At 43.0% G+C, this 144,179-nt stretch overlaps 2 protein-coding genes and 1 pseudogene across 11 annotated transcripts; 1 reads left to right on the plus strand and 2 right to left on the minus strand.

Annotated features, from left to right (window-relative positions):
• Nucleotides 1-5,405: 5,405 nt before the first annotated feature.
• Nucleotides 5,406-11,791, minus strand: eral1 (Era-like 12S mitochondrial rRNA chaperone 1). Its single transcript, XM_029627657.2, has 11 exons — nucleotides 11,522-11,791; nucleotides 10,963-11,127; nucleotides 10,624-10,751; nucleotides 10,423-10,500; nucleotides 10,208-10,254; nucleotides 10,059-10,120; nucleotides 9,683-9,795; nucleotides 9,173-9,496; nucleotides 8,835-8,984; nucleotides 8,460-8,540; nucleotides 5,406-7,474 (listed from the first exon to the last, which is right to left on the minus strand). The coding sequence occupies exons 1-11, from the start codon at nucleotides 11,625-11,627 to the stop codon at nucleotides 7,352-7,354; spliced, it is 1,377 nt and encodes a 458-aa protein (XP_029483517.1). The 5' UTR covers nucleotides 11,628-11,791; the 3' UTR covers nucleotides 5,406-7,351.
• fam222ba (family with sequence similarity 222 member Ba) lies at nucleotides 11,096-89,717 on the plus strand. 10 transcript variants are annotated; one of them, XM_065007323.1, is made up of 6 exons: nucleotides 18,902-19,009; nucleotides 29,852-29,970; nucleotides 52,477-52,543; nucleotides 75,820-75,876; nucleotides 77,873-78,000; nucleotides 85,736-89,717. In XM_065007323.1, the coding sequence occupies exons 5-6, from the start codon at nucleotides 77,919-77,921 to the stop codon at nucleotides 87,532-87,534; spliced, it is 1,881 nt and encodes a 626-aa protein (XP_064863395.1). In that variant the 5' UTR covers nucleotides 18,902-19,009; nucleotides 29,852-29,970; nucleotides 52,477-52,543; nucleotides 75,820-75,876; nucleotides 77,873-77,918; the 3' UTR covers nucleotides 87,535-89,717. The 10 variants fall into 10 exon arrangements, with proteins under 10 accessions (XP_064863394.1, XP_029483508.1, XP_064863396.1 ...); XM_065007322.1 differs by lacking the exons at nucleotides 18,902-19,009; nucleotides 29,852-29,970 and adding an exon at nucleotides 11,096-11,184; XM_029627649.2 differs by lacking the exon at nucleotides 75,820-75,876.
• A 13,251-nt stretch (nucleotides 89,718-102,968) lies between these two features.
• LOC115104774 (transient receptor potential cation channel subfamily V member 1-like) lies at nucleotides 102,969-142,420 on the minus strand (annotated as a pseudogene).
• Between the last annotated feature and the right edge of the window lie 1,759 nt (nucleotides 142,421-144,179).

Below are 144,179 nucleotides of genomic sequence, written 5' to 3' on the forward strand. Positions count from 1 at the left end.
TGATTGCATTTCCATGGCATGAACTATAAAGTCTGTGTGGTAGGGAAAATCTGTATGGATGTGCTGTTGCAACACATTTTTGAAAGTTTCAAGAGCAATCATCTCAGTTGTCTGTTTCTTAGGTGGTTCTCTTCAAGTCATAATGTTAAATTATTCAGTTACTTCAATAACCAGTTAAGTTCACGTCATGTTTGAACAATGTTTGCTTGGGTGCGTCTGAATATTGACAAAAAATAATTAGACAAGATGTAAAACAAAACACCTCTTAAAATGCGATGGTGGAAAGATACACTACATGACCAAAAGTATGTGGACACCTGTTCGTCAAACATCTCATTCCAAAATCATGGCCATTAATATGGAGTTGGTCACTCCCCCTTTGCTGCTATAACAGTCTCCACTCTTCTGGGAAGGCTTTCCACTAGATGTTGGAACATTGCTGCGGATACTTGCTTCCATTCAGACACAAGCTTTAGTGAGGTCGGGCACTGATGTTGGGCGATTAGGCCAGGCTCGCAGTTGGCATTCCGATTCATCCGAAAGGTTTTTGATGGGGTTGAGGTCAGGGCTCTGTGCAGGCCAGTCAAGGCCACACCGATCTCGACAAACCATTTCTTTATGGACCTCGCTTTGTGCAAGGGGGCATTGTCATGCTGAAACAGGAAAGGGCCTTCCCCAAACTGTTGCCACAAAGTTTGAAACCACAGAATCGTCTAGAATGTCATTGTATGCTGTAGCGTTAATATTTCCCTTCGCTGGAACTAAGGGACCTAGCCCGAACCATGAAAAGCAGCTCCAGACCATTATTCCCCCTCCACCAAACTTTACAGTTGTTGCTATTTTGTTGCCTTACAACCTGGAATTAAAATATATTTGGGTGGGGGGATTGTATCATTTGATTTACCCAACATGCCTACCACTTTGAAGACGCAAAATATTTTGGGGGTGAAACAAACAAGAAATAAGACAAAAGAATGGAAAACTTGAGCTTGCATAACTATTCACCCCCCAAAGTCAATACTTTGTAGAGCCACCTTTTGCAGCAATTTCAGCTGCAAGTCTCTTGGGGTATGTCTCTATAAGCTTGGCACATCTAGCCACTAGGATGTTTGCCCATTCTTCAAGGCAAAACTGCTCCAGCTCCTTCAAGTTGGATGGGTTCTGCTGGAGTACAGCAATCTTTAAGTCATACCACAGATTCTCAATTGGATTGAGGTCTGGGCTTTGACTTGGCCATTCCAAGACATTTAAATGTTTTTCCTTAAACCACTCGAGTGTTGCTTTAGCAGTATGCTTAGGGTCATTGTTCTGTTGGAAGGTGAACATCCATCCCAGTCTCAAATCTCTGGAAGACTGAAACAGGTTTCCCTTCAAGAATTTCCCTGTATTTAGCACCATCTACCATTCCTTAAATTCTGACCAGTTTCCCAGTCCCTGCTGATGAAAAACATCATTGTGTTGGTGTTCTCAGGATGATGAGAGGTGTCGGGTTTGCGTCAGAAATAGCGTTTTCGTTTATGGCCAAAAAGCTACATTTTAGTCTCATCTGACCAGAGTACCTTCTTTCATATGTTTGGGGAGTCTCCCACCTGCCTTTTGGTGAACACCAAACGTGTTTGCTTATTTTATTTTTCAAAGAGGTGAAGCAATGTCTTTTTTCTGGACACTCTTCCGTAAAGCCCAGCTCTGTGGAGTGTACGGCTTAAAGTGGTCCTATGGGCAGATACTCCAATCTTCGCTACGGAGCATTGCAGCTCCTTCAGGGTTATCTTTGGTCTCTTTGTTGCCTCTCTGAATAATACCCTCCTTGCCTGGTCTGTGAGTTTTGGTGGGCAGCCATCTCTTGGCAGTTTTTTGAGGTGCCATATTCTTTACATTGTTTAATAATGGATTTAATGGTTCTCCGTGGGATGTTCAAAGTTTCTGATCTTTTTAAAAGGAAAATATTTTGGGATTTTTTTTAAACAAGATATTTTTTCTATTTCCTATTTATACTATTTTGTGTATGTCCATTATATTAAATCAAATTAAAAATCATCCATTTAAATTACAAGTTGTAACGCAACAAAATAGGGAAAAACGGCAAGGGGGATTAATCATTTTGCAAGGCACTGTAGTGTTCTCCTGGCATCCGCCAAAGCCAGATTTGTAAGTCAGACTTCCAGATGGTGAAGCGTGATTCATCCCTCCAGAGAACGCGTTTACACTGCTCCAGAGTCCAATGGCAGCGAACTTTACACCACTCCAGCCAACGCTTGGCATTGTGCATGCTGATCTTAGGCTAGTGTGCAGCTCTCGGCCATGGAAACCCATTTCATGAAGCTCCCAACCAAAAGCTTCTTGTGCTGATGTTGCTTCCAGAGGCAGTTTGGAACTCGCTAGTGAGTTTTGCAACCTGGGACAGACGATTTTTGCGCACTTCAGCACTCAGCAGTCCAGTTCTGTGAGCTTGTGTGGCCTACCACTTTGCGGGTGAGCCGTTGTTACTCCTAGATTTTTCCACTTCACAATAACAGCACTTACAGTTGACGAAGAGAGAAATTTGACGAACTGACTTGTTAGAAAGGTGGCATCCTATCACCGTGACACGTTGAAAGTCACTGAGCTCTTCAGCAAGGCCATTCTACAGCCAATGTTTGTCTATGGAGACTGCATGGCTGTGTGCTCTATTTTATACACGTCAGCAACAAGTGTGGCTGGAATAGCCAAATTCACAATTTTGAAGGGTGTCCACATACTTGTGTGTGTATACTGTGCATTTGGAAAGTATTCAGACCCCTTCTCTTTTACCACATTTTGTTACGTTACAGCCTTAACCTAAAATGGATTAATGTTTCCCTCAATCTACACACAAAAAAACATAATGACAAAGCGAAAACAGGATGATACATTTTCGCTAATTTATAAAAAAACAAAAAACAGATACCTTATTTACATAAGTATTCAAACCCAAAATTGAGCTCAGGTGCATCCTGTTTCCATTGATCATCCTTGAAATGTTTCTACAACTTGAAGTCCACCTGTGGTAAATTCAATTGATTGCACATTATTTGGAAAGGTACACACCTGTCTATATCCACAGTTGACAGTGCATGTCAGAGCAAAAACCAAGCCTCGAGGTCGAAGGAATTGTCCGTAGAGCTCCGAGACAGGATTGTGTCGAGGCACAGATCTGGGGAAGGTTACCAAAACATTTCTGCAGCATTGAAGGTCCCCAAGAACAGTGGCCTCCATCATTCTTAAATGGAAGAAGTTTGGAACCACCAAGACTTGCCAGAGCTGGTTTCCCGGCCAAACTGAGCAATAGGGGGAGAAAGGCCTTTCTCAGGGAGGTGACCAAGAATCTGATGGTCACTGACAGAGCTCCAGAGTTCCTCTGTGGAGATGGGAGCACCTTCCAGAAGGATAACCATCTCTGCAACACTCCACCAATCAGTCACCTTGAGTCATACCCAAGAAGACTCAAGGCTGTAATCGCTGCCAAAGGTGCTTCAACAAAGTACTGAGTAAAGGGTCTGAATATTTATGTAAATGTGATATTTCCGGGATGGGGGTTTTACACACATTTCTAAAAACCTGTTTCTGCGTTGTCATAATGGGGTATTGTGTGTAGATTGATGAGGGGGAATTTAAAAAAAAAAACAATTTTAGAATAAGGCTGTAACGTAACAAAATGTGTAAAAAGTCATGGGTCTGAATACTTTCCCGAATGTACTGTATATGGTGTAGGTCAAATAAACATGCCAAAATAAGGCCCTAGTATCTCTTTCCAAAAAACGTACTTTGTATGGGGGCATGGAAGGGCGTCGAGGCGAGATGTCAAACACCTGTTATTGCAAAACTGTTTGGGGTCTGATTAGAAGGGGTGGGGGCATGTCATTGGTCAGAGACAAACTGGACCAGACCCAGAACATGATAGATAAGGGGACCAGAGCTGTGATGTCATCACCATATGTAAATGAGCTGGTGGCCTTAAAGGAGACCATTCCAAGCTGTCAGGGGTCTGTGAACAACCTGGTGCTGTTGGAGATGTGCTGGTGGTTGTAAACCAGAGCAGCGTGTTAAGAGCACCATCAACACCCTTAAATAACACTTTGTTCTTCAAGTGGAGACTGAGGACAACGCAGACAGAACAGATGTGGAGGTGAGCACTTAAAGGCCAATTCTGTGATATTTACAGACATTTTTGATCACCTAACCAAGTCACGAAACATCTACCGCTGTCGGTTGTGCTTCATTTGAAGGTGGATCATTTCTATTATGAGGATCTGCGAGTGGTGTTTTTTAGTTAACCACAAGCAAAAGGAACGCATGTACACGCTATCGATATAATGCAATGTGGGACCTGCACTTGGTTAGTTTTGTAATAGGACTCCTCAAAAAGATTTGGACACCTGACATTTCTGTGGATCACGCATGCATTTTATGTCTGGGAAAATATAATATCATTCTAGAATATAGCATGCATATTGTATTCATACCCAGGGTGGTTGACTTCTCAATGTTAATACATTAACAACATATTGACTCAAACCGGTTTCTCTGTATTGGTTTGTGTGTGTTTAATATGTAATATCCATTCTCTTTTTTTCCAACAGGTTTATTCATTTAGGTGAAGTCATCATGGGACATCGTATGTTGGTCTTGTACCCTGGACAGGATATCATCATATACTGTAAGTTCGTTATGGTGACACTACAGTATAGATGATGTACTATCCAGGGTCTCATTCCCCCTTCTAGCCACTATCAGCACCCACACACACTGTTGATGGTTGGAAGCTAGAGGGTGGCGATCAAACCGTTACCATTACTGAGTTTTAGCAATGGTAAGGGTTCTATTGACGCCTCTCAATGTCATAGCTACATTTGTACACACACGAACGGATGGACAGACGCTGCTCGCGGTTGGAAGCTAGAGGGTGGCGATCAAACCGTTACCATTACTGAGTTTTAGCAATGGTAAGGGTTCTATTGACACCTCTCAATGTAAAAGCTACAGTAGTACACACACAAACGGATGGACAGACGCTGCTCGCGGTTGGAAGCTAGAGGGTGGCGATCAAACCGTTACCATTACTGAGTTTTAGCAATGGTAAGGGTTCTATTGCTGCTTCTCAATGTCATCTGGAGTTGCGACAAAGGAAACTAAAAACGGGTGGACTGGACTTTTCTTCCTTGCAACAAGGAGCATTTGTTTACAACAGATTAGTAATACCAAGAACCAGAATTGTGTATAAGAACCGATTTAGATATTTTAATTGTAAGGTGTTTGTTGACTTGTGAAATAAATGTTTTAATTCAAAACCAAATTACTATCAATGTCTGGGTGTACATCTTACTCTAAAGGTGGAATACTGTTACCAAGGTTACCACCTTAATGCATTTGCAGGTTACACATACAAATTGTATGAATGTTTAGTTTATTTATTCAATTTCATATCCACAGTGTACAGCTTTAAAAAGCAGTTGGTTAGTCTAATCTGAGATCAAGTCTAGCATTCTACACAAGTTAGCAGTGTAAATGTCAGTAATCAATAGAGAGCAGCTGTTTCTGTACACAGTAAACAAGACATCACAGCCCTCTCTGTCTCTTCATTGAGACACTCCAGCCTTTCCTCTCTTTTTCGCTCTTTTCCCTTCCTTTAAGCCACAGAGGGCACACACTTGTTATTCATCAAGGTAGCCTGGATAGAGAAAGAAGCTCAGAGCAAACTCACAGGGGGGGGGGAGAAATGAACCTAATCACTATTATCTGACCCATTTTACAAGCAGGTTAGCGCTCCATTTTGCCTTCCATTAAAGAGTTGAGAATTCAGTTCTCGGGCTGAGTTTTACTATGAGAGACAAAAGAAAGAGTGATAGAAATGGAGGCTTGAGGGGACTGCAATGGGCAGCTGAGCAAGAGAGTGCGAGACGGAGATAGGCAGGGGCTGGATAGAACAACAGGGACATTCGACAGACAGAACATGACTGTGCTACTCCCAGTTCAATTATCAGCAGGCCAGGCTAGCAGAGGTCTACTGCCAAGGGGAAGCTTCTGGAAGCCCAAGATAAACCAGAAACCTTTTCACAGCTCGGCCCAACCCCCACCACACACACACACATCAAAATAGAGCTGTTTAATTAAGAGGTCAAAATTGAAATTCTTGCAGAAGCTCTGAAAGGAAAAACAAATATCTGCAAGTCATCTTTTACGTAAGAAGAATGCTTATGCAAGAACACAGTATTCTGACCCTTGAGAGAAGTGACTGTAGATGAGGCTGGGACCAAGTTCCAGGGGAGAGAGTGCTGTCTCTCTGTTTCTGATAGCTATCTCACTAGCTGACTCATGATGAGCCTTTACAAGCTCTCAGCAGCACATTTTAGCTACAGGTCTGTCCAAAGCCTATTCCCCCTCAGGAAACTAAAAAGATTTGGCATGGGTCCTGAGAACCTCAAAATGTTCTACAGCTGCAACATCGAGAGCATGAGAGTGGTTGCATCACTGCCTGGTACGGCAATTGCTCGGTCTCTGACCGCAAGGCACTACAGAGGGTTGTGCGTACGGCCCAGTACATCACTGGGGCTAAGTAGCCTGCCATCCAGGACCTCTACACCAGGCGGTGTCAGAGGAAGGCCCTAAAAATTGTCAAAGACCCCAGCCACCCCAATCATAGACTGTTCTCTCTACCACCGCATGGCAAGCGGTACCGGAGTGCCAAGTCTAGGACAAAAAGGCTTCTCAACAGTTTTTACCCCCAAGCCATAAGACTCCTGAACAGGTAATCAAATGGCTACCCAGACTATTTGCATTGTGTGCCTCCCCCCTGCTACTCTGTTTATCATATATGCAGTCACTTTAACTATACATTCATGTACATACTACCTCAATTGGCCCAACCAACCAGTGCTCCCGCACATTGGCTAACCGGGCTATCAGCATTGTGTCCCACTACCCACCACCCCCTCTTTTACGCTACTGCTACTCTCTGTTCATCATATATGCATAGTCACTTGAACCATATCTACATGTATATACTACCTCAATCAGCCTGACTAACCGGTGTCTGTATATAGCCTCGCTACTGTTATTTTTCACTGTTGTTTTATTTCTTTACTTACCTATTGTTCCCCTAATAACTTTTTTGCACTATTGGTTAGAGCCTGTAAGTAAACATTTCACTGTAAGGTCTACACCGGTTGTACTCGGTGCATGTGACAAATAAACTTTGATTTGATAGTCAAGAAGTAGAAACCAGTCAGATCTTTCCTTGAAAATAGTGAGTCCAACAGTGTTCATTTCCTATTCACAAGGCCACCATAAAACTGTCCCCCAGATGATCATAACACTCAGTTCATCATAATCCTCGTCAGTTCTTCACCTTCACAGAGAGCCTCAGCTTGACCTCCCTGAGGAACACTGTGCTCAGGTCGTCTCCAGCCTCTCTGGCTATCCTGGCAACCATCTGACCAGCCTGGCCAATCACCATTTTCTGTCATCAGGAGAAATGAAGGACAGAGGAAATACAGTATAATAATAGGAGCATGCATTTCAATATGTCAATGTTTTAAGTCCACAAGAGGGCCACAGTTACCACAGCAGATATGAAGAATGTATACTGTAATAATCACTAGGTCCGAACAACTAAATATACAGTAAATCAATGATTTTCAACTTTGTCACCATTCCCTTAGCTGAATAAAAACCTAGAGAGCAGTCTGGTGCAGGGGTCAGGTTTGAATCACTTTGAGCACTGCTGCACCAACACAGATGTAGGCTCACATCCATCCTGTCTGTCTGCCATTAAAAATGTATGGTTTAAAAAGGAGTGCTCAGATATTTACAAGGTATTACAGGCTAAAGAAGACTCCGGGCATCGTGACTTGAAACTCATGAGTCTGAGGACACAGTTTATCTACACATGTAACTATCAGTATGAGAACAGATGGTAGAGCAGCTTCATATCTCCAACATTAGGTGGAGATGGGTGTGACGGGACACAGATCAGTTGGCCTGAACTCCATTTCAACTCAGAAAGTAAACTGAAATTCCAATTTTCCTCATTGCTCAGAATTGAAATTTGCAATTTCAATTTACTTCCGGAATTTACTAAATTGAAGTGGAATTGACCCCAACCCTGATAGAGATATCACATAGAATCAAGCTGTAGACTCACAATGGGGATGTGATTTTAAGGGAGGAGGAAAATAAGTCAAAGAGACGGTTCAGATGAACCATCTATCGACACATTGACAGGTCTATGTGAAGGGCCAAACCATAGAGCGCGGAGCCTTGCTCCGTCTACAAGAAAGTTCCAGCAGCTCTTCTCCTCGTCTTTATCTCCTTCCACTGATGGCTTCTCACGTGTTCATTAGTAATGTAGTTAGGTTGGTAGTGGTGCTCCTTGACATGTTTCACAACAGGGGACATATCGAAATCTACATTGAAAATAGTACTGAGAAATGCAGCACACTTACCATGTGACTTTCTTTCTTCACATACAGTTTTACTGCTATATCCAGCTCTCCATTCTCCCTGTCGTGCCACAAGTCAATGGCCTGCAATTGCGAGAAATAAAAAGTTAATATAATTTCAAAAGTAGTACTACCATGAGTATTTCTCTATATGTGCTACATCTATATCTGGCATACAGATAGATATTAGGGACTAAAGAGTCAAAAATAATTGTGATTGGACACTGGCCCTACAATACATCTCAAGCTGGGATGGGAGATAGTGCTTGACAGTTAAAATGGTTGACACATGCACACGCACTATATCGGCATATGGCTATATGAGTGCAGTGCATTGTCTGGCTCTGCAGTCTGTGTGTGTCTGTAATGACGAGTCACCTGCGTCATTGTGTAAGGGACTTCTTTGGGCAGATATTCCAGAAGCTTCTCTCTGACAGTGTTGGTGCAGATCTCCTCAGGAGTCTGATCTGTCAGGACATCACTGTGGTATTGCCAAGACCCAGGCTTTGCCCCCACTACTAGGTATCTCTGTAGAGCAGACAGACAGATGTCAACAGCAATTGTTAATTGTTAGTTAAGTGTTATACATCAACATAGCTACAATTGATGTCCATGGCTTTCAAATAACTCAAATAATTCTACATTGAATGTACTTGTCAACTTAGTATTAGATACATTGCTTCATAAGTCCCTATATCACCATATGCTAACATTACCTTCAGTGTCTCCACATCCTCTCCATCCACAGCAGAGAGCATGAAGACGTCCTTGAAGTGAGCCCAGCCCTGTTGGGTCTTCAGAGCCCTAAGCTGCTCCTTACTCAGCCCTGACTGGGCCTCACTGCCCTCACCATGAGCCACATCACCACCCGGCTTGTCCTCATCTCCAGACCCTGATGTCCTAGCCTCGCTGTCTGTCCTCCTCTCAGCCCAGGGTGGCTTGATCACCCTGCGGACCTGCAGCTTCCGGCCGTTCACCACTCCACATGTCAGATCTGCTGTGATCTCCAACAACCTGCTCTTGCTCTTCAGCATGTCAACCTGTGCCATACACATTACACAGTTCATGTGCCAATTCATGTAGTAGACAGTTCCGAATTTATTACATCATAATAATGCATAATATCATATGACAACCATGATCTCACCTCAGCACATATGATCAGTTATTATTGACAAGGCCATGGAGAGGATGAGGTTTGCATGCATGTGATAAATAAGTTGTACCTTATTGAGAACTAGGACTGCTGGGACATCTGGGTATTGGGCCAGGCATTTCAGGACCTCAAAGTCTAGCTTGTTGCAGGCCCACTTGTCTGACACATCTACCATTACCACCACTGAAGCAATAACAACAAGAAGAGGACATTAACATGATGGCATAGGCCAGTGACACTCACACATAATCCTATATACATGAAAAATCAATGCAGTGCATCGACATTTGCCCACAAAATGATTTATTTCAAATGAATTGTGAAAATGTATGGGACAACATACTGTTTAAAAAGCATAGACTAGACTGGCTTTAAAGCAATGGGCGAGTTATGGCCAATCATCTGAGTCCCCGAAAAGTTGCAAAAAGTGAAGAGTCACACAGTACCAAGACTAGCTTCCTTGACTGTATTCCAAGGATCCTCGAGGAGAGACTTCTCCAGCTGGTGCCTGTGGAGAAGATAAATAGCACCGTTGGAAATTCACCTATTTCATTTTATCGCTATAATACAACATGAAACATGTGTAACAAATCACCTCTTGACTTTTGTAGGTGTAGTGAGTCCAGGAGTGTCCAGTAAAATCTAGAGAGACAATGTATAAGTAAGCATGTACAAGTTTGGTTATCTAATACATCTAAAGTTTGTATATTGGGCAGATACTGTACATAATGTAAGACTGCCCTGAAAAACAAACAAACACTTGTCAAATTGCTGCTATTCTAAATGCAAGGTCTGTGAGCTGATTCTCACAATTTGTGTGTCGTCTTCTGTGAGAACGCCAAGGGCACGGGACCGTGTGGTATGCACTTTCTTGGAAACGGCAAACACCTATGATCATGTTCAGAGAAACTGGTGTTCATGGAAATACACTCCTGACTGACTTAAGAGTGACTCATGCGTATGTGTACAACTTAAAGTGAAGAAACTGGCCATTACAATAAAGTAAAGTACCTTTCTGCCAAGCAGTTGGTTGGACAGTGTGGACTTCCCAGCATTTGGGGCACCAATGATGGCCACTCTTAAAACCTTTGAGTTCTCTGGTTGATCTGGATCCTTCACCAGCAATGATAATTGTTCAGCTGAAACAAGAGTTTAGGGGTTGACTTATCAGATGTATGAGTAAAATATGAAATACATAATACAGATCTACAGAATACAAGGGAATATATATATAATATTCTTAGACATTCATTCAGTGCGCAGCATTTCGATAAGGCGAAACTGTATTGCGATGCCCTAAACCCGGAGGTAACCAACTCTTTAATGTTCAGAGGCAGCAGTTGTGATTACCGCTGTCGGGCAGAACTGAGGTTGGATAGTGATAAAGAGTGTCATCTGTCTCCGCCGCTTTGCCTTTCTCCAGTCTGCTCAAAAACGCATCCGATGTAATAAAACAGGCAGGAGTGAAGCGAAAACCGTGTCCATTATTGGTCCCTGGACGACGGGCAGCCCATCCTAAACCAAAGCAACAGAGACATCGAGATTATCACCATCACTGCGTAGACTTGCCAGGTAATTTATGCAACTGTTATGCCTAATGTTAGTTTACAATGACGCACGAATCTGACTTTTTTTCTCCAAATTAATTATAGCTAAATTACATGTATGTAACCTGACATCAATAGATCACTTTCTTCAAAATGAAATAACTAACGTTGGCTGACTATATCTGATTAGCTAGTCAGCCAACTATAAGGTATGGCTGTCATGCCTGACAAGAAAATATAAGACATTTGTTTCGGACAAAATTAAGTATATTTCTGGATAGGGGAAAGGCTATTACATTTGCATCATCGCTTATTATTTTGAGATATTAAATCTAGTTTAGCAGATAAGGTAGATGACTGACCCGTTCTGAGAAACGGTGACGCATTTTCCAGTGGCGCAGACACGTTAGCAACTCTCGGAACACGTAAAGATTTCCCGAAAATCGAGATGCTCACACGGAAAGCCATTTATGATATAAACTTATCTGGCCGAGCTATCGCTGAAATTCCAACATACTTCGGTGACTCTATACGTAGCGCAAGGTTACTTCATGGCAGCATGATCGCTTACTTTCACATTGAACTAGGGGCGCAGCCATGATGGACAAACCAAAGAGTGGTTTTGTCTTGGAAGAGTGTCTGCTTGGTGATTGTGGCGAGCATTGGCTTTACTGCCCCCTAGCGAACAAGAGGAAGAAACGCCAGTGATCTTTCTTGCTTGGCTTCTGAGGGCATCTATCAAATGCTCTCAACCCCAATCGAAAATGGTTAAAGCAATTTTGGAACACTATATAGAAAACCACATAACATAGAGAAGGACCACATTACATCCATGATAAATAATGTATCTACTGAGCCATTGCAATTGGCCACAATAGCAATCTCTCTGCTAATTAACTCTGGTAAAACAATACTCAACTGAAAGTAAATTAACTTAAACTTTTAATGATAATATAGGCCTATGGATCATCAAACTGATAAAAATGGCTTGATAATATACATGAAAAAATAGCAACAGACAAGTCTGCCATTACAGATTGTCAGTCCAAGTGGGCTATGTATGTACACCTTCCAGCTGACTTGTTTACCCCTGGGGGTGCCCACATGCACCACAGTTTGGAAAAACACTGTAGTCGAAACACCCTGGGCTTTAGGACTTAAAGCAATGCGTTATCCTGGGGAATATGCAGCAAAGCTGCCAAAATGGCCTTGCTTACTAATTTCAAGTTTTTAATGTCACATGCATTAGTACAGTGAAATTCCTTTCTTGCAAACTCAATTTACCACAATAAATTGACAAAAAGGGGATTTGATCATCCAAAAATCTGCACTGAGGATAGGGGAGTGTATTTGTAGTTGATAGATTGATTTGTTCTATTTTATTATGTTGTTTTCATTCTCATCGCAAGTAAAGCAAGAGAGAGCAGATGTTTCTCCATAGTCCTTTAAACATGCCGGCTGCTTGTTAGTCCTCCAGGACCCACTCAGGGCGGAACAAACGCCTCCACTGGGAAGAATGATGAAGGATATCAGGTAGCTCACAATCTGTCATCATTTAACTGAAAGCTCTGCCGAAAAAGAGGGAGCAGCAAAAATAGAGCCTTCAGCAGACACTCACTGTAGAATATACTTTTAATGGAACTAGAAACTAAAGGATATTTGAGGATCAGTATGTTTGAACTGAGCTCTCTCTCTCTCTCTCTCTCTCTCTCTCTCTCTCTCTCTCTCTCTCTCTCTCTCTCTCTCTCTCTCTCACATGCACGTACAGCCACACATTCATTCAAGGCCATTGCTCCCTCAGGGCTTTCCTCACATGGCCATCAGAGTTCTTTCTATGACTGCATTAACTTTGGCCTTCAAAAAGGGAAAGGGCTCTCTCCAAAAATAACAAAATTAATGTGCCTGCAAAACATTTACACAAAGGGAAAGGGCTCCCTCCAAAAATAACAAAATGACTATGCCTGCAAACAATTCAATTATCAATTGTAGAGCCCATGTTGCCATTTAAAGTGCACTTGGAATAATGTCATAGAAGATCAAATCAAATCAAATGTTATTTGTCACATACACGTGTTTAGCAGATGTTATTGCATGTGTAGCAAAAATGCTTGTGTTTCTAGCTCTAACGGTGCAGTAATATCTAACAGTAATATCTAACAATTTCACAACAATACACACAAATGTAAAGTAAAGGAATGGAATTAAGAATATATAAATATTGAGCGAGCAATGTCAAAGTGGCATAGACTAAGATACAGTAGAATAGGGATAGAATACAGTATATACATATGAGATGAGTAATGCAAAATATGTAAACATTATTAAAGTGACTAGTGTTCCATTAGAGGCATTAACCTCTAATGTGCTAGTGGTGGCTATTTAACATAATTTAACAGTCTTATGGCCTTGAGATAGAAGCTGTTTTTCAGTCTCTCAGTCCCAGCTTTGATGCACCTGTACTCACCTTGCCTTCTGGATGATAACGGGCTGAACAAGCAGTGGCTTGGGTGGTTATTGTCCTTGATGATCTATTTTCTGTTCTGGTTCATTTTCCAATTCATTCAAATTCTCTATCTTGCATCTGTAATGTTTGATAGCAGTAATGTTTCTTAATTGTCATTGACAATGGAGCCTGGAACCTTCCCCAAAACATACAGGGAATTCCATTCCTCCTATGTTGACTCCAGGCGGAAAGTAAATTATGTCACATCAAATTTACCCAGAATCTCCTATAGCAGTCAGACTAGCATTAGATGTGAAGTAACAGGCAGGTGCTAGAGTGATGCTGTCAACCTTGCTGCTGGTGAGGAATAACAAAGTTGATGATAAAATAAGCTTGCGACATGAGCATGTCAAGAGGGAGCTGTAGGAGAAGGCAGGTAGGGAGCTGCCAATGCAACTGCGCATTCACCAATCCATTACAGATGATTGCAGTCAGTAACACAACACAGCAGCTGCAACTGCCACATCCTCTATAAAGGCCTTCATCAAAATACTTTTTAAGTAATGATTTAGCCACTGAAAAAAACACCCACCAGGTCACATACTGTAGATGCTCTGATTTTTAAAAAGTTTTTATTTAACCTTTATTTAACTAGTCAAGTCAGTTAAGATCAAATTCTTATTTACAATGACGGCCTAAAGAAAAAAGTAATAGTCAATCTAGACTTGCAATCAATAGGACTTGTCTGTGAGGTGGATCGATAATGCCCCCCTTTCAAAAATCATCAATCATGTCGGCTGTGAATTTAAAAAGCGTAATTAGGTACAGCGTTCTTAAACATCCTGTATTGACATTCTTCTGGGGCAGGAGAAAAGATATCATTCTGCATCATTAACTTTACTATGGCCTGATGGTGCCCACTGCTGTGCTGCTACTTCTCCATCCCCAGCTGACGCCACTATGATTGGGCTTTCAGACAGAGCTCTCCCCCCTGGGCCCTCCTCACTTGATGGAGGTGGTGTGTGGATGTAGTAAGGCTTGCAGGCTAGGCAGGATTTGGCTTGGGGCATTGTAATAGTCTGGTCTGGATGATAACCAAGGTATTTCCATGTCTCATAGAATCTATATGGATCCTAAATAGACACATACAATCAATTATATCATATACTTGCTAATTATTATCATTTATGGTAAAGAAGTATTGCTGATTCAAATCACCATTCAATATTTTAAAAATGTTGCCTATGTAACTTGTTTTGTTGTTGTCTTTCCCCCCACGGAAAGATAATAATTCCTATATCACAAATGTATCATTACCTGCCTCTCAACAGGCATGATGGCAGGCATGATGGTATATACTATACAATGGAATGATACATTCTCTCAATGTATGCCATTTTCTCCAAGCTTCAAAATGGTGTCAATAATGGGGGAGCAGCAGGCAGGTGGGTGGATGTAAGGGGTCATTTATTTGTTTCAGATATACAGTACCAGTCAAAAGTTTGGACACACCTACTCATTCAAGGGTTTTTCTTTATTTTTACTATTTTCTACATTGTAGAATAATAGTGAAGACATCAAAACTATGAAATAACACATATGGAATCATGTAGTAACAAAAAAAGTGTGAAACAAATCAAAATATATTTTAGATTCTTCAAAGTAGCCACCCTTTGCCTTGATGACTTCATTGCACACTCTTGGCATTCACTCAACCAGCTTCATGAGGAATGATTTCCAACAGTCTTGAATGAGTTCCCACATATGCTGAGCACTTGTTGGCTGCTTTTCCTTCACTCTGCCCAAACCTCATCCCAAACCATCTCAATTTGGTTGAGGTCAGGGGATTGTGGAGGCCAGGTCATCTGATGCAGCACCATCACTCTCCTTCTTGATCAAATAGCCCTTACATAGCCTGGAGGTGTGTTGGGACATTGTCCTGTTGAAAAACAAATGATAATCCCACTAAAGCGCAAACCAGATGGGATGGCGTATCGCTGCAGAATGCTGTGGTAGCCATGCTGGTTAAGTGTGCCTTGAATTCTAAATAAGTCACAGACAGTTTCACCAGCAAAGCACCCCCACACCATCACACCTCCTTCATGCTTCACAGGGGGAACCACACATGCTGAGATCATCCATTCACCTACTCTGCGTCTCACAAAGACATAACAGTTGGAATCAAAAAATTCTAATTTTGACTCATCAGACCATAGGACAGGTTTCCACCGGTCTAATGTCCATTGCTCAAGTTTCTTGGCCCATGCAAGTCTCTTCTTATTATTGGTGTCCTTTAGTAGTGGTTTCTTTGCAGCAATTCGGACATGGAGGCCTGATTCACGCAGTCTCCTGTGAACACTTGATGTTGAGCTGTGTCTGTTACTTGAACTCCGTGAATAATTTATTTGGGCTGCAATCTGAGGTGCAGTTAAATATAATGAACTTATCCACTGCAGCAGAGGTAACTCTGGGTCTTCCTTTCCTGTGGCAGACCTCATGAGAGCCAGTTTCATCATAGCTCTTGATGTTTTTTTGCGACTGCACTTGAAGAAATGTTCAAAGATCTTGAGATGTTCCATATTGACTGACCTTCATGTCTTAAAGTAATGATGGACTGTCGTTTCTCTTTGTTTATTTGAGCTGTTCCTGCCATAATTTGGACTTGGTCTTTTACCAAATAGGGATTTCTTCTGTGTACCACCACTACCGTGTCACAACACAACTGATTGGCTCAAATGCATTAAGAAGGAAAGAAATTGGACAAATTGACTTTTAACAAGGCACACCTGTTAATTGAAATGCGTTCCAGGTGACTACCTCATGAAGCTGGTTGAGAGAATGCCAAGTATGCAAAGCTGTCATCAAGGCAAAGGGTGTTTACTTGGGCCTCCCGGGTGGCGCAGTGGTCTAAGGCACTGCATCGCAGTGCTAGCTGGGTTCAAGTCCAGGCTCTGTCGCAGCCGGCCGCGACCGGGAGACCCATGGGGCAGCGCACAATTGGCCCAGCGTCGTCCGGGTTAGGGAGGGTTTGGCCGGCAGGGATATCCTTGTCTCATCGCGCACTAGCGACTTCTGTGGCAGGCCGGGCGCAGTGCACACTGACCAGGTCGCCAGGTGTCCGGTGTTTCCTCCGACACATTGGTGCGGCTGGCTTCCGGGTTGGATGGGCATTGTGTCAAGAAGCAGTGCGGCTTGGTTTGGTTGTGTTTCGGAGGACGCATGGCTCTCGACATTTGCCTCTTCCGAGTCCATACGGGAGTTGCAGCGATGAGACAAGACTGTAACTACTACCAATTGGATACCACAAAATTTGGGAGAAAAAAGGGGGTAAAAAAATATATTAAAAAATAAAAAGGGTGAGTAGTTTGAAGAATCTCAAATATAAAATATGTTTAACAGTTTTTTGGTTACCACATGATTCCATATGTGTTATTTCATAGTTTTGATGTCTTCACTATTACTCTACAATGTAGAAAATAGTAAAAATAAAGAAAAATCTTGATTGAGTAGGTGTCCAAACTTTTGATTAGAGAATTCAGACTGCACAATTGAATTCTTCATCAAATCACAAACCATATGACTCTATTGACTAAGGTGGGTGAAAGACTTGAACACTGGATTCTGTGTACATACAAATTATTTGGATTACTGTAATAAGCAATGAATTGTAATCTAGTCTTGCAAATGTAGACATATAAAATTATTTGGATTATTAAACTTTTGCTCAGTCATATATTATGTAGGCCTATTTACCAAGATGTTATGCATTGGATATTGCCATCAATATGATCATGTTCCACATCGTTAATTGTTGGCACAATAATGAATGATATCAATAGTTGACCTAATAAAATTTTCTTGAAATGTTAAGTAGAGCATTACATTTCATAACACAAGCATACGTTTATTAAATAGATTATGACATTTCTCCTATTCTTTTCTTGGGACTTGTTTCAGGTAGAAGATGTCCCTAATCACAGTTCTAGAACCAACTAAGCCTAACCCTATCAAAACCTTAATCCATTATTTGGAATATAAACCTAACTGATCTTAGATCAGTGCCTGGGAAAAACTTCCAGCTAGAAGACTGACTTGGCTGAGAAGGGTGTAATTGCAGATCGCAATTAGGGGTGTTTTCTGATATAGGCGTTTCTTGATATTAAGTTACACCCATTGATGCTCGCCATTAGTCAGTGGCCATTTTTTTCGCGGTGACAACAGACAACCGAGGTATTGTAGCTAATGATGTGTACTATTGGTACATCTTGGTACTATTGGAAGCTATAGAAATGCATTTATTAATATCTACATTCTGTTTTTTGACATGTATATTCTAATACAGACACCTTAATGCATACTTTGAAATTATATTATGTGAGCTTATATAATTATATGCACATTGTATGCACGTTAGTATGCTCACATTTTTTTTTCTCATAGTATTTTTTTTAGAGTACAAATGTTGCTGTCCCCACTACAAAAAAACAACTTAAATTACATGTAATGTTTTCCTTTAAACATTTAATTGAAATACTGTAGAATTACATTCATTCCTATGGAGGACTGCTCCTACTAAGGAGTTCCAATATGGCCGACCGGGGCTTAAAAGTTCTCAATGGCCAATACAGCCTCAGCAAGCCAGTGTTTTATATATGTCATCGATTGTAGCTTAGTCTAACCGAAGAGGAACAGGAAAAGAAAGGCCCAACTCGGCGGGACCGCTTTGGGGACAAAGACTCCCATTGTTAGGGCGGAAAGACATGTATCTTGTCAGTATATCCATAATATTTGGCCTAACCCTGACCCTTTTTCTAAACTTAACCTCAGTCTCCTAATCTGCCATGGCTAATTCACCTAACCTCTTACGTTAATTATCCTAACCTGGCACGTTAATTATCCTAACCTGACACCTTAGTTATCCTAATCTGCTAGCTATGTAAACAAAATTCACCTAACCTGTTATACGTTAATTATCCTAACCTGGCACCTTTTTTATTTATTTTTTATCTTTATTTAACTAGGCAAGTCAGTTAAGAACAAATTCTTATTTTCAATGACGGCCTAGGAACAGTGGGTTAACTGCCTGTTCAGGGGCAGAACGACAGATGTGTACCTTGTCAACTCAGGGGTTTGAACTTGCAACCTTCCGGTTACTCATAACACCGGAACTGACCAATGGCAGGTATCAATGGGCGTTTCCTGATATCAGGGAACACTCGTATCAAGAAACGCCCACAATTGTGGTCTGCAATTACACCATATTGACTTGGCTGGGTGCTGAGAAAGTTGCGCATGCGCCGGAAGTTGCTGCCGCAGACAGCAGCAGTCCAACAGCAAAAAATCTGTTTTTGAATTTGTAAACCATGATGATTTTTTAAGCAATGCCTTTCGAGGAGGTACATGGAGAGTAAGTATTTCTATCTAATATGAGATTTCATTCATCATTGGAAGGTAATTACTTGTCATAAATGTGTGCAAAGCCGAGACGGCAACAAAGGAGTCATTCTAACATTAGCTATCAATCCGCTAGCTCTGTGTTTCATTAGTTAACGTTAGCTAGCTGCGAGTTATCAATAGCCAGCAGTTAGCATGCTATTGTAATAGCAATACATTTGATTAAAAGCCTCTCCTTTGTTCAAATAACTCTGAATTTAAGGTTTTGGCATAACGAAAGACTTCAGTCGTCACTATTGAATGTGTCAACTAGCCCGCATTATGTCAGTTAACTAATGTTGATGATATGTCAATCATAATTGAATGGACTGTAAGATGGCTAAACTGTTACCTTTTACATTATATTCTAACTAAATGAATTATGCATTCTTACGTTACCTAACAATTTTGTGTTACATGTGCCATCTAACTATCCAGCGTAATCAATTGGTTAACTAGAATATCAGGAATGTCTTTACTTTGCCTTTCTTTATTGTGCCACTAGCTAATTGCTTTCAATTAGACGCAGGTTGATTTTCATTTCGCTGATTAACGAGTCAACTATGTAGTTTACAAGCCTGCCACCTCCTTCAAATATTCTCATCTCGGCGAGGGGTGAATAGCGGTTGTGTTGTTCTATTGTGGGGGGTGGATATTGAATTGATTGCCAGCTTTCTACATTTGGACAACCTGCCGCTGGTGGGTGGTCCAGATCCAATTTGTTGTGCGTATAGTAGGCAGTGTGGTGCCCCATTGCTGTGCTCCTTTGATCAGACTCCGAATCATCCAGTAGCCATCCAAGAGAGAAATTAGTAAACCTTTTATGTGTGGTCTGTGGGGTGGAGGCTGAGCGAGAGACTGGAGAAGCACCTGACTTAGCTAATAACAGTGGCCTTTGAAACAAGACAGGGGGCGGGTATGCGTCAATGCCACCATATCGCGATTGATCTGACAATCAACAAGCGGTTTGGACATGTCAGCAAGTGTTATCATTTTGTATGGCTTTTTTCCCTATGTTTTATAATGGCTACTATGCCTCTTTTTCATAGACAGACTCTCAGTATTGTTGCTTTCTTGCTGTTCAGCCTGACTAAAATCTACCTCGACAACGCAGCTTTTTAGTTGTATCTCTTTACACATCAGCATATTATTAGTTTGTGCAGGATGAGTCCAAGGTAAACACTGGTGGAGTTCGTTTTGCAAGGCATGGTGCCCTGGGTGGGCAGAGTTTGTACATTTTAGACAGTTCCATTGGTCGTTAAGTGAAATCTCCACCTCATCTTGCACAAACCAGTGAGAGGTTTGGTAAGGTAACAAAAGGTTTACATCATGCTCATCTGGTAGCCACACGACCTTGCGCACGGAATCCCTACTCTTCTTACATTGGAGAAAGCTATTTGATTGGTAAACATGCTGGCAGTCTTACTGATTCGACGAGATCCAATCGGGATAAACCAAATTGTGACTTCCGGGTTGATGAGGGAAAAATGGTACATATATATGGGCAGAGTTGAGGGAGAGAATGTTTCAGCCTGTGTGCCTCGACAGATCTGGTTTAGGTGGCTCCTCCTTACAAAGTGTGGATTTTATTTTGCTGCAATTCTGAAAATCTATTACGATGCATTTTTAGCATATGGGATCTTTGCTGTATTTGTGCGGATTCATCAAATACCACCCATGATCAATTGGAGCCTGGAGTAACGTTACGTTTTTGTCAAATGGTCAGTTTTATTCTGTTACTGCTCAGCTACTTGTGCTGTCAAAATAACATCTCAGTTTTGCACTGTCTTGTGTAATGGGATGTAGGCCAATTGCTGTTGCTTCATTATTCTGATTAAGGGTTGTCTTTTATGCATTGTTGCAGAAGCACTGCAGTTTATAATAGTGTAATACATCTGTGATTTAATGTCAGTGGTGATGACATGGGGTGTGATTTGTCACTAATGTACAGTTGCTGATCACAAATTAAAATGTCAGTGTCCTCCAAGAGGTTGTATAATGTGGCAGTGTTATGTCCTGTCCTTACTCGTGGAGTCTGCCACTTCTTTAAAGTTCATTTCCTTTGCCGACTGCCAGAGTGGTTATTTAATTTACGACAGAGTAGATCTAATTATTCTGCTCTCTGATATCTTCTGCTTACTCTGTCAAAAATGAGAGCTTGACATTAGTTCGCCCGAGAGTGCTGTTTTACATCATTGCGCAGTTGCCCTACATTTTCCAAAGGGTGAATAATTACATTTCAGACCCTTGTTTCCTGAGAAACGCAGGCTCCTTGACTCGGTGCAATTATCGAGTATTGTAAGGGATAATTTTGTTGTCTGGGTGCTATGTTTCCATCACAATGAAGAGCCATTAAAGTGATTTAACGTTCTTCAATGAATCCCAGACAGTTTTGTCTTGATGCTCAAGAGTCAAGACTATTACATTCGTGATGCTGTACTACTCCATTTGTTCTCATTTCAAGTTTAGAATGATGACGGCTCAATGGTTGGACAAGGACACGGATAGAATAGAAATGTGGTCTAAATTTGCTTTAATGTATTAAAACATCTTGATGAGAAAATGAAAATATTTTCCCCACTCATATACATTATCATATTATTGAGCATATCATTCATCATATTATTTTCTTTACAGGCTCTGCTCTTTCAAATAGCATGGCTTTGTAACAATGCATTCATTAAGAAGAGAGAGTGGCTAGATAAATGGTCTCTCATTTCGAAAAGGCATTGTTCTCAAGTGCAAAGCACCACAATGCATGGGGACCTATGCATGTACTAATTAGCCAATGCAAGAAGACACCATACTGGCTTTATAAGTGTTATCTAAAGTTAATGTTTAATTGACCTGCAAGTGCAACATGACTTTAGCTGAGAGCAAATAAAGAGGAAAGCATGTTTGTCAATGTTTTTTTTTTCTTCATTAATCCACTTCAGCCTGGCGGAGCAATATAGTGGATATTAATCAAAGTGTGTTAGAGTGGTTTAAATAAGAGGGCAGAAATGGTTGGCTATAATCTCAAACCATGTAGCCTAATCTTTTGTTAATGAATTTGACTGACATATTCCCATATAAAGTCTACATGGTTTTAGTGTCAAATAAGTTTTAAGGAAACTTGAAAGCAATTGGTGAGATATTTGACAATGAGGCTAATTTTGAAAATGAGAAACTTCAAGCATTCAATGGGATTCATTTGCCATGATACTTAGCTCTAGATCAGGGATGGGCACATTTGGTTGGCGCCACAAAAAAATCTGAACTCATCATGAGAGGCTGCAGTTACTCACGGTTCTGCTTGCTTGCTTACCCCCCCCCCCCCCCCCCCCCCCAAACACTTATTTAGTGGCCCCCCTCTTGACAGAGGAGAGAATAAATAATAAAAATAAAAGTTTGTTCATTTCATGCAATTCTACACTTTGCCGTGGGGGTGTAGAGAAAATGTTGCAGTTTTAAAGCAGTTTGCTTCAATTCTTCACATTTTGCCATGGTGAAGAGAAGATTTACCAATTTCGTAACTAATTTCATGCAATCATACTCATTTTGCCATGGGGCGGAGAGGAAAATGTGCTGTTTTACAGCACATTTCCTGCAATTCTATACATTTTGCCATAGGGTGGAGAGAAATATTTGCTGTTTTTAATATGATCGCTGATTGAGACTGACAAAAAAAATCTTTGGGGGGGCCCCCCCGGCTGGTAATTCGACCACGATAACAATTTTAGATAGTCAATTAGCCCATATACAGATTTTATTTTCAGATTTCTATCAGTGAATGACATAACAAGAGAGACTGCGATGTACAATCAAATTTCAAAATTGCTCCTCGTGAATGTATTCTTTCATGTCATACTCTTTCAACAGTAAGTTGAGACCCGGGGGGGGGTTAATCCGAGGACCTTCAAAAGGGGGTCATGCGGGCCGCCAGTTGCCCATCCCTGCTCTAGATCTGACCTAATATTCAGCTGTTGCTAATGTATTTAATAATAGGTCATTGTAAGTGAAGATGATTGTTGCCTTCACAGAGTGTGAATCAGGTACACTACATCTGTGAACATTTTATGCTTCAAAAGATTCTGTACTGAGGTCAAAATGTAGGCAAGAATCTTCATACATACTCATTTTAAGCAGTGGCAATGGAACACCGGATTACATCAAAGCCATGCTTCATTTTTCTGAGACCTCCGAGTTCTAGGCTATGAATAACAGATCACAGACAACTTGAGTCACTTTTCTGATGTTTCAGCTGATTAAGATGCATTGATTAGTGGCAATTAGCATTCAGCACCCGCCAGTTTACTGTGAAATACAGTAGCAAAAAAAAACAGATTTTTATGTTGCAAGAATTTTCTGTGTGGAATGAGCCACTTGGCTGCTTATCATTTTGTTTTATTTTAAACCAGTCATTTGATGTTGCGTTTTAGAGGCAAATGAACATTTTCTCCGAAACAATGTACGCTACCAACACAATCACATTTTATCATCCTTTCAAAATTCTAGGAGAGGTTTTGAATGTTAAATCACTTACAGGTGTCTGTTTTGGTTTTGTGCTCATAAGATATTTTCTGTTTGCATAGCAGATGGCCTCAGGTGACTTGTCTTGTCTTACATGACTAACATTTTTGGAATTATCATCCATTTGCACAGTGAGGCTACAGGCCACCCTCTTTTCCTGTACAGAAAGGTATTACGAATCTGATCTCTGAGGTGGCTACTAGCTAGTGTCATTATTAACCCACCTCTGTTGAGCTCAGATCTCCAGCACAGCTGTCAAACCACTGTACCCCACATTCACCACACTTGAGTCCCTGCGCTTTTGGAGAGAGACTAGCTGTCAAGCCACACTGTGTTTTCTCATCTGTACCTGGGACCCAAATGAGAAATTCTGTGTTTTCCTGGGACCCAAGCACGTGAAAACATGCTCCTTTTTGGGGGTCAACCTCACAGGCAAAGCATTTTAGTGGCCCACCCTCTTGACGGAGGAAAGAGAAATTAAAGTTAAAGGCCTACTTAGGGAAATTGTGCAAGGAGGACGTTTATCTACTTCCGCAGAGTCCTATGATCTCGTGGATACCATTTGTGTCTTTGTGTCCAGTATGAAGGAAGTTTGAGTTATACAGTGCATTCGGAAAGTATTAAGGCCACTTGTCTTTTTCCAATTATTTTTTACTATACAGGCTTATTCTAAAATAATCTCAGCTCAGTGGTCACCATAGCGGCACCCACCCGTAGCATGAGCTCCAGCAGGTACATCTCACTGGTCACCCCCAAAGCCAATTCTTCCTTTGGCTGCCTTTCCTTTTTATTTTTTATTTCAGCTTTATTTAACCAGGTAGGCTAGTTGAGAACAAGTTCTCATTTACAACTGCGATCTGGCCAAGATAAGAAGCAAAGCAGTGCGACACAGTCAACAACACAGAGTTGCACATGGAATAAACAAGCCTATAACACAATAAACATGTCAATGACACAGTAGGGAAAAAAGAAAATCTATATATAGTGTGTGCAAAAGGCATGAGGAGGTAGGCGATAAATAGGCCATAGGAGCGAATAATTACAATTTAGCAGATTAACACTGGAGTGATAAATTAGCAGATAATGATGTGCAAGTAGAGATACTGGTGTGCAAAAGAGCAGAAAAGTAAATAAAAACAGTATGGGAATGAGGTAGGTAGATTGGGTGGGCTATTTACAGATGGACTATGTACAGCTGCTGTGATCGGTTAGCTGCTCAGATAGCTGATGTTTAAAGTTGGTGAGGGAAATAAAAGTCTCCAACTTTTTTTTGTGCAATTCGTTCCAGTCACTGGCAGCACGGAACTGGAAGGAAAGGCGCCCAAATGAGGTGTTGGCTTTAGGGATGATCAGTGAGATATACTTGCTGGAACGTGTGCTACGGGTGGGTGTTGTTATCGTGACCAGTGAACTGAGATAAGGCAGAGCTTTACCTAGCATAGGCTTATAGATGACCTGGAGCCAGTGGGTCTGGCGACGAATATGTAGCGAGGGCCAGCCGACTAGAGCATACTGGTCGCAGTGGTGGATGGTATAAGGTGATTTGGTGACAAAACGGATGGCACTGTGATAGACTGCATCCAATTGCTGAGTAGAGTGTTGGTGTCTATTTTGTAAATGACATCGCCAAAGTCGAGGATCGGTAGGATAGTCAGTTTTACTAGGGTAAGTTTGGCGGCGTGAGTGAAGGAGGCTTTGTTGCGAAATAGAAAGCCGATTCTAGATTTGATTTTGGATTGGAGATGTTTAATATGAGTCTGGAAGGAGAGTTTACAGTCTAGCCAGACACCTAGGTATTTATAGTTGTCCACATATTCTAGGTCAGAACCTTCTATGGTGGTGATGCTAGTCGGGTGAGCGAGTGCGGGCAGCAAACGGTTGAAAAGCATGCATTTGATTTTACTAGCGTTTATGAGCAGTTGGAGGCCACGGAAGGAGTGTTGTATGGCATTGAAGCTCGTTTGGAGGTTTGTTAGCACAGTGTCCCAAGAAGGGCCAGAAGTATACAGAATGGTGTCGTCTGCGTAGAGGTGGATCAGGGAATCGCCCGCAGCAAGAGCGACATCATTGATATATACAGAGAAAAGAGTTGGCCCGAGAATTGAACCCTGTGGCACCCCCATAGAGACTGCCAGAAGTCCGGACAACATGCCCTCCGATTTGACACACTGAACTCTGTCAGCAAAGTAGTTGGTGAACCAGGCGAGGTAGTCATTAGAGAAACCAAGGCTATTGAGTCTGCCGATAAGAATACGGTGATTGACAGAGTCGAAAGCCTTGGACAGGTCGATGAAGACGGCCGTTGTCCGGGGTTGTAGTAGCCAGGAGGAAGGCAATTTTCGATTATCATGGATTTATCATGGTGACCTTGTTACCTAGCCTCAGTGCAGTGGGCAGCTGCTCTTGTTCTCCATGGACTTTAGTGTCCCAAAACGTTTTTTGGAGTTGGAGCTACAGGAAGCAGATTTCTGCTTGAAAAAGCTAGCCTTTGCTTTCCTGACTGACTGCGTGTATTGGTTCCTGACTTCCCTGAACAGTTGCATATCGCAGGGACTATTCGATGCTATTGCAGTCCGCCACAGGATGTTTTTGTGCAATTGCAGTCAGGTCTGGAGTGAATCAAGGGCTATATCTGTTCTTAGTTCTGCATTTTTTTTAACCGGGCGTGCTTATTTAAGATGGTGAGGAAATTACTTTTAAAGAACAACCAGGCATCCTCGACTGACGGGATGAGGTCAATATCCTTCCAGGATACCCGGGCCAGGTCGATTAGAAAGGCCTGCTTGCAGAAGTGTTTTAGGGAGCGTTTGACTGTGATGAGGTGGTCGTTTGACTGCGGATACAGGCAATGAGGCAGTGATTGCTGAGATCCTGATTGAAAACAGCAGAGGTGTATTTGGAGGGCAAGTTGGTCAGGATAATGTCTGAGGGTGCCCATGTTTATGGATTTAGGGTTGTACCTGGTGGGTTCCTTGATGATTTGTGTGAGATTGAGGGCATCTAGCTTAGATTGTAGTACTGCCGGGGTATTAAGCATATCCCAGTTTCGTTCACCTAAGAGAACAAACTCTGAAGCTAGATGGGGGGGCGATGAATTCACATATGGTGTCCAGGGCACAGAAGTAAGCGGAGGGGGGTCGATAGCAGCTGTACATAGCCCATCTGTAAATAGCCCATCCAACTACCTCATCCCCATACTTTATTTATTTATCTTGCTCCTTTGCACCCCAGTATCTCTACTTGCGCATTTATATATATATCGATATCTATCTGTCTATATATATATATATTTCTGCACATCTACCATTCCAGTGTTTAATTGCTATATTGTAATTACTTCGCCTCCTTGGCCTATTTATTGCCTTACCTCCCTTATCCTACCTCATTTGCACATACTGTATATAGACTTTTTCTACTGTATTATTGACTGTATGTTTGTTTATTCCATGTGTAACTCTGTTGCTGTATGTGTCGAAATGCTTTGCTTTATCTTGGCCAGGTCGCAGTTACAAATGAGAACTTGTTCTCAACTAGCCTACCTGGTTAAAAAAAGGTGAAATAAAAAATTGTCCTGTTGTAAGGTGAACCTTCGCCCCAGTTTGAGGTCCTGAGAGCTCTGGAGTAGGTTATCGAGGATCTCTCTGTACTTGGCTCCGTTCATCTTTCCCTCAATCCTGACTAGTCTCCCAGTCCCTGCTGCTGAAAAACATCCCCACATTATGATGCTGCCACCATGCTTCACCATAGGGATGGTGCCAGGTTTCCTCCAGGCGTGATGCTTGGCATTCAGGCCAAATAGTTCAATCTTAGTTTCGTCAAACCAGAGAATCTTGTTTCTCATGGTCTGAGAAATGTCAATATGCCTTGTATACTGTTGTTTAGCTTAGTTATCATTGTTTTAGTTTATGTGCCTTTTGGCAAACTCCAAGCGGGCTGTCATGTGGCTTTTACTGAGGAGTGGCTTGCCTGGCCACTCTACAATCAAGGCCTGATTGGTGGAGTGTTGCAGAGATGGTTGTTCTTCTGGAAGGTTCACCCCTCTCAACAGAGGAAATCTGGAGCTCTGTCAGAGTGACCATCGTGTTCTTGGTCACTTCCCTGACCAAGGCCCTTCTCCCTCGATTGCTCAGTTTGGCCGGGCGGCCAGCTCTAGGAAGAGTCTTGATGGTTCCAAACTTCTTCCATTTAAGAATGATGGAGGCCACTGTGCTCTTCGGGACCTTCAATGCTGCAGAAATGTTTTGGTACCCTTCCCAAGATCTGTGCCTTGATACAATCCTCTCTCGGAGCTCTACGGACAATTCGCTCAACCTCATGGCTTGGTTTTTAGACAGGTGCGTGTCTTTCCAAATCATGTCCAATCAATTGAATTTACTACAGGTGGACTCTAAGTTGTAGAAACAACTTGAGGATGATCAATGGAAACAGGATGCACCTGAGCTCAGTTTTGAGTATCTTAGCAAAGGGTCTGAATACTTATGTAAACAAGGTATTTCTGTTTTTTTTATATATACATTTGCAAAAATATCTAAACCTGTTTTCGCTTTGTCATTATTGGGTATATATTGTGTGTAGATTGATATACATTTAATCAGTTTTAGAGTAAGGTTGGAACGTAACAATGTGGACTAAGTCAAGGGGTCTGAATACTTTCCGAATGCACTGTAGTTCCAGGAGCCAATGCTAACTAGCGTTAGCATAACTACCTCTAACTTCCCTCATTGCCAAAATCATGAAGTATCCTTTTTAATTTCCTGTAATTCTACACATTTTGCCATGGTATATAGAGAAAATAATGCTCTTAAAGCAAGTTTCTACACATTTTGCCATGGTATATAGAGAAAATAATGCTCTTAAAGCAAGTTTCTACACATTTTGCGACAGGGCAGAGACAAAATGATGCAATTTTATAAAATAAATTATGCAATTCTACCTATTTTGCCATGGGGGCATAGAGGAAAACATTTTCAGCTTTACAGATAATTGCCTGCAATTCTACACATTTAGCCATGACTTATGCCATATTAATGATATTTGTGTGATGAGTGACTAACAAAATCAATGGTGGCCCCCTGGAAGTTTGTGGCCCCCTCGAAGTCAGTGCCCCTGGGCTCGTGCCCTGCATGCCCGTTCGGTATTCGCCATGATTACTTCAAGTTTAGATAGCTGGCTAGACTAATTTACCAATCAGTTTTTTTTTTTTTTAGCTGACATGGCTAATTCTTGTATGACTGCAGTTTCTCTTATGTCAGTCACTGACCGAGGCACAACCACATGTCGAAATTGCTAATTGTATTTGAATATTCGTGTCCCACCATTAACATGTCCCGTCGCGACCCATACTTTAAGAAAGGTTGGGGTAGGTGTTTTGTCTCTTACTGGGCAGTGAGTCACATGGAGGGGCTTAGGAACAAGAACAACGGTCCGGTAGGGGGTAAAGGAAGAATGTAGTTTTATGAAACATCCCAATTAACAGGAGTGGTCCGGTTGGGGGTAAAGAAAGAATATGGTTGGGTTTTATAAGTGGGATGTTTCATTCAGCTCCTTTAAATTCCAGTCAGAGGGTTGGTGCCTGTAGTGTCATGACATGGTTTTCAGAGCAGAGGTTGTGCGTCTGCTGTTACATGGTGTTTTGTTTGGTAACTCACATGGACGGTGTCATGTTGATGTTGTCCCAATAGGACAGCAGAGGGAATAAGCCCGATTACAACTCTCTTCCAGGTTCAGTATCTTAGTTAGCCTGGTCCCAGATCTGGCCATAGGAGTTGGCAAGACAGCACAACCAGATCTGGGACCAGGCTATATCTTCGTAGTGTGTTCTGTTTTTCATGGGGATTTGTATGTTAGCCAGCAGGTGAAATTAAGTCAAAAAGTCCTTGTCTAGCTGGTAAAGCCTGCATAATCATCCCCACTCCACCCCACACCAGGCCCAATGGCCTCCAGTTGCCTAACTTTGTACTATGAAGTTGTTTTGTCTTCGGCTTCAGGGCAATCACAGAAATCTAGACCCACACAGCCACACTACACTTCATTGCCTCCTACCTATTTGTTCAACAGCAATGCAGTAGCAGGAGTGACAGTTCTTACTAAACTAGCACAGGGCAGGGCGACATGATCAGAGTGGCTGATCTGGCCTGGGTAGGTTTCCCAGTAGAGGCACTGGGGACATGAGGGTTGTTTGTGCCCCTTCCTCTATCTGACAGGAACAGTTAGAGGATGAGGCCAGTCTGATACGGCTATCTGTTTATGGCATGAGATAAGGCTGCCCGAATCGGAACACTGACCCACCTCTCACCCACAACAGGCCCTCCTCCTCCTATCAAGAGGCTGCCAGGCGAGTCACATATCATTCTGAGTAATCCTAAAAGATACCATTAGCAGGTCTGTACTTCTGCAACACGGGTTTCCCAGCAACTGTACAAAGTAAGAACAAATCTGGAAATTTATTGCAACGCAGAAATGTTTTTTAGTGTGATCTGGTTCGTATAATTAATTTTAATGTATGTTTTAGAACGATATTCCAAATGCCTGTATCGCTCAAATCAAGTTTTTATTTGTATTTGTCCACTTGTTCTCATGTTGTTTTTTGGTCTTGTCTCCTTCTCTCCTTCCGCTGTGACTTTGCACGTTTCTATTTACACACACCAAGCTCCTCCCAGTCCCTGCCACTCAGAACAACAAAGATGAAAGATTACTTCTTCGGTTTCAATTCGCTATATGTATTTCAGGTTTTGTCCAACAGAATCGCTCATATGGACACATATGGCCGATACCAATATCCGTTATTTTCCCTGCAAAAAAAAACGATACCAATATTAAAATGTTTAGCTGCGTTTTAAGCATTCTAGTACAGTTAACACACACACATGGATGCAGCAGTCTAAGGCACTGCATCTCAGTGCAAGAGGCGTCACTACAGTCCCTGGTTCTAATCCAGGCTGTATCACATCCGGCTGTGATTGGGAGTCCCATAGGGTGGCGCACAATTGGCCCAGTGTCGTCCGGGTTTGGCTGGGGTAGGCTGTCATTGTAAATAAGAATTTGTTCTTAACCGACTTGCCTAGTTAAATAAAGGTTACACAAACCTCACACTGACCAAAAAGTTATTTTGTTGGCATTTAAGCATGTCCCCATTACCAGTAAAACATAATCAAAACCTATTTATTTCACTTACTTGCTGTGCTGTTTCGTTGTTCATTTGTTCAGTCGTTTCATTCTCAACCAGGATTTCTATGGAACGCCTTTTGGGTCTTTGCATGTCAAACAAAATAACACTTTGATGTGTCAAATAAACTTGTTAACCAACCGGGACCTGACTATGACTGCACGTCACATAATTTAAAGCATTCATATAGTTATTACACATTGATTACAATATTACTCGTATTTCATATGTCAGAACGATCCATTCATATGTATGCTATGATGCTGGTAAAGTTATCTAGCATCTACAGTGCTGGTCATAAAAAAAGCTAGCTAGCTCATGGATGCAAACAATGTTCTTCCCCCAAAACAGCAAAACGACAATCTAGGTTTCATCATCTAAAATAACCCTAATTTATAAGACAGTTCGTATTTGATTAATGGTGGTCGGACCCATCTATGTGAAGCTAGCCACAATAAGGATTAGGCACAATAGTGGACTTTGTGGTTAGCCTTCAAAATAAAGGTATGGCAAAATTATATTTGTATTAATTTGCATCACTGTCGATGTCATACTTTTATTTTGAAGGCAACCCGCAAAGTCCACTATTGTGCCTAATCCTTATTGTGGCTAGCTTCACAACATATAACAAGGTCCAGTCGAGCCTCACTAGCCAGATGAAGCTAGCTGGCTGCTTATAACGTAAGCTTTGGGCAACAGGGTTAAGTAGCTGGCTAGCTATTTATTTGATTGAACTGAAGATAGGCGAACAACAATGTAAATGGCTGCAGTTTCTACTGGTCATTGTTTTCAGGCTGGTTGTATTGGTGCTAGCTAGCTACCCCAGAAGTTGCAGTCGAACAAATTATTTTTTATTACCAACGCGGTATTGTAAACACATCGTTTGTGGCTGGTGTTTGCTTCTTTGCAGACTTCTTTGTACAGCTTTGACAGTGCTACTGTATGTTTTTTGAATGACTGCTCGACTTGTTGACTGCTCGATCCACACACAATTTTACGTGGCGTCATGACGTCATGTACCTACATTTTATATAGGTATGCACGGTGGCTTTGACATCGGTTTTTAGCCACCGATAGGGTACAGGTCGCAGTGGTGGGTAGTATATGGGGCTTTGGTGACAAAACTGATGGCACTGTGATAGACTGCATCCAATTTATTGAGTAGGGTATTGGAGGCTATTTTGTAAATGACATCGCCGAAGTCGAGGATCGGTGGGATGGTCAGTTTTACGAGGGTATGTTTGGCAGCATGAGTGAAGGATGCTTTGTTGCGAAATATGAAGCCGATTCTAGATTTAATTTTGGATTGGAGATGCTTAATGTGAGTCTGGAAGGAGAGTTGACAGTCTAACCAGACACCTAGGTATTTATAGTTGTCCACATATTCAGAACCGTCCACATAGTCAGAACCGTCCAGAGTAGTGATGCGGGCGGGTGCGGGCAGTAATCGGTTGAAGAGCATGCATTTAGTTTTACTTGCATTTAAGAGCAGTTGGAGGCCATGGAAGGAGAGTTGTATGGCATTGAAGCTCGTCTGGAGGTTAGTTAACACAGTGTCCAAAGAAGGGCCAGAGGTATACAGAATGGTGTCGTCTGCGTAGAGGTGGATCAGAGGATCACCAGCAGAAAGAGCGACATCATCGATGTATACAGAGAAGAGAGTCGGCCTGGGAATTGAACCCTGTGGCACCCCCATAGGCTCTGTGGCTTGACCCTGCAGAAAAAAATGACCTGATCTATTAAACTAACTAACTAATGATTTATTTTCATATTTCATAGAACTATAATTGTGGGCTATAACATTGAATAAAAGCTATTATTATTCCAAATAAAAAATTAAAAAATGGTTGATTCTAATAGCAATAGCATCAACTAAGATTAGACTACAGTATATTTATTAATTCACTCATTTTTTATATATTTTTTTAAATATTTCTTTTTACCTCTTTAGTGGCAACGATCTCAGTGGTGAGATCACTATGTCCTCCAGTGTAGGGTAGGGTCTAGGTGACACAGGGACTTGAACCTTGGATCCAGTGCAGTAGATCTATGAAGGTAGTCATGTACATTAGGGGGGTATCTGGGGTTCAGGTCCTGTCTAATGGCAGCCTTGACATCTCTAGTGATGGTACTGTCTTCCTCACTTGGGGCCATGGATTGTAGAATTCTTGTTTTCAGAGGTAGGATCATGGACACAGATGGTGCAGTTTCAGTGCTCAATAGGGTTGTAACCGTTTTGAGGGGTTTGAGCACCTGGAGGACCTCCTCTGCTACTTTCACATCATCATCAGACAAGGTGAGGATGTCTTTTATTTTAAAAAATCAGGGTATTGTCTGTCAGTGCAGAGTATACAGTTGCCTGCTGCTCAAGATGGCGCTTCAACTTGTCTTAATTAGAGTTCCTTCTTGTTGTGACATGGTGTATGAGCTTGTGGGTCGGTAGCTATAGCATTTCTTGCTAGGTGTTAAGTACATGAGTGTTTGTTGTGCTTTTGTGGAAAAAGGAAACCACCTTCCTGATCTTCCCAAGGTGGCGGTCCATCTAGTTCACTGTGATTCCCCTTTGGGATGCTAAATTGATCACATGTGCAAAGCAAGCTATCTGTGGCCCCAGTCCAGCTTCTATCACTGCATTTACTTGGTTCTTGGCATTATCTATGGTGTTTGGGATATTGCTATTGAGCCTCTCTAGCTCCCACTCTGCTACTGCTCCTAGCAGTACCTGCCCCGGATTTGTGCCTGTGTGACTCTCATAGAAGGGGCGTGTCTGTAGCACCGGACTTCATCTCCCACTCCTCCATCTCCCACTCCTGGTGTAGTGAGCAGTCACAGTCACGTAGCTTCCCGTTGCCCTGGAGGTCCACCCGTCGGGTGGTGAGGGCAACAGAGGATGCCTTGGACAATTTGTCGACAATTTTGATATTTTCCTGTTCATAAAGATCTGGCATGATCTTCATACTGAGGTGGGTGCGCGAGGGGATTTTGTAGCATGGCTCAAGCACTTTCACCATATTTTTAAAACCTTTGTTTTCAACAACAGAATATGGCCTCATGTCTGCAGCTATAAATGTCCCAATAGATTTGGTGATGGCTTTAGTCCGCGGTCTGATTCTGCAGCAAAGGGCTGCTTAAATGCTGCGGTGAGAAGTTTGTCTCTTGACTGAGTTGGCTCCCATCACTGACACACCAGGGTGATGACGCTTTAAATGTGTGGCCATGCTCAATGTATTTCCATGATCATACAGCTTTCTTGTGACACATGCCTACACACCGCAATGGTGTTGTCCACCACCCTTCTTCCATCATCATATCTGACAGGGAAGCCAAAATACTCCCATACATGAGACTTAAATAAAGCAGGAGGCTTTTCCAGTTCTTCAGCTCCTCCGCTAGCTCCATGGCTGTCACTGCTCTTTTTTTATTCTTTGCTTTTTGCAACGCGAGCATTCAGGATTGATTCATTGGGATTCAACATGCCCCGTTCACATGAACAGTACACACAATTGCTTAAAAAAAAAAAATCAAATCAACCTTCAGGCTTCAAAGTATAACACAGCACACATCTGTCTTGTCTTTCTTTTCACTGCAACTCTCAAACGCATTAAGAAGGAAAGAAATTCCACAAATTAACCTGTAACAAGGCACACCTGTTAATATAAATGCATTCCATGTGACTACCTCATCAAGTTGGTTGAGAGAATGCCAAGAGTGTGCAAAGCTGTCATCAAGTCAAAGGGTGGCTGCGTTGAAGAATCTCAAATACAAAATATATTTTGATTTGTTGAGCACTTTTCTTTTTTTTGGTTACTACATGATTCCATATGTGTTATTTCTCAGTTTTGATGTCTTCAATATTATTCTACAATGTAGAAAATAGTAAAAAGAAAAGAAAAACCCTGGAATGAGTAGGTGTCCAAACTTTTGAATGGTACTGTATATACCGTGAATCGCCAATAAATTGGAACAAAATCTAGATTATTTTTAGGCCACATCCCCCAGCCCTAGGTTAGACAGGATCATACCAGCTATTACAGTAAAGGTGGAGATCAAGTGATGACGGATAAATAAGGGAATTGAGCTGGAAGAAAGTGTGATACTTGACATTAAGTTTTTTTACTTTACCTTTATTTAACTAGGCAAGTCAGTTAATTAAGAACAAATTCTTATTTTCAATGACGGCCTAGGAAAGGTGGGTTAACTGCCTTGTTTAGGGGCAGAACGACAGATTTTTACCTTGTCAGCTCGGGGATTCGCTCTTGCAATCTTTTGGTTACTAGTCCAACGCTCTAACCACTAGGCTACCTGCCGCACCATGAACATCAAGCTGGCGGGGTTGAGACACAAGATGGATATATTACATTATAGATTTTTCATTTTAATTAATCACAAGACTGAGTTGGCCTGGCTGGCTGTGATCCTGGTCGTGAGTTCAATGTCTGAGAGTTTGTTTTCTGACAACTGTGAAAGTCTGAGAAAACAGCAGGTGATTTGTTGTAGGCCCTGCTTAGTTACTGAAATGTGACATTTGCTTAGATGTGGTTGGGTCAAAGGGTGTCTTTAGTTGAATTTCACCGGCCTTTTTGCTTTCCTGGTCTCAAATCCGTATCCTGGACATTGAGGGATGCTAATTTTGGTGTGCCATATATCAAATACCACATGTCCATTGGTCATCACTCCCGGGGTGAGAGACGGAGGTACTGTTCCACTATTGAGCTAAATCCTATCCACTATCATTTCATAACAAGAACATAAACTGAGCGTGACCAAAACAACATTCTTCTGGTTTTTCGAGGTCAATGTTTTTGTTTACTCTTGTTTGAAGATAAGGCGCTGGCTGTGGAAAGTTTTGCATGAGAAGAATATTATTTATTTTTGCCCTTTGTAATCTTATCCCTGGATGTAATGAGAAGTATGAAAGAGCTTAGTGTGTCATGGCTGTCGTGTTCTCAAGTGATAAAGCTGTTGGTTATCTGAGCCGACAGGGAGCTAGTGTTTCTGTGGGCCTGATTGAGCAGTCAGTGGCTCAGCCTGAGCCTCAGATCAGAGCAGTGCTGACCCAGCACTGACTGCAGGGCTGGGTGAGGGTGCAGCAGAGGCAAACTGGGCAGAGAGGGAGAGCGAGCTAGTCTAGTGAGGTGAGTGGTGGTCGGTGCTATTGCACTTTGCCGTAACCTGCTTAGTTTATCATCGGCAGCACCTCTCAATGGCATGTGTGGGTCCCATGTGGCTCGGTTGGTAGAGCATGGCGCATGCAACGCCAGGATTGTTGGTTCGATTCCCACAGGGGACCAGTACGAAAAAGTAAGAGCATCTATGCATCTCTGGATAAGAGTTAAATGACAAAAAATGTGTCTTCTTGTGTTCGAGAGAGCCAATCAGAATATAGGCCTTTATACAGCCTAACCCTCTGGTCCTGTTAGAGATTATTGTTGCTGATAGTGAATGGTACCACCATGCCTTGAGATTTGGAAATGGCCAGATGACGTTTTGTCGTAAAAAGGGCTTGGGGTTTTGTTGTGAAAAGGGTACCTGAAGACTAGGATAAATTGTGACCTTCACAGGGTAATCTCTTGCATGTCAGTCAATGGCTGTTTGTTTCCAAGTCAGAAAAAGTGGCAGATCCTTTCTCTATTTTTGCTGATCGCGACAGTCAGAGAGGCTTGAGGACAGCAGCCATAGGAGCCAGGCTGGAGGAAATACAGCAATATAACATTTGCAGTATTAGCAATGGTTGTCACTCAGTCAGAGCAGTAAAATCCAACTGTCACTTCTTGTTCGACCTCCACTTTAAACAAGTCCCTCCGCAGATGCACTGAGCTGAATTGCTATTCCAGACAGGCGTTGTGTTCTGTCTGACACCTGCATTGTCCAAACGCCAGTAACCAGTAACTGAGCCCTCTGTACACAGACTGGTGGATTTAGCAGCCAGCGCCTGTCTGCTCTGCACTGCATGCTGAATTGGGCTACTGCCTGAAATATGTTGTTTATGTCTCCTCTAGTCCCCTGTTTTTGTCCTCCTCAGCTGGCTGCATTTCCTGGAGTGTGTGTGTGTGTGTGTGTGTGTGTGTACAGTGCAGGGCTGATGATGTTTCTGCAGGAGGGAGTTTGGCTGGCTGTAATCACAGTTCATAGGTGGTCAGTGTTGATTTAGTCCACTAGGTTAGGCAGTATGACATGAATACCAGAGAATCCAGCCAGGGAAATCACCCAGGGAACTACGGCAGTCAATATTCAATTTATTCTGAATCAAGTCACGGCAAGCAATCGGATGTGTTCAAGTATTGTCATTTCCATATTAGAAAGTGTTTTAGGTCATACGCTTTCTCTTCCCAGGAGTTGAGCATAATGCATTTTTATGTGATGTGCAGTCTCAATCTGCCATGCTATTTTAGTCTTTTACTGGAGTTGTTTTGCTAATGAAAGGTTAGGCTAGGCTGCATGTTCCTCACTAACCACCTATGAGCTTTTTTTTATCATGAATTAACTTTACAGATAGGACTATAAAGAGCACTGTTTTAACTAGAGGTCAACCGATTATGATTTTTCAACACCGATACTGATTATTGGAGGACCAAAAAAGCCCATGCCGATTAATCGGGCGATTTTTAACATTTTTTAAAATTTGTAATAATGACAATTACAACAATACTGGATGAACACTTACTTTAACTTAATATAATACATCAATAAAATACATTTAGTCTCAAATAAATAATGAAACATGTTCAATTTGGTTTAAATAATGCAAAAACAAAGTGTTGGAGAAGAAAGTAAAAGTGCAATATGTGCCATGTAAAAAAGCTAACGTTTGAGTTCCTTGCTCAGAACATGAGAACATATGAAAGTTGGTGGTTCCTTTTAACATGAGACTTCAATATTCCAAGGTAAGAGGTTTTAGGTTGTAGTTAATAAAGTATTTATAGGACTATTTCTCTCTCTACCATTTGTATTTCATATACCTTTGACTATTGGATGTTCTTATAGGCACTATAGTATTGCCAGTGTAACAGTATACATTTACATGACATTTAAGTCATTTAGCAGACGCGTCCGTCCCTCTCCTCGCTCGAACTAGGAACACACCGACAACAGCCACACTCGAAGCAGCGTTAATCATCACACAAAAGCCGCGGCCCTTGCAGAGCAAGGGGAATAACTACTCCAAATCACAGAGTGCGTGACGTTTGAAACGCTATTAGCGCACACCCATCTAATTAGCTAGCCATTTAACATCGGTTACACCAGCCATAGGCTTGAAGTCATAAACAGCGCTGTGCTTGCGAAGAGCTGCTGGCGAAAGTGCTGTTTGAAAGAATGCTTACGAGCCTGCTGCTGTTTACCATCGCTCAGTCAGACTGCTCTATCAAATCAGACTTAATTATAACATAACACACAGAAATACGAGCCTTTGGTCATTAATATGGTCGAATCCGCAAACTATCATTTCGAAAACAAAACGTTTATTTCAGTGAAATACGAAACCGTTCTGTATTTTATCTAACGGGTGGCATCCCTAAGTCTAAATATTCTTGTTACATTGCACAACCTTCAATGTTATGTCATAATTACGTAAAATTCTGGCAAATTAGTTCACAATGAGGCAGGCTGCCCAAACTGTTGCATTCGCGTAACAGGCAGGCTCCTCGTGGAGTGCAATGTAATCAGGTGGTTACGAGCATTGGACTAGTTAACTGTAAGGTTGCAAGATTGGATAACCCGAGCTGACAAGGTGAAAATCTGTCATTCTGCCCCTGAACAAGACAGTTAATCCACCTTTCCTAGGCTGTCATTGAAGATAAGAATGTGTTCTTAACTGACTTGCCTAGTTAAATAAAGGTATAAAATGTATTTATAAAAAAATAAATCAGCAAAATACCGATTTCCGATTGTTATGAAAACTTGAAATCGTCCCTAATAGTTTTAACCTCCTAGCTTGGTCCTACATCCTTTGAAAAGGGCGTTTGCTTCCTGTTTTAGCAGCACAATGCCACCTGTATAGGGTTAAAATGGGGTCAGTGCTCTTGTAGGAGAGTCTCTTGTCAGTGACCTCCTTTATTGTGAGGATTTGGTTGCAATGGAGCTGCTGAGTGACACAGAACATGCCACAGGGAAGAAAAGCAGCATCCTCGTTTTGTTTGGACTCCCTTTGTCTGAAATCTTTCAGTGATCAATGATTGGCGGATCTCTTGCCATTTCCCTCCTTTGTCTGCGGTTGTCGAGCTCTGGAGTGAATTATGAAATTGTCCATTACGTCCGGCTAGTGTGTGTGTGTGTGTGTGTATATAGCCTCCATGTATTCCTATTAAAGGGGTGGGGGGGATTTTACAAAGGATACATTGAATTGAAGCAAGAATGTTAACTTTTATCATGTAGTTGTGTAGCGGCTGCTGCACATCCTCTTTGTATTACTCACATTGTGAAAAATGGCCCCAGAACAGAAGTACTTTCACTTCATTCAGCTGCAGATTGCCGTGGATTGAGATGGAGGCTTGCTGGAATTTGAAAGGCTGGAGCCACATTTTAAAGTGCTTGTGCAAGCCTGACTGAGTGTATAATGTGCTCAGTTTGTGTGTGTGTGTTCAGTCAAAGGGAATCACCCATCTTCCTGTATTTGACAATCCAGGGTTTCATTGCATGGGTTGGCCAGGCCATCGTGTCAGCTTTCTGTAATGAATCGTAAATTACCCCCCTGCTCTCACCCCATCAGGAACCAGGGCCTGGCCCTCATTTATCAAGGTGCGTGCGCACAAAAAATACTCTAAACATTGTGTTCTCCAGTTTTCCCACAAAGGTTGGATAAATAATATTTTGAACTTTACTAGAAAGTGTGTATCCTCATCAAATCTCAAACTGTGCCTGCACAAAACTTCTAGTAGGTTGATCAACTGTATTGCAACCAAATAGGCTTATTCTTACTTTGAGGGAAATGGCAGGTGTTTGATGCACAGGAATTATAACAATGGTAAGCTAATAAAATCATCAAAACGTAGGCCTAATGATAAAAATGATGCATTTGCCATTGGTAAGGGAATCGCACAGCAGCAGGTCATTTAATGTATATTTAACTTGTATAATAAAGGCTTAAATCATAATCATATTGAAGGAAATGTCATTTTCTGACATAACTGCTTTTAAATGATTACCGCTACACAACAAATAGTACCATTTTTATCAGTTTTTATCAATAGACCGGTAGGTAGCCTTGACAGTATGGATAAGCTACAGTAGCCTATTGCTGTGTGTATTAGGAGCATGACATAGCCTATTTAATTTCAGAGCCTATTTGAAGGCAAGAGATGGATGCACAACCATGTATTGATAAACAAAATATTGGACAATTAGTCTTTTGCATTGACGTGTGGGCTGTAGCATTTACTTTTCAATTGTTTGAAAGGACAACCAATCTTGCAGAATACGCGGCCAACGTTTGCGGGATTGTAGCGCTCGTTCACGACCACACAAATATAATAAGGCTCTGATTTATCAGTGTGTGCAACAGTTTGATACATCCAAATAATTTTATCTCCACATCCTAGAATCTCCACATACGCCAGAATTTAGTAAGACATTTACGCACGGTTGATAAATGAGGCCCCAGGTGCTGCTAGGGTCTAGCAACATCAACACCACCAGCTGAACAGGAATAGAGGAGAGTGGATACCGGAAAACATTCAAAATGTTAATTGCTGTCACCCATCTCCGTTACTGTGTAGGATGGATAAATATATATAGACTAGTTGAGTATCTAAAGCTTCAGCATTTGTTAGTTCAATTACAGGCTCAAAATGGCCAGAAACAAAGACCTTCCTTCTGGAACTCATCAGTCTATTCTTGTTCTGAGAAATGAAGGCTATTCCATGAGAGAAATTGCCAAGAAACTGAAGGTCTCGTACAACGCTCTGTACTAGTCCCTTCACAGAACAGCGCAAACTGGCTCTAAGCAGAATAGAAGAGGAGTGGGAGGCCCCGGTGCACAACTGTGCAAGAGGCCAAGTACATTAGTGTGTCTGGTTTGAGAAACAGACGCCTCAACTGGCAGCTTCATTAAATAGTACCCGCAAAACACCAGCCTACATGTTAACAGTGAAGAGGCGACTTCAGGCTGGCCTTCTAGGCAGAGTTGCAAAGATAAAGCCATATCTTAGACTGACATATAAAAAGTGAAGATTAAGATGGGCAAAAGAACACAGACACTGGACAGAGAAAAACAAGTGTTAAGGACAGACAAATCTAAGTTTGAGGTGTTCGGATCACAAAGAAGAACATTGGTGAGACGCAGAAAAAATGAAGAGGCCAGAGGAGTGCTTGACGCCAAGCATGGTGGAGGCAATGTGATGGTCTGGGGGTGCTTTGGTGGTGGTAAAGTGGGAGATTTGTACAGGGTAAAAGTGATTTTGAAGAAGGAAGGCGATCACTCCATTTTGCAACGCCATGCCATACCCTGTGGACGGTGCTTAATTGGAGCCAATTTCCTCCTACAACAGGACAATGATCCAAAGCACAGCTCCAAACTATGCACAAACTATTTAGGGAAGCAGTCAGCTGGTATTCTGTCTATAATGGAGTGGCCAGCACAGTCACCGGATCTCATCCCTATTAAGCTGTTGTGGGAGCAGCTTGACTGTATGGTACATAAGTGCCCATCAAGCCAATCCAACTTGTGGGAGGTGCTTCAGGAAGCATGGGGTAAAATCTCTTCAGATTACCTAAACAAATTGACATCGAAAATGCGAAAGGTCTGCAAGGCTGTAATTGCTGTAAATGGAGGATTCTTTGAGAAAAGTTTGATGGACTCCATTATTTATAACATTGTCAACACTATTGCCTATTCATTTTGCAACTCATTTCATGTATTTCTATGTGACCCCAAACTTTTGATTGGTTGTGTGTATAAAAAATGGCCTCTCACTGTCAACTGCATTTATTTTCAGCAAACTTAACATGTAAATATTTGTATGAACATTAAGATTCAACAACTGAGACATAAACTAAACAAGTTCTACAGACATGTGACTAACGGAAATGGAATAATGTGTCCCTGAAAAAAGGGGGGGGGTCAAAATCAAAAGTAACAGTCAGTATCTGGTATGGCCACCAGCTGCATTAAGTACTGCAGTGCATCGCCCCTCATGGACTGCACCAGATTTGCCAGTTCTTGCTGTGAGATGTTACCCCACTCTTCCACCACCTGCAAGTTCCCGGACATTTCTGGGGGGAATGGTCCTAGCCCTCACCCTCCGATCCAACAGGTCCCAGATGTGCTCAATGAGTTTGAGATCTGGGCTCTTCGCTGGCCATGGCAGAACACTGACATTCCTGTCTTGCAGCAAATCACGCACAGAAGGAGCAGTATGGCTGGTGGCATTGTCATGCTGGAGTTGTCAGGTCAGGATGAGCCTGCAGGAAGGGTACCACATGAGGAAGGAGGATGTCTTCCCTGTAACGCACAGCGTTGAGATTGCCTGCAATGACAACAAGCTCAGTCCGATGATGCTGTCACACACCCACCCCAGACCATGACGGACCCTCCACCTCCAAATCAATCCCGCTCCAGAGTACAGGCCTCGGTGTAACGCTCATTCCTTCAGACGATAAACGCAAATCTGACCACCTTGACTCGTCAGTGAAGAGCACTTTTTGCCAGTCCTCTCTGGTCCAGTGATGGTGGGTTTGTGCCCATAGGCAATGTTGTTGCCGGTGATGTCTGGTGAGGACCTGACTTACAACAGGCCTACATGCCCTCAGTCTAGCCTCTCTCAGCCTATTGCGGACAGTCTGAGCACTGAAGTAGGGATTGTGCGTTCTATGGTGTAACTCGGGCAGTTGTTGCCATCCTGTACCTGTCCCGCAGATGTGCCGATCCTGTGGAGGTGTTGTTACACGTGGTCTGCCACTGCGAGGTTGATCAGCTGTCCGTCCTGTCTCCCTGTAGCGCTGTCTTAGGCGTCTCACAGTACGGACATTGCAATTTATTGCCCTGGCCACATCTGCAGTCCTCATGCCACCTTGCAGCATGCCTAAGGCACATTCACGCAGATGTGCAGGGACCATGGGCATCTTTCTTTTGGTGTTTTTCCAGAGTCAGTAGAAAGGCCTCTTTAGTGTCCTAAGTTTTCATAACTGTGACCTTAATTGCCTACCGTCGGTAAGCTGTTAGTGTCTTAATTACCGTTCCACAGGTGCATGTTCATTAATTGTTTATGGTTCATTGAACAAGCATGGGAAACAGTGTTTAAACCCTTTACAATGAAGATCTGTGAAGTTATTTGGATTTTTACAAATAATCTTTGAAAGACGGGGTCCTGAAAAGAGGGTTATTGTGTGTGTGTGTGTGTGTGTGTATATATACAGTTGACATTGTCATACACTTAGGTTGGAGTCATTAACTTGTTTTTCAACCACTCCACACATTTCTTGTAACAAACTGTGGTTTTGGCAAGTCGGTTAGGACATCTACTTTGTGCATGACACAAGTAATTTTTCCAACAGTTGTTTACAGACAGATTATTTCACTTATAATTCACTGTATCACAATTCCAGTGGGTCAGAAGTTTGCATACACTAAGTTGACTGTGCCTTTAAACTGCTTGGAATCTTCCCAAAAATGATGTCATAGCTTTAGAAGCTTCTGATAGGCTAATTGACATCATTTGAGTCAATTTCAGGTGGACCTGTGGATGTATTTCAAGGCCTACCTTCAAACTCAGTGCCTCGTCGCTTGACATCATGGGAAAATCAAAAGAAATCAGCCAAGACCTCAGAAAATAATTGTAGACCTCCACAAGTCTGGTTCATCCTTTGGAGCAATTTCCAAATGCCTGAAGGTACCAGGGTCATCTGTACAAACAATAGTATGTGAATATAAACACCATGGGACCCGCTCAGCTGTCATACCGCTCAGGAAAGAGATGCGTTCTGTCTCCTAGAGATGAATGTACTTTGGTGTGAAAAGTGCAAATCAATCCCAGAACAACAGAAAAGGACCTTGTGAAGATGCTGGAGAAAACAGGTACAAAAGTATCTATATCCACAGTAAAACGAGTCCTATATTGACACAACCTGAAAGCCTGCTCAGCAAGGAAGAAGCCACTGCTCCAAAACCGCCATAAAAAAGCCAGACTACGGTTTGCAACTGCACATGGGGACAAAGATCGTACATTTTGGAGAAATGTCCTCTGGTCGGATGAAACAAAAATAGAACTGTTTGGCCATAATGACAATCGTTATGTTTGGAGGAAAAAGGGGGACGTTTGCAAGCCGAAGAACACCATCTCAACCGTGAAGCACGGGGGTGGCAGCATCAATTTGTGGCGGCACTTTGCTGCAGGGGGGACTGGTGCACGTCACAAAATAGATGTTATCTTGAGGCAGGAAAATTATGTGTATATTTTGAAGCAACATCTCAAGTCATCAGTCAGGAAGTGAAAGCTTGGTCGCAAATGGGTCTTCCAAATGGACAATGACCCCAAGCATACTTCCAAAGTTGTGGCAAATGGCTTAAGGACAACAAAGTCAAGGGATTGGGGAGGCCATCACAATGCCCTGACCTCAATCCTATAGAACATTTGTGGGCAGAACTGAAAAGGCCTGTGCAAGCAAGGTCTGACTCAGTTACACCAGCTCTGTCAGGATTAATGGGCCAAAGTTCACCCAGTTTATTGTGGGAAGCTTGTGGAAGCCTACCCAAAACGTTTGACCCAAGTTAAACAATTTAAATGCAATGCTACCAAATACTAATTGAGTGTATGTAAACTTCTGATCCACTGGGGATGTGATGAAAGAAATAAAAGCTGAAATAAATCATTCTCTCTGCTGTTATTCTGCCATTTCTGCCATCTTAAAATAAAGTGGTGATTTTTTACTAGGATTAAATGTCAGGAATTGTGAGAAACTGAGTTTAAATGTATTTGGCTAAGGTGTTTGTAAATTTCCGACTTAAACTGTCTGTCTGCCTGTCTGTGTGTCTGTATCATGCACAGATATTAGGTTTTTGGCCGATACCGATATCCATTGTTTTCCTTGCCGATGATAACATATTTACAATTTTTGCGGCCTTTTTAAGCATTCTAGTACAGTTAAATTGTTAACACACGCACATGGCACTGCATCTCAGTGCAAGAGGTTTCACTACAGTCCCTGGTTCGAATCCAGGCTGTGTCACATCTGGCCGTGATTGGGAGTCCCATAGGGCGGTGCACATTTGGCCCAGCGTCGTCCGGGTGAGGCCAGGGTAGGCCGTCATTGTAGATAAGAATTTGTTCTTAACTAACTTGCCTAGTTAAATAAATGTTACACACACCCACACTGACCAAAAGGTTATTTTGGGGGAATTTATGTATGTCCCTATTACCAGTAAAATATAGACAAAACCTATTTCTTTCACTTATTTGCTGTGTTTCGTTGTTCAGTCATTTCATTCTCTACCAGGATTTCTATGGAACGCTGTTTGGGTCTTTGTGTGTCAAAAAAGATGCACATCAAATTGGCTTGTTGACCAATCAGGACCTGAATATGACTGCATGTTATATATTTTAACATATTGTTTTACATAGTTATATGAAATACGAGTGATCGTGTAATGTCACAACGATCCATCGATACGTATGCTATGATGCTGGTAAAGTTGTTTTGCGCACCTTCAGTGCTGGTCTTAAATAAAGCTAGGTTGCTCATGGATGCAAACAATTTTCTTCCCCAGAAACAGCAAAACGGCAATCTGTTTTAGTGGCTATAGTTAGCTAGCTAACTATATAGCTAGGTGTCATCTAAAATTACCCTAATTTATAAGACAGTTTATTTGTATTAATGGTGGTCAGACCCATCTATGTGAACCTAGCCACAAAAAGGATTAGCCACAATAGTGGACTTTGCTGTTAGCCTTCAAAATAAAAGTTTGACAGTGATGCAAATGAATACAAATAGTATAATTTTTCCATAATTCAATAGATCATGCTAAATGAGGTTGGAATGTTATATAAAAACAATTTGTTAATTTGACAAATCTGAAATCACACTGGCTGTATTATACTTTAGAATTGCATTGGGGGCGTACTTATTTCACTGTACAGCCTTGCCCCATGTTATTGATCCACAATCCATAGGTATCAGTCTACTCTGTGACACCCAGAGAACATTAGCATCATAGCTCTTATTGCTGGACTCTGAAACAACTGTGAATTGAGCCACATTTATTGTCAACTTATGTTTATTTAACACTTTTCCAGAGGAAAAACAATACTGCGTGGATTTTTGCTAACTCTGAGGACATTGGGAAGAAATATATTGGGTATTGAGTAGACTGATACCCCATTTAATTGATCCCCAATCCTTAGGTAAAGCTGTACAGTGCGATGTGAATGTCAATACACACAATAGGCTGACTGGGGAGGTGATTTCTCACAGTCCCATGATAAGAGCTACTACGCTAATATTTGCAAAATCTCTTCACAGTTGTGTTCTGTGGGTGTCACCGAGAAGACTGATACCCCATTTCATTGCTTCACATTCCAACCTTGTTTAACATTATCTAGTCTAAATATGGCATGATTCCACCAATTGTAACTGTCTGCATCAGAGGTTGTTTTATTTTGAAGCCAAACCGCAAAGTCAACTATTCTAATCCTTATTGTCGCTAGCTTCACAACACATAGCCCTGTTCGGTCGAACCTCACTAGCCAGATGAAGCTAGCTGGCTGCTTATAACGTTAGCTTTGGGCAACAGGGTTAAGTAAATAAAGGTAAGTAGCTGGCTACCTATTTATTTTCATGAACTGCAGTTCAATTTCAATAGGCGAACAACAAGTGGCTACCTAGCTAATAATTACTCTCAAGGATTCCACAATAATTGCTAATAATAGCTACCCCAGAAGTTGTGGTTGAACCAAATAATGCTTTATTACCAACATGGTGTTTTAAGCACATCGTTCGTGGCCGGTGTTTGCTTGTTTGCAGACTTTTTTGTACAGCTTTGACAGTGCTACTGTATGTTTTTTTGACACGCAAAGGCCCAAACGGCATTCCATAGTATGTATGTCGTGAAGCTAATAGCAGTGAAGCTATTACTGTGTAACTCCGATAGGGCTTCATCTGAAAAATGGCACACTTGGTAGTGTGTACCGGTGCTCGACCAGTTGCGAAAGCCCATATCACCCATGACAGAGAACGGTTGAATGTCAAGGGCAATGAATTCCATTATCTTGGCATTAATGGATTTTGACTTTGAGTTGTCTCGCTGAAATTTTCTTACTCTTTCAAATGACTGCTTGACTTGTTGACTGCTCGATCCACACAGCAGACATTGCGGGCTAGGTTAGGAATGCTGTGTTCCATGTGTAGTGCAACATTTTATGAGGCGTCATGTACCTATGTTATATAGGTATGCACTTCAGCTTTGACATCGGTTTTACACATCGGAACATTAAACTAGACACCGATGTTAGCATTTTTAGCTAATATCGGCCGATTCCAATATCTTCACCGATATATTGTGCATCCCTTATATATTAAATATAACACCAGTCAAAATTTTGGACACACCTACTCAATCGAGGGAGTTTATTTATTTTTGCTTTTTCTACATTGTAGAATAATTGTGAAGACATCAAAACTATGAAATAACACATATGGAATCATGTAGTAACAAAAGGTATTAAACAAATAATATTTTAGAATCTTCAAAGTAGCCACCCTTTGCCTTGATGACAGCTTTGCACACTCTTGGCATTCTCTCAACCAGCTTCTTGAGGTAGTCACCTGGAATGCATGTGTGCCTTGTTAAAGGTTAATTTGTGGAATTTCTTTCCTTAATGAGTTTGAGCCAATCAGTTGTGTTTTGACAAGGTAGGGGTGGAATACAGAAGATAGCCCTATTTGGTAATTGACCAAGTCCATATTATGGCAAGAACAGCTCAAATAAGCATAGAGAAACGACAGTCCATCATTACTTTAAGACATGAAGGTTGCCTCCCGGGTGGCGCAGTGGTTAAGGGCGCTGTACTGCAGCGCCAGCTGTGCCATCAGAGTCCCTGGGTTCGCGCCAAGGCTCTGTCGTAACCGGCCGCGACTGGGAGGTCCGTGGGGCGACGCACAATTGGCCTAGCGTCGTCCGGGTTAGGGAGGGCTTGGTCGGTAGGGATGTCCTTGTCTCATCGCGCACCAGCGACTCGACTCCTGTGGCGGGCTGGGCGCAGTGAGCGCTAACCAAGGTTGCCAGGTACACGGTGTTTCCTCCGGCACATTGGTGCGGCTGGCTTCCGGGTTGGATGTGCGCTGTGTTAAGAAGCAGTACGGCTGGTTGGGTTGTGTATCGGAGGACGCATGACGTTCAACCTTAGTCTCTCCCGAGCCTGTACGGGAGTTGTAGCGATGAGACAAGATAGTAGCTACTACAACAATTGGATACCACAAAATTGGGGAGAAAAAGGGGTAAAAAAAAAAGACATGAAGGTTAGTCAATCTGCAATATTTCAAGAACTAGGAACGTTTCTTCAAGTGCAGTCGCAAAAACCATCAAGCACTATGATGAAACTGGCTCTCATGAGGACCGCCACGGGAAAGGAAGACCCAGAGTTACCTCTGCTGCAGAGGATAAGTTCATTAGAGTTACCAGCCTCAGAAATTGCAGCCCCAATAAATGCTTTGGAGTTCAACTGCTTGAATCAGGCCTTTATGGTTGAATTGCTGCAGAGAAACCACTACTAAAGGACACCAATAATAAGAAGATACTTGCTTGGCCAAGAAACACGAGCAATGGACATTAGACCGGTGGAAATCTGTCCTTTGGTCTGATGAGTCAAAATGTGAGATTTTTGGTTCCAACCACTGTGTGTGTCTTTGTGAGACGCAGAGTAGGTGAACGGATGATCTCCCCATGGTGTGGGGGTGCTTTCAAATCAAATGTATTTATATAGCCATTCTTACATCACCTAATATATCAAAGTGCTGTACAGAAACCCAGCTTAAAACCCCAAACAGCAAGCAATGCAGGTGTAGAAGCACGGCGGCTAGGAAAAACTCCCCCAGAAAGGCCAAAACCGAGGAAGAAACCTAGAGAGGAACCAGGCTATGAGGGGTGGCCAGTCCTCTTCTGGCTGTGCCGGGTGGAGATTATAACAGAACATGGCCAAGATGTTCAAATGTTCATAAATAATTTTAATTACAGTGAACAGGTCAGGGTTCCATAGCCACAGGCAGAACAGTTGAAACTGGAGCAGCAGCACGGCCAGGTGGACTGGGGACAATAAGGAGTCATCATGCCAGGTAGTTCTGAGGCATGGTCCTAGGGCCCAGGTCCTCTGAAAGAGAGAGAATTAGAGAGAGCATACTTAAATTCACACAGGACACCGGATAAGACAGGATAAATACTCCAGATATAACCGACTGACCCTAGACTCCCGACACACAAACTACTGCAGCATAAATACTGGAGGCTGAGACACGAGGGGTCAGGAGACACTGTGGCCTCATCCGATGATACCCCCGGCCAGGGCCAAACAGGCAGGATATAACCCCATCAACTTTGCCAAAGCACAGCCCCCACACCACTATCTTCAACCACCAACTTACCATCCTGAGACAAGGCCGAGTATAGCCCACAAGGATCTCCGCCACAACACAACCCAAGGGGGGGCGCCAACCCAGACAGGAAGACCACGTCAGTGACTCAACCCACTCAAGTGAAGCACCCCTCCTAGGGACGGCATGGAAGAGCACCAGTAAGCCAGTGACTCAGCCCCTGCAATAGGGTTAGAGGCAGAGAATCCCAGTGGAGAGAGGGGAACCGGCCACGCAGAGACAGCAAGGGTGGTTCGTTGCTCCAGTGCCTTTCCGTTCACCTTCACATTCCTGGGCCAGACTACACTCAATCATATGACCCACTGAAGAGATGAGTCTTCAGTAAAGACTTAAAGGTTGAGACCGAGTCTGCGTCTCTCACATGGGTAGGCAGACCATTCCATAAAAATGGAGCTCTATAGGATAAAGCCCTGCCTCCAGCTGTTTGCATAGAAATTCTAGGGACAATTAGGAGGCCTGCATCTTGTGACCGTAGCATACGTGTAGGTATGTACTGCAGGACCAAATCGGAAAGATGGGTAGGAGCAAGCCCAAGGTAGGACCTTTGCTGGTGACATTGGCAATTTATTTCGTATTTAAGGCACACTTAACCAGCATGGCTACCACAGCATTCTGCAGCGATACGCCATCCCATCTGGTTTGCGCTTAGTGGGATTATCATTAGTTTTTCAAAAGGACCAATACCTCAAACTAGTTATGTATAAAGTATTCAATTGTCATACTTGAGTAAAAGTAAAGATACCTTTTAATAACAAATGACTGAACTCAGTCACCCAGTAAAATACTACTTGAGTAAAAGTTTAAAAATATCTCGTTTTAAATATACTTAATAAGTACAGTGGTGAAAAAAGTACAACATTTTCATACATGTGTAAAAGTACAAAGTAAATGCTATATATCAAATTCCTCATATTAAGCAAATCAGACTGTTAATTTTTTGTTTTTATTTAAGTACTTTTTGGTGTCAGGGAAAATGAATGGGAGTAAAAAGTACTTTTTTTTGTTCTTTAGGAATGTAAGTGGAGTATAGGTAAATGTTGTAAAAAAAGATAAATACTAAAGTATAGGACAGATACCCCAAAAAACTACTTAAGTAGTACTTTAAAATAATTTTACTTAAGTACTTTACGCCTCTGCCCAAAACACACCTCCAGGCTGTGTAAGGGCTATATGACCAAGAAGGAGAGTGATAGAGTGCTGCATCAGATGACCTGGCCTCAACAATCCCCCGACCTCAACCCAATTGAGATGGTTTGGGATGCTTTGGACTGCAGAGTGAAGGAAAAGCAGCCAACAAGTGCTCAGTATATGTGGGAACTCCTTCAAGACTGCTGGAAAAGAATTCCAGGTGACTGCCTCATGAAGCTGGTTGAGAGAATGCCAGGAGTGTGCAAAGCTGTCAAGGCAAAGGGTGGCTACTTTGAAGAATATAAAATATATTTTTGGTTATTACATGATTCCATATGTGTCATTTCATAGTTTTGATGTCACTGTTATTCTACAATGTAGAAAATAAAGAAAATAAAAAAATTGTGTGTATGCATACAGTTGAAGTTGGAAGTTTACATACACCTTAGCCAAATACATTTAAACTCAGTTTCTCACAATTCCTGACATTTTAATCCTAGTAAAAATTATATGTTTTTAGGTCAGTTAGGATCACCACCTTTATTTTAAGAATGTGACATGTCAGAATAATAGTAGAGAGTGATTTATTTCAGCTTTTATTTCTTTCATCACATTCCCAGTTGGTTAAAAGTTTACATGCACTCAATTTGTGGTGGGATGGTGTTATTCAGCTTGCAAGCCTCCCCCCGTTTCATCCAAACATAACAATGGTCATTATGGCCAAACAGTTCTATTTTTGATTCATCAGACCAGAGGACATTTCTCTAAAAAAGTACAATCTTTGTCCCCATGTGCAGTTCCAAACCGTAGTCTGGCTTTTTTTATGGCGGTTTTAGAGCAGTGGCTTCCTCTTTGCTGAGTGGCCTTTCAGGTTACGTCGATATAGGACTTGTTTTACTATGGATATAGATACTTTTGTACCGGCTTCCTCCAGCATCTTCACAAGGTCTTTTGCTGCTGTTCTGGGATTGATTTGCACTTTTCGCACCAAAGTAAGTTAATCTCTAGGAGACAAAACGCGTCTCCTTCCTGAGTGGCATGACAGCTGCGTGGTCCCATGGTGTTTATACTTGCGTACTATTGTTTGTACAGATGAATGTGGCACCTTCAGGCGTTTGGAAATTGCTCCCAAGGATGAACCAGACTTGTGGAGGTCTATAAAAAAAAATTCTGAGGTCTTGGCTGCTTCTTTTGATTTTCACATGATGTCAAGCGATGAGGCACTGAGTTTGAAGGTAGGCCTTGAAATACATCCACAGGTACACATCAAATTGACTCAAATTATGTAAATTAGCCTATCAGAAGCCATGACATCATTTTCTGGATTTTCCAAGCTGTTTAAAGGCACAGTCAACTTAGTGTATGTAAATGTCTGACCCACTGGAATTGTGATACAGTGAAAAAATCTGTCTAAACAATTGTTTGGGAAAATTTTGTGTCATGCACAAAGTAGATATCCTAACCGACTTGCCAAAACTATAGTTTGTTAACAAGAAATTTGTGGAGTTTTAGAAAAACGAGTTTTAAAGACTCACATAAGTGTATGTAAACTTCCGAAGTCAACTTTTTGTATCTCGCTCTCGTAAGACATGATATAGGCCCAGTCCTCAGGCAGATAAAAATATGTGAAATGATTTGTTAGGCCTACCGTTAAAAATACCAAACAATCTCTTATTTTCACAATGTGCAGTTTATAGATCACTTTTTCTCCTGAGTGTTTTATTTTGTCAGGCCTACTTTGTGTAAAGCATTGTTAGTCCCATTCCACTGTCTCTTATTTCCCCTTTTGTATAGAATGAGGAATTGGGCCTGACAGGCTCCTGTCCTATAGGGAAATCTCGATTTTTGCCAACCCACACCACTGACGCCATCATTAGGGTTTTGATCAACAGCAGTGCGAACACGGGAGGGGGGGGAAGAGAGAGAGAGACAGATCAGGAAAATGACTAACTACTGTGAGGAGGCAGTTTAGCATAGCTTCCTGTAATGTCTGATTTTACCTCTTGTCAGGGGCTATTAAAGGAAGCTGGGTTAATCTTTCTGGAAATCTTCTTTCCACTCAGGGAGGAGTGCCTGCCTTAAATTCCGTACTACTCCCATGAAGCTGACAGGAACCATCATACCACTGTGGTATGTATAATCTAATAAAATGAAGGTACTGCTGACTTTCTATTGCTACTGTCTGTTGCTCTTCTTTGAACGAATGACCTGAATGACACCCATGTACATATTACCTCGACTAACCCATACCCCTGCACATTAACTCAGTGCCAGTACCCTCTGTATATAGCCTCATTATTCTTATTTTGTTGCTTTTTTATTTAGTATATATTCATTAACTGCATTGTTGGTTAAGGGCTTATAGGTAAGCATTTCACATTAAGTTCTGCACATGTGACAAATACATTTTGATTTGATTGCTAGTGACAGCTGGTTTTGAAAGAACAACAAACCTGTCCTTTTTGGCTTCTTTAATTCCCCCGAATGGACTGTTTTACATTGCTCTCTCTCTCAAACACACACTTTGTATCACCATATCACCACCCACATGCGGCTGCATAATGAACTAATAGATTTAAATGCACAATTTGAGTTTTGGGGTTAATCAAACGTAGTTAAAAATTGTGTGAAGTGCTGAACCCATTCAACAGCCTGGGCCAGGCTTTTAGGGCAAAGGGCCATGCTTCCTAAGAGATTCCCACACACCCAGAACAACAAGATTTTTAATACCAGCAGCACTCCACTCACCTCTCTTCTTGTTAGATGAGGCACGCACAGTTAGATGGATGGATTAGCAAATGAATTGCAGACCCCTCTAAAGACCCCCTCAAACTCATTTGTCATTCAGTCTGCATCTGTAATTCGCACGCTTTGAGTTTGAGTCACTGCATGTTTTTTCAAACAACTTTAACTTATCAAATGCCATCTTTTATTACGGTCAAAAACAATCTCATACCTCGACCTACACATTGTGTAAGTTGTTTTTGTATGTGGAGTGTATTTAACTGTGCAGTTTCCCTATCACCATTGTTTTTCCCTCCCCCATTATTCAGTGCTCTAGCTGAACGAACATACTAGCTGGGCCTTATCAGTGGCACTCCATATGGATGTCTAGTCTGTTGCTAAGGCCAGCAGGCTGTGTTAAGCTACCCTGCACCCTGCCTGACTCCTCACTAAATCACCTGTGTCACTGCCTGCTGCCTGCCTCTCCCATGTGACAGAGAGGGAGCAGAACAGTGTATAGCAGCTCAGCCATCCACACCCTGCCCTGAGGATTCCTTTACCCAGTACCACCCATCTCTCTCTTTCTCTGTCTCTCTGCAGTGTGTGGGGGGCCGATGGGTCTGCTCTTTAGAGACTCCAATTATCCCTGACTAGCAGACCTCCTGAAGGTGCAGAGGAAGTGCAGCTATGTCATGGCAGCTGGAATAGTGATGGGATGATTAGCGCAAGCCACGTCTCTCATTTCTGCTAAATAGTTCACATGAAATAACCACTTGTGCACATCAACAGCAGATTTACTTTATATAGGCCTAGTACACACTGTCCTGTAGGCAGTGTGTACTATATAAGCTGTGTTGATATGATGTTGTTGGTGTAGTGTTGATGTGATATTGAGGTGGTGGTGGTGTTCAGTTCATGTCAACTTTGATAAAGGTCATTTGTCCTCTGAGCTGCCCTGGTTGGGTCTGGGCTGTTCTAGCCAAGCCATAACTGAGAGATTAATTTATCATTAGGCTGCTCCATCCAAAGTCCCCTCCTTCATCAGCTCAAGTCGGCTATCTCAGCCTGACTGTTGCCTCCGGGCCTTATTGCAGGGGAAAGAGGGTCAATGTCGAAGAATGTGCTGTCGGGTGCGTTAATGTTGCGTTCAATTGCAAAAACCTTTTGAGCGGGCCTCATCAGTCTTTAAACATTGGACAGCTAGGGGAAAGATGGCTATGTGAGTTAGGTAGTTTGAGAAGGCATGATGCAAGAAGAGTGTGTGTGTGGCTCATTTTAACCATAACTGGTATACTCCTAGTTCTTTCGGGAATAATATCTCAATAAATATGAATACGTTTGTGACAATCGGGTATTTGCAATGCAGACCATGCTTCCTCCTCTCCCAGTGAGTGGCAAGGGCAGAGAGGGGCTGTCTTTGGGAGACAGAGAGACTGGTATGCTTTGGCTATGACAGACAGACGGATGTAGTGAATAAATAGACTGTGTGGTATGCTTTGGCTTTGGACAGACAGATGGATGGGCGGGCAGTGCGGTGTGCTTTGGCCGGGGCTGCTGCTCTGTGAGCCTGGGAGGGCCAGATGTTCCCATGCAGACACACGGGTGAGATGTTCGCCATGCAGGATAAGGGCCGGGAGCTAGCGCACTCTGCAGTGGGGGCACGCATGCATACACACAAACGCACAAAGGACATGAAGGGATCCCAAATGTCTGCCACATTCTTCCCCTGGCAACACACCTTTAGACACCCTGGTTCACAGAGAAGGATCTATTTTATCCCAGACAGGCCCTGTGTTGATGTCAACATTGACATTGAGCTGACCTTACCTGCTGCTGTACATGGATAGAAAATATAATTGTTTGGGCTTTCGGGTTGTATCGACCAGGAAATCCAGCACATGGAGGGAAAGGGGCCTGGCATACAGGGAGGGCAGGGAAGGCTTAGTCTCTCACCACATTTTGGTGTGCATCTCTGACTGTGTGTGTGTGTGTGTGTCTGTGTGTATTTAGGCTATATGTATAAGAGATCAGGATAGTTTAATGGCGCTGTGGATAAAAGTTCCAAGTCAAGACTGAGTGCGGCGTTGCTCTGCTCAGTTCTGTGGCTGGTTGTGTAACACTGTGCCTGTCTGCATGGTGGTTTGTGTGTGTTAAGCCCTTTTAGGATGATTTAATGGCCTTAGCTCTCCCACAGCTCAGACTACTGGAGCTGCAGTGAGCCTCCTCCTAAATCAAGCTGCCTTACACCCTGGTGCTGCTGCTGCTGACCTATGCTGGAGTCTCCTCTCGCGAGTGTGTCTGTCCTCAGAGCGAGGAACAGCTGCATTGATTTGGATCTGTTTGCTGAGCACTCAGAGGAGAAATGATAGCCGTTGAAACACCTGGAGAGGGGGGTGTCCGGAACCACTGTCCCACATGTGTACACACACAACCCCACCTCTGATTCCTATGTGAGGACAGTCTGGGATCCCAATCAGCAGCACTTTAAAAGCTTTCCTCTTTCTCCCTTTAATCACAGGCTCAATTTGTCACCAGCGTGTCCAATTTCTGATAAGCGCTTGAATGTGAGCGAGCGAGGCAGGGGAAGAGCAGCACAAAATGGATGCACCTGCTCATAAATGAAATCAAGCCACTCCATCTTCATTTCCCTATGCTGCTACGCTAGTCTGCCTGGAACAATGCTGTTGCGCATTAGCTCGGCTCTGTCCACACACAAACACAGGCTGGGTCTGAAATGGCACCCTCTTCCCTATATAGTGCACTACATTTGACCAGGGCCCATATAGTGCACTATATAGGAAATATGATGCCATTTCTACAGACACTGAGTCAAGCCCGTTTGAGACTAAACCAAAATGGAGAGGGTGGAGTGCGCAGTCATGTGTTTGGGCTGCTGACAGGCATTAAACTGTTTTTCACTAGTTTGACCAGTCAGATAACACACAACACTGGCATCTGTCCCGCTCTCCTCTCTCTGCCTGCCTGCTTGTGCAGTATGCACTCAATCACACACATTTTGAAGCACACGTCCACATTTTGAATCACGCTACACAGTACGCACACCTTTTATGTCACATTTTGACTCACTCATACAGTATCTCACACCCACCCTTCGAAGCACTCACAGCTCATACACACATTTTTGCTGGGAATGTTACCTTGGGCATACCTGTAATTCCATACATAAGTGGCTGTGTGGTAGGTTTCTCTGATGGAAGACCACACCACAGCTATGTGACACATTAGGGCTTATGAAACCCTAGTGTCCCTTCGGGGTGCATCACAGCTTCCTGCTGCTTTACAACCCACATGATTCTCACATTTAACCCACCCTGCCAACCATGCACACTCCCTCTCTCTCTCTGTCCTGTAGTATTGGTCGATAAATGTATAGGGTTGCAAAATTCCCAGGTTTTCTAGAAATCCCAGTGTCAAGATTCATGGAATCGGGAGGGATTAAGCAGGAAATCTGTGAATCCTCCAACCAGGATTTCTGGAAAATTGCAATTATACTCCTGTTGTCTGGCTTGTACATGTGCAATCTACAGATGTAGTATTTCTCTATCTGCAGTTGTGCTTTTGGTCATTTCCATGTAAAAGGATCCATGTGCACCAACATGTGAATTCATAGGAGCATGTTAAATTGGGTGTCAAATGAAAGCTGAGCCTATATTTCTGAGAAATTGAGGCATATATATGTTTTTCAACCCTTTTCTGTCACTAAAAATGTGGAAGAAGCCAAGGCTTTGATTTCTGGTCAAACAGTTAGAAGATGGGTCTTAGAACACATCTACCAGAAAAGGTCTTAAAAGGTATTAGAAATGCATCAAAACAAAATCATGTTGAAGTAAAGACACCTGCCAAGTAATAAACACTGTTTCATTTTGGAGAAATTGAAGAAACATTGCTTTGTGCCTTGAAATTCCATTACAAAAAACACCTAAGATTTTCTCATTTCTCTCCCTCATGAGGAGGGAGAATAATGAAAGTTCACAGAGGTAACAAGTTAAGATGGGCCTATCGATTAATGAGTGTTTTTACTGATACCAAATCGGTAACGGAATATCTACCATTTGGATTGGCTACAATGGGAAATCATAGTAGTCACAAACCACAGTTGGGTTCACAAATTTGAACAGCACAGTACTAGGGATGGGCACTGTTATTCCAGTATCCGAACGGACGTTAGTATTCGATTTACTTGGGAGAGTATTCATTTTTTAGTAGACCATTACATTCAACATTTTAATAAAACAACCGTTTTATGAGTTTGAGTGTGCCCCATTAAAAAAAAAAAAAAATGTTGTCGGTCAATCAAAGTGACGCTACAGTCGGTCTCCATTAGGGGTCGACCGATTAATCAAAGTGGGCCATTTTAATTAGGGCGCCGATTTTTCCCGATTTAATAAAAAATAAATTATTTTTTTTTTTTTTAATTTAACCTTTATTTAACTAAGCAAGTCAGTTAAGAACACATTCTTATTTTCAATGACGGCCTAGGAACGGTGGGTTAACTGCCTTGTTCAGGGGCAGAACGACAGATTTTCACCTTGTCAGCTCGGCTCGTAAGCATTCATTCAAACAGCACTTTTGTGTGTTTTGCCAGCATTTCTTCGCAAGCAGAGCGCTGTTTATGTCTATCAGCCTAATGGCTGGTTAGCAGGGTGCACGCTAATAACGTATTCAAAGGTCACTCGCTCTGAGACTAGGAGTAGTTATTCCCCTTGCAGAGGGCTTTTGTGGAGCGATGGGTAACGCTGCTTCGAGTGTGGCTGTTGTCGATGTGTTCCTGGTTCGAGCCCAGGTAGGGGCGAGGAGAGGGACGGAAGCTATACTTACACTGGCAATACTGTAGTGCCTATAAGAACATCTAATAGTCAAAGGTATATGAAATACAAATGGTATAGAGAGAAATAGTCCTATAAATACTATATTAACTACAACCTAAAACCTCTTACCTTGGAATATTGAAGTCTCATGTTAAACGGAACCACCAACTTTCATATGTTCTCATGTTCTGAGCAAGGAACTCAGATGTGGCACATATTGCACTTTTACTTCTCCAAAACTTTGTTTTTGCATTATTTAAACCAAATTGAACATGTTTCATTATTTATTTGAGGCTAAATTGATTTTTATTGATGTATTATATTAAGTTAAAATAAGTGGGGGGCAATTTCATAAATATTGATGCATCTCAACATAGAAGCCATTTGGGCGATTCGGTTGAGACTTGAGTGCATGACTTCACTCTGAGCCCTTGACAAAACCCAAAACATGGCGGACAATTTCTCTCGCCTCGGATATGAAACTAGTAGTACCCACCAAATTCAATGACAGTTAAAATTTAAATACGAATCTGACATTCCCGCTCCCCAATAACAGTATTTGATTCATATCAGCAGCTTTCTTATTGAACAGCTCAGCTAGCTAGTGAAATGCTCATTTGCAAAGCTAGCTAGCTACCGTTAGCTAGACTCGGGAGCTCATGTGGACATACTGTAGGCTTCAGGAGCCAGCCAGCTGGTTAGATAGGATTGCACCATAATGCAACAACTGGCTACTAGTTTGTTTTCAAACAAATATTTTCAACTCGTCAACCTAGTTTATCCACTGGCCACCGCTTTTAGGAGGATAGCTAATTACTGAAATCTAGCTGGCTAGATCACTGGCCAGGCAGTAGCCACTAACTACTCGTGGACACATGACCTATTCTTTGATACATTTGGATTAACTTTGTCATATCAAGCAACACAGACCATTTGTGGAATGGAAAAATAACAATTAGTGGGCTCGTTTTTGTGAATGATCGGACAGTGAAAGTAAAATAGATTGGTAGCTAGCTGGTGATGCTTTTATTTATTATTTGGTGATCAAGCTTAAGCTGAGTTTCCCAAACGGCATGAGCTAGATGGCTCTGTGGAGCATCTGTGTGACATCACCCGACTGGGGCTATGTCGACATTGCCCTCGCTTTCCTACGGAAAGACAATTCGCAACAGGTAGGTTCTTGTTTCATATAGAGTTGTTGTAGACATTGGATGTAGAGCACAGCAAAATAGCCTCAATTAGCCTTTCTAGCTAGCTTCTTTACAACAATTTGATTCAGTCAAGAGGCACAAAAGTTTTTTATTTTTAAGTATTACCCCTTTTTCTCCCCAATTTCGTGGTATACAATTGGTCTTGTCTCATCGCTGCAACTCCCATACGGACTCGCGAAGGTCATCCTAAACACAAGCCTCACTGCTTCTTGACACAATGCCCACTTAACCCAGAAGCCAGCTGCACCAAAGTGTTGGAGGAAACGCTGTCCACCTGGTGACTGTGTCGGCGTGCACTGCATCCGGCCCGCCACAGAAGTCGCTAGTGCGTGATGGGGCAAGGACATCCCAGCCAGCCAAACCCTCCCCTAATCTGGACGATGCTGGGCCAATTGTGCGCCGCCCCATGGGTCTCCCAGTCGCGGCTGTCAGTGACCGGACCTGGACTCGAACCCATAATCTCTAGTGGTACAACTAGCACTGCCTTAGACCACTGCACCACTCAGGAGGCCTGTGATAGACAAACTTGTTGCTGTTATCTAACTAGCGTGAGTCTGGCTACTTTCTCTCTCTCTCTCTCTCTCTCTCTCTCTCTCTCTCTCTCTCTCTCTCCCCATTCCATGCCACGTACATAGACTTTCACACAGACCTGTCCCTGCTCCTCTCTTGCCCCTTACCAACCCTCCTGCTGAAACAAGTAAAAAAAAAAAAATATATATATATATATTCAGACCCATTAACTTTTTCTACATTTTGTTACGTTACAACCTTAATCTAAAATGGATTTTAAAAATACTAATCCTCAGCAATCTACACATAATACCCCATAATAACAAAGCAAAAACAGGTGTTTAGAAATTTGTGCAAATGTCTTAAAAAATAAAAACATATCTTATTTACGTAAGTCTTCAGACCCTTTGCTATTAGACTCGAAATTGAGCTCAGGTGCATCCTGTTTCTACAACTTGATTGGAGTCCACCTGAGGTACATTTCAATTGATTGGACATGATTTGGAAAGGCACACAAGTCTATATAAGGTCCCACAGTTGACAGTGCATGTCAGAGCAAAACCAAACCATGAGCTCGAAGGAATTGTCCGTAAAGCTCAGAGACAGGATTGTGTCGAGGCACAGATCTGGAAAAGGGTACCAAAACATTTCTGCAGCAATGGTCCCCAAGAACACAGTGGCCTCCATTCTTCAATGGAAGAAGGTTGGAACCACCAAGATTCTTCCTAGAGCTGGCCGCCCGGCCAAACTGAGGAATCGGGGGAGAAGGGCCTTGGTCACGGAGGTGACCAAGAACCTGATGGTTACTCTGACAGAGCTCTAGTGTTCCTCTGTGGAGTTGGGATAACCTTCCAAAAGGACAACCATCTCTGCAGCACTCCACAAATATGGCCTTTTATGGTAGAGTGGCCAGACGGAATCCAAAAAGGCACATGAAAGCCCGCTTGGAGTTTGGAAATAGGCACCTAAAAGACTCGGACTATGAGAAACAAGATTCTCTGGTCTGATGAAACCAAGATGGAACTCTTTGGACTGAATCCAAGCAGGCTGTTATGTGCCTAATACTGTGGCGTGGCTTCCGTCTGGCCACTCTCCCATAAAGGCCTTATTGGTGGAGTACTGCAGAGATGGCATTCCTGGAAGGTTCTCACATCTCCACAGAGGAACTTTGAAGCTCTGTCGGTGACCATCGTGTCTTGGTGGTTCCAAACATCTTCAATTTAAGAATGATGAATGTGTTCTCTGGGACCTTCAATGTTGCATAAGTTTTTTTTTTTTTTGTCCCTTTCCCCAGGTATGTGCCTCTTGGAGCTCTACGTACAATTGCTTCAACCTCATAGCTTGGTTTTTGCTCTGACATGCACTGTCAACTGTGGGACCTTATAGACAGTTGTGTGCCTTTTCAAATCATGTCCAATCAATTGAATTTACCACAGGTGGACTCCAATCAAGGATGGTCAATGGAAACAGAATCTACCTGAGCTCAATTGCGAGTCTCATAACAAAGGGTCTGAATACTTATGTAAATAAGGTATTTCTGTTATTTAAAATAAAAATAAAAAATGTGCTAAACTGTTTAGACAGTTCTCTGTCATTATGGGATAGCTGTATGCTGTGCGCGTGTGATACATGACTTAACGAAAATATACCCGCGCCAATTTAATTCCAGTAAATGATGCTGATTAACCTATAGACTGATAAGCATGACCTGTTAAATGTGTTTTCTGCAGCTAACCGATCAATGGTTAACCGTGAACATCCCTAGTACTGAACTGAACTCTACTGTTCTGTGCTGTACTGTACTCTACGGAGCTCTACTGTTCTGTACTTTGATGTCAAAACTTATGAAACATATGTCTATGATTGGTTCAGATTTGACCAACCAAATGTTCTATTGTTGGGGCAGAGCTCATTAAAATAATAGCCAGTGTGTAGAATCATACCCCAATATACAAAAAAGCATATTTGTAACTTTTGTGTACCTATTTGGGAAACCACGAAGACATTCATATCCATAATTATGCATTTCTTTGTAGTATAGATCAGGGACACATGATGAAATTCAGTTATCGGGTGTAAATCCACTTCACTTACTGTAGTTCAATAACCAAAATAACCAAAATCTACGCCAATGTGTCATGTCGTAGCTGACACCCCATTCTTTATGCAGACATCGTTGAATCTTAAATTGGACCAGATATGAGTTTTTGGAAAATGTGGACACAAAAAAACAAGGAGATTTTACAGAAATTCTGTTACTGAACTTTGGATCTGCACAATTCTGCCAGGAAATTTGTTTTTTTAATGTTCAGTGTAAATTGTTATAAGTAGTCCTGTGCATGGACTTGTATGGTTTGTTAAACTTTGAAATCATTGGTTTTTGTTTAGCAAACATTATTTTTCAGCTCAATTCCGTTATCGTGGAATTGCCCTTTTACAAACACTACATAGCTTGGTGTCAGACATCTCCACGTGATTGACTGGCTGCATTGTTGTCTCCTTTGATAAAGAGTAAAGCTCTTAGATTACATTGATGTGGGATTTAGAAAAGACAAAAGGGACAATGTTGCTCTTGTATGAAGACGATAAGGCCTATCTCAGGGCTGTAGTATGGTTAGCCTACCCCTGAGGGTGTACTGCAGAGTAGGGTCTCTCCTCTAATGTGGCGTGCAAGTCGCTCTCCCTCAGTTATCAGTCATCCGCCATGTACCAATCTGTGTTTGAACAGATGCAGGCCAGGACTGCTCCAAACCTAACTGTCAAGTGTCACTCTTAATTGCAAAGCAGGAAGCGTAATGGCTACCACAGATCCTTGCCACGGCTGTTTTTATTAATATCCCCTGACTGATTAATTATAAAGGCTAGCGCTAGGTGTTTTTAACACTAGGTGTATTTAGAGTGTGACTAAAATCAAATGTAGGACTTTTAAATTGTGTGTTTAAAAACCTACAGCTCTGAATTGCAGCCCAGAGATCTCAATATGGTTTTTAATGCATGTCAGCCATTGGGGATTCTCTCCCTGTGTGGTTGGTTTTTAGACAATCACATCTCTGAAAGCAGTTGTTTTTTTCCTCACTGAGGCATGTCCTCTCCAGCCCTCTGTCTGCACTGTGAATGGATGTAGAGTGGAAAGATAGATAAGTTAATAAGTAGCCCCACACTCACACTCCTGTCTCGCACTTTCCACATTAACTTCTTGATGCACCCATCCCGTTAGCGGGATAATTTTCGTCAACATCCGCTGAATTGCAGAGCGCCAAATTTAAATTACTAAAAATATTTTATTTTCATGAAATCACAAGTGCAATATAGAAAAACACAGCTTAGCTTGTTGTTAATCCACCTGGCGTGTCAGATTTCAAAAAAGCTTTTCAGCGAAAGCATACCAAGCGTTTATGTAAGGACAACTCTCTCAGCAGACAACATTACGAACAGCTAGCAGCCAAGAAGATTGGTCACGAAAGTCAGAAAAGCAATAAAATGAATCGCTTACCTTTGATCTTTGGATGTTTGCACTCACGATACTCCCAGTTACACAATAAATGTTCCTTTTGTTCCATAAAGATTATTTTTATATCCAAAATACATTTGGTTGGCGCGTTATGTTCAGAAATCCACAGGCTCGAGCGGTCACGACGGGCAGACAAATTCCAAATTGTATCCGTAAAGTTCGTAGAAACATGTCAAACGTTTTTTATAATCAATCCTCAGGTTGTTTTTGCAATATATAATCGATAATATTTCAACCGGACGATAGCTTCTTCAATAGGAGAGGGAGAGAAAATGTCTGCTCCACTCTGTTGCGCATGCAAAACGCTGCTGGCACCCAGCCATCCAATAACGCGATGTGATCTTTCTTGCTCATTTTTCAAAATAAAAGCCTGAAACTATGTCTGAAGACTGTTCACAACATGTGGAAGCCATAGGAAAAGGAATCTGGTTGATATCCCTTTAAATGGAGCAAAGGCAGGCAATGGAACAGAGAGCTTTCAGGAAAAACAGCACTTCCGGGTTGGATTTTCCTCAGGCTTTCGCCTGCAATATCAGTTCTGTTATACACAGACAATATTTTGACAGTTTTGGAAACTTTAGAGTGTTTTCTATCCTAATCTGACAATTATATGCATATTCTAGATTCTGGGCCTGAGAAATAGGCAGTTTTATTTGGGTACGTTTTTCATCCAAACATCAAAATACTGCCCCCTACACTCAACAGGTTAAGGAGTCAAGTGGGTGAGTGGTAATTAGTGGGTGTGTGTTGTAATGACTGGCCACAGGATGAGATCAGGTCAGGACGCCTCCAGTTCATATCTCCCGACTCGTACACTCACTCACTCAGTCCTAGGAGCCCTGTGTCTAATATGGCACGCTATTCCCTACGTATGTAGGTAAGTTTGACCAGGCCATAAGAGATAGGATCCCATTTCAGACGCACCCCCAGTTTCCTCCCCCAGCTAGAGGATGAGGAGCCAATCAGTACTTGATTGGCTAACTGGCTGGGCAGGCTCAGTGGCTCTCATTCAGGCTAAAAGCATCCTCATGGTTCCAAACTGTTTCGGATGGGAAGCATTCGTGCATATTTTGTGACATTTTTGGTCTTCGGCTGTTCGTGCACACTTTTTTTCTCGAGGCTAGCCAAAGTCTACGCCCATTTGTCGGTGATTGGTCAACAGTAGGGATTCTTCAATTAACTGTTTGTCATTCAATGAGAGACAAATAGTTTTTATGCAAAGGTTTTCACAAATACTGTACCTAGAATCTTACATGTAAAGTTGTGCGACTACGATCTGCAAAAACGTCAAAATGAATGACGGGTTTCTTGAGTTATTCCTACTACGATGGGCAAACCAGTAAATTGCTGCTTTTTTTCTCATTTTTCAAGCGAAGGCCTTTTTAAGGCAGGGTTTTTGTTCCTGGGGCCCCACCTTGGTGCACGTTTTGGTTTTTGCCCTAGCACTGCACAGCTGAGTCAAATAACCAACTCATTATCAAGCTTTGATTATTTGATTCAGCTGTGTAGTGCTAGGGCAAAAACCAAGTGGGGGCCCAGGACAGAGTTTGGGAAACTCTGTTTTTATTGTAATGTATACAGGGCTCTCTTGTAAAATGAAATGTTTTATCTCAATGTGACTCCCTATTTAAATAAAGGTTAAATATAAATAAATGTTTGTTCGCCTAGCCGAGCAACACTTTTTAAAATGAGAGCCACTGATGGTTAATGACCGACAGAACACAACGGATTAGGGATGAGGCCAATGGGGTGATAAGTGATCACCGTAGCCGCTAGCCAGTAAGCACAAACTATTCAACAATGAAAATGTTCTAAAACATAATGCAACCATGTCATATTGCTCTCTTGAATAATGTAACAATTCACAAGCATTTTTTGCAGACAAAGGGTTTGTTTTCTCGTCTGTAGGATACACTCATTACATTTTATCTTCAAGACAAAAGCAGAGTTACTGTAACAGAATGTCTTCATGAAGTAATGTTAGCCTATCAAATGTATTTTTAACCCTCTCTCACCAATATAAAAAGTAAAGTAGGCCTAACTTAGAACATTACAACAAACCAGGCTTAATTTGTATCGATATCATGAAAATCATGTGGTAAAAGCAAATTGCGATTGGAAACATGGGTATAAATGAATTCACCCTGACAAGCCTAGAAGTTCAGCATCCCGGGGTCGCCTCTTCACTGTTGACGTTGAGACTAGTGTTCTTGCGGGTACTATTTTAATGAAGCTGCCAGATGAGGACTTGTGACGTGTCTGTTTCTCAAACTAGACACTAATGTACTTGTCCTCTTGCTCAGTTGTGCACCGGAGCCTCCCACTCCTCTTTCTATTCTGGTTAGAGACAGTTTGCGCTGTTCTGTGAAGGGAGTAGTACACTGTTGTACGAGATCTTCAGTTTCTTGGCAATTTCTCACATGGAATAGACTTTATTTCTCAGAACAAGAATTGACTGAGAAGAAAGTACTTTGCTCCTGGCCATTTTGAGCCTGTAATCGAACCCACAAATGCTGATGCTCCAGATACTCAAGTAGTCTAAAGAAGGCCAGTTTTATTGCTTCTTTAATCAGTACAACAGTTTTCAGCTGTGCTAACATAAGTGCAAAATGGTTTTCTAATGATCAATTAGCCTTTTAAAATGATCCATTTGGATGGCTAACACAATGTGCCATTGGAACACGGGAGTGATGGTTGCTGATAATGGGCATCTGTATGCCTATGTAGATATTCCATTAAAAATCAGCTGTTTCCAGCTACAATAGTCATTTACAACATTAACAATGTCTACACTGAATTTCTGATCAATTTGATGTTATTTTACTGTTAAAAAAAAAGTAGTTTTTCTTTCAAAAACAAGGACATTTGTAAGTGACCCCAAACTTTTGAACGTGTGTGGATGGGTGGTGGCAAGAAAAACTGTGTGAACCCTCTGGAAATACCTGGATTTCTGCATTAATTGGTCATAAAATTTGATCTGATCTTCATCTAGGTCACAACAATAGACAAACAGTCCGCTTAAACTAATAACACACACACAATTCTAAGTTTTCATGTCTCTATTGAACACATTGTGTGAACATTCACAGTGCAGGGTGGAAAAAGTATGTGAACCCTTGGATTTAATAACTGGTTGACCCTCCTTTGGCAGCGATAACCTCAACGAAACGTTTTCTGTAGTTGCGGATCAGACCTGCACAACTGTCTGGAGGAATTTTTTACCATTCCTCTTTACATAACTGTTTCAGTTCAGCAATATTCTTGGGATGTCAGGGGTGAACTACTCTCGAGGTCATGCCACAGCATCTCAATCGTGTTGAGGTCAGGACTCGGACTGGACCATTTCAGAAGGCAAATTTTCTTCTGTTGAAGCCTTTGTGTTTTGGGTCGTCCTGTTACATCACCCAACGTCTATTGAGCTTCAATTGCCGGACAGATAGCCTAACATTCTCCTGCAAAATGTCTTGATAAATTTGAGAATTCAGTTTTACCGCAATGATGGCAAGCTGTCCAGGCCCTGAGGCAGCAAAGCAGCCCCAAACCATGATGCTCCCTCCACCATACTTTACAATTGGGATGAGGTTTTGATGTTGGTTGCTGTGACCATTTTTTCTGCACACAGTGTTGTGTGTTCCTTCTAAACAACTCAACTGTAGTTTCATCTGTCCACAGAATATTTTGCCAGTAGCACTGTGGAACATGCAGGTGCACTTTTGCAAACTTCAGACATGCAGAAATGTTTTTTTTCGACAGCAGTGGCTTCTTCCGTGGTGTCCTCCCATGAACACCATTCTTGTTTAGTGTTTTACATGTCGTAGACTCGTCAGAGATGTTAGCATGTTCCAGAGATTTCTGTAAGTCTTTAGCTGACACTCTAGGATTCTTCTTAACCGCATTGAGCATTCTGCGCTGTGATCTTGCAGTCATCTTTGCAGGACGACCACTCCTAGGGAGAGTAGCAACAGTGCTGAACTTTCCATTTATAGACAATTTGTCTAACCGTGGAATGATGAACATCAAGGCTTTTAGAGATCCTTTTGTGACCCTTACCAGCTTTATGCAAGTCAACCATTCTTAATCTTAGGTCTTCTGAGATCTCTTTTATTCGAGGCATGGTTGACATCAGGCAATGCTTCTTGTGAATAGCAAACTCAATTTTTTTATTTTTTTTTATTGGGTAAGGCAGCTCTAACCAACATCTTCAATATTGTCTCTGTGATTGGACTTCAGGTTAGCTGACTCCTGACTCCAATTAGCTTTTGGAGAAGTCATTAGCCTAGGGGTTCACATACTTTTTCCAACCTACACTGTGAATGTTTAAATTATGTATTCAATATAGACAAGAAAAATACAATCTGTGTGTTATAAGTTTAAGCACACTGTGTGTCTATTGTTTTGACCTAGATGAAGATCAGATCAAATTGAATGACCAATTTATGCAGAAATCCAGGTAATTCCAAAGGGTTCACATACTCTTTCTTGCCACTGTGTGTGTGTGTCTCTCATATTGTTACAGGCTGTTACTGCAATTTCAGGTAAAAATTCAAAAACAAGTATCAAATATTAGGAAAATGTCTATACATTTTAGCTGTTACAAAAACATTGCTTTGCTATTACCATTTATACTGTAGGAGTGTTGGCTCAACGAGGCAGTTCTGTTTACACAGCCCTGCTTCAAAGGGGGCAACTGTCGGGCGAGTGTCGTGCTTCAACTCCGGAGGTAGCGGTCAAGATGTAGCAAGTATGCAGGTTTACATTTTAATAATATGTGTAGCTGACGGTATTTTTACGAAAATTCTAAGTGTGAAGAGGCTCTTATTGTCTAAACCAGCTCTGAGTTGCTCTAGTCTCCCTTCTCTCTCCCTCATCACCACAGCAGCAATTTCTTTGTTTGATTTCTTAACTTTTCTGTTGCTTGTTTGGAAACAGTGCCATACTGACTCTGTCTCCGTTTCTCCTTTTTCCATTCTCTGTGTCTCTCCCCTCCCTCACTCATTTTAAACATACACTGTACACAGTATTACACACACATTATTTTTTGTTGTAAAAAGCAGCCTGTGTTGATGAGGGCTGGCATCTCTATGGTTGAAAAATGTCAGCCAGCCCAGCCTTGGACTACACACCTCAGAATCTGCTACAGTCATCAGGATCTCTTGTGTGAGAATGTCGAACACGCGCACACACGCCATGTATGCACACATATACTACACTCACACCACATGTACACGCCATGTGTATACACACACAGTGGAACAGAACGGCGACCGCTTACATGCCTGTGGGCCCCGGGCTAGCAACAGCACTGTTTCAGCAAATCCTGTTCCGCCTCTGCTGTTTGTACATCCCAGATGGGCTAATGAAGGCCACACTGATGTGAACAGTACGCACAAGAGCAGGCGAGGGCTTTTTTCATTTAGAATGCTCCGGTTCGGAATTCAAGGATAAAAAGCGATTTTCTTTCTGTTCCCCTTTCTCTTTCTTTTACCCCGGCATTCAGCTCTCCTCGCTCGCAAAAGAAAAGTAATTTAATTCTATGTCCCTGGGAGTATGCACACACACTCACGCACACTCTAGGATACAATGAATTTCTCCCAACAAGCTTTTTCCTTGGCTCTATTACTGACCCTATGACCTCAGGGTAAACACGCAATTAAATAACAGCAGCACACAGCCTGTTCTGCTTTCTCCTCTCCTTCTCCCTCAGTCATTATCACAACACAGAGGCTTAGCTCTCTTAATTGCTTTCACCTTCATTTGGGAAAGACTGCTAAGGACTAGTGGTTAATACTCACAACCAACCAAACAGGGTTTTCTCACCTTTTTATAGCAAGGAGGCATTTTTCGGAACCATCTTTTCTAATGCTACTTATTTTGATGCTGCACTCTTAGTTTTCATACACACATTAAATGCACTAGTTTTCCCCTTGCATAGGCTACACTACAGCTGAACCCTGGTCTCTTCCTGCCCCGAAAGCGTTGGTTTGTTTTTCTCTGCAATTATCCCTATGATCCATTTCCTAACACTTCCGCCTGAATGTTTAACCAATGCAGATTGCCCTGACGTGGGGAGATATTGACTAATGCAATTATAGCTGGCTGGTGTAATTTTCTAAATGGCCCTCGCCTCTCACACTGTTTTTTTAGATGGGTGAGTTGTTCTGCCTGTCTTTCTAACGCCCCTGAGAAATGGAGGAAAGATATAGGCTTGTGTCGCGTCAAATTATTGGAGCAATTTGACATGACATGTCATGGCGTCTCTAAATGCCTTGAAGTTGTGCTTGTGACCTTGCATGCATCAGTTTCAAGTACAGCATTGTCTCATCACTAAACTCTTATAAAAAGAGGCTCACTCAAATAGACAACTATTATAGATGTATGAGTTGTTGTGGTGGAGACTGAAGAGTCACTTGCTGCGTCATCGTGTCATGAGTCTCTAACGCATGTCGATGTTATATAACGTTGTCGAAAGTGATGTTATGAAAATGCTTTTAGAACATATTAGACGTTTGAGTTCCTAGCACAAGATTAGAGAGATGAAAACATCATAGGAATGGTAGAGCACACCTGCTTTATTCATGGATGTAGATCCTGAGCAGTGAATAAAGTAAAAGCTAAAACTACCAATTTTGAAAGGGGAAAAACAACATACTAACAATCATTATTAACAAGCTGTATAGTCTGGTCAAACATCCACTTGCATATGTTTTCCAGCTCATTCAGCTGTAGGCTATATCACAGTGATTTTCACATTGTCCGGGGCATCAGATCTAAATGCATGATGTCCACATTGACAAATCAGATAGCTAGCATCGAATAAGCTTGTATAGTCCAGTCAAAATCCCACTTCCACATTTTGTGTTCATTCAGCGGGCAAAGTCTAGCTGTGTTAAACATTACAGTAGTTTTGAAATGGGCAACGGAAAGTACTGTCTTAGCCAGTAAGCTAGCTAACGGCATTGTAATTCCCACAATAAAGTCACTTTTGCAGGCTGATTGTGTACACTGTGCATAAAATGGTATTCAATATGGTTTGCAGTATGTTCTGCAAGGTTAGCTATGTAGGGACGTTGACACAGTCAATTGCAGCTAGTAAGGCTTGTAATCCAGCTGGATACAGGTGCCTGCCTGGGTCACTGCAGAGTAAAGTCCATATCATACCAATCTAACCCACCTGGGTTATACCATGTGGGCAATTAGGAATCCGTTGGCGTAGCAGAGGCCACGCACACACACGGGGAACAGGGGTGTGGTGAGGAGGAGCCCTGATCTTATGAAGCTGCAGCATCTGATATCTCAAAGCTGTGCTAGAGAGAGCCTGACTGTCAACAACGGTCTTACTGCACTTTCTGAGTGTTTGTGTTGTTGACTTAAATGTAAATGTAAATGTTGAAAGACCCTGTGTTTTTTTTCTGTCTGATATATGTATTTCAAGTTGATGTGGCCTAGTCACTGGGTAGGAGACCAATGCCCTGTCTGTCTTTCTGTCTGGTTTCATCATCTCTTGCTGTAGTCTCTCTACCAGTATAGAGCAGAGTGTCAGCTGGAGCATTACCATAGACTGACCTTTGCTTCTGCGCTCCCCAGTTTTCTGACATTCAGGGGCGCTGTGGGGGAGGTGTGTTTGTGTGCAAAGGAAGTCCCCCCCCCCCCCCCCCCAAAAAAAAACAATTGGACAAGCAAATTATAGATTTAAGTTGTCTGAATGGACAAGTAAAATAAATTCCCGCAAAAATCACAATGTCAAACTAGGCTACTCCAATCAAAATGGGTTCAAAGTGTCCTCCAGTTGCCATGTGTTGTGCACTGTCCTACCAATCTCTGCAGAGCGCTTCGGAGTAGAATTATTGGAAGCCTGCATTTTCTTGATCAAAGTCAGCCTACTGTGGTTGATATTCATTGCTAGTTTGTGAGTTATTTGCCCAGTTATAGCTCATTGTTAGTCATGAAAATCCTGAAAAGGGCATGGTGTTATGCATCCCCTGCGTGTGCCAGTGCACTTGGGTGTTATCCAGATTGCCATGTCAGGATATTCAGTAATACCGGCACTGAACACAAGGGGCACCATTTTCAAACCTCACTGATCCTCTGTAATCCGAAGGTTAGCAAAACAAACAGATGCATGTAAAATCCAATAGAGAATGCTAACTAAATGCTACTGAGCACATTGCAAACATTTTGTGTCTCTGACCGAAAGTATTTGCAGGACAGACTCTTAAAGTTATTCAAGTAACAAAATACTCAGTGTGCTGCATGCAGAAAACAAATATTAGACAGCAAGACTCTTGATCCAGGGGGGATTCTCTGCTGTTACCAAGTGACCGTAACCACTGAGCTACATGGCTAACTAGCTACTAAAGGCTCCAGTCTCTTGTCATTGTGTGCTTACAAACAAACACTAAGTGACTGGGGACAACCAGTAAACTTCACAATGACAAAGTATGTGATGTAGAATGAAGAACACAATTTTTATCGTCTAGCGTATTGCACAAGTTCACTGCAGGTATTTACTTAAAAGTAGCTACAAATATTTAAATTCATAAAAAAGAACATAAAATAGTTTCAATGGTGTTGTAAAACATCCCATGGGTATATCCAAATACCCCGGTATGCGGTATAATAGTATGTCGCCCAAGCCTACAGCAAACTAACTAGATAACCAGCAAAACGAGACAATATGCTTTAAATTGGCTACCTCACTAGTTAAATATTTAGCTAGTTGCATGTATTAATGTAATTGTCATTCCGATGTACTAAAAAACGTTCCACCAGCACTCGTCTATAACCACAAATGGCTGACATGCAGTTGATACGGGTGCACAGTTGATGAAACCAATGCTGCACACTCAAGTTGTAAAACTGTCTCAAGTGCTCAGAATTGGGTGTAATTCTGACACCGTTGGAACGCTGGTATTCTCCTCTATTCAGTATTTCTGACAATGTTCCCCCCTCTCAAAGATATTCTTAGAATATCCTAAATGACAAGGAGCTCCACAGAAAATATTTTATCCTGGTCTCCGGCAGCGTTTGGAAATGCCGATCGGCGGTCAAGAACGCAGAGTTCATTTCAGCCTATGCTACCCTTCAGTCCCTTGACTTTTTGGCGATGATTGAGACATGGATCACCCCAGAGAACACTGCTACTCCAGCTGCTCTCTCTCCATCTGACTATGTGTTCTCACATACAGTACCAGTCAAAAGTTTAGGTGTGTCCACTCATTCAAGGGTTTTTCTTTATTTTTACTATTTTCTACATTGTAGAATAATATGGACGACGTCAAACTATGAAATAACGCATATTTTAGATTCTTCAAAGTAGCCACCCTTTGCCTTGATGATAGCTTTGCACACACTTGGCATTCTTTCAACCAGCTTCACTTGGAATGCTTTTCCAACATTCATGAAGGAGTTCATATGCTGAGCACTTGTTGGCTGCTTTTCCTTCACTCTGCGGTCCAACTCATCCCAAACCATCTTAATTGGGTTGAGATCGGGTGATTGTGGAGGCCAGGTCATCTGATGCAGCACTCCATCACTCTCCTCAGTCAATTAGCCCTTACACAGCCTGGAGGTGTGTTGGGTTATTGTCTGGTTGAAAAACAAATAAGTCTCATTAAGCGCAAACCAGGTGGGATGGCGTATCGCTGCAGAATACTGTGGTAGCCAAGCTGGTTAAGTGTGCCTTGAATTCTAAACATCACTGACAGTGTCACCAGCAAAGCACCCCCACACCATCACACCTCCTCCTCCATGCATCACGGTGGGAACCACACATGTGGAGATCATCTGTTCACCTACTCTGCTTCTCACAAAGACACGGCGGTTAGAACCAAAATTCTCAAATTTGGACTCATCAAACCAAAGAACAGATTTTCACCAGTCTAATGTCCATTGCTCATGTTTCTTGGCCCAAGCAAGTCTCTTCTTATTATTAGTGTCCTTTTAGTATTGGTTTCTTTGCAGCAATTCACCATGAAGGCCTAATTCATGCAGTCTCCTCTGAACAGTTGTGTCTGTTACTTGAACTCTGTGACGCATTTATTTGGGCCGCAATCTGAGGTGCAGTTAACTCTAATGAACGTATCCTCTGCAGCAGAGGGGTCTTCCTTTCCTGATGTGGTCCTCGTCCTCATGAGAGCCAGTTTCATCATAGTGCTTGATGGTTTTTGTGACTTCACTTGAAGAAACTTTCAAAGTTCTTGAAATTTTCGGGATTGACTAACCTTCATGTCTTAGTAATGATGGACTGTCGTTTCTCTTTTTTCCACCCCTACAACAAGGTAGGCGTTGGCTCAACAAGGTAACTGATTGGCTCAAATGCATAAAGAAGGAAAGAAATTCCAAAAATGAACTTTAAACAAGGCACACCTGTTAATTGAAATGCATTCCAGGTGACTAGCTCATGAAGGTGGTTGAGAGAATCCCAAGAGTGTGCAAAGCTGTCATCAAGGCAAAGGGTAGCTACTTTGAAGAATCTAAAATATAATTTGTTTAATACTTTTTTGGTTACTACATGATTCCATATGTGCTATTTCATCGTTTTGATGTCTTCACTATTATTCTACAAAGTAGAAAATAGTACAAATAAAGAAACCCTTGATTGAGTAGTTGTGTCCAAACTTTTGATTGGTACTGTGTGGGTGAGTGTGTATATATAGATAGTTTGGACACACCTACAGATTCTTCAAAGTAGCTACACTTTGCCTTGATGACAGCTTTGCACACTCTTGGCATTCTGTCAACCAGCTTCATGAGGTAGTCACCTGGAATGCATTTCAATTAACAGGTGTGCCTTGTTACAGGTTAATTTGTGGAATTTCTTTCCTTCTTAATGTGTTTCAGCCAATCAGTTGTGTTGTGACAAGGTAGGGGTGGTATACAAAAGATAGCCCTATTTGGTAAAAGACCAAGTCCGTATTTGGACAAGAACAGCTCAAATAAGCAAAGAGAAACGACAGTCCATTACTTTTTGACATGAAGGTCAGTCAATCTGGAACATTTCAAGAACTTCGAAAGTTACTTCAAGTGCACTCGCAAAAAACATAAAGCGCTAAGGTGCAGGGTTCAGTAACCGGGTGGTAGCCGGCAAGTAACAGTGACAAAAGTTCAGGGCAGGGTACTGGGTGGAGGACAGCCAGTAGTAACTATTTAACAGTCTGATGGCCTTGAAATAGAAGCTGTTTTTCAGTCTCTCGGTCCAAGCTTTGATGCCCCTGAACTAACCTCGCCTTCTGGATGATAGCGGGGTGAACGGGCCGTGGCTCGGGTGGCTGAGGTCCCTGATTTTCTTGGCCTTCCTGTGACACCAGGTCCTATAAATGTCTTCGAGGGCCGGCAGTGTGCCCCTGGTGATGCGTTGGGCAGACCACACCACCCTCTGGAGAGCCCAACAGGATTCTTTCAATGGTGCATCTGTAAAAGATTGAGGGCCAAGAAGTGTCTTAAGGGCCAAGCCAAATTTCCTCAGCCTCCTGAGATTGAAGAGGTGCTGTTAAGCCACCTTCACCACACTGGCTGTGTGGGTGGACCATTTCAGATTTTCAATGATGTGTACGCCAAGGATCTTGAAGCTTTTCACATTCTCCACTGCGGCCCCATCGATGTGGATGGGGGCGTGCTCCCTCTGCTGTCTCCTGAAGTCCACGATCCACTTCTTCGTTTTGTTAAGTGCATTGCTCAAAGCCACAACTGTAGCATATATAATATATGAGATCAGAGACCAGCAGCCTTCCATTGTCAATACCAGTGATTGAACATGCATTTTATTTTGTGAAGTGGTTCCTTGCATCATACAGCAAAATGTAAAGTCACGTTTTGGCAAAAAAAAATCTGTCCTACTTGTCTGAACAAGTGGCTAAAAAAGTTCATGTCAAGCCCTGGTTTGTGTGTGTGTGTGTGTGTGTGTAAATTGAGATCTTGTTTTGACTGAACCCTCCCATCCTCGTCTATCTATATTCTTCTTGAAACACCTGCAACCACACGTCTGCAGTTGATGTGAGGTTGACTACCTCCACCCCAATGCCTTTTGTGTTCTTGAAAAGATTGTCATCCTTGCAGAAAAATATTGGCACTAAGATGAAAGAATGGAAAGAGAGGGGGGGAAATCTTCCTTGCAGCTGTAAGACCGGTGCTGAAATCTTCTATTCCTCAAATCCTTACAGGGAGGAAAAACCAACCTATCAGGCCAATTAAAGTTAATGCGTGGTGACACGTTGAATCAAGGGCAGGGATTGCTGCCATATGGTTGGCCACTGGTCAGGCTGTAAATCAGGAAGAAGAGTGTGCAGGACTGAGGGAGGAGGGGGGGGGGGGTGTCAGGGAGGATGACGCAGCATCACCCCTTGCCACATAGAACGGAACATGATCTGTCTGGTGGTGTGAAGAAAGTGCACTCCCTCTACCGCCCATTACCCCCATCAAGCCTCCCCAGCCCTAAGCTCCCTTCCACCTCTCTCTCTGTGTGTGTGTGTGTGTGTGTGTGTATGTGTGTGTGTAACTGCCAGCTTCATTAAGGCGTGTTTTGTTTCCCCTCCCAGGGAGGATTTAAATGAGCTGTCATCCTGACCTTTTTCAGCTCCTGTGTTTTTAAAGGGAGTTCATCTCACCCTCTCTCTCCTTCTACAGGGGACAGACACTTTTAAGCCGGCACCCTGCGGCAGACGGCCATGCCAAGGTTGTTTTGTGGGTAATTTCCTTCCTCATAACAACGCGGTGTGTGTGTTCGTCTGTGCTCCGGTGTTTGTTCTGATGCCACACAGCAGCAAAGGAGAAGGGCACGGGGCAACACACTGTCGACTTAATTTACTCCCTGACTGTTCTTCAGTACAAGCATCTGTGGTGTTTTTAATACTGTAACTAAATGAAGCAGTCTGCAATTAAATATGTTCTCTCTGCTGATGTTACTGGGTGGCAAGCTCTCACACACATACAGCCTCTCATTATTAAAGTACCTTGTTATTTATTTAATTGTATACGGTCTCTCTACTCCATTGTTTGATATCCCCTAAATGTACTCCTGTTGTGGCTGTTGCGGACTGTAGTAGGGCTGGGCGATATGGCCAAAATAGCATATCATGGTATTTTTCAAATTTATGATGGTATTTTATGTTTTTGATTAATAAAAGTATTACATTTTCTTTGAGTAGTGTGTGACCCTAGAGTGGAAACACATTCTAAATGATTTCAATGGGTCTTTCTTCATTCGGATTGTTTTATACTATTCAATTCAACTTCAACCTAAAATAATTTATTGCATTTCCATCCATTTCTGTATTTCCTGCACTCATTTCAGATCATTTCCACACTGCCACCATATGGGCAAAAATACTAGACCTTATTTTTAACCAAATATTGCGATTTAGATCAAAACACTTGGATTAACTTTTGGAATCGTAGAAATAGAATGTTTATTATAATTATATAGTTAGAATATAAATAATAGTGGGCACTTTGAATGCAGTGTTTGACATAACGAATGAAAATGCCATGGAAGAGTTTTGTGATAGGGTAGGCACCAAAGTGATGTTCAGTGTTTCCTAGGGGACCCTATAATCTTTGGCTACATTAAATACTTTTCATATAACCAAAATATTCATGCTTCGCCTATTCCTCTTTTGATTTAGAAGATACTGTTGCACAAACAACATGCTTATTTAAGCCTCCACCAGTACTGGTATCAAGCTGTATTAGCTAGCTACGTTTGCACTGACTCAGTACTTTTATTAGCTAGCTAATCGCTAGCCAGCTAACTAGCGATTAGCATTAGTGACTAACACTATTTAGCTTAACTTGCTAAGAAAATACAAACTAGCTGTTTGCAGATGTAAGAAACAAACTAATATTGTAATTATAGAGCGCTTGTGGATTTATATTAAGATCAATGTTACATGTGCTGCATTGACCATGCAGACTGAACGAACGTGGCTCGTGGTCAAGCAACCAACAAATGCGGTCCTTGAGTGACAGGGTGGGAGTTCTGTGGAAAGAGGCATGGAGAGAGAGCAGAGATGGATAACTACAGTAGCGGAGTAACCTATAAAAATGGACGTTACACACGGTATATCACATTTAACAAACCAAACATTCAAATACCGTTATAGAAGGTAAAGTTAAAAACCCGGTCCGTGCATAAATACCGGTGTGTGTGTATAGTAAAATACTGTATACCGCCCAGCCCTAGACCGTAGTATTGATGTGTTACTTACTGTCATGTTCCTACTATTGCTCTCTGGAGTGGGTTCATTGTGAGTGGAGTTCATATCTGTCATTAAAGGAGAAGTTTGCTTTTTTACAACTAAAAAATATATGCAAATGGTGTGTTGTAGAAGGGTGGTGAGCTTTTTTGCGATTTTACTTGCTTTTGAAGGGGTGGGGCGGGGTTGACTCTGTGACATAGTAATTTTAAACCTCCCAAGGCCTGGGGGAAGAGTCTGCCCCACGTTTTACCTTGGCTGTTTGATGTTTTAATTTAAGTTGTTATTCACATCAAATGTCACCTCTACCTGATGCTCCAGGTGTGAAACACTTTCTAATTGAAAGGTAACTGTGTCCTCCCTGAACTGAACCCCCCCCAGCACTCTGCTATATACTATAACTATAGTATCTCTATGTAGCATATGTGTCCCTGCAGTTATGTCTGAGTTCTGACCTCTCTCTCTTCCTCCCTCTCTCTCTGCAGTGTGAGTAGCAACGAATGTCCCATGTTGCATTAGTGTCTGTGTGAAATGCTGGCCTGCCTGCCAGGGCCAGGCGACCTCTCCCTCCAGCTTCTTTCCCACACGCAGATGAACACTGGACTTCAGAAATGTAAGGGTCTCTACTCTACTCTCCTACACACACACACACTCACTCACACGTCATTCATTCCCTCTCGCTCTCTCACTCACACACACTCACTCACTCACACTTACAAGTCATTCATTCCCTCTCTCTCACTCACTCACTCACTCACACACTCACACACAAGTCATTCATTCCTTTACAAGACCCAAGGTCTTTTCAATCCAAATATTTTTTATAAAGATAAGCATAAAACTTTCTTCCTCTGAGTCAGTTGGCGCACCAATGCTCACTGCCTTCATAACGTAAGCCTGCAGTATAATAGGCTAATAACCACACCACACCGAAACTTAACAAAAGTTTCTCAACTTTATTAGGGTAATATCAGAAGTAAGTCAAACCATTGTTTATAGGGAAAATATGAGCAGGATATTATGTTGTGGCAAACACAACATTGCAGTTGTAACTTAATTTTGTGCAAGAAAATGGCTCAACAGAAGAAAAAAATCCAATTGCGAACTGGTTTAAACTGTCACAAAAGTATTGAATGGGCTATATTGCAGCAATTACAAAAAAAGGCTAGTGCCTACCATACCCAACAAATGACAGCAATAGGCTAATGATATTTATTTTATTTTACAACTGTCCTACTTATAAGCTATCCTGAACAAAAAATATAAATGCAACAACTGTTGGTCCCATGTTTCATGAGCTGAAATAAATTCTCAGAAATATTCCATATGCACAAACAGCTTATTTCTCTAAAATGCACAAATTTGTTTACATCCCAGTTAGTGAGCATTTCTCTTTTGCCAAGATAATCCATCCACCTGACAGGTGTGGCATATCAAGAAGCTGATTAAAAAGCATGACCATTACACAGGTTTACCTTGTGCTGGGGACAATAAAAGGCCACTGTAAAATGTGCAGTTTTGTCACACAACACAATGCCACAGATGTCTCAAGTTTTGAGGGAGCGTGCAATTAGCATGCTGACTGCAGAAATGTCCACCAGAGCTGTTGCCAGATAATTTAATATGAATTTGTCTTCCATAAGTCGAGTCTGATGTTGTTTTAGAGAATTTGGCAGTACATCCAACCGGCCTTACAACCGCTGACCACGTGTAACCAAGCCAGCCCAGGACCTCCACATCCGGCTTCTTCACCTGTAGGGTCGTCTGAGACCAGACAGCTGAAGAAGCTGTGGGTTTGCACAACCGAGTCATTTCTGTACAAGATGTCAGAAACGGTCTCACCAGGATCTTGACCTGACTGCAGTTTGGCGTCGTAACCGACTTCAGTGGGCAAATGCTCCACTTCGATGGCACCTGGCATGCTGGAGAAGTGTGCTCTTCACAGATGAATCTCGGTTTTAACTGTGCTGGGCAAATGACAGACAGGCGTGTATGGCGTCTTGTTTGGCGGGCGGGTTTGCTGATGTCAATGTTGTGAACAATTTCTGTAAGTTGTGTCTCAGTTTTTCCATGGCCTGCATACTCACTAGACACGTCACCCATTGAGCATGTTTGGGATGCTCTGGATCGACGTGTACGACAGCGTGTTCCAGTTCCCGCTAATATCCAGCAACTTCGCACAGCCATTGAAGAGGAGCGGGACAACATTCCACAGGTCATAATCAACAGCCTGATCAACTCTATGCGAAGGAGGTGTTGTGCTGCATGACGTGAAATCCATAGACTAGCACCTAATGAATTTATTCAAATTCACTGAGTTCCTTATATGAACTGTAACTCAGTAACCTTTGAAATTGTTGTGTTTTGTTTTTATTCAGTGTAAATACGGAGACACAATTAAAGACAGATTAAATTAAATTTAGCAAACAAATGTCTGAACAGAATGAAACAAAACACATGTTCCATATTTTAAAGAACTGGTTTAGATGAATAAACAGTCCTACAATAATAATGAAAACAATAATAATTATGATAATAAAACGAATGATTATTAATACGGAAAAATAAATAAATAAAAGTTCCAAAATTGCATCCTACCTGAATAGCGTGTTGCCCTGTATTTGGCCCTGTCAATGTTCTTTTCGTCTTTGTCCACTACAATCTAAAATCTTTGTGCTCTAATATCGTAGGCTAATTTATTTGGGGCTAATTTTTGGGAAAACTCAAAGCACATTAGCTATATCACTAACTCTAAAGATAATACCCGCTGCTAGTAGCCATGAATTAATCTTAACAGCACATGTAATGTAAAAAACAAACACATTTTGCAGTTGTAGCCTAGCACCCAATGAGGCCTATGCAATGGCCAATGTGCATTTCGCACTTTACGTATGTCAAAGCCATATCAAATATCTTGTTTGTAAAATAGTTGCTATTGAGCTCAAAATTGAGTTGAGAAATAAAAAGTATACTTACAGAAAGCTGTGAACATCCTCTCCCCATCTGTGAGCAACACACCCTTCTCGCACAGTCTCACCTGTCTCAACGTGTGATACCACCTCACCCCCACCCCCTCTCTCCCAACCCCAGGTGACATATCTCTCTCACGCACACTTCAGTCGATAGTCCTAAATATTTTCGGTATTTGCTGTTATTGAATTCATTTCTGAGATTCCTATGGTTTACGGTCACATGATGGTTACATTGCCTAAAATGTACAACCAAACAGGAGTAACAGATGCATGTTGTTTTGAACAATGGACACCCATTCATGTTTTCTCCTTTCTTTTTGGTCCCTCAGAACTGGTGCCAAGTCCTGTAGAAAGCTTCTCAAATCTCCTATCCAAGCTCTCCGACTGTACGATGTTGGCCATCTTATGCCACGATTTTGCAGTCCAGACATAATGTTCACGTCGTGTGCAAATTCTTTGGCCGTAAACGATTGTGGAGTGTCTTGGCACGCTCATTGTGACAGGGTCGAGGTCTGCTTATTTTAAGTAGCACTACGTGCGGCCGTAGGCTCTGACAAAGTTCTGGCAAAAACATGTAGCCTTAATCGTGTAGTGTGGCTGGTGTTACGAGCCGATCCTGGTGACTGACCAATAGGAACACAACCTACACTGAGTATGCGCACAATAATACGATTTTGAATAGTCCGATTAATATAATAGTATGATCTAAATGTTTACATGCTTTGCAAGACAAATGATTTCCCTAATAATCTTGTTTACATAACATATCTGAAATCAGGCCACCTGATGGGACTTTGATAAATGGACAATCGCCAATCAAAATAAACTTTTTACCATAGCGACCATGTTATTTTTGGGAAGCCTATTTAATTCTGAGTTCGGACATATAAAGTTTGTATATGAAAACTATTTCTAAGATGCATCCTGGCTGGTGCTGGCACATGCGCAGATCTAATACACCGCTGCATGACTTAGCCTACGTCGGCTTACATAGCCTCACAAGCCAATCGCACAATGTCTCTACAGAACAAGAAAGTCGTACAATCTGTCTAGGTTGATATCTAAAAAATTGTATTTGGTAAACATTGCACAGTGTGACATCTAATTATCTTAAAAGACTGAATCCAACGATCAGTGTGGGAAAGCTTTTAGATGACGTTCTCTGTGCATTATTGATCAGACCCCAACAGACCAGCTTGATTTAGATCTCCCCCTCCCCTCTTTTCTCCCTCTCCCTGAGGCACAGAGATCTCTCTCTAGCTAGTTCCTGCAGCAGGTTTGTGTGTTATAAAACACTCTCTCTTCATCTATGGCTCATCAAGACTGTAATTTCAGAATCACTGTAATCCGCCTACCCCCAGGAGCACAGTGCCAAGCGAGGGGGAGTCTCACTAAGTGCCAACGTCCGCCATGTTGTTCTGTTCCTCCTCCTCTCCTCTGGCAGGCATGTGACAGAGTACAGTGGAACAAGCTTGGTTTTAAAAAGGTCCACTCTGTAATAATGTCTGTCGCTTGCTGCGCTGCTGTGTTCTGTAATGCACATCAAAGCAGTAGGGGCTGAAAGTAAAAGTTTGATTTGGTTTATCAATGAACAAGTACCTTTTTTCCCATTCCTATCGATAAAATAATTATATTAAGTCATACAAAAGTTTAACTGTGCGTGAAGTTTCAAATGCATTTGTCATTTCTAAATCTGTAATGTGATAGGTATTTGACCATTTACTATTTTTTAACACACAAAAACACATTTGATGAATACAATATTTAATCAGTTGTCCTCCGCAAATGAAGTTTATGTTGACTCAATCTTTGTGAGAGGGAGGGAATCTGACTTCATTAGTCTTCAACTCACAGCTCAGACATTTAATTCCGGTTCAATGTAATAAGCCCTGAGTTAGCCTGCCTGGAGCAGGTTAGATCTGAAGGATTCGTTGAAATAAAAATGTAGCTGGCTGAAAGGTGAGCCACTTCTGTGGTAACGTTTGAACTCCGAGTTGACCAAAGTTACCTCGCTAACTCCTCAAACTACACTCATAGTATAGGGCTCAGGGCAGCAGCTTTATTTATTATTGGGGAAAGAGACTGAAGAGCGACTTTAAATAGATGAGAACACACACACACAGGATACCTGCTCTCAGACTGAGTCTGATGCTGTTGGGAGAGCGATCGTTAACCTCAGCAGCTTGGAAAGTGGAAATGGCCCCGATTCCTCCACAGCACAGAGAAGGAAGCATGTAGAGAGAAGTACAACAAATGGAGCAGGCAGAACAATTTTACTCTATACACGCAGCTACTTTACCGAAGGGGCTACATGGAAAGATGCGGAGATCTGAAGTAGATCACAACTACATTCCCTATGGCCACATCATTTAAACAGTAAGAGATTCGTTAAGTCACTCTTGTCTTGAGAGAAAAATGAATGAGCCATCTAGCATTTGGCCCCCCTACAGTTTAAATATTGTTTGGTAAAAACAGTTGTGTGTGTTACTGACTGTGAAATACTTTTCCTATGTGTTCCTCCATTGGGCAGTCCCTCCAGGATTTCATTTTGTGATTTTTGCGGGCAAAAATTATTAATTTTGTAATCCATGCTACAGGACTATTTTGATCACGGACTGGGCCCCTCTGGCAATAACATTGACAAATACACTGACTGTCTCTGGGTTCATCAGGAAGTGCATAGAGGATGTTATTCTTACAGTGACGATTAGAACATACCCTAATCAGAAAACATGGATAGATGGCAGCATTCACGCAAAACTTTAAGCGTGAACCTCCGCATTTAACCACAGTAAAGTAACTGGAAACATGGATGATTCCAAACAGTCTCAATTCAACAGCTCACCCGACGTTGCACTGCACACCTCCCTATCCCACCCGGCAAGAGGAATACCTATCTGAAATGCTGTTTATCGACTACAACTCAGATTTTAACACCATAGTGCGCTCCATTCTCGTCACTAAGCTCGGGCCTTGGGTCTGAAATGCTCCCTGTGCAACTAGATCCTAGATTTCCTAACGGGCTGACCCCAGGTGGTGAGGGTAGGCAACAACACTTCCACCACACTGATCTTCAACACTGGAGCCTCCAGGGGTGTGCTCAGCCCCCTCCTGTGCTCCCTGTTCACCCATTACTGCGTGGCCACGCACAACTCCAACTCAAACGTCAAGTTTGCTGATGACACGACAGTGGTAGGCCTGATTACTGACCGCAACGAGACTAGAGGGAGGTGCCCAGAAAATAACCTCTCTCTCAACGTCAACAAAAATAAGCAGCTTATCGTGGACAACAGCACGCCCCCATCCTCATCGATGAGGCCCATCTCATTGCCACCCTTTTTTCCCTGTGCATTTAAAGAAAGAGAGCGGATTAATTAGCCCCTTAGCATTGTGACACCACCGTGCCAGTCTTCACAGCTCAGCTCTCTGCCTAGTGCCACTCTGCCTAGCCCACTCACTGCATGCTGCCTGTGAGGCTGAAGAGAGGAGAGGTAGATGGAGAGAGACTTACAGCTTGTGGAAAGACTAAAACCCATTCACATCCACATTAGGAGATGAGTCTACGATGGAACCCGGTAGCATTACTTGACATTTGAGACATTTCGTCCCCAGTAAAAGACAGAACTAGCCACCCTCTAAGAGTTTTTTGTTTTTTTTACCCACGTATTTAATAGAAGGATGTTGTACTAGATATAGTAATTGAATAGAATAACTAAATATAAGAATGTATGGTTTGGATGTTAAAAGATGAGGGTTCACTTTGGTTCAGACAGTGTTTTAAAAAGGCATCACTGTGGGACTGCCTGTGTCTCACTATCTGTTGGTGTATCCAAAATGGCACTTTGGGCCCTGGTCAAAAGTAGTGCACTATGTAGGGAATAGGTTGTCATTTGGGACGTGACTGCATGTGTATGTATGTAGGTCAGGCTGGCTGGCTGGGGCAGGGAAGGTGACCGGGTTTGAGACCCAGGGCTCAGCCTGAGGAGGGGAGGCTTGGTGAGGTTGCATACAGAACCTCTGCTCTCCTCAACCCAGATCACAATGGCTGGAGGCAGGCCCCTCTCTCTCATATTACATTATAACTGACTTTTACAGTTGGGGAAAGAAAATGAGTCTCACCGAGTGACAGAAACACGCCATCACCTTAGCACATGCTGAACACACACACAACATACTCACGGGCACCTGAATGCACATGTCAAACACACACCTTATCAGTCTTACACTCCCCCAAACACAAACATACACACACTCAAACTACAGCATCTTCAGACACACTGGGGCATTGTTAAATATAGCCAGTGAGGTGCTTAGTAGCTGTAACAAATGTCTCAGTCAAAGGGCTGAGGGCTCAGTGGTGTTCCAGAGATCAGAGAGACGCTGTGTGATTACTGTCTGCTGTCATGGACCTGCTCCGCTCTTTCTCTACCTCTCTCGCACTTTCTCTCTCTTTGCCTCTCTCTCTCTGCCTCTTGCGCTCCCTCATTCCCTCCCTACCCCCTCCCTCCCTATTTGACACAGAGGAGAACTATCCCCATGGCAGACACAGGGGACCAACACTGCCTCCTCTCCCTTTCTGCCTCACTCCTCTTTGTTTTCTCCCACAATGAAATCGGGGAGGGGACTGTGGATCTGTCTCTGTCCGTCCATTCGTTCATACGTTAGTCGCATGCAAGATCTCGTACAACTCTGGCCAGATTTTTTCTAAACTTGGGTGAATGATGTGTCTTACCATCGAGATATATGGGGGGGGGGGGGGGGGTTCTGCATCATTCGTGGGGACGACATATTTACTGTTGCCTTGTTTAGTCTGGGAATCAGTAGCAGGCAAAGTAAGTCCTTTCTTCCTTGTCACTCTCTGATTCACATCTCACACACACTTGTTGTTAGCTACAATTTATAATGACCCATTACTGACTGAATGTAAACCTCAACTACGGCACTTCAGAATAGGAACAGAGATTGGAATGTGTTGCTTGCTTCGGGGAATCCAGTCAAGATTAAACTCTCTGTATGCGTCCAAAATGTCACATTATTCCCTATATACTGCACTACTTTTGACCAAAAGTAGTGCACTATAAAGATAATAGGGTGCCATTTGGGGTTCAGCTTCTATTGTGTCCTTGTGAGATATGAGTTGAGAGCACTGTGCTGTTTTTGATATTAGGGGAAGTGCTGAGATTTGGAATGTGAGAATGTTGTTGAAGTCAGTCCGGTTCCGTTCTTCTCAGAAGAGAACCTTAGAACCTCCGGTCAGATTACCACACATCTGCTCCTCTGACGAGAAACCTGACATTTAGCTTTTTACCTGCGTTAACATTTCTCTCTCTCCCTCTCTCCACCCACCTCTCTATCTTTCTGTCTCTGTCACCCCAGGGGACACTACACAGAGGATGAGATCCGCTCAGTATCCAACCCCTGCGGAATTGGATGCTTATGCTAAGAAGATTGCCAACAACCCCCTGACCATCAAGATCTTCCCCAACAGTGTCAAGGTCCCCCAGAGGAACCACGTGCGCCGCACAGTCAACGGGCTGGATACTTCAGGCCAGCGCTACAGCCCCTACCCCCCCTCTCAGGCCAACGCCAAGGCCGGCCTCCTTGCCATCGTCAAGGTGCCTGTCGTCAAGGGCATCCTCAAAGACTTTGACGGCAGCCGGTCGCGCCTGCACCCCTCTGGGGTCATCATGAACCCCCCTGGTCCTCGGGGGCCCTTTACAGCAGCGGCCTCGGCCAGCACTTTAAACCTTCACCAACCCCCTTCCCAAGGCCAGGGCGGGTCCCAGTCTCAGCAGAGCCTGAACCCTCAACTTGCGAGCCAGACTCACCCACAGACTCTACAACAGACCCACCCCCAGCAGCAGCAGGGCCTCAGACACCCACCCTGCATGCCTCAACAGCAGCACCTGCAACAGGGGCTGCCCAGGCCCCAGACACTGTCCCACCCCCAAGCACTGGGCCATCCCCAGCCTCCTTCTGGTCTCACCCTCTTGCTCCAACAGCAGCAGCAACAGCACCTTCAGCAGCAGGGGCAGCCACCTCCTGGACTGCAGGGTGGCCGGAAGCTGCCCGATGCCGACGCACCGCCTAACGTTACAGTCTCTACCTCAACCATTCCGCTCACCATGGCTGCTGGCCTGAACCAGAGTCGCCAGCCAGACCTGAGCAGCATCGTGCACCAGATCAACCAGTTCTGCCAAGCCCGGGCCCAGGGGGCTGGAGCCACCTCCATGTGTGAGGGCCAGATTGCCAACCCCAGCCCCATCAGCCGCAACCTCTTCAACAATGCCTGCTCCAGGGTGTCCATGCACAGCAACCCGCACACCAACGCCTGCCCCCCCGGCCTGCCCCCACACCCCAACTGCATCATGTGTCCCGCAGACAAGGCTGCTGTCCCCGCTAACCCCCAAAACAACATGGCTGCCATGAACAGGATGCATGTTTACCACAATGATCTCAAACAGCAGCAACACCAACATAATTTACAACAGCAGCACCAACAGCATTTACAACAGCAACACCAACGTCATTTACAACAGCAGCAGCATCAACAACAACAACATAATCACCAACAGCAGCAGCAGATGCGCTGGAACCAACAGCAGTTGGCTTATCTACAGCACATGCAGCAGGAGGGTGGGGGCCACCCCTGCAAGCATCCTTCTCGAATGGGCTACCCCCCGGAGCTGTGTGGGGGCCATTCATACAGCCTGAAGCCTCCTATAGAGAAGCCCACCCCCTCTCCTCCCATCAACAACAACGGCATGCCTGGGGGTCCACTGGCCCACTACACCAATGGTGGCCAATACTTCCAGCCACACGCTGTGTGGAACAGCAGCATCCTGCCCACGCCCAACAGCGACAGCTCTGGGTCTCAGGACCTGGCCATGCCGTTCCATGGGGGCACCACCACGCTAGACTGCGGCGGGCCCCCTGGGGGAGGCCATTACAGGCCCGGGGGTGGCGGCTCCACCTCCTCTTCCTCCTCCTCCAGCCAGACTAGTCTGATGAAAACAGCAGATTACTTGGGCGGGGACTTTCAGACGCCCTGCTTCCGAGATCAGAATCTTGGGCTGATAGGCAAGATGCATAGGCCACCAATGAACAGGGTGGGGCCCGAGGTTGGCCCAGGGGACGGCAGAACCACTCAGATCCAGCACCCAGGGTACAGATAAGATAAGCTATGGCCGGCATTGTCTATACAGCCGTTATCAAAAACAAGAACCTTCTTCTTTTAGTCTTAAGAATGGAAAAACATGAAATACAATTAAATTAAGTAAAAATGAACACTGACATTAAAAAAAGGACAAATATATTTAATAAAGAGCAGTGTTTTTCTTTTTTTGTAGTCAATCTTGCAAGTGATCAATTGATTTTGTAAATGAGTCCTTTCAGTAGGCACCCTCTAGGGAACGTTTCTTATGTATGTGATTGTCGTCATTCCCTACCTTTTTTCCCATCCTACCTGTCTGTCAGTGTGCCTGGATCTGAGGATACAGAGTTATTTTTACTTCAGATCTGTCCTAAGAGTTTTTTTCTTTTAAGCATAAAAGATGTCTCCTGCAGACGATGAATGAAAATGCACTGATCGTTGATGGAGGAAAGAAAACACATTCTCATAAGGATCTTGATGTTTTTGCAGGGTCGAGTGGGGATTTCTCCGCTCCGACTAGTTTTATTGGACAAGTGGCTAATTTTCACTTATTATGTTTACATGTGAATCTCGTTGTGACATCGAAATTAAAAGCATATATATATATTTTCCTCTTGAAATCACCACAGAGATGAGATAATTAGTGAATGGTTCAGTGTGGAACTGTCAGTCACTGGACACTACAAAGTACAGATGGAGAGACTTGCCATATGCACATGTACAAAGAGGCTTCTTTTTCTTTTAACGTATTTATTTATTTGTGTAATAGGACTGTTTTATGAATCAGGTCACCCACTGTTCAAGGTTGATTCCTGTCTATCATCGAAGTATCTAATCTAATCAGGTTGATGTTTGTACAGAGTATAGATATATACTGTATTGACATCTAGATCCTGCAGGGAGCAATTTAATGTGGGGACTGACTGGGGGAGCCAACCAACCGATGCGCTCCTGCTCAAAATGCTGCAATGAATTCAGGTGTCTGTTACAATCCATTTTGTCACCATTGCCAATTGAGGTTTGCAACATGATTGTGGAATAACATATTTTTATTTAAATGTAGTGGGAAAAAAATCAAATCTGTTCATTCTGTCTGAATCCTGAAATGGCCAAAGTCACATAATTGACAAGGAAAAACACCTTTTAAAATATGTGCCATTTTATGTTGGTTACATTTTTTCCTATAATTTTGGTAAACCCGAAAACTATTACTTGAATTGTTGAGATGCAAAGTTCTGTTTGGCAGTTGTTTAGTGAAGGGAGGGGGCTAGTTATCAGGACTACACCTTACTACTGGAGTGGAAGAAATATAATTGTTACTAATATTATATTAGAAACTAACGATGAACCAAAAGCAGAGTTTTGATCCTGAGTTCTTTTTAAATGTTTTATGTATCATTAGGTTAAGTTAGGTCTAGTTGCTACTGATTCTGATATGAAGTGTGCTTGAAGAGACCAAATTGATCACTTGCAAGATCACTTGGAGTTAAACAAAGTTAAACAGCAAATGCATTGTTTATTTTATTGTACACTGGCTTACCTACTATACTACTAACTTTAAAGTGTAGTGTGTGTGTGTGTCTGTGAGAATGATGCCTGCTGACGTGGGTTGAGTGTAAATGTGTGTTTTGTATGTGCTAGTGTGTGTCTGTATGTGAGAGTGGGTGGACACTGACATCCACATTCTGTTCACCTCCCTCTCAAACAGCCCTTAAAAAGCCTTAAGTATTTGGTCCTTGGACTTTCCTTTGAAAACAAGCATGGTTATAATGAAAATCAAAAATTATGATTGGAAGATTGCAAGGATACATACAGAGGAACAGCAATTTCTGTTAAACATTTTTTTATACTGTTTTTGTTTAATAGAAAAAGCAATTCCTTAGATTCTTTTTTTTAATGAAAACAAGAAATGGAGTAATATTTTGTAATTATATTTTAAATCTATGTGTAGTTACTGGGTTGTAACAAAAAAAAATCAAAGCTTCACTTGTGACTATTTGTAATACTTGATTTTCTTGCTATTTAAATCTTATTTTTCCTCTTTGTTCCTTTTACTATTGCTGTGAAATGGAAGAAGGCCCAATAAGCCTTTCTTTTACGTATCACTCTGGCTGTACGACAGATAAGACGCAAAAGCGTGAGAGTTGTGCTACTCTTTTTGTAATATTGTAATAATTAAATAAAGTTCTAATTTATGCTTTGAAATTAGTGTTCTATGGATGTCATGTTCTTTTGATGCCTGTTCTCCTATTTGATGAGCCATACAGAACTTACAAAAATATGAGTAGGCCTATTTGTATGTATAAGTTTACTACCCTTCATTCGGTGAGAACAGATGGAACAAATTGGAATCTTTTTAACCTTGTTTGTGTCCAGACCATATACCTGTCTGCTCACTGCCTAGTAGATCTGCATGGGTTACCCCCCCCCCCTCCCCCATTGAGGTTTATAGTGTTACCCCCTGATTGCTTGAATGATTTCCTTAGATAAGACTGTATTCCATGTCTTTTTCCATTTTAGTCCCTCAGATTTAATTTCAATAGTAGGTTACTGTGTGAAATAAAGATTTACCTGCATCATAATCACATAGTCATTGATTTTTAGATAGCACCTTGCCTCTATCAATCAGGTACAGAAACCTCAGAACAGTTGCTGCATTTGGACCCAGTTAGGAAGTCAACAATCGATGAATGATTTTAGGCTCGCTCTACATACACTACATATACAAAAGTATGTGGACACCCCTTCAAATTAGTGGATTTGGCTATTTCAGCCACATCCATTGCTGATTGGTGTATAAAATCGAGCACACCGCCATGCAAACTCCATAGACAAACATTGGCGGCAGAATGGCCTTACTGAAGAGCTCAGTGACTTTCAACATGGCACCGTCATAGGATGCCACCTTTCCAACAAGTCAGTTTGTCAAATTTCTATCCTGCTAGAGCTGCCCCGGTCATCTGTAAGTGCTGTTATTGTGAAGTGGAAAAGTCTAGGCGCAACAACCACTCCACCGTGAAGTGGTAGGCCACACAAGCTCACAGAATAGGACCGGCGAGTGCTGAAGCGCGTAGCGTGTAAAAATCATCTGTCCTCAGTTGCCACACTCACCGAGTTCCAAACTGCCTCTGGAAGAAATGTCAGCACAAGAACTGTTCATCGAGAGTTTCATGAAATGGGTTTCCATGGCCGAGCAGCTGCACCACAAGCCTAAGATCACCATGCGCAATATCAAGTGTTAGCTGGAGTGGTGTAAAGCTTGCCGCCATTGGACTGGAACAGTTCTCTGGAGTGATAAATCACGCTTCACTATCTGGCAGTCCGGTGGACGAATTTGAGTTTGGAGGATGCCAGGAGAACGCTACTTACTAAATGCATAGTGCCTACTGTAAAGTTTGGTGGAGGAGGAATAATGTTCCATGCCCCTTAGTTCCAGTGACGAGAAATCTAAACGCTACATTATATAATTACATTCTAGACAATTCTATGCTTCCAACTTCGTGGCAACAGTTTGGGGAAGGCCCTTTCCTGTTTCAGCATGACAATGCCCCTGTGCAGATGTCCACATACCTTTGGTCATGTAGTGTACATCCCTTGTGCCTCACATTGTCGTTTAACTGCAACATCTGGTGTACGGTGATTGCACCAATTACATTCAGTGCTTTTGATTGTATCAAAGCAATCCGGTGCAAAATAGTGACAGGAAGTCACACAGCCAGAGCAAGCTGTGAAATCTGCAGGACTGGCTGGATTTGATCCGTCTGGCAGGGATGGAAATTGGAAGTTATATAAAGAGCGCACAGTGGGGGGGGGGGGGTCTGGGTTCAGTTCAGTATCGCTCTATCGAGAGACATTTGAGCAATGCAGGGATTGACTAATCGACAGTGGCAAAGGGATATTATTCTGTGACCTTTCAATTAACTTTGTGAATGGGTATTTATGCACAATTTTCATGGAGAACGACAGTCCACCATACCGGTCAGAATGAGTCCATGATTTACAGTAATCATAAGCAAGTTGTATGCTGTTAAAATATTAAGTTATGCTTTGCTCACAGAATTCTAGATTCAGGTGTGAAATGCTATGGATAAGGTATCACAAACGGTTATATTCAATCCATATCGCCGAGGTTTCGCAGAAGATCGGCATTATAACTCCATTGAAATTTAAAGTGAAACTGCACTTCCTGATTTGGCCTCGTTTTGAAGATTACTCATTAAGAAATGCTAGCGGTGGTGACTGAAGCCAAGAGTTGTCTTAGGGGTGTGGTTTGATGTCAATGTGTGTTATGTTCACATATCGAACCCTGGCAAGTACTGTTGTTTGTCCTGAGTCGCCGTTGCAACAACATAGCCACTTCCTTAAAATAGTGAGAATTAATCTAAGATAAATCATGAAATGTGTAATTAATTTTGACGTTTTTGCCGAGGAGTTCTTAGTCGTGCTATTTTACATTTAGCTAAGGTGTTTAATGCAGTAATTATCAAGTAGAAAAATGCATGAAAACTAGTCAGTGTATTCAATAACATGTCTACAACTTCCTCATCTGCAAGCTTTCAAACTATCGTAAAGTACAAGCTACAAGCTGTTTATCAGTGCCCAAAATCACTTGTTAGCTAGCTCTATTCAATCCGCATCGTGGAAGTTCAGCTTTACTGCATGATTGAAATGTAAAAGGCTGCATGCAGTCTCTGCTTTAGCATTCACGGTAAACGCTGAATATGTCGGTTCAATGGATAATTACCTTTACATTTATATAGTGGAATCTGTAACGCTTCAGCAGATTGAAAAGAGTCCTTTGTTTCAACTCTTTTTGTCAATGATGCTAGCAAGTAGTAGCTAGCAGGCACATAAACTCAGCAAAAAAAGAAATGTCCTCTCACTGTCAACTGCGTATATTTTCAGCAAACTTAACATGTGTAAATATTTGTATGAATTTAAGATTAAACAACTGAGACATAAACTGAACAAGTTCTACAGACATGTGACTAACAGAAATGGAATAATGTGTCCCTGAACAAAGGGGGGGTCAAAATCAAAAGTAACAGTCAGTATTTGGTGTGGCCACCAGCTGTATTAAGTACTGCAGTGCATCTCCTCCTCATGGACTGCACCAGATGTGCCAGTTCATGCTGTGAGAAGTTACCTCACTCTTCCACCAAAGCACCTGCAAGTTCCCGGACATTTCTGTGGGGAGTGGCCCTAGCCCTCCGATCCAACAGGTCCCAGATGTGCTCAATAGGATTGAGATCTGGGCTCTTCGCTGGCCATGGCAGAACACTGACATTCCTGTCTTGCAGGAAATCACGCACAGAACGAGCAGTATGGCTGGTGGCATTGTCATGTCAGGATGAGCCTGCAGGAAGGGTACCACATGAGAGAGGAGGATGTCTTCACTGTAACGCACAGCGTGTAGATTGCCTGCAATGACAACAAGCTCAGTCTGATGATGTTGTGACACACCGCCCCAGACCATGACGGATCCTCCACCTCCAAATCGATCCCGCTCCAGAGTACAGGCCTCGGTGTAACACTCATTCCTTCGACGATAAACGTGAATCTGACCATCACCCCTGGTGAGACAAAACCGCGACTCGTCAGTGAAGAGCACTTTTTGCCAGTCCTGTCTAGTCCAGCGACAGTGGGTTTGTGCCCATAGGCGACAATGTTGCCAGTGATGTCTGGTGAGGACCTGCCTTATACAACAGGCCTCTCGCAGACAGTCTGAGTACTGATGTGGAGATTGTGCGTTTCTGGTGTAACTCCGTTGTTGTTGCCATCCTGTATCGGTCCTGCAGGTGTGATGTTCGGGTGTACTGATCCTGTGCAGGTGTTACATCCTTGTTACACGTGGTCTGCCACTGCGAGAACGATCAGCTGCCCGTCCTGTCTCCCTGTAGCACTGTCTTAGGCGTCTCACAGTACGGACATTGCAATTTATGTGGCCAGATGCCCCGGCCACATCTGCAGTTCTCATGCCTCCTTGTAGCATCCCTAAGGACATTCACACAGATGAGCAGGGACCCTGGGCATCTTTCTTTTAGTGTTTTTCAGAGTCCGTAGAAAGGCCTCTTTAGTGTCCTAAGTTTACATAACTGTAACCTTAATTGCCTACCATCTGTAAGCTGTTAGTGTCTTAATGACCGTTCCATAGGTGCATGTTCATTAATCGTTTATGTTTTATTGAACAAGCATTGGAAACAGTGTTTAAACCCTTTACAATGAAGATCTGTGAAGTTATTTGGATTTTTACGAATTATCTTTGAAAGACAGGGTCCTGAAAAAGGGACGTTTATTTTTTTGCTGAGTTTAGAACAGCCAGGCTACAATAAGTTTAAGTGCCGTTTAGTTTTTTACAACTTTCTCACTATCAATTACCAGAATATGCGTTTGTCTGGCATTGTTTCATAGGGAATCATGTTATAAAACAGGTTGCGGGGGGAAATAAGATTATCACAAATGAGTTTTGGAATATTTACAAGTTGCAGCTGGAATACAAGTGCACTCTGTCTCAATGCACTCTGTCTCAATTCTAATTTTGCCCCAAAAAGTGACTTGAGTGATTGACACTATCACATGACCTCTCCATGAAGGGCTTAGGGCCAATGATTATTTCAACATGACATTGGCAATGTATTGTCTCATGTAAACAACTCTGAGGCACTAAGCAATGGGCAGGTCTGTCTCACTGTCTGGAGGTTCTGGCTGTTATGTTCAGTAGAGTGCAACTGCAGCCCGCAGTTCGGGGGGTTCCTGCATGTGGAAACTCCCCCCCCCCCCCCCCCCCCGGCATCCCATTAGTTCCTTCATGAATCCCCTCATGAGTACGATGTCTTCCTGCTTGTGTGCCACTTTGAATGTGGGTCAAAAGGTAAATAAAAGTATTATCTGAGTTTTTTCACCACCACCTGCTGTGTACTGTAGTCCTCTTTTTCTAGCTATTGGGATTAGACAGTGTCCTTCACTCCCAGCTGCCGAATACCTGCCCTCACCATCATTAACAGCACTGCGGGAAAACAGTGCCGACAGGCAGGGGCGAAGTACACAGTCTACCGGTTGCCCTCCACCTCCCGCTAGTACAGCAGGCGGGAGGTTGGAGCGACACCGTGTGCTAAATAACTAGCTAGCTTGCTAGTTAGCAACACCATGTGCTAGTTAGCTAACTAGCACACTGTTTCGCCCCACCTCCCACCTGCTGTGTATCAGAGAAAACAGTGCCCGAAAGGCTGGGGTCAAGGACACTGTCTACCGGTCGACCCCGCCTGCCACCAGCACAGCAGGCAGGAGCGACACCGCGTGGTAGCTTGCTAGTTAGTGACACCGTGTGCCACCCTGCCTCCCACCTGCTCTGTACCGGAGAAAACCGTGCCCAACAGGCAGGTGGCGAAAGACGCTCTACCAGTGTGTACTTGCTATAGCTAGCTACCATTGTTACCCGTGCCTCTTCTTCTATGGGGTTTATCGGCAGTTGGCATCCAAGGTTATGGTACATTACCGCCATCTACTGTTCTGGAGCACCACTGCCTCCCGCCTATGTACTGGAGTCATAGCTTAAAAATTTGCCAATAGAAGTATAAAGAGGGGTTCCTGCATATGCAGGAATGCCCACATGCAGCAACACCCTGAATTGAGGGCTGCAGTTGCACACTTCTTACTATGATTGGATAGACGCGCACGTAGCTGTTATCACATCAAAATACAACGGGTGTAGACTCAACCGTGAAATGCTTACGAAACCTTCTCAACGATGCAGAGGTAAAACATTAGAATGAAAATAAAAATAGTAACACAAGGATTACAATATTTGAATGGCACTATATCCAGTGAGTACCATTACCAGATTAATATGCTGGGGTACAAGGCATTTGAGGTAGATCCAGTTGAAGTTGTTAGGGTTAGGCTAACCCTAAACACAAAGTTGGAGTCATTAAAACTCGTTTTTCAACCACTCCACAAATTTCTTGTTAACAAACTAATTTTGGCATGTCGGTTAGGGCATCTACTTTGTTCATGACATAAAAGTAATTTTTCCAAACAATTGTTTACACATATTATTTCACTGTATCAAAATTCCAGTGGGTCAGAAGTTTGCACACACTAAGTTGACTGTGCCTTTAAACAGCTTGGAAAATTCCAGAAAATTATGCCATGGCTTTAGAAGCTTCTGATAGGCTAATTGACATCATTTGAGTCAATTGGAGGTGAACCTGTGGATGTATTTCAAGGCCTACCTTCAAACTCAGTGCCTCTTTGCTTGACATCATGAAAAAATCAAAAGAAATCAGCGAAAAAACATTGTAGACCTCCACAAATCTGGTTCATCCTTGGGAGCAATTTCCAAACACCTGAAGGTACCACCACGTTCATCTGTACAAACAATAGTATGCAAGTTTAAACACCACGGGACCACACAGCCGTCATACCGCTCAGGAAGGAGACGCGTTTTTTCTCCTAGAGATAAACTTACTTTGGTGCGAAAAGTGAAAATCAATCCCAGAACAACAGCAAAGGACCTTGTGAAGATGCTAGAGGAAACAGGTACAAAATATCTATATCCACAGTAAAACGAGTCTTATATCAACATAAACTAAAAGGCCGCACAGCAAGTTAGAAGCCACTGCTCCAAAACCGCCATAAAAAAGCCAGACTGCAGTTTGCAACTGCACATGAGGACAAAGATTGTACTTTTTGGAGAAATGTCCTCTGGTCTATTGAAACAAAAATAGAACTGTTTGGCCATAATAACCATCTTTATGTTTGGAGGAAAAAGGGGGAGGCTTGCAAGCCGAATAACACCATCCCAACCGTGAAGCACGGGGATGGCAGCATCATGTGGTGGGGGTGCTTTGCTGCAGAAGGTACTGGTGAACTTCACAAAATAAATGTCATGAGGAAGGAAATGCATGTGGATATATTGAAGCAACAACTCAAGACATCAGTCAGGAAGTTATAGCTTAGTCGTAAATGGGTCTTCCAAATGGACAATAACCCCAAGCATACTTCCAAAGATGCTGCAAAATGGCTTAAGGACAACAAAGTCAAGGTATTGGAGTGGCCATCACAAAGCCCTGACCTCAATCCTATAGAAAATGTGTGGGCAGAACTGAAAAAGCATATGTGAGCAAGGAGGACTACAAACCTGACTCAGTTACACGAGCTCTGTCAGGAGGAATGGCCAACATTCACCCAACTTATTGTGGGAAGCTTGTGGAAGGCTACCCAAAACATTTGACCCAAGTAAAACATTTTAAAAGCAATGCTTCCAAATACTAATTGAGTGTATGTAAACTTCTGACCCACTGGGAATGTGATGAAAGAAATAAAAGCTGAAATAAATCATTCCCCCTACTATTATTCTGACATTTCACTTTCTTAAAATAAAGTGGTGATCCTAACTGACCTAAGACAGGGAATGTTTACTAGGATTAAATGTCAGGAATTGTGAAATACTGAGTTTAAATGTATTTGACTAAGGTGTATGTAAACTTTCGACTTCAACTGTATGTCCATGAACGTAGGGTAAAGTGACTAGGCATCAGAATAGATAAGTAAAAGAACAGAGTAGCAGCAGGGTGTGTGTGTGTGTGTGTGTGTGTGTGTGTGTGTGTGTGTGTGTGGTGTACATGAATGGGTTTTGTATGAGAGTGTCCGTGTTTGTGTGAGATTGTAAGTGTAGTGTCACTCCCTGTTCACCCATGGCTGCTCGATCACACTCACCTCCAACTCAATCATAAAGTATGCAGATGACACAACCATAGTAGGCCTGATTACCAGCAATGACGAGACAGCCTACAGGGAGGAGGTGAGGGCCCTAGCGGAGTCGTGCCAGGAAAATAACCTCTCAACATCAACAAAACGAAGGAGCTGATCATGGACTTCAGGAAAAAGCAGAGCGAGCACCACCCTATACCCACTGACAGGACCGCAGTGGAGAAAATTGAAAGCTTCAGGTTACTCAGCATACACATCACTGATGATCTGAAATGGTCCACCCACACAGACAGTGCGGTGAAGAAGGCTAAAGACCCTCACAAACTTTTACCAATGCACAATTGAGAGCATCCTGTCGGGCTGTATCGCCACCTGGTACGGCAACTGCAACGCTCGCAACCGCATGGCTCTCCAGAGGGTGGTGCGTTCTGCCCAACGCATCACCGGGGGCACACTGCCTGCCCTCCAGGAAACCTACAGCACCCGATGTCACAGGAAGGTCAAAAGTTAATCACGGACATCAACCATCCAAGCCACAGCCTGTTCACCCCCCTGTCATCCAGAAGGCAAGGTCAGTACAGGTGCATCAAAGCTGGGACCAAGAGACTGAAAAACAGCTTCTGTCTCAAGGCCATCAGACTGTTAAATAGCTATCACTAGCCGGCTGCCCTATATACATAGACATAGAATCACTGCTCACTTTAATAATGGACACTAGTCACTTTAATAATGTTTACATACTGTTTTACTCATTTCACATGTACATTTTAAACTGTATTCTATTCTACTGTATTTTAGTCAGTGCCACTCTGACATTGCTCGTCCTAATATTTATATATTTCTTAATTCCATTATTTTACTTTTACATTTGTGTGTATTGTTGTGAATTGTTAGATATTACTGCACTGTTGGGAGGTAGCAACACAAGCATTTCGCTACACCCGCAATAACATCAGTTAAATATATGTATGTGACCAAAAATATTTATTTTATTTTATTTGAAATGAAGCCGCTTTGTTGCTACCATAGAGTTACATGAGAAGTGTCCATCCAAGAAGGCTCAAGGTCATTGGCCACAGATAAAATTACGTCAAATCACTTTATATCTACCATAGCTATGATTGGATTGAACATGTCAACATCATAATTTAAAAATCTTAGCTAGCAAGCTAGACAAGTAGTCATCATCTTGAATCAAGTCGACAATCTACAGGCAAATCCTTTTCAATCCTTGTCATATGAAGATAATTTTTATTTATAGATAAAACGTAGTGGTGCTCATCGGCCATTGGACATAAACCTTACACAAGTTGGAAATCGCAAATTCAACAATGAGTGATTTGGATGGAATCAGTGGCTAACTGAAAGCGTTGCAAAGCAATCACTAGCCTGCTATTCAGTGGAGTGGGTGTGAGGTCCAAGTCTGGGTTTAAGGGTCTCTTTTCCAAGCTTAAAAGGATAAACATACACGTGCAACACCATTGGCCGGAAAATGTTGAATACATTATGAGTGAATGAGTTGTTTACATCTTTGTTAATTTACAGGAAAAAAAACTTTTCATTCAGTGTGGATGGGTTCCCTGTTTGAAAGGGGGAACTGATGTGCTGCAGTTATGTCAGCTCAAGGACAGGGAATAAGATAGCTGGCCATTTCAACACAGGGAAAAACGCAGGACAGAGGAGGTCAGCACTGCGGTGGAAGTTGATTTGGATCAAATTAGTTTGGTAAAAGAGTTTGGGTTTTGCATTGTAGTGCGTTTCCTATAGTGTCAAATGCTCAACAATATATGCAAAGATATTGTTGGCTCAAGCATGTAAAGACGGAGCTATAGCGGTTTGTTTAGGCTATTATTAGCCTAAAAGTTTGAATACATTGGCCATGCTATCAATCCGGCATTACTTCTGCTGTGTTCAAAACAACTGGAAACTCGGAACTGGGAAGTCTCAGACTTCAGTGGGTTCAAGACAACTGGGAACTCGGGAAAAAATGAGCTCCTAATAGGAAAATACGTTTTGAACTGTAATCAAACTCGAAATTCCAAGTCGGGAATACGGTCCTCTTTCTAGAACTGAAGATCACTGATATTATGATTCAACCTTTATATTTTCCCAGAGTTCCCAGTTGTCTTGAAAGCACAATAAATCAAGTGAATGCCAGACTTTGAAGACAAATTTAGATGACAAAATTTTCCCACAAAATGGACCGCAGCGCCACCTTCCTGTTCAAGTGAGAACAGCACAAGGTGAGTCCAAAAAGGTATTGTATGCTGCTGCATAAATTATGTAATATGCTAGGGAGATATGTATACTGTAGCTAAGAACGTAATACTAAGTGTATGCTGCGTAGTAAGCTGTTAGTAGCCCATGTGCCTCACCCTAATAATTTGGTCCCTTTCCCCCTCATAACTTAGCATACTGTTCTGATTTGTTGGTGCATATGTAGCCTATAGCCTGTTTTAGAGAAATGTATTAATCTAATATTGTAAAAGCTTTCATTGTCTGCTTATATGCTCCCTTTTTTATTCTATGGTTCTGACTTTGTGTGCAGGGAGAATACTGTAAGAACGGCCCATGTTCTGAATTCTGTCACTATACATTTCAAAAGTGCTGAACAAATAGTTATATTGACTACGTCCGTCATTGCTCATTAATGTCTTAAGCGAAATTACAGATTGCCTCCTATCCGCTTGTCGTCCCCTTATGCCATAATTTGTACATCTCGATTGTCAGTAGAAATCACATTTGCTTAAGCAAGTCAGCCATATCAGCTATATTTTTTTAAAGGTCCCCAGCTTGGTGATGAGCTTGGAGAGGACTATGGTGTAGAGCACAATCAGCACAGCTGCTTCTCTCGTGTCAGTGGGCACTGGGCAAGTGGGCATGATTGTAATCCATACCCAACCCTCCAGTAAGTCGTGATGAACTTGCTCACAAAACTGTTTTGGACAAGACTTACTTTATGACCAATATTATCCTATTTACACTTTGTAGTTAATTTTGACACTAGAATTGATGTTTCTGACTTATCGATGCCACATACCGTAGGCCGTTTAAAACCAGAGAAGTTGGTTCTAAGGGAGAGTTGTTCCCGAGCTCGTGGAGACCACATTCACGCAGAGATACTGTATATAATGATGAGATGGTTTTGTCTCCGCCCTAACAGTGGGAGACGTCATCCCAAAGGCATGCTTGTAAAAAAAAGTCTGCTTATCGCTGTAATCCCGCGTGAACAGACTTCGCCTCTTCCTCACTGATTCACTGTAAATGCTGCATTTGTCAGCTCAATCATAAACAACCAAACAGCCATCGACCTGCTTGCAGGCTCTGCGCCTCCGTGCAGCCACATCTACCCTTTGTCAGAAGCTGAAATCAAGGCTATGGAGGAGCACATCCAGGAGGTTCACCAACAGGGTTTTATGTCCACCTCCCCTGCATTAGCAGGCTTCTTCTTTGTGGTCAAGAGGGCCACCTTGGAGGATCACGTCACCCATGTCAGAGTAGTCCTGGAACACCTCATGAGGAATCACATGTATGTGAAAGCGGAGAAGTGGCAGTTCTATCAGGCCGCTTTCTACTTCTTAGGATACCAGATCAGTCCACAGGGAGTGACGATGAAGGAGACGAAGGTCGATACAATCAGGTCATGGCCAGTCCCAACCACCATAAAGGGGCTACAACATTTTTTGAGGATTGCTAACTTCTACTGCCACTTCATTAGGAACTTCAGCTCTATCGCTTCTCCTCTCACCTCTCTCCTCAAGGGTGGTCCCCATAAGTTGGTGTGGAGTCCAGCAGCCGATAAGGCCTTCCGTATACTGAATGGATGTTTCACCTCCACCCCGTTGCCGAAACACCCAGATCCTACGTCGCCCTTCATGGTGTAGGTGGATGCTTCAGAAGTGGGCGTTGGGGCCGTCCTGTCCCAACGTCATGGTAACCCACAGAAATTGTATCCATGTGCATACTACTCAAAAACTTCCGTGGGCCTCCCAAGTGGCGTAGGGGTCTAAGGCACTGCAGTGCTTGATGCATCACTACGATCCCTGGCTGTGTTGCAGCGACTGGGAGACCCATGAGGTAACAAACAATTGACACAGCGTCGTCTATGTTAGGGGAGGGTTTGGCCGGCCGGGATGTCCTAGTGCCATCGTGCTCTAGCGACTCCTGTGGTGGGCCGGGCGCATGCACGCTGACATGGTCACCAGTTGTACGGTCTTTCGTCCGACACATTGGAGTGGCTGGCTTCTGGGTTAAGTGAGCAGTGTGAAGAAGAAGTGTTTCGGGGAGGACAAATGGCTAGTCTCCCTAGTCCGTACAGGAGTTGCAGCGATGGGAAAAGACTGTAACTACCAATTGGATATCACGAAATTGGGGAGAAAAAAGGGTAAAAAAAATATAATTAATAAAAGAATAAAGAAAACCATCTCCTGCAGTGAGAAACCATGATGTCGGTGACCAGGAGTTCTAGGCGATAAGTTGGCATTAGAAGAGTGGAGACACTGGCTGGAGGGCGCATTTCTCATCCTCACCAACCATCGGAACCTGGAGTAAATACAGACAGCGAGGCGGCTGATCCCGCGGCAAGCAATGTGGGCCCTTTTCTTCACTAGATTCGACTTCACCTTGTCATATCGCCCAAGTTCAAAGAACATCAAAGCTGATGCCCTGTCCCATCTCTGCGATTCAGGAGAGGTTCCTGTCTTGAGTGCACCAATAATTCCGTCCTCCCGAGTTTGTTTTACCTTTATTTAACTAGGCAAGTCAGTTAAGAACAAATTCTTATTTTCAATGATGGCCTAGGAACAGTGGGTTAACTGCCTTGTCAGCTCGGGGATTTGAACCTGCAACCTTTCGATTACGAGTCCAACTCTCTAACCACTAGGCTACCCTGCCGCCCCAGGCAGGCTACCCTGCCGCCCCAGGCAGGCTACCCTGCCGCCCCAGGCAGGCTACCCTGCCGCCCCAGGCAGGCTACCCTGCCGCCCCAGGCAGGCTACCCTGCCGCCCCAGGCAGGCTACCCTGCCGCCCCAGGCTACCCTGCCGCCCCAGGCTACCCTGCCGCCCCAGGCTACCCTGCCGCCCCAGGCTACCCTGCCGCCCCAGGCTACCCTGCCGCCCCAGGCTACCCTGCCGCCCCAGGCTACCCGTCCTCCTGAGTCATTGCCCCTGTGCTTTGAGACGTAGATGGGGACCTTCGCCAGGCTCTGTAGAGGGAACCCACGCCTGCTATCTGTCCTCCAGAGCACACCTACGTTCCCACGGTGATAAGGGATCGGCTGTTGACTTGGGCACACACATCCCTCATCGCTGGACACCCAGATTTCACCTGCACTATTCAATGCATCTCCGGAAAGTTCTGCTGGCCCCACCTTGGCGCAGGACGTTGCTCGCTATGTCAACTTCTGCTCGCTATGTGCCCAAACTAAATCTCCCCAGCACACTCCTTCCCCTTCCTGTGTCTCAGCGGCCTTGGTCTCATCTGTTCATTGATTTCATCACTGATCTCACCTCTTCTGAGGGTTTCACTACTATTATGGTTGTTGTTGCCAGATTCTCTAATTTCTGCTTTTCTATCCCTCTCTCCCATTTCTCCATACCGCTCTCCAGGTCACTGAGGCACTGTTCCAGCAGGTCTTCCGGCACTATGGCCTTACAGAGGAAGGACATCATCTCCAATCATGGCATCCTATTCACATCATGGGTATGGAAAGCATTCATGGAGAAACAAGGGGTCACAGTCAGCCTCACTTCAAGTCAGCCCCTTCAAGGTCCTCCGGAGGGTCAACAAGGTTTCCCTCCTCAGGCCAATGGTTCCTGGTCCCCTGGCTGTTGCCATCCCTAGCAACACTCCTCCACCTCCCCAAGACATCGATGGGAGCTCCGCCTATGCCGTCACGTCCCTCCTGGACTCCAAACATTGTGGGGTCGGCTCCAGTACCTGGTGGACTGGGAGGGGTATAGTCCAGAGGATCGCTGTTGAGTCCATCCTGCAGCTGGAGCCGTGCGCCAGGAGGTGGGTGCTGTCACGCCAACTCCCACTCTGGCGCTCAACATCGCCAGTCTACTAACCACCAGTCCTGACAACCCACATTACGCACACCTGGCAACCATCATTGCGCACACCTGCTCCCCATCGTTATCACTCTGGCTACCAGTCCCCAGGAACCCCCTCCAGCTCCTCTCTGTGGAGAAAAAGTTTCAGCTGAATGCACGCCAAGATGACTGATACAGTGTTTTAATGGCGATATATTTATTTTATTTATTATTTCACCTTTATTTAACCAGGTAGGCAAGTTGAGAACAAGTTCTCATTTACAATAAAACAGTAGAAAAATAAGTCTATATACAATGTGAGCAGATGAGGTAAGATAAGGGAGGTAAAGGCAACAAAAAAAGGCCATGGTGGCGAAGTAAATACAATATAGCAAGTAAAACACTGGAATGGTAGATTTGCAGTGGAAGAATGTGCAAGGTTGAGATAGAAATAATAGGGAGCAAAATAAATACATAAATACAGTAGGGGGAGAGGTAGTTGTTTGGGCTAAATTATAGATGGGCTATGTACAGGTGCAGTAATCTGTGAGCTGCTCTGACAGCTGGTGCTTAAAGCTAGTGAGGGAGATAAGTGTTTCCAGTTTCAGAGATTTTTGTAGTTTGTTCCAGTCATTGGCAGCAGAGAACTGGAAGGAGAGGCAGCCCAGAACATCAGCTGACTGGATTTGGGAGAAGGAGAAATGGGGAAGGCTTGGGCGAGTTGCTGTGGGGGATACAGTGCTGTTGACCGGGGTAGGGGTAGCCAGTTGGAAAGCATGGCCAGCCGTAGAAAAATGCTTATTTAAATTCTCAATTATAGTGGATTTATCGGTGGTGACAGTGTTTCCTATCTTCAGTGCAGTGGGCAGCTGGGAGGGGGTGTTCTTATTCTCCATGGACTTTACAGTGTCCCAGAACGTTTTTGAGTTTGTGTTGCAGGAAGCAAATTTATACTGCTCATAAATATACTGTTCATAGCATTTGAATAGTACTAATTTGGACAGAATAATATTAGAATGTGATCCAATAGGGGTGAAAATGCCTTCAAACCATATACTCAAATAGTTTCTCTTCAGCCCCCCTGCACTACTAGGCCTACCTCTGGTATGGTGTGTAGGAGACCCCATTGCCGTATCTCCGCTCCCTATAACCACATTGATTATGCCCAGGTTGGTGATCCATTTATTCCAGTTGACTTCCTCCACTCTGAGATGACAGGTTCAAGTCCAGAGGACACATGCACCAATTACTGTCCCTGAGTGTATGACATCCATCAGCTGTCACAGACAGCAGATCAATGATGCAGCACACTGTGTACCAGCTGCTGCTGTGCACGACAGCAGTGCAATCAGTCATTCAATTCTAGACACACACTCTCACAGCTAAAGTTGAATGAGGGGCTTTATATTTTATTTCCCTGATGTGATGGGTTCTTGTTGAAATGTTTTTGTGTTGGGATGATTGTCCTGTTATTGATATTGGATGCAATCAAAACTATGGAGTTCATTATTTATTTTGTATGTTATCCAGTAGGAATGTACAGGTACAGTACCAGTCAAAAATTTGGACACACCTACTCATTCCAGGGTTTTTCTTTATTCTTGCTATTTTCTACATTGCAGAATAATAGTGGAGACATCAAAACTATGAAACAACACATATGGAAACATGTAGTAACCAAAAAACTGTTATCCAAATAAATAAAAAATATATATATTTGAGATTCTTCAAAGTAGCCACCCCTTGCGTCGGTGACAGCTTTGCACACTCTTGGCATTCTCTCAACTAGCTTCATGAATGGATTTCAACTAACAGGTGTGCTTTGTTGAAAGTTCATTTGTGGATTTTTTTTCCTTGGAGCCAATCAGCTGTGTTGTGACAAGGTAGGGGTAGTATTCAGAAGATAGCCCTATTTGGTAAAAGATAAAGTCCATATGATGGCAACATCTCAAATAAACAAAGAGAAACAGGCCATAATTACTTTAATTCAGTCAATCCAGAAAATGTCAAGAACTTTGAAAGTTTCTTCAAGTGCAGTCCCAAAAACCATCAAGTGCTATGATGAAACTGGCTCTCATGAGGACCGCCACAGGAAAGGAAGACCCAGAGTTACATCTGCTGCAGAGGATAAATTCATTAGTTACCAGCCTCAGAAATTTCAGCCCAAATAAATGCTTCAGAGAGTTCAAGTAACAGACAAATCTCAACATCAACTGTTCAGTGGAGACTGTGATTCAGCCTTCAAGTTTGAATTGCTTTAAAAAAACACTACTAAAGGACACCAATAAGAAGACTTGCTTTTTATTTATTTTGTACCTTTATTTAACTAGGTAAGTCAGTTAAGGACACATTCCTAATGTCAATGATGGTCTAGGAATAATGGGTTAACTGCCTTGTTCAGGGGCAGAATGACAGATTTTTACTTTGTCAGCTCGGGGATTCGATCTTGCAATCTTTCGGTTACTAGTCCAACACTCTAACCACTAGCATACCTGCCGCCCCGGGCTACACCGTAGGGATGGTGTCAGGTTTCATCCAGATGTGACGCTTGACATTCAGGACAAAGTGTTCAATCTTGATTTCATCAGACCAGAGAATCTTGGTCAGTCCTTTAGGTGCCTTTTGCTGAGGAGTGGCTTCCGTCTGGCCACTCTACCATAAAGACCTGATTGGTGGGGTGCTGCAGAGATTGTTGTCCTTCTGGAAGGTGCTCCCATCTCCACAGAGGAACTCTGGAGCTCTGTCATATTTAAATCAGATTCTAGGTCACCTCCCTGACCAAGGCCCTTCTCTCCCGATTTCTCACTTTGGCCGGGCGGCCAGCTCTAGGAAGAGTCTTGGTGGTTCCAAACTTCTTCCATTTAAGAATGATGGAGGCCACTGTGTTCTTGGGGACCTTCAATGCTGCATACATTTTTTGGTAGCCTTCCCCAGATGGACAATTGCTTCGACCTCGTGGCTTGGTTTTTGCAAAGACATGCACTGTCAACTGTGGGACCTTATATAGACGGGTGTGTGCCTTTCCAAATCATGTCCAATCGATTGCATTTACCACAGGTGGACTCCACTCAAGTTGTAGAAACATCCCAATGATGATCAATGGAAACAGGATGCACCTGAGTTCAATTTTGAGTCTCATAGCAAAGGGTCTGGATACATACGTAAATAAGGTATTTCTGGTTTTTATTTGTAATAAATTTGCAAAAATAAATTTAAAAACCTGTTTTCTCTTTGTCATTATGGGGTATTGTGTGTAGATTGATGAGGAGGAAAATGTATTTAATCAATTTTAGAATGAGGCTGTGATGTAACAAAATGTGGAAAAAGGGAAGGTGTCTGAATACTTTCCGAATACACTGTATATTGACAACCTGAAACACCATCGGCGGTCCATCTCTCCAGCCCTGGTTCTCAGGTCCTTGTCCACCCCAGAACAAAGCTGCCTACTCAGGCAGCAGGGCAGGCTCCTCTCCAGGTCCAGGATGGTGATTGCCCGCTGTAGGCACATATGTTCATAACAATGAATGAGCTATGATCAAACTCTCCAGCAAAACAAGCAGCACAGTGCCATTTCCTTGCATCAGTCAGTCCGGCCGTTTGTCCGTCAGTCCGTGGTGGATCACCTGTAGTTTCCAGATGTTGGTGCTCTCCAGGGACATCTTCTCCACAGTGCGGCTCATGACGGCGATGAGCATGTTGAGCAGCAGGATGTATGTGAGCATGATGTAGGAGATTAGCAGCAGAACACCTCCTTGTAATGGTACCTAGAAAATATATTCCTTATTGCCATAAATAACTCCCCACTTTTCCACCGTGATAGCTAGTATAGTTGAAGTCGGACGTTTACATACACTTAGGTTGGAGTCATTAATAAAACTCGTTTTTCAACCACTCCACAAATGTCTTGTTTTAACAAACTATAGTTTCGGCAAGTCGTTTAGGACATCTACTTTATGCATGACACAAGTCATTTTTCCAACAATTGTTTACAGACAGATGATTTCATTTATAATTCACTGTATCACAATTCCAGTGGGTCAGAAGTTTACATACACTAAGTTGACTGTGTCTTTAAACAGTTTGGAAAATACAGAAAATGATGTCATGACTTTAGAAGCTTCTGATAGGCTAATTGACATTTGAGTGTGGATGTATTTCAAGGCCTACCTTCAAACTCAGTGGCTCTTTGCTTGACATGTTTTTTATTATTTTATTTCACTTTTATTTAACCAGGTAGACCAGTTCAGAACAGTTCTCATTTACAACTGCAACCTGGCAAAGATAAAGCAAGTGTGACACAAACAACAACACAAAGTTACACATGGAATAAACAAACGTACAGTCAATAACACAATAGGAAAAACATCTATATACAGTGTGTGCAAATTAGGTAAGATTGGGGAGGTAAAGGCAATAAATAGGCCGTAGTGGCGAAGTAATTACAATTCAGCAATTAAACACTGGAGTGATAGATGTGCAGAAGATGAATATGCAAGTAGAGCTACTGGGGTGCAAAGGAGCAATATATATATATATATATATAATAACAATATGGAGATGAGGTAGTTGGATGGGCTATTTACAGATGGGCTATGTACAGGTGCAGTGATCTGTGAGCTGCTCTGACAGCTGATGCTTAAAGTTAGTGAGGGAGATGTGAGTCTCCAGCTTCAGTAATTTTTGAAATTCGTTCCAGTCATTGGCAGCAGAGAACTGTAAGGAAAGGCGGCCAAAGGAAGAATAGGCTTTGGGGGTGACCAATGAAATATACCTGCTGGAGCGTGTGCTACGGGTGGGTGCTGCAATGGTGACCAGTGAGCTGAGATAAGGCAGGGCTTTACCGAGCAACGATTTATAGATGACCTGGAGCCAGTGGGTTTGGCGACGAATATGAAGCGAGGGCCAGCCAACGAGAGCATACAGGTCGCAGTGGTGGGTAGTATATGGGGATTTGGTGACGTAACGGATGGCACTGTGATAGACTGCATCCAATTTGCTGAGTAGAGTGTTGGAGGCTATTTTATTTATGACATCACCGAAGTCGAGGATCGGTAGGATAGTCAGTTTTACGAGGGTATGTTTGGCAGCATGAGTGAAGGATGCTTTGTTGCGAAATAGGAATCCGATTCTAGATTTAAGTTTGGGTTGGAGATGCTTAATGTAAGTCTGGAAGGAGAGTTTGCAGCCTAACCAGACACCTAGGTATTTGTAATTGTCCACATTGTCACGACTTCCACCGAAGTCGGTTCCTCCCCTTGTTCGGGTGGCGTTCGGCGGTCGGCGTCACCGGTATTCTAGCCATTGTCGATCCACTTTTTCCATTTGTTTTGTCTTGTTTTCCTACACACCTGGTTCTCATTTCCCTCATTAAGTTTTGTTTATTTAACCCTCTGTTCCCCCCCATGTCTTTGTGTGGAATTGTTTATTGTAAATGCTGGTGCACATGTTGACTGGTGCGCGACGGGTTTTGTACCCATGTCTTGTAATTCTTTATGCCGTTGGTTTTGGTATTAAACTGCTCCGGCTATTACCTAGTTCTGCTCTCCTGCATCTGACTTCCCTGCCACCGGTTACGCACCCCTGACACACATATTATAAGTCAGAACCGTCCAGAGTAGTGATGCTGCATGGAGGGGCAGGTGCGGGCAGCGGTTGGTTGAAGAGCATGCATTTAGTTTTATTTGCATTTAAGAGTAGTTGGAGACCATGGAAGGCCTCCAATGCCATGTATGGCATTGTAGCTCGTCTGTAGGTTAGTTAACATAGTGTCCAAAGAAGGGCCAGCAGTATACAGAATGGTGTCGTCTGAGTAGAGGTGGATTAGAGAATCACCAGCAGCAACATCATTGATGTATACATATAAGAGAGTTGGCCTGAGAATTGAACCCTGTGGCACCCCCATAGGGACTGCCAGAGGTCCAGACAACAGGCCCTCCGATTTGGCACACTGAACTCTTGTACTTTTTGGAGAAATGTCCTCTGGTCTGATGAAACAAAAATAGAACTGTTTGGCCATAATGACCATTGTTATGTTTGGAGGAACAAGGGGAAGGCTTGCAAGCCGAAGAACACCATCCCAACTGTGAAGCACGGGGGTGGCAGCATCATGTTGTGGGGGTGCTTTGCTGCAGGAGGGACTGGTGCACTTCACAAAATAGATGGCATCATGAGGTAGAAAAATTATGTGGATATATTGAAGCAACATCTCAAGACATCAGTCAGGAAGTTAAAGCTTGGTCGCAAATGGTTCTTCCAAATGGACAATGATACTTCCAAAGTTGTGGCAAAATGGCTTAAGAACAGCAAATTCAAGTTATTGGAGTGGCCATCACAAAGCCCTGACCTCCACTCCATCCTATAGAAGATTTGTGGGCAGAACTGGAAGAGTGTGTGCGAGCAAGGAGTCCTACAAACCTGACTCAGTTACACCAGCTCTGTCAGGAGGAATGGGCCAACATTCACCCAACTTATTGTGGGAAGACTGTGGAAGGCTACCCAAAACATTTGACCCAAGTTAAACAATTTAAAGGCAATGCTACCAAATACTAATTGAGTGTTTGTTAACTACTGACCCACTGGGAATGTGATGGAAGTTATAAAAGCTGAAATAAATCATTCTCTACTAGGATTAAATGTCAGGAATTGTGAGAAACTGAGTTTAATTGTATTTGGCTAAGGTGTATGTAATCTTCCGACTTCAACTGTATATGCCATATATAATGGCTGCTTTGGCATCACCTAGGTGGGTGCTAGACATTAGTGGATGAGGTCAAGGAGAGTGCCCCTCATTTCTTTTCAAAGAGCCTTCATCTGGAAAATCAATTATAACCCCTCTGTGAACTCTCAAGGTCTCCCGTGCCAATGGTGAACTTGAACAGCTCCATGGTGTTGTGAGAGACATTTCCTAAATGAATCCTCTTTAATGAGAGGGAAAAAGGTTATACCTTTTTCAGCTGTGTTGTTTATTGAATGTGCTGTTTTATTGGCCGTTGATTCAGGTTCCATTAGCAAAGTGACCACTGTTATGTTCCCCAGGAAGAAAACCAAAAATTGGTGCTCAAACAGAGTGGGGAACTAACAAAGAGCCGCTGACAACAACAAAAATGAAAAAGGTGGGGTTTTAGGAGGGTTTCTGAAAGACACTCATGGGGGTGTCCAATAAAAAGTTGACTAGCAACAATAACTGGGACCTAAAAGACACCCAGTAAATGTGCCCAGGAAGATGCAAACAAAAGAAAAACCCATACCAAACTTAAAGGCAGGAAGCAAACCCAAAGGTGGAGCAAAACAAAGACAGGGAAAATCAGACAAATCAAATAGGGAGAGCCAACTAAAGGTGTTAATGTTCCACATCTCTCAAGACAACTGGGCTAGCCACTCTTAAATTTCACCCGGGCCAGTACAGGTGAAAAACCTTCCAACTGACGAGATGGACAAACCAGCACAGGTGTAAAACCTGACTAACGTGGTGATACCAATCAGTGTGTCCCACATGCTAACATCCAACCTCAAAATACAAATGGAAACCCCAAAGACTGTAATACCTTCACCCTTAAGACAACAAGTACATACAATATTTTTGTTGTACAAGTTTGCTCACAACCAACAGAAAACAACTTCCATCTCACAATATGATCAATTTAAATGCATCACCACTTAAATGCATCGCCTTTTCCAATATAAACATGATGTCTACTGGCTGTCAACAATTAAATACAAGACAGTCACCTTTTTTCTCTTTTTTTCCTCTGCCTAAAACTCAGAAGTTTTTGAGAAACAGAGATAAAATCATGTAGGTTTCTATGACTCTCATCCCCTTGGAACAAACGCAACCAAAACAAAACTTCTTTTTTTTTAAACAGCAAAACGTGCAGTCAAAAAAGATTTGAGGCAGGGATACACACTTGAAAGGCAATCAGCAATGGGGGACGAAGGTAGGAAAACACATCATCAGGAGTGACAAAAGCAGACAACTCTGGCGCACTCATTTAGAAACCTGCCTACATCCCTTCAAGAAATCGAACTTGCTAATGTACTTAGCAGTGCCTGCATGGTCCACACAATCGTCGACCCTGGGCAAAGGGTACAAGTCTGACTTGGTAACATTTACATTACATTTAAGTCATTTAGCAGACGCTCTTATCCAGAGCGACTTACAAATTGGTGCATTCACCTTATGACCTCCAGTGGAACAGTAGTGCATCTAAATCTTTTCAGGGGGAGGGGGGGTGAGAGGGATTACTTTATCCTATCCTAGGTATTCCTTAAAGAGGTGGGGTTTCAGGTGTCTCCGGAAGGTGGTGATTGACTCCGCTGTCCTGGCGTCGTGAGGGAGTTTGTTCCACCATTGGGGGACCAGAGCAGCGAACAGTTTTGACTGGGCTGAGCGGGAACTGTACTTCCTCAGTGGTAGGGAGGCGAGCAGGCCAGAGGTGGATGAACGCAGTGCACTGAACGCAGTAACACAGTAACGGCACTGAGTTTCCGAAAATCGAAACAAAACCACAGAGACCTATTCGCATTAGGTACTTATATACAGGGTGAACTCCATGGACTGTTGCCATGTTGTGCAATGCCATGCTCAAGCATGAACTCCACCTCACTGCAGAGTTTCTTTCTCTTTTCAGTATTCACTCGATAGGCATGTTGTTTGATTGGGGCAGAGTCCCCAACGTCAATGTCATACCCTAGTACATTTGTCTGAGTTGGCTCATCTGAGAATAAACCCTGATATTCTAAAAGAAAGTTGCCTTTTTCCTCTGGAGACAAGTGTGTCAAAAAGACAGCAAGGTTTTCAAGAATCTCTGAGTTACTCAGCCATCCCACAGACACAGGGTATATTGGGCTTTCCTCATGCTCTTGAGGAAGACTATAGTCAAATGTGACAGCAGTGGCCACAGGCAGAACATCACTACCAGATTCCACCGACTTCTCCGCCCAAACGTAACGGGTGAAGTATGATTTCAACATGCTGACACAGCCATGTTTTTTCCTGCGCTCTGGTGAGGTGATGATTTACATTTACATTTTAGTCACTTAGCAGACACTTTTATCCAGAGCGACTTACAGTGCATTCATCTTAAGATAGCTAGGTGGGTCAAACACATATCACAGGCATAGAAAGTACATTTTTCCTCAATAATATCAGTAGAGTCCGAGCTAGAAGGGGGGGTCAAGTGCATGTACTGCTAAACAATTCTTATAATTTGTGTGTGGGGGGGGGGGGGGGGGGGTATTTAAGATACTGTTTGAAGAGGTAGGGTTTCAGATGTTTTCGGAAGATGGGCAGGGACTCTACTGTCCTAACTTCAGGGAGAAGCTGGTTCCACCATTGGGGTGCCAGGACAGAGAAGAGCTTGGACTGGGCTGAGAGGGAGCTGCCCTCCCGTATTGGTGGGAGGGCCAAGAGACCTGAGGTGGCATAACGGAGTGCTCGAGTTGGGATATAGGGTTTGAGCATAGCCTGAAAGGTAGGGAGGGGCAGTTCCTCTTGCTGTTTCGTAGGTAAGGACCATGGTCTTGTAGTGGAAAATGATGATGATGTATTCCAGATTACTATGTTTTTTCACTATGGGGTAAGGGCCTGAAAATAACGAGCTTGCAATGGTGACACCAGAACAGGTAACAAAACCAAGACATGGTCACCAACATCGAAAGTGAAGGATCAGGCCTTTCAATTGTACCAAGCTTTCATTTTCATTTGCACCTTCTTCAGATTCTCACTGGCAAACTGTATCGAAAGCACTAACGTGTTCCAACAGTTTTTTGTGTTTAAGGTGTCTTCTTGCAACCGCTCTCTCAGCAAGCTCAAAAGACCTCTGACATGATGTCCAAACACAAGCTCATTCAAAATAAAACCAAGAGATTCCTGAACAACCTCTTGCGCTGCAAACAGTCCCAGTTATTCATAGCAGTAACTCATAGCAGTAAGATCTCAACATAGACTTCAAAGTCTCATGAAATTGCTCAAATGCACCTTGAAACTCTGGGTGGTATGCACTAGAGTGGCAATGGGTAACACCCAACTACTGTAGCACTTGCGGAAGTCCAAATGTTGAAAATAATTTTACCAGTGCCTTAACAATACTGGGACCCAAGATTTTCCTCAGTGGAATGGCCTCAGGGAAACAAGTAGCAGCGCACATGATGGTCAAGAGAAACTGGTTGCCACTTTTTGTTTTGGGCAAAGGAGCAAAACAATCCACCACCGGCTGAAAGGTTTGTCAAAAGCAGGAATACTCTGCAAATGTGTAACAGTTACAGCTTGGTACGGTTTACCTGTCCGCTGGAAAACGCGACAGGATTTACAGTAAAACACAACGTCCTGTTTTAGACCAGGCCAGACAAAGTTACACAAGATATGGTCATACATCTTGTTGACCCAAAGATGGCCTGTCATACTACCACTGTGAGCCAACCTCAATATCTCTCGTCTGGAATGACAATTTGAGATACACCGTGCCAATCGTTTTCACCAGAAGTGGAGGGAGAATCCCATTTCCTTATTAGAACACCATCTCTGTCAAAGTAACCCACAAAACTTCATCAAACTCCTTCTCTGGATGTACTGTATCTCAGCAAAAGGAGAGGAGAGGGAAACATCTTTACTCTGATGCTTCCTAGACATTGAAGTGTCAACTATAGGGAACCTCTCTTTCTTCAGTGGTCCTACAAACTTGCTCACCTTTGGGGTTTTCAAAGGAGAGGTCAACTCCGGTTTACTGAAATCAGGGTCACCCATAAACATCTCAGACAGATCGACCGTGGTGGGATCGCTGACATCCTCAACACTAGAGTTGCTCCCGGTGACTTTCTTAGACATAGCACATGTAATGGCACACTCTGGGAACACTCTATGGTTCTAGTCTGGGTTCCTTACAAACAACAGGATTTGGCACGAACTTTCCTCCAGCCAAATCGTTTCCGAAAATGATTGAGACCCCCTTCACTAGGCCTCACTCCAACGACAACGGAACCAGAAATAAGATCAGACTCGAGTTCCACATTATACAAAGAAACTTACATGCAGCCCATCTCCACTCCTTGTACTAACACAGCGTAATCAGTTCACTGTAACCGTAAAAAGTGTCAAACTAAGGCAAAACACCGTCCAAAATGAAGAACTGGGCTCCTCCAGTGTCTGGCAGTATTTTCACCTGCTGCTTAAAACCTCTTACAGCTACCCCCCTACTTTTTTAAATTTCTACCTTTAGACATACCCAATTCTAACTGCCTGTAGCTCGGGCCCAGGACCAAAGATATGCATATTCTTGGTTTCATTTGAAAGAAAACACTCAGAAGTTTGTGTAAATGTGAATTTAATGTAGGAGAATATAACACAATAGATCTGGTTTAGATAATAGAATTAAAAAAACATGTTTTTTCATTTTTATTGTTGTATCATCATCTTTAAAATGAACAAGACAAAACAAACATTCAGATAGGATGATGGGGACAAATTCAGTGAAAAAGAGGGCAACAGTACTTGTGCAACGTTTCATAATGATAACTTCCAAAATGAGTGTGCTACATGACATTTATCATGAAGTCACCCAGGTGTCCCACACAAGTAGCCCAAATGTACCCAAGTGGCCAAATTGGTGAAGTTATACATTTTGAATGGAATAACTATATACAAAATACCAAAATGGTATTCTAACCCCCCCCCCCCCCAAAAAAAATGGAGGAAAAACATGAACAAAAATAATATATATATATAAATATATATATTCAACATAAGGTTGAATATATTGTTATAGACCTACTAGATCTACTGTCTCATTTATATTATGACAGACCAGCTAGATCTACTGTCTATTTTATATTATGGCATTTCAGCTAGATCTACTGTCTCTATTATATTACAACAGACCAGCTGCATCTACTGTCTCCATTTCACTTTGGCCATTATTGTGGGCCTGCCCTCCCCTCAACAGCCTCAAATAGGCTATTTCATGTGGGGGTGGGGTGTGGTGGAGCGGAGCGGCAGACACACGTATCTCGGCCATGCTCCCTCTAATCCACAATATGTATATATACACACACAAACATAGGCTATGGGTCATAAACATACATACAAACATACTCCCACCCACAATGTATAGCCAATGTGTACTTTACACATTTCATTACATTTTTATATATTGCTACAAAAAAAAAAATCACATAATATTTTATATTATTAATTTCAAACAACGGCATTAGCATGAGAAGAACTTACCAGTGCAAAACAATGTCCTCTCCGTTCAAAAAATATTCCTCCATTTGGGAATCGCTAAATGAATCGTCCTCCAACAATCTCTGTCTCGCTTTCCCGATCAATTTCTTCTAAAATTGTGTGTACATCTGTATATCTAAACTTAGATTTAGCTTTCCCTGACTTAGTCACCATAATGATTGATATATAAACAGCTGAAGATGCGCTTTACCCAAACAATGCTTTGCGTAACATGCGTGGCTCCTTCCGGTGTGAATCTTCAATGGCGAATGACCCTTTTTACGCCGGAGTTTACTACATGGGTTGGTCTTCCAACACATAAACATTACATATTGCCGTTTACCTCAGCTCATTGGCTAGATTTCAAGATGATCAGTGGTCATTGGGTTAAAATACAGTCAATCAAAGATTGTCATTGGTGCATAATGATGTCATTACTTGTTGTCTTCAAATCGGTTTATTTCAGTCAATATGTCCCGCGAAATGACTCATCAGGTTTGGTTGTGTTACAAACAAACAAACCAGTTGATTGCACTGAAACCAAACATGTGTGTATTTACATCGAATGTGTCGTCGAAAATGGAATGAGACTGAATTCATGAAACAAGTGGTTCACAAAATGTTTCGTGTTAGGCTATACAATTTTATTTATCAAACAAAAGACCATTCATTGTGTAACAATGAGCATTGGGATTGCAAACAGAGGAAGATCGTCAAAGGTAAACAATTTATTTTATTGCAATTTGTGATGTTACGCCTGTGCTGGTTGAAATAGTTTTTTTTATGGGGCTTTGTTCTCAGATAATTGCATCGTATTCTTTCACAGTAAATCCTTTTTCAAATCTGACAACGCAGTTGGATTAGCAAGATTCTAGGCTTTCGACCCATGTGAGACACTTGTATTTTCGTGAATGTTTAATATGACTATTTATGTAGCGATCACCGTATGTTGTCGAATTTCATCCCGCTAACGGGTTCGGTGCGCAGAGAGTTTAACAGCATCGCCACTCTGCAGAGACACGAACCCGTCTGAAACAAAGGGTTCATACACATCTGATCCAAAATATTGTTTAAGAGATACACCTGACCCAACCAGAGACTTAGTTGGTTGGAGTGCTCCCACAAGAAGAAACAGCTTTTTCTCTGTCTCATTTTTCTTTTTCAACTTAGGACACTGAGAGACAATGTGTCCTTTCTCATGGCAGTAATGACAAATTGGCTGATACAAAAAAACAGTTTTCTGCCGATCCTTATCTTTGGCCACTGTAGAAAAAGACTGAAACCTCGTGGTTGGTGACTTCTCTGGATAGCTTTTTGCATAGGGATAACTACTGGGTGCTTTTTTGTGAAGGTAGTTTTATGTGTCAACACAAACTCATCTGCAAGAACTGCAGCATTCTCAAGAGTGAGATCAACCCTTTAGCAACCCTTCCGTGAAGGAAACTGTCATGCCCTGACCTCTGTTTTCTTTATATTTTGGTTAGGTCAGGGCGTGACTAGGGTGGGTACGCTAGTTTTCGTATTGTCTAGGGTTTTTTGTATGTCTAGAGTTTTTGTAGGTCTAGGTGATTTGTATGTCTATGGTGGCCTGATATGGTTCCCAATCAGAGGCAGCTGTTTAACATTGTCTCTGATTGGGGATCATATTTAGGTAGCCATTTTCCCTTTAGTGTTGGTGGGATCTTATCTATGTGTAGTTGCCTGTCAGCACTCGTTTGTATAGCTTCACATTTAGTTTTTTGTTAGTTTTTTCAGTGTTCATTCTTTAAATAAATAAGAATGTACACATACCACGCTGCACCTTGGTCCGACCCTTATAACGAACGTGACAGAAACTAGGAAGTGAAATAGAATCCAAAGTGATATATTGTGGTAGACGGTTTTAGCAACAGCTGTGCTGGACTGTAGTCTATATGGATGATAGTTCTGATGGTATGGGTGGGGATGATGAAAGTCATAGACTTGAATGGTCTGTGGTGAAAAGTAAAAGGAAAAAGAATGGCACTGCTATAAGTGCTGCTGACAGCTGTGGCACTTCTAGTGTTGAGAACGTGAAGAGGGTGAAGGTAGTGAAAAACAAAAGTAATGATGTATCGGAGTGGAAAGTTGTAATCGTGTTTGATGCGACCACGGGGTCTCATCTGCACCGTTTTCGATTATCGAATGGTGTTAAGAAAAAGATAGTTGAAGTCACATTAGCCCGGTTCATTGGTAGTGGCAGACTTAATATTCTGTGCTGACCATGTTCAGCAAGGGAAGATTCTGAAAATGAAAACTCTGAATGGGAAGAAAATCACAAGTCATGTCCCTGGAGGGGGGTCATTTCTGGGGTTCCAATGTGTCCATAGATTATGTTAAATCAAATGTAGAGGGGGGCATTGTGGTTGAAGCCAAAATGCTTTTCAGTAAGAAAGAGGTGCAGAGAAGTGAAAGCCTGTCATTAATATTAATGTTTGAGAAGCTTTTACCTAATAAATTACAGATGGACTTTCTGGCTTTCACTGTTAGAGAGTTTGTTCCTACTCCATTAAGGTGTGAAATGCCAAAGAATGGGACATGTAGCGGCTCTGTGCAAAGGAAAGAAAAGATGTGCCAAGTGTGAAGGGGAACATGATTATGGTGAATGTGGGAACAATGTCAAGGTTAGCTGTTGTAATTGTGGGGGGGAACACATTGCAGCATTGGTGGATGCCAGGTGTAGAAATAGGCTACAGAGGCCCAAAGATATAAAATCACTCATAATGTCTCATGCAGAGGCTGCAAGGCAGATTGGTGGAACAAGCAGAATGATGGAGATAATAGGGTTACTCCTGGAATAAGTGGACCTACTGTAGGAAATGCTGCTTATTTTGTGGCGGGGCGGGCGCCTGCAGGCTGACTTCTGTCTTCAGTTGAAGGGTGTTTCTTCTGACACATTGGTGCAGCTGGCTTCCGGGTTAAGCGTGCGCGTCATGTATTGGAGGACGCATGAGTTGCAGAAATTAGACAAGATCGTAATTGAAATTGGCAGAAAAGGGGAGTAAAATACACCTAAATATATACATATAATAATTGTTCTCACAAATGTGTAGTGTGAAAGGACACCTTAATAGTTAATCAGATTTTCATTAGAAGGGTTATCAACCTGACTGTGTTTGTGGAAAGAAGTACAGCCAAGTTGAAGATCATTGTGGAAGCAGCAACCGAGTTTTCAGGAGTAACAGGTGTTACTGTCCCCATGATTGTTGACATGTTGACTCCTAATAATACTAATGATGTAAAGTCTCAGTATGATGATAATTAGAGTTATGGTTTTTGTTTTTCCTTCAGTGAAATGCCAGAAGCCTTGTTGCTAACGATCAGGAGTTTAAGATACAGTTGAAGTCGGAAGTTTACATACACTAGGTTGGAGTCATTAAATTTATTATGTGCAAACTATAGTTTTGGCAAGTCAGTTAGGACATCTACTTTGTGCATGACACAAGTAATTTTTCCAACAATTGTTTACAGATGGATTATTTCACTTATAATTCACTGTATCACAATTCCAGTGGGTCAGAAGTTTACATGCTAGTTGACTGTGCCTTTAAACAGCTTGGAAAATTCCAGAAAATGACGTCATGGCTTTAGAAGCTTCTGATAGGCTAATTGACATAATTTGGGTCAATTGGAGGTGGACCTGTGGATGTATTTCAAGGCCTACCTTCTAACGCAGTGCCTCTTCGCTTGACATCATGGGAAAATCAAAAGCCAAGACCTCAGAAAAACATTATAGACCTCCACAAGTCTGGTTCATCCTTGGGAGCATTTTCCAAACACCTGAAGGTACCACATTCATCTGTTCAAACAATAGTACTCAAGTATAAACACCATGGGACCACGCAGCTGTTATACAGCTAAGGAAGGAGACGCGTTCTGTCTCCTAGAGATGAACGTACTTTGGTGCGAAAAGTGCAAATCTATCCCAGAACAACAGCAAAGGACCTTGTGAAGAAGCTGGAGGAAACAGGTACAAAAGTATCTATATCCACAATAAAACGAGTCCTATATCGACATAACCTGAAAGGTTGCTAAGCAAGGAAGAAGCCACTGCTCCAAAACCTCAATAAAAAAAGCCAGACTACGGTTTGCAACTGCACATGGGGACAAAGATCGTACTTTTTGGAGAAATGTCCTCTGGTCTGATGAAACAAAAATAGAACTGTTCGGCCATAATGACCATTGTTATGTTTGGAGGAAAAAGTGCAATGTTTGCAAGTCGAAGAACACCATTTAATCTGTGAAGCACGGGGGTGGCAGCATCATGTTGTGGGGGTGCTTTGCTGCAAGAAGGACTGGTGCACTTCACAAAATAGATGGCATCATGAGGTGGAAAATTTATATGGATATATTGAAGCAACATTTCAAGACATCAGTTAAAGATTGGTCGCAAATGGGTCTTCCAAATGGACAGTGACCCCAAGCATACTTCCAAAGTTGTGGAAAAATGGCTTAAGGACAACGAAGTCAAGTTATTGGAGGGGCCATCACAAAGCCCTGACCTCAATCCCATATAAAATGTGTGGGCAGAACTGAAAAGCATGTGCAAGCAAGGAGGGCTACAAACCTGACTCAGTTACACCAGCTCTGTCAGGAGGAATGGGCCAAAATTCACCCAACTTATTATGGGAAGATTGTGGAAGGCTACCCAAAACGTTTGACCCAAGTTAAACAATTTAAAGGCAATGCTAAAGGCAATGCTACCAAATACTAATTGAGTGTATGTAATCTTCTGACCCACTGGGAATGTGATGAAAGAAAGAAAAGCTGAAATAAATCATTCTCTCCACTATTATTCTGATATTTCACATTCTTAAAATAAAGTGGTGATCCTAACTGACCTAAGACAGGGAATTTTTACTAGGATTAGATGTCAGGAATTGTGAGAAACTGAGTTCAAATGTATTTGGCTAAGGTGTATGTAAACTTCCGACTTCAACTGTATATGAAATTGATTTAGAGATCAAACATGATGTGATATGTGTTCAAAAAACATGACTTGGACCACATCTTGTTTTATTTTTCCTGGTTATTGCTCAATCAGATCTGATAGATCAATTGTATATAATATAACTGTCCCATCTGAATATGAATGTGTGATGGTGGAAATCTACAGTGCATGTAGTAATATTAAGTTATACAATTTGTACAACCCTTGTCGTTAACTATCTGTAGTGATCTTTGATGAAATATCAGGAGAATTGAGCTCTAGAGAGATATTGTGCTGCGACTTTAATGCACATAGTAGTTTATGGGGAAGTAGACATACAGATGCTAATGGTAGATATGATGGAAACAAGAGCATTAGCATGTCTTAACGATGAATGTGGTACAAGAGTTGATGTTGTTAGAGGGGTTACATCCTGCCTGGACCTCACAATGGCTTCTAACTCTATTGCATCTATGTGTGAATGGAATGGAATGAAACATTCTACTGTTGGAAGGGATCATTTCCCGGTTTCGAGTACCATGAACTTTGATGTTATTATTCCAGATAGGGTACCATTCAGAAGATGGGGCTTTCATAAAGCAGACTGGGAAAAGTTTGGTGATCATTTGCTTAAAGTAAGTTGGAGAGTTGTCTTTAGAAAGGCCGGTTGATGTATGTGCTGCCTCTGTGACATCTGATTTTAAGTGCTGAGAATGTATATGTACCAGTGAGTGAAGTGGGTGAGTAAAGGAAGGTGGTTCATTGGTGGACTGAAGAGTGCACTGCGGCTATTCAAGAAAGAAAAGTGCTTACAGAGTGTTGCATAGGAATATGACTACTGAGAATCTAGTTGACTTCCAAAGGAAAGATAGCTTTAATTTGCAGGGTTTTTAAGTCTGTCATAGAGAAATGCATGGAGACAGTTCTGCTTTACAATAGGCAGGGGTACTGAGCTGGGGGATGTATGGTGTTACGGATACAGTTATCCTGTGTGTGTGTGTATCCTGTGTGTTTCTTTTCTCTCCTTCTCCCCTCACAGGTGAAAACCATCACTCCCCAATCAGTCAACAATCAATCATCAATCAGAAGACACACCTCCTCCTATTTCCTACCCTATCACAGTTCCTTCCCCATGGTTTAAAAACCCCATCATTTGTTTGATCTCTAGCAATCTCTAGCTCAATCTCTAGCAATCTCTCTGTAAATGCCATGTCTGTAGGTCTCTGTGTTTCACTCTCGCTTTGTGTCTTAACCTCTCTTTTGTTTAAAGCACCTCCATAGCACTTTGTCATCACCTGTGAGTATTGTTTTTGGTTATGGTGTTTGTGTGTTGCTGGTGGGAAAAGGGGGAAACCAAGACAAGTCGCCCATGGGCATACACTACCCGTAGGTGAACTTTGTTAAATACACTAGTTAGAACTGGGCGGACCACCCACTGTATTTTTGGTTAGTTAGTTAGCTGTTGTTAAAGTAGGCTAGTCTAGCTTAGGGGTGTTTTTGAATACTTATTGTTTCTTTCCTTGGGTCCAGCTCAGCCCCTTTTCCTGCTCCCCCCATTACCGTGTGTTTATAAATAAACCTAGAGTTTGACGGTAGATTTCTGTTGTCGTGGTTATTTCGTGCACACTTTTACTTTGTCACCATAATAATTTGCATGAGTTATGTTACGGGTCTCATTACCATCCCCCCTAGACTGTCGGGCCAAAAGGGATTCGTAACATAAGTGGGAGCCTCATCCGGGATATGTCATAACTGACACCCATGCCGCTCATGTAGATTGTTGTAGTGGTATAGTTCAGTGTTGAGCGTCATAGCTGAAGTAGCATTAGTGTTTGCTATTTTCTTTGGCACTTGTGAAGTAGTGTAAAATGACTACTTTTGATTTGAGATCCTTTTTGGATAACCCTTCGTGGGAGGTTTTTGACAAATGTCGTAGAGTTGATTTAATGACCTTGGCTGACCATTATTCAGTATCGATTCCGCAGAGTTTAGTTAAGGCGGAGGTTAAACGGCTAGTATTAAATGTATTGTTGGAAGAGCAGGTACTTGTGTTACCGCTGCCTGAGCCTACTACCCCTGTAGCGGATGTTGCTGCTCCTGTAAGCCCATTGGTGTCTGATAACGAGGGCGAGGCTAAAACACCAGCCACATTGTCCCGTTTTGATCCACTCTCCCCACTGTCAAATGGTGATGCCAGGAGGGATGTCCGTTTAGCACAGTTCCAACTGGAGGTGGAAGAGAGAGCCCAAATTAGGCGAGAGACTCTCCAGTTGGAGATGTGCAAAATAGAGGCAGAAAAAGAACGAGAACAACGGCATTTGGAGATGTGTAAAATTGAGGCAGACAGAGAACTAAGGCAGTTGGAGTTCAAAATGCGCCAGATGGAACTGGAGGCAGAGACAGCGAGGCTAGCCTCCGGTCCTACTATGCCTGTTTGTGAGCCGTCCTCACCTGCTGTGTCCTCAAACACGTTTGACATTAGTAGGCAGATTGACTCTCTGAACAAAGGTACTAAGGCAGAGGTTGACTCCTATTTTTGTGTATTTGAGCGTATAGCCGTAGCATTGAAATGGCCTGAAGAGGTATGGTGCCTATTACTTCAATGTAAATTAACTGGTAAAGCCCAAGAGGTTTTGTCAGCGTTACCTCTGGAGGACAGTTTGAATTACGAAGTGGTCAAAGCTACTGTTCTTCGTGCCTATGAGCTTGTGCCTGAGGCATACCGACAGAGATTTAGGTCTCATAGAAAGTCTTCTAGTAAGACTTATGTGGAATTTGCTAGAGACAAGGGAAATCTGTTTGATAAATGGCATGCTGCTAGTAAGGTAACTGATTTCAACTCTCTCCGGGAGTTAATCTTGTTGGAAGAGTTTAAAAGTTGCTTACCCGAACGCATTGTGGTTTACCTAAACGAACAGAGAGTATCCTCCCTGGCAGAAGCGTCTGTGTTGGCAGACGAGTTTGTGTTGACGCACAAGAGTGTGTTTTCGGCTCAAACTGAGAGTAGAGCCACTGAGTTTCCTACCTTTAGCCCTAGTCGGCCAGCAGTAGTATATCAAGCACGCCAGAAGAATGAGCGTCCCTGTTTCTATTGTCATAAAGTAGGACATATGATTAATGATTGCTTCCTGCTTAAACGCAAACAAGGGATGCCTCTTCGTGCCAAGCCACCAACAGGTGTTGCTCTAATTCGTACGGTTGTGAGGTCTGCAACAAAACAGGTGCCTCAGGGTAACTGTAGTTTGAAAGTCTCAGTCCCCGACCGCAGTTATGAACCATTCATTTTCGAGGGGTTTGTGTCCCTAACGAATGACGAAGCGTCTCAGCGACCGGTTAAAATCCTTAGAGATACTGGTGCGGCGCAGTCGTTTATATTGTCTGATGTGTTGCCCTTATCTGACGATACATACTGTGGTTCCAGTGTGTTAGTGCAGGGTATTGAAATGGGTTTTGTCCCAGTGCCATTGCACTTTGTGAAAGTACACTCTGAGTTAATCAGTGGAATATTCAGAGTGGGGGTACGCCCTATGTTGCCAGTGAAAGGTGTGACCTTTATAATGGGTAACGATATTGCCGGAGGAAAGGTAGTACCCGTATTGGAAGTATTGGATAGAAGTGACCACTCTCTCTCGAATGAGCTGGCACAGAGTTATCCACATGTGTTCCCCGCTTGTGCTGTCACTCGTGCTCAGGCACTACAAGAGGGTGACGTGATAGATTTGTCGAACACTGTTCTGTTCAAAGAGGTTGATCAAGAAGATGGATTGTGTGATACCTCTGAGAAGCTGATCACCTCTGACAAACAGCCCAGGAAAGAATCAAAGAACGTTGAACTTATTGCTGATGCAATACAGTTACCAGTCACTCGTGAGCAGCTGATTGCTAACCAAAAGGTTGACAACAAGCTTGCTAAATGTTTTTCTAGTGTTGTCTCATTGGAAGATGTGAAGAAGAAGAACGTGGCTTACTTCATTGATGGTAATCTCCTCATGCGTAAATGGAAATCCCATGTTGACGCGGATGGAGATTGGAATGCTGTTTACCAAATAGTGATTCCTACAGCCTTTCGACAAAATGTGTTATCCCTTGCTCATGATCACCAGTGGTCTGGTCATTTAGGAATCACAAAAACTTATGATCGGATCCTTCGACATTTCTTTTGGCCGGGTTTAAAACAAGATGTGGCTCAGTTCTGTCGGACATGCCACACATGTCAGATAACAGGAAAACCAAATCAGGTTATTCCTCCCGCTCCTCTTTGTCCCATACCTGTCATAGGTGAACCATTCGAGCATGTGGTGGTTGATTGTGTCGGACCGTTACCGAAGACAAAATCGGGTAACCAGTTTTTGTTAACGATAATGTGTATGGCTACAAGATACCCCGAGGCCATTCCTCTGAGAAGGATTACAGCCCCGGTAGTGAGTAAAGCCTTAATAAAATTCTTCACGACATTCGGGTTACCTAGGGTGGTACAAAGCGATCAAGGAACCAATTTCCTATCCAAGCTCTTCAGGCAGGTGTTAAAATCCTTGTCAATTACGCACCGTGTGTCAATCGCCTATCACCCAGAGTCTCAGGGTGCACTTGAAAGATGGCATCAGACACTTAAGTCTATGCTACGTAAATATTGTTTGGAATCTGAGAAAGATTGGGATGAGGGAGTTCCTCTAGTTTTGTTTGCTGCTCGTGAAACTGTGCAGGAGTCCCTAGGTTTCAGCCTGGCTGAACTGGTGTTTGGTCACACAGTGAGAGGACCAATGAAAGTCCTTAAAGAACAGTTCTTGTCCCAAGAGTTGTGTACCAGAGATGAGAATGTGTTGGACTACGTTAGTCGCTTTCGTGAGCGCCTACACCAAGCTTGTGCTCTCGCAAAGGAAGCTCTATGATAAAGAGGCTGTTTCTCGTCCACTACAGCCAGGTGACCAAGTACTGGTGTTATTACCTGTTCCAGGATCTTCACTGTCAGCTCGTTTCTCGGGTCCTTATTTAATTGAAAAGAAAATAAGTGAAACTGACTATGTGCTTCAAACTCCTGATAGACAACGCCAATCTCGTGTGTGTCACATTAACATGTTGAAAGCTTACCACACCCGACCCATCACACAGTTAGAGAGTTCAAAAACAGAGGAAGGTACTGCTGTCTCCTCTGCTACTACTGCTATGATAGTGGACTGTCATATTGATGATGTTGATGGCTTGGAGTTGCGCAATACTCAGCAGCAGTGTGTTAGATTGCCCAACTCAGAAATGTTGCTGTCTATCCAATCCGGTCTGGTTCATTTAACGGATGGACAGGCCAATGATATTGTGAGGCTACTACACAGTTTTCCATGTCTCTTTAATGACGTTCCTACTCGCACAAATGTGTTGGAACATGACATTAATGTTGGAAATGCTACACCTATCAAGCAACACCCATATCGTATCAACGCTTCCAAGAGGAAGATAATGAGGGATGAGGTGAGATATTTGTTGGAGAATGACCTGGCTAAGCCAAGTTCAAGCCCTTGGAGTTCTCCTTGCATTCTGGTTCCTAAACCTGATGGTACGTCCAGGTTATGTACGGATTTTCGAAAGGTAAATTCTGTCACAATGCCAGATTCGTTCCCGTTACCCCGACTGGACGACTGTATCGACACTATTGGTGCTGCTAAGTATGTAACTAAGTTAGACCTCTTAAAAGGTTACTGGCAGGTTCCGTTAACTTCACGTGCTTCTGAGATTTCTGCCTTTGTGACCCCAGACAACTTCCTACAGTACTCAGTCATGGCTTTTGGGATGCGAAATGCACCAGCCACCTTCCAACGACTGGTTAACTCCGTATTAGCTGGCGTTCCTAATTGTAGTGCATACCTTGATGACCTAGTGATTTATTCTTCTGAGTGGTCAGATCATGTTGACTCTCTAAGGGTAGTATGTGAACGGTTGGCAGCTGCTTCTCTAACCCTGAACTTGGCAAAGTGTGAGTTTGGGAAGGCTACTGTTACCTATCTCGGTAAAGAGGTTGGCCATGGACAGGTGCGCCCTGTTGATGCCAAGGTCTTGGCTATAACTGCATTCCCTGCACCTACCACCAGACGAGAGCTACGCCGCTTTTTAGGGATGGTTGGCTACTACCGTAGCTTCTGTAAAAATTTCTCTGCGGTAGCTGCTCCATTGACCGATTTGCTTAGTCCGGCTAGATCATTTGTGTGGTCCTCTGATTGTAAGAGAGCTTTTGAATCAGCGAAAGCACTCTTATGTAGTACACCTGTACTTGCTGCTCCAGATTTTGAACAACCGTTCAAACTTGAGGTAGATGCTAGTGCCAGAGGTGCTGGTGCTGTTCTACTGCAGCAGGACAAGAGTGGAGTGGATCATCCCGTTTGTTATTTTTCACGTAAATTTAATAAATGTCAAACAAACTATGCGACAATAGAACAAGAAGCTCTTGCTTTGTTGTTGGCTCTGCAATACTTTGAAGTATATATTGGTTCCAGTGCCCTACCCGTGATTGTATATACTGACCACAACCCCTTAGTTTTTCTCCACCGAATGTACAACCAGAACCAGCGCCTTATGCGTTGGGCGCTGATTGTACAAAATTATAATTTGGAGATCCGCCACAAAAAGGGTTCTGATAATGTGTTGGCAGATGCTTTGTCTCGTGTGTGAAAATGATTTCTGTATGTTTTGCAAGGTTGTGAGTAGTCATTGAAATACTGTAGTCGCAACCCCTAGGGTTGCTCTTTTAAGGGTGGGAGTGTTACGGATACAGTTATCCTGTGTGTGTGTGTATCCTGTGTGTTTCTTTTCTCTCCTTCTCCCCTCACAGGTGAAAACCATCACTCCCCAATCAGTCAACAATCAATCATCAATCAGAAGACACACCTCCTCCTATTTCCTACCCTATCACAGTTCCTTCCCCATGGTTTAAAAACCCCATCATTTGTTTGATCTCTAGCAATCTCTAGCTCAATCTCTAGCAATCTCTCTGTAAATGCCATGTCTGTAGGTCTCTGTGTTTCACTCTCGCTTTGTGTCTTAACCTCTCTTTTGTTTAAAGCACCTCCATAGCACTTTGTCATCACCTGTGAGTATTGTTTTTGGTTATGGTGTTTGTGTGTTGCTGGTGGGAAAAGGGGGAAACCAAGACAAGTCGCCCATGGGCATACACTACCCGTAGGTGAACTTTGTTAAATACACTAGTTAGAACTGGGCGGACCACCCACTGTATTTTTGGTTAGTTAGTTAGCTGTTGTTAAAGTAGGCTAGTCTAGCTTAGGGGTGTTTTTGAATACTTATTGTTTCTTTCCTTGGGTCCAGCTCAGCCCCTTTTCCTGCTCCCCCCATTACCGTGTGTTTATAAATAAACCTAGAGTTTGACGGTAGATTTCTGTTGTCGTGGTTATTTCGTGCACACTTTTACTTTGTCACCATAATAATTTGCATGAGTTATGTTACGGGTCTCATTACCATCCCCCCTAGACTGTCGGGCCAAAAGGGATTCGTAACATATGGTCTATATTGAAGAAGATGACTGGATAAAGCAAGTCCACTTGAATTCCAGTTTTGGTTGTGGGTCAAAAAATGGCCATAATTGATCAAGTAAAAGCTGACTTGTTGGGGAAGATATCTGTTAAGGTACATATTGGGGTTACTTTGGATGAAGTATAGTGCATTCGGAAAGGATTCAGACCCCTTGACTTTTTCCACATTTTCTTACGTTACAGCCCTATTTTAAATTGTTTTTTCCCCTCATAAATCCACACACAAAACCCCATAATGACAAAGCAAAAACAGTTATTTAATTTTTTTTACAAGGTTATACAAAAAAAAAACGAAACATCACATTTAAATAAGTATTCAGACCCTTTACTCAGCACTTTGTTGAAGCACCGTTGGCAGCGATTAGAGCCTCGCGTCTTCTTGGGTATGACGCTACAAGCTTGGCACACCTGTATTTTGAGAGTTTCTCCCATTGTTCTTTGAAGATCCTCTCAAGCTCTGTCAGGTTGGATGGGGAGCGTCACTGCACAGCTATTTCCAGGTCTCTCCAGAGATGTTCAATTGGGTTCAAGTCCAGGCTCTGGCTGGGCCACTCAATGACATTCAGAGACTTGTCCCGAGGCTAATCCTCCATTGTATTAGCTGTGTGCCTAGGGTTGTTGTCCTGTTGGAAGGTGAACATTCGTCCCAGTCTGAGGTCATGAGCGCTCTGGAGCAGGTTTTCACTCTAGTAACTCCCCATCCCGCATGCGGGAGCGTAATCATCGACTGACACTAATTAGCATAACGCAACGGACATAAATATTCCTAGAAAATATTCCTATTCATGAAAATCACAAGTGAAATATATTGAGACACAGCTTAGCCTTTTGTTAATCACCCTGTCATCTCAGATTTTCAAAATATGCTTTACAGCCAAAGCTAGACAAGCATTTGTGTAAGTTTATTGATAGCCTAGCATAGCATTTTGCCCAGCTAGCAGCAGGTAACTTGGTCACGGAAATCAGAAAAGCAATCAAATTAAATTGTTTACCTTTGATGAGCTTCGGATGTTTTCACTCACGAGACTCCGAGTTAGATAGCAAATGTTCCTTTTTTCCAAAAATATTATTTTTGTAGGCGAAATAGCTCCATTTGTTCTTCACGTTTGGCTGAGAAATTGCCCGGAAATTAAAGTCACAAAAACAGCGAAGAATATTCAAAATTTGCTCCATAAAATCGACAGAAACATGGCAAACGTTGTTTATAATCAATCCTCAAGGTGTTTTTCAAATATCTATTCAATAATATATCCATCGGGACAATTCGTTTTTCAGTAGGACCGATTGGAATAATGGCTACCTCTGTATTTTACGCGAGAGTCACTCTGGGAGCCATCAGGTGACCAGTTGCGCAATGTAGCCTCTTACGGGTATTCTTCAACATAAATGCGTAAAACTACGTCACAATGCTGTAGACACCTTGGGGAATACAGAGAAAAAGTAATCTGGTTGATAGCCCATTCACTGCTCAATAGGGAAGCATTGGAACGCAGCGCTTTCAAAACATGAGGCACTTCCGGATTGGATTTTTCTCTGGCTTTCACCTGCAATATCAGTTCTGTTATACTCACAGACAATATTTTTACAGTTTTGGAAAATTTAGAGTGTTTTCTATCCTAAGCTGTCAACTATATGCATATTCTTGTCCTGGCAAAATATCCTGTTTACTACGGGAACGTTATTTTGCCGGCCAAACCCTCCCCTAACCCGGACAATGCTGGTCCAATTGTGCGACGCCCCATGGGTCTCCCGGTCGCGAACCCAGAATCTCTAGTGGCACAGCTAGCACTTTGATGCAGTGCCTTAGACCACTGCACCACTCGGGAGGCCGAACCAAACCATTTTGACACTTTACGCACTACAGCGCTCACCAGTTCCGTTCTGTGAGCTTGTGTGGCCTACCACTTTGCGGCTAATCCGATGTTGATCCTAAACGTTTCCACAATATCAGCACTTACAGTTGACCGGGGCAGCTCTAGCAGGGCAGAAATTTGACAAACTGACTTGTTTGAAAGGTGGCGTCCTATGACAGTACCAGATTGAAAGTCACTGATCTCTTCAGTAAGGCCATTCTACTGCCAATGTTTGTCTATGGAGATTGTATGGCTGAGTGCACGACAAACATGTTTTTTGTTTTGTTTTCTTGAGTAAGGCAGCTCCAAAATGTTCAGTGTTCTGTCACTCATGTTCTGTCACTCACCCCTTGGGTGCTGCCATAGTGTTACCTTAGAAGTGCCCATCCAAGAAGGCTCAAGGTCATTGGCCACAGATAAAATTACGTCAAATCACGTTATATCTACAGTAGCTTTGATTGGACTGAAGCATAATTTGCGCCGCATTCAAAACAACTGTCAACTCGGAACTGCAAAATATGACTTTAGTGAGTTGAAGACAACTGGGAACTCGGGAAAATCGAGCTACGACTGGGAAAATAAGTTTTGAACTTTCATCCAACTCGGAATTGGGAACATGGGCCTCTTTCTAGAGCTACGACCTGAAGATCACATCATGATTAAAAAACATTTTTATTTGAGTTCCCAGTTCTCATCGGCCATTGGACATAAACTGTCACGAATCCCGCTTCCTGAGTCTGTGTTTGCCTGTGTTTCTGTCCTGGAGTGTGTTTCCGGTGTCCTGGAACGCACCCTGTCTGGTTGCCGGGCGAATGAGCTTGTTGGGAGATCGATGTTCACCCGCACCCGTATCCCATCAGTAATCTGCACACCTGTCCTGATCATCACCTCTCCCCTTCAAAAGCTCTGACCTGACATCCATTCCCTGCCGGATCGTTAGCCATGAACAGTATGTTGTGCCATAGTATCAGCCTCAAGTTGGATACAATTTGTTTTGTTGTTTTTTACGTATTGCTTGCCTTAAACTTACCTCCGTTTGTTCTGTCTTCAGTTACTCACCCGGATCATTTACCCCATTCCCGCCTGGTCGTCGGAGGATTCCGCTACCCCATTGGATCCACCTATTTACTCCCATCAACTCACCACCGCTGCCCGCTACGCCACCTGGATATATCTACCCATTCACATTCACTTGTAAATAAATACTCACCTTCTTCCTACTCTCCTTGTCCTGGTCTTCGATTTTGAAAGAACGTGACAGAACGATCCGGCCAGTGATGAACCCAGCGGACCTGGACTCCGTTTGCCATACAATTACCCAGCAGGAGAAGATGTTGGGACAACACAACACGGCGCTACACGAGATAGCGGGTTCAATCCGGAACTTATCGGATAGATTAACGAGTATCCAGGATCAGCTCAGGTTGCCGGCGGATCATCCACCACCTGTTTCACCCATATCACCTGCCGATTCGGGAGCGGGTTCCTTCCGTGAGCCCAAGGTTCCGACACCGGAGAAGTATGAGGGAGATCTGGGAGGATGCCGTTCATTTCTTTTACAGTGTGGGTTAGTTTTTGATCTGCAGCCCTACTCTTACGCCACAGATAAGGCTAGGATAGCTTTTGTTATTGAGCTGCTGCGTGGTAGAGCTCTGGAATGGGCTTCAGCTGTTTGGGAACGACGGGACACATGCATGACGTCATACCAGGGTTTCACGGCAGAGATGAGAAAGCTTTTTGACCATCCAGTCCGAGGTAAGGACGCAGCTAAACGTTTGTTCTCTCTTCGCCAAGGAGCTCGCAGTGTGGCAGACTTTGTGATAGAATTCAGGACATTGGCTGTGGAGAGTGGTTGGAATGAGGAATCACTACAAGCGGTTTTTTACCAGGGGTTGTCGGAGCAACTCAATGACGAGCTGATCTCCTATCCAGAGCCTAGTGACCTAGATAGTTTGGTCACCTTAGCTATTCGGGTAGATAATAGAGTCCGAGAGAGAAGGAGGGAGAAGCAGTGGGGTCCATCTAATCAATCTGAGACTCGGTTACCATTCGGGTCAGGAAGTGGACCAGAACGGGTTGATCATTTTCCCTCACACGGGATTAGTGGAGGAGTCCTGCCGCCAGATCCTGAACCTATGCAAGTGGGGCGGCACGGGTTAACTAAGGACGAGCGCCAATGTAGACGTGAGACCAACAGCTGCCTCTACTGTGGTAGCTCGGGACATTACATCTCCGTTTGTCCTCAGCGCCCGTTAAACTGTTCGGCTCGTTAAGTTTGGGAGGTTTGTTAGCGAGCCAGTTTCAACCTCTCAAGAGCCCTGTCAGACCTCGTTTTCCTGCTACCCTCATAAATAAGAATCAGAGTTTAGCGATTAACGCTTTCATCGATTCAGGTGCCAATGACAGCTTCATTGATGCCGACTTAGTGGAACAGCTGGGGCTTGCCAAGGAGTAATTACCGGAAGCCATTGAAGCAACCACTCTGAACGGCAGTAGTCTGGCACGGATCACGATGAGGACTGAACCGGTTAAGATGTTGTTGTCGGGGATTCATTCAGAGGTTATTTCTTTTTTCATTTTGCCTTCCCCCCCATGTTCCTCTGGTTCTTGGATACCCCTGGCTAAGAGAACACAATCCTTCGTTCGATTGGGTGACTGGTAAGGTAACTAGTTGGAGCATTGAGTGCCATGCTAACTGCCTCAGGACTGCCTGTTCTCATGCTGTCCCCAGTCGGGTCAGTGAGTCTGCTCCTCCTGATTTGTCCCTGGTTCCTGAAACATATCACGAGTTGGGTGAGGTGTTCAGTAAGCAGAAAGCTCAGTCACTTCCTCCCCACCGACCTTATGATTGTACAATTAAGCTGTTCCCTGGAGCTGCCTTTCCCAAGGGACGGTTATACAGTATTTCTCGACCTGAGCGGGAAGCCCTGGAGACCTACATAGTCTCTTGCTGCAGGTCTCATTCGTCCCTCGTCATCACCCCTGGGAGCTGGATTTTTTTTTGTGAGTAAGAAGGATGGCTCTCTTCGACCGTGTATTGATTATCGGGGGTTGAATGATATTACGGTCAAGAACAAGTACCCCTTGCCCTTGATGAGCTCCGCTTTCGATTCTTTACAGGGTGCTACTGTGTTTACGAAGCTTGATCTACGCAATGCGTATAATCTGGTTCGGATCAAAGAGGGGGACGAGTGGTTGACTGGATTCAATACACCTGTGGGACATTTCGAGTACCAGGTGATGCCGTTTGGACTTTCCAACGCTCCAGCAGTGTTCCAAAGTTTGGTGAATGACGTGCTGAGGGATATGATCGGTCTGTTTGTGTTCGTTTACCTGGATGACATCCTGATTTTCTCCAAGGAGCTTTCCAGCCACATCCAGCATGTTAAGCAGGTCCTGCAGCGGTTATTGGAGAACCGTCTGTTTGTGAAGGCAGAGAAGTGTGATTTTCACGCCCACACTACATCCTTCCTCGGGTACATCATCTCCAGGGGTGAGATCAAGATGGACCAAGAGAAGGTTCGGGCGATTCGGGATTGGGCCCGGCCCGGTACGAGATTGCAGCTCCAGAGATTCCTGGGATTTGCGAACTTCTATCGGAGGTTTATCCGTGATTACAGCCGGGTGGCCGCTCCTTTAACTGCTCTGACGTCTTGCACCAGAATTTTCTGTTGGACTCCTGAGGCAGACCGAGCATTTCTGAACTTGAAGAGCCGATTCACCAACGCGCCGATTCTCTCTCTCAACCTGACACTTCCCGTCAGTTTGTTGTTGAGGTGGACGCGTCTGATGTGGGTGTGGGCGCCATCCTGTCCCAGCGTAGCTCCACTGACGGTAAACTCCATCCCTGCGCCTTCTACTCTTGTCGTCTTTCACCAGCTGAGAGAAACTACGATGTGGGTAACCGGGAGCTTCTCGCTGTGAAGCTTGCCTTGGAGGAGTGGCGTCACTGGTTGGAGGGAGCGGAGCAACCGTTTGTGGTCTGGACTGACCACAAGAATCTGGCTTACGTGCAATCGGCTAAACGTCTCAACTCCCGTCAGGCCAGGTGGGCTTTGTTTTTTGGACGCTTCCATTTTTCCCTGACGTTCCGACCTGGGTCAAAGAACGGCAAAGCGGACGCCTTGTCCCGGATGTTCTCCAAGACGGATGAGAGTGGGGCCAAGACTGAGACGATTCTTCCCCAGAACCTTGTCGTGGGAGCCGTTACATGGAGGATTGAGGAGGATGTGATGGCGGCCCTTCGGACGCAGCCCGGCCCCGGTAACGGTCCACCCGGTCGGTTGTTCGTGCCTGAGTCGGTCCGTTCTGCTGTTCTTCAGTGGACCCACGCCATCAAGATAGCTTGTCACCCTGGCGTTGCTCGGACTATGGCGCTACTGCGCAGACGATTTTGGTGGCCTGCCATGGGAGAAGATACCCGGAGGTTTGTTGCCGCATGTCCTATTTGTGCTCAGAACAAAAGTACCAATCGGCCCAGCTCTGGGCTTCTTCACCCCCTACCTATTCCTCGGCGACCTTGGTCGCATATGGCCCTGGATTTTGTCACTGGATTGCCCCCTTCTGTTGGGAACACGGTCATTCTGACCATTGTGGACAGATTCAGCAAGTTTGCTCATTTTGTCCCTCTCTCCAAGCTTCCATCTGCCACGGAGACGTCCGAGATCCTGGTTAGGGAGGTTTTCAGGGTCCACGGATTGCCCAGTGACATTGTTTCTGACCGTGGTCCTCAGTTTACCTCTGCTGTCTGGAGATCCTTCTGTTTGGCCATTGGAGCTACAGTCAGTCTCACTTCTGGATTTCACCCACAATCTAATGGTCAGGCGGAGAGAGCCAACCAGAAGATGGAGTCCACGCTGCGTTGTCTTGTCTCCTCTGATCCCACCTCTTGGTCATCTCAATTACCCTGGGTCGAGTATGCCCATAATACCCTTCCTTCATCTGCCACTGGGATGTCCCCCTTCCAATGCCTGTACGGATACCAACCTCCCTTGTTTCCTTCTCAGGAGAGGGATCTTTCGGTTCCTTCTGTCCAGGCCCACATTCGTCGTTGCCACCGGACCTGGCATCGGGCCAGGAAGGTCCTCCTTAGAGTTTCTGACCGGTATCAGATCCAGGCGAATCGTCGCTGTATTCCTGCTCCCGCTTATACCATCGGAGATAAGGTTTGGTTGGCTACACGGGATCTTCCTCTACGGACTGAGTCGAGGAAACTGTCACCAAAGTTCATTGGTCCGTTTGTGGTGGAGAGAATCATTAACCCTGTTGTGGTCCGACTCAAATTGCCGGCAACGCTTTGAGTACACCCCACCTTTCATGTCTCCTGCCTCAAGCCGGTTCTCCTGAGTCCTCTGTTGCCCCCTCCTCCTCGTCCTCCTCCTCCTCGAATGATCGGAGGTGGTCCTGCCTATACGGTGCGCCGCATAATGGATTCCAGACGGCAGGGTCGAGGTTTCCAATATCTCGTGGATTGGGAAGGATATGGTCCAGAGGAGAGGAGTTGGATTCCTCGGCGTCAGATCCTTGATGACGACCTGCTTCGTGACTTCTACCGCCTGCACCCTGGCGCTCCAGGTAGTCCGCCCGGTGGCGTTCGTCGGAGGGGGGGTACTGTCACGAATCCCGCTTCCTGAGTCTGTGTTTGCCTGCGTTTCTGTCCTGGAGTGTGTTTCCGGTGTCCTGGAACGCACCCTGTCTGGTTGCCGGGCGAATGAGCTTGTTGGGAGATCGATGTTCACCCGCACTCGTATCCCATCAGTAATCTGCACACCTGTCCTGATCATCACCTCTCCCCTTCAAAAGCTCTGACCTGACATCCATTCCCTGCCGGATCGTTAGCCATGAACAGTATGTTGTGCCATAGTATCAGCCTCAAGTTGGATACAATTTGTTTTGTTGTTTTTTACGTATTGTTTGCCTTAAACTTACCTCCATTTGTTCTGTCTTCAGTTACTCACCCGGATCATTTACCCCATTCCCGCCTGGTCGTCGGAGGATTCCGCTACCCCATTGGATCCACCTATTTACTCCCATCAACTCACCACCGCTGCCCACTACGCCACCTGGATATATCTACCCATTCACATTCACTTGTAAATAAATACTCACCTTCTTCCTACTCTCCTTGTCCTGGTCTGCTTCTGGGTTCGATTTTGAAAGAACGTGACATAAACATTACACAACAAGTTTGAAGTCGCTAATTCAACAATGAGTGGTTAGGAAGGAATCCGTGGCTAACTGCAAGTGCTGCAAAGCAATCACTAGCCTGCTACTCAGTGGAGAGGGTGTGTGGTCCAAGTCTGGGGTCTATTTTCCAAGCTTAAAAGGATAAGCATCCACATGCCACACCACGGGCCAGAAAATGTTGAATACATTGGCTATGCTGTCAATCCAGCCTGACTTTTGCGGTGCTCAAAACAACAGGAAACTCGGAAATGGGAAATCTCAGACTTCAGTGAGTTCAAGACAGCTGGGAACTTGAGGAAAAAAATGAGCTCTGACTGGAAAAAAAAACATTTGAACGGTAATCCAACTTGGAGTTCCAAGTCAGGAACTCTGGCCTCTTTCTGGAGATCACTGACGTCATGATTCAACCTTGTTTTTTTTTCGAGTTCCCAGTTGTCTTGAAAGCACCATAAATCCAGAGAACGCCAGACTTTGATGATAAAGTTTGATGCCAAAGTTACACACAAAGGACCGCTGTGCCACCTTCCTGTTCAAGTGAGCACAGCACAACAAGGTGAGTCAAACATGTCTTGTATGCTGCTGCATAAGTTATGTAATATGCCAGGGAGATAGTATTACTTTCTTAGCTACAGTATACATAAGTATATGTTGTGTAGTAAGCTGTTAGTAGCCCAAGTGCCTCACCCTAATAATTTGATCTATTTTCACCTACTGTTCTGACTTGGTGGTGCACATGTAGCCTATAATTTGTTTTTGAGAAATGTTATCGAATATTGTAAGAGCTTTCATTGTCTGCTTATATGCCCCCTTTTTTATCTTACGGTTCTGACCTGGTGTACAGGGAGAACACTAAGTACGGCCCATGTTCTGAATTCTGTCGCTGTACATTTCAAAAGTGCTTCACAAATAGTTATATTGACTGCATCCTTCCTAGCTCACTCAATGTTTTAATGGAAATTACGGATTGCCTCTTCTCCGCTTGTTGTCCCCTTATGTCATAGTTTGTACATCTCAATAGTCAGTAGAAACCACATTTGTTTAAGCAAGTCAGCCATATCAGCTGTTTTTGTAAAGGCAGTAAATGAGGCTGAATTAACTGTTTCGCTACCAGACAAGGTTCCGCTGATAGCCAGGTGTAGCAGTGGTATAGTGCAATTAATGTATTGTTTAGTGTTGTGCAGTGGCTTTGCTGGCATACATCCCACCTTTTTTTTTACCCCACCAAGATGTACATGCTAAAATTGCCACTGCTTGGGAGAAGGTGCGTAAGAGCTGACACTGCAACCAGTCTGTCAACTCTCTGCAGGTGGCAAATAAATCCCCATAAATGAAGAATCAAGCACGTTACAGAGGCAAACAAAATGAAAAACCTACACCAAACTTAAAGGCAGGACACAAACCAAAAGGTGGAGAAAAATGAAAACAGGGGAAATCAGATAAAGGATTGTTTTTCTAGAAATAAAATTGGGAGAGCCAACTAAAGGTGTTAACCCTCCACATCTCTTAAGACAAGTGGAGCACTGGGCCAGTCACTCTTAAATATCACATGGGCCAGCACAGGTGAAACACCTTCCAATTAATGAGATGGACAAACCAGCACAGGTGTAACACCTACTGACTAATAAGGTGACACCACATCCAACCTCAAAATATAAATGGAAAAACCAAAGTCTGTAACACCACTGCTGTGGAGGGACCGAGAATGCGTTATTACGGTCCATTGACAGTTGTTTTTTAATAAATCATATTGTTGGTTTATACTGTCTCATTTGTTTTCAGTGTTTTAGAAGTGTCATTGTACGAGGGAACTGTCATCTACAATTTTGATAGGTCCTTTGATGGTGTTGGAAGAATAAACAGATTCATTTTGAATTCATGAGCCACTGACGGGCTGTGTTTCTGTGTCCCTGCATACAAAAGTGACAGAAGAGAAATGAAATACCTGCTGAAAAACCAAAGCAGAAGACAACGTAGACAAAGAGAAAGCGCAAGATATCACTTAGGATCATCTGCAAAGGAAAAAGAAGACGTAGTAAAAAAGAGAGTATCAAAGGAACTGTGGATTATAACTACAGCTGGTTCACGACACCAATGTTGTCCCAATCATACATTTATTGTAAATACCCTGTGGCAATGAATCCTATAGCTTATCTATAGGAGTGTGACCAGGACCTGTCCAGGACTGCTGATCTAGGATCGGGTCCCCCCCTGTCCATATCATTTTATTCAATATGATCTAAAAGGCAAGTGATCCTATATCAGCACTCTTACTCTGAGAGTCTTTGTGAAAACAGGCCCTGGTATCCATTATACCTTCTTTATCATAACACTGTAGATGCCTATGTGTCCGTATCCCCTGGAGAAGTAGCACAGGGTGACCCGGCTGAGAGACAGACACAGCACAAAGAACCCCAGGTACTCCACCCTCCCACAGCAGTACAGCACAGAGGAGGACAGGAAGATCGTCTGCAGAAAACTACATACAAAGTCAACTTGAACTCGAGTTTTATCACTCACTCCAAAAAAATAACCTCTGACACTTACAGTATGAAACAGTCATTTCCTAGCCACACATGCATAGAGCTGCCAATAAACGTCCATGAGCAACATGGCATGGCTTAGGATGGCTTTCACACATACAGTATGTAAAATCACACATCACACATCACACATGCACACACCCCTCCTGGGAATAAGTGACAGGCTTCTACTGCTGTAAAAGGTTGACCCGCTAGACTCAGGAATTACTGTCTGGTATGCTCCAGAGTAAAAGGTGGCTGGATATCAGAGAGTGAGAGAAATTGAGCTGAAGTGAAAATTGTTTCTATGGACAGCACTTTGGCAACACTGATTTGATCTCCTGCATGATGTTCGCCTGGATCCAAACTGAGTTGCTCAGTTTCAGCTAGAATAATGTATCTTATTGTGATCATGCAGAAAGACCTCACCGTTCCCTTCTTCCTCTTGTAGGCGGTTAAGAAAAACATCTGAGCAGCAAACTTGTCCCACTCCTCCAGTTCAGAGGCTCAATTTTGAGCATTCTAAAATAAAATGGATACTACTACCCACTGGGCACACATTCGTTGAATCAACGTTGTTTCCGCGTCATTTCAATTAAATTAAGTTGAACCAATGTGGAATAGACGTTGAATTGACATCTGTGCCCAGTGGGTAGAATCACACTTTGATGCAAGTAGGTCTTACTTTTGGTCTCTCTTTCTCTTGAAATGCATTTTCTTACAGTACACGTACCCCCGAGACACACCCACAGAGAGGTTGGAACACAGGGTCAACCACGGCGCAGCGCCCCTGGAGCAGATAAGGGTTGAGTGCCTTTCTCAAGGGCACAACGACAGGAGATGGCATTTAGAGCCCCATTTAAACCTGGTGCTAACATGTCCTTAATCTTGTACACATTCTGATTGTACCCACTTTTCTAGACAGGTTTAGACGATTAAAAGATGCATTGTGATCTGATCTTCCTGACCACCTCCGAATGTAGTCAGGCACATTGTGTGTAGACGGAGCTGAACAGTGAAATCATTTAAATAATCATTATCCAGCCCTCTTAAATCATTGACAGGAGGCACCATTTTCTCAGGCCATCAATATGTGTCTTTAAATAAATACATATTATTTTGAAAGAATATTTCTGAAATAATTTGCATTCAGGGAGGGATCAGGAAATCTGGTCAAAATGCAGACACAGTGTAGATACATGTGAACAGAATCAGGACAACGGATGCATTGTAGCACCAAATGGGGCTAATGATTTGATCCTTATTATATTAACACTGTAGACAATCTCCAGGGCAGAATTCTTCTCCTAGGAGTCACAGTGAGGCCAAATCATCCAGGGAGGAAGGGACAGGTCTGTACACCCACTCAGTGAATTTACTCAGTGGTCTCCCTCTCATGAAACTCATGATGCATCATGTTCTCAAACAGCTAGAGGAAGAATACAACAATTGGCCAACACGTAATGGAAGGATGTAGCACATTATCATAAACACATATGGAGGAACAATGTATTTTCTTCTGATGTCTAACATGAACAAAATATTACATTAAAGATCAGATGGCTTAATTTGTAAACAACAAACTGTTGATCTGTTCTCCAGTAGGTCTACATAGAGTAGTGGGCCGAACAACCATACAACATTACTCCATATCAGACACGTTCCTAACCCTGATCTTGCCAAACTTGGCAGACAGTTTTATAGGCGTCAGGCCCTGGTTGTTGTCCAAGTCCTCCAGCCTCCACCTGGGGTGCAGGCGAGCAGCAGTGGTGAGGTGATGTAGTCGTACATGGAGGTGATGAAGTCCGTGTTCTCTGGTGTGTTATCAGTTGACACCACCACCAGGGCATGCAGCACCATGTTACCCAGGGAGTCCCTCTCTCTCACATCCACCCAATGGTAGGAGTTCTCCAGCAGGAAGTCGTCTACCTCAGACTGGTTGGTGCAAACAGCCAGGGGCAGAGTCAGCTCACTTGGAAACACATTTCCCTCACTTTAATGTATTTTCCATCACTCTACCCACCACAACAGTGACAATTGTATTTTCTGGATATGCAAACACACTTTCTGTAAGGTTTCACAAAACACTTTCATACAATTCCCTAAGTCATAAACAAGGGAATTATTATTCTCTCAGAGGAATGACTAGAGGTCTGACAAGCAGGAAAGTCTGTTGCAAACCTACCAGAGGAGGGCACTGTTCAAGGCTCAGTGATACTGACACACTCACCAAACTACAGCAGAAGCTGAGTAGATCATGAGGCTGGAAGAATTTCCCACAGGCTTCGGCATGGACTTCTGCTCCTTCCTTGATCAATAGCTGAACAGAATAGGCGCTCCTTCTCTCAATGGTAATATGAAGGGCTGTTTGCCCTGAATGATACAGAGAAAGAAAGGATAGACAGTTAGAAAATGCATGGCCTTACACATAAACTAACATGACTGTATTTTTATATTACATTGGTTGAGGGCTGTGTACATAAAACTGAGTTGTCAGAAGCATGGTGTAGAATAGATGAACAACATCAGGTAATGATAATTCTGGTTATATGAAAGTTCACCTTTGTAATAGCTGTCGGTGTATGCTACATTTATAAATGATTTGATGTCCCCCATCTTCTCTGAGATGTCAAGGAGAAATGTAATTGCGTTATTTCTGCCGTCTCTCAGATTCAGTAGAGCCTTCAGCAGGGTGTTTTTACCATACGATTGATCTAGGAGAGCAGGATGTGAAAGAATGGAGTATAAAAGAATACACAGACTAAAAATATTATCCATTTACTTTCATTTTTTTTGTCATTTAGCAGGCGCTGTTATCCAGAGCGATTTACAGGAGCAATTAAGGTTAAGTGCCTTACTCAGGGGCACTCCGGCAGATTGTTCACCTAGTCTGTCCAGGGATTCGAACCAGCGAACTTTCAGTTACTGGCCCAACACTCTTAACCACTAGGCTACCTGCGTTACGTTACAGGGCCCTTATAACTGTGTAATCACAGTGTAACAAATATTGTAATAACTCATTCTTACATTGTACTTACAATGTACTTGGGTTAGGGATAGGGTTAAGGCTAAGGTTACAGCTATAAGTACAATTTATAACCATTCTAGGGTTAGGGTTGAGGTTAGGGTTGGACTGGGATGTGGACATGAAGATAGGGTTAGGGTAATGGCTAGGGTTAAGGCTATAGTGTACCCGGGGTGTGGACATGAAGCTGTAAAGTACTAATGTACAATGGTATCCTAAAATGCAAACATTATACAATACTACAGAATATAATACACAGTCTGCCTAACACTCAGTGTTGGAGAGCTTCTTCATGGACTGATGCAGGTACTGAACCAGACCCTCAAGCTTCATGACATTCCCAGTGGACACAGCCTCAAACAGCGCCCCCTCCTCGTTGTTCTCCTCCAAACCTTTTATTTTCCTACAAATAAACATGTTAGACTTTAGTATTGGGAAAGCATTTATTTTTCAATTAGAAAACAAAATACACATGGTCTTGCCCAAAATAGCTTTAAAACAAAAGGCCTTATTCTAATGATATCGTAAATGAGCTTCTGATTAACAAATCCTTCCCCCTGAGGAAGACAGGTGTGTCCTCTCAAACAGTGTTAAAACTGTTATTATTGTTACTACAATATGGCTATAAACACCAATTGTCCCCATTCAGCACAGTATGTGTTATTATGTTCAGTGAACGGCACGTCTCACTTGTCAAAGTTGAGATTGAATCTTATCTTTGGTATGGCCTTCTCCAGTTCCTCCTGTTAGTCTGAGTCCATGGTGGTCAAGCTTCTTCACCTGTCTGCTCTGTACCCTCTCATCATTTTTCCTGTCAACTGTCTCCAGAGAGAAGGTAGTGTACTCTAGGTCCATTGCCTTGCTCATAATGACTCCTCACACCGATGGTCTGGAAGAGACGATACAATGATAACACATCACATTCATGTAAATACAGTGTGTTCAGTATGTTATAAATCCCCTGAGAGGATTTACCAAATCTAATTGAATTACATTGTAATGCAGTGAGGGACTGCATTCATGGTTCTCTTCCTAAGTTTTGACCTGGTCAAATATTGTTTGGTCATACACATTTGAATAACTTGACATTGAATTTACATATGACCAAAAATGATTTCTTACATTTATCTAAAAGGTGCCGTAAAATGTTCATAGATCCTCTGAAACATGGCAGGAGAGTTGACCTCTGAATACACCAGCTTTAAGATATGTGATGTTTCACCCCCAGATGGCTAACAAAGCTGGTTATTTATTAGTACTTCCCCATTACAACTGTAATAGAAAACTTTAATCAGGCCTTAAACCCATTCTTTACTCAAATGACAGAAAAAATATTCCCAGTTCAGTTTAAAATTAGGACAGCATTTACTGAGACACATGGTTAATAATCTCCAAATTAAACTGATCAGAATGAATCATTACTATGGGGATTTAAATTATTTCAACCTGTTACGTCCGTCGTTAGATGAATGAGACCAAAGCGCAGCGTGGAAAGTGTTCATGATTTTAAATACTGAACACCGACAAAACAACAAAATACAAAACCGAACTCAACGTTCTGCAGGGCTAGACAGCAACAATGCAAAAACAAGATCCCACAATCTAAGGTGGGAAAAAGGGCTGCCTAAGTATGATCCCCAATCAGAGACAACGATAAACAGCTGCCTCTGATTGGGAACCATACTAGACCAACAAAGAAATAGAAACATAGATTTGCCCACCCAAGTCACACTCTGACCTAACCAAATAGAGAATAAACAAGGCTCTCTAAGGTCAGGGCGTGACACTCGCAGGGGGGATGGCGTGAACGACTTGTTTTGTTATTATTTCCCTCAACATGCCTTAAAAAAGAGGAAGGGGTAGACAATGATTCAGAGTGAAACGGTAAAGTTTTTATCTGCCCACAATGAGGTGAACATCACATGTGGAAGATCAGAAAGAAGTCAATACCATAATTCAACCACATGTCCTTCCCCATTTATAACCCAGCACATCTATATCCATCTCATTCTCATCAAACATTTCAGGTTGATACCCTTGATTAAACCACATAATTGAGACAAATCTACATAACTGTGTCTTAGAGGCTACAGCATTCTGAAAACAAATCATATAATGCACAACATTAGTCACATTTGTTTTTTGAGCAACATATTGCTATTCTGCTGATACATTATTGTAAAACTAATGTGTCCCTCGTGTCCATTTGCATGGCACCACACTCGCTCAGCGTAAAACAATGTGCATGTGAACAAAGACTCTTATCCACTCTATGAGATCATGTCTGTATGCATAATTGATGTGGCCATTTTGCTGTCACTTGATCTACATTTTGGATCCTCATCTACTTGTCTCATAATGCTGCTGGACCCATTGGGGCTCAAGATGGCTTCCTCTCAGACAAAAAAAATATGATTACCAACCCCTCCCTACTAATAAAAAGATATACAAAAACAAAACTACAGCTTCTACCAACTGCAGCTTGTCAACAATGACATCTCCCTCACCACAATGTATATTATGTTTCTCACTTGAAAACATTATTGTTTTTCTCATTCTAATAGACATCACATTAACCGCAGTATAGCTGAAACTCAGGCTAAGTAATCTAGTTGTTGAACTTTTTAATCTGCTCTGATACA

This window comes from Oncorhynchus nerka, linkage group LG22 (genome assembly GCF_034236695.1).
Source record: "Oncorhynchus nerka isolate Pitt River linkage group LG22, Oner_Uvic_2.0, whole genome shotgun sequence".
Taxonomy (NCBI): domain Eukaryota; kingdom Metazoa; phylum Chordata; class Actinopteri; order Salmoniformes; family Salmonidae; genus Oncorhynchus; species Oncorhynchus nerka.

Excerpts from the sequence above, each read along its gene's own strand:
- eral1 (XM_029627657.2), bottom strand. The coding sequence starts at position 11,627 with ATGGCTTTCCGTGTGAGCATCTCGATTTTCGGGAAATCTTTACGTGTT. Across the intron at positions 10,752-10,962 it reads CTCAGTTCTGCCCGACAGCG|CTGAACAATTATCATTGCTG; the intron begins GTAATCACAACT and ends CTCTTGTTTCAG. Across the intron at positions 7,475-8,459 it reads TGAAGAAAGAAAGTCACATG|AAAATGGTGATTGGCCAGGC; the intron begins GTAAGTGTGCTG and ends TCCTGATGACAG.
- fam222ba (XM_065007322.1), top strand. The coding sequence starts at position 77,919 with ATGCTGGCCTGCCTGCCAGGGCCAGGCGACCTCTCCCTCCAGCTTCTT. Across the intron at positions 78,001-85,735 it reads GAACACTGGACTTCAGAAAT|GGGACACTACACAGAGGATG; the intron begins GTAAGGGTCTCT and ends CTGTCACCCCAG.